Source organism: Dipodomys merriami, unplaced genomic scaffold (assembly GCF_024711535.1).
Source record: "Dipodomys merriami isolate MVZ:Mamm:240054 unplaced genomic scaffold, mDipMer1.0.p SCAF_7, whole genome shotgun sequence".
NCBI classification, from domain to species: Eukaryota; Metazoa; Chordata; class Mammalia; order Rodentia; family Heteromyidae; genus Dipodomys; species Dipodomys merriami.
Window position 1 is genome coordinate 18,230,073 of NW_027206290.1, and position 131,789 is coordinate 18,361,861.

The 131,789-nt window shown below is 37.8% G+C and overlaps 1 protein-coding gene across 1 annotated transcript; it reads right to left on the reverse strand.

The window, feature by feature from the left end:
- Positions 1–31,316: 31,316 nt before the first annotated feature.
- Positions 31,317–118,520, reverse strand: Hfm1 (helicase for meiosis 1). Its single transcript, XM_070007284.1, has 39 exons — positions 118,452–118,520; positions 114,482–114,553; positions 111,293–111,405; positions 109,180–109,489; positions 97,090–97,352; positions 96,757–96,804; positions 85,326–85,396; positions 84,406–84,538; positions 83,712–83,863; positions 82,271–82,348; positions 81,912–82,070; positions 81,269–81,469; positions 81,097–81,185; positions 77,724–77,767; positions 77,364–77,465; positions 76,843–76,988; positions 75,279–75,373; positions 74,299–74,432; positions 70,641–70,688; positions 67,285–67,365; positions 66,996–67,087; positions 64,534–64,640; positions 64,398–64,445; positions 62,132–62,229; positions 61,920–62,051; positions 58,702–58,787; positions 57,996–58,079; positions 57,719–57,876; positions 57,112–57,215; positions 55,761–55,907; positions 45,171–45,251; positions 44,817–44,932; positions 42,754–42,833; positions 41,448–41,551; positions 35,546–35,791; positions 33,982–34,072; positions 32,521–32,632; positions 32,273–32,421; positions 31,317–31,516 (listed from the first exon to the last, which is right to left on the reverse strand). Exons 2-39 carry the CDS (start codon positions 114,550–114,552, stop codon positions 31,447–31,449), a joined length of 4,443 nt encoding a protein of 1,480 aa, XP_069863385.1. The 5' UTR covers position 114,553; positions 118,452–118,520; the 3' UTR covers positions 31,317–31,446.
- Between the last annotated feature and the right edge of the window lie 13,269 nt (positions 118,521–131,789).

Below are 131,789 nucleotides of genomic sequence, written 5' to 3' on the forward strand. Positions count from 1 at the left end.
CAGAAAGAGCAAGAGAGCCAAGTCCTGAGTTCAAGCTCCTATACTGACAAAAACGTTTTGACTTGTTGGGTGAGTGAAAAGAGAATTCTTTTTTTTTTTCCCTAGTCTCATAGATTGAATATTCTCCACTTCAGATCGCAAGTGTTCAGTGTGCATCTCTACACAACTCTAGGTTATTCCTTATTGTTGTCCCAGAAATGAATCTTGCAAAAAACAACCACAGTTTCTATGTTACTGGCAAACCTATCCATTCTCACTTGCAATCCCCAAACAAGAAACCACAGACCACTCAATGTGAAGTGCATATGACAACTAAGAGGTCAAATCTACCTCCAAGATAAATCATCAAGAAGGCTGATGACCAGGGGCCGGGAAGGTGGCTCAGTGGTAGAGTGCTTGCCACGTATGCATGAGGCCCTGGGTTCAATTCCTCAGCACCACATAAGCAGAAAAAGCCAGAAGTGGCACTGTGGCTCAAGTGGTAGAGCACTAGCCTTGAGCTGAAGAGCTGAGGGACAGCATCCAAGCCCAGAGTTCAGGCCTCATGACTGACTGAAAAAAAAAAAGAAAAGAAAAGAAAAGAAAGCTGATGACCAGTTCTTAATTCCCAGCCTCCTCAAGTGCACGTTTCTCCACAGGTTACCACATAGCTATGCATGCCTAATGTGTACACTTCTGAAACAAAGCTCTGACAACTGCTCAAGGCTCTTGCCATTTTTCTCTCTGTTCAACTCTATTCCAGAAATGTAAAGTTAGCCTCCTTCCTCCTTTAACCAAGAGAAGCTTGTTTAGAACATTGATTTCTTTTTCTTTATTTTTTTCCTTTTTTCTTTTTTGGTCATGGGGCTTGAACTCAGAGCCTGGACACTGTCCCTGAGTAATCTGGCTCAAGGCTAGCGCTCTGTCACTTTGAGCTACAGCACCAATTCCAGGTTTGGAGTGGTTAATTGGAGATAAGAGTCTCATGGGGATTTTTCTACCTGGGGCTGCGTTTGAACTGAGATCCTCAGATCTCAGCCTCCTGAGTAGCTAGGATTCCAGGCCTGAGCCAGCTAGAACACTGACTTTTAAATAAAAATAGTCACTGACTACATAAGAACTTCAGAAGCCAGGTGCTGGTGGCTCACACCTGTAATCCTAGCTACTCAGGAGGCTGAGATCTAAAGTTTGAGGTTCAAAGCAGGCCTGGGCAGGAATGTTCATGAAACTCTTATCTCCAATTAACTACCGGAAACCACGGAAGTGGAGCAGTGGGTCTCAAGCTGTAGCTTGTCCATCTCTTTTAGCAACTTATTGCCGTGGTGTAATATAATTAGCCAATCATATCCTTATTAGGTCACTGTCTAAATTCCTGCTACATTTTGTTCCAATATGTCAGGGTCCTGTCTTCTGGAAACTACTACAGCTACTACAGTGCCTGCCACATGCTGGATGAATGAATAGTACACCACCCAAGGTGCTCTGTTTTTCTTCTTTGAGCTGCTAATGCCTAACAGAGTTGAAGAAGGAAGGAAAGAAGGGAGGAAGGGAGGAAGGAAGGAAGGGAGGAAGGAGGGAACTCAAGTGTAGTTGAACTTCAGGTTTCCTGATTGATGTCATCAAAGGGGAAATCTTTTTTTCTGTTAGCAAAGGCTGTGGAAAATAAACGGAATGCCATCTAATTTAATTTGGATGGGGAAGGAGCTGAGTGATGAGCAATCTGTTGGGGTAGAAGGAGGACACCCTAAATGCGTCCTAGACAATGCTTTAGTTACTTTGGTGACTGTTATAGTCTTGTGAGAATAATCTCTGCTTAACAAGAACAATTACTTAGATTTAACACTCCTCCGTGGTCTTGTTAAAGATCTAAGAAGAATCCTATTTGAATGGGAAGGACAATGGTACCTTTTTAACAGGGAGCAAGGTTTAATTAAAACCTGAGGGCAGGATGGGTTTTTCTATGGCTGGGTAGGGAAACTGGGTTCAAGAAGAAGTGAGGGCTGGGCGCTGCTGGCTCATGCCTGTCATCCTAGCTGCTCAGGAGGCTGAGATTTGAGGATCTCGGTTCAAAGCCAGCCCAGGCAGGAAAGTCCATGAGACTCTTATCTCCAATGAACCACCAGAAAACCAGAAGTGGCACTGTGGCTCAAGTGGTAGAATGCTGGCCTTGAGCTGAAGAGCTGAGGGACAGCCCCCAGGCCCAGAGTTCAAGCCCCATGACCGACAGAGAAAAAGAAAAAGAAGAAAGAGGAGGAGGAGGAGGAGAAGGAGGAGGAGGAGGAGGAAGAGGAGGAAGAAGAGGAAGAGGAGGAGGAGGAGGAAGAGGATATTCACTTGTGGGAACAGAAGTGTCTGAATGAAAGGTCTCATAGTATGTGTATTATTCAGGTTAATGGAGGCATCCCTTAGTTGGAGGATGTCTTTTTGAGGACCAAGGCCTCTTGCCTCATTGAGTAGAATACCTCCCAGACACAGCCCACTGGGGACCCAATCCAAGGGGAGACTCAGGAATCTCTGTAAGAATACACAGCAGGATTTTAAAAGTACCTTGGAGACCTAGAATATTGCCAAAGAAACACCTTGGCACACTCCACAGTGTGTGTGTGTGTGTGTGTGTGTGTGTGTGTGTGTGTGTGTGTGTGTATGTGTGTGTGTGTGTGTGTGTGTATTTGGTTATGGGGCTTGAATTCAGGGCATTCGTGCTGACCCTTAATTTTTTTGTGCTCAAGGACAATGCTCTACTACTTGAGCCACAGCGCCATTTCTGGTTTGGGGGTGGTTAATTAGAGATAAGAGTCTCATGGGACTTTTCTGCCCAGGCTGGCTTTGAACTGCAATCCTCAGATCTCAGACCCCTGAGTTACTAGGATTATAGGTATGAGCCACCGGCACCTGATCCCACAGTAATTCTTTAAGAATAGGAGATGTTGGGAAATTCCCAGATCTCTAACTTTAGGGAAATGGCACTCAAAGAATGAACCCCCACTTACAAACCCAAATAGAGAATGGTGGGATAAGCAGATGGACATGTTCCTAAACCACAGCCGAGGTCTAGCCAGTCAGCTAGTTTCTGAATTGGAGTGGCACGTATAAATACAGCTGGCCTTTCAGTTGCAGGCACTATTCTCTGCTCAACTGCAGTCATTTAGATGCATTTTGGTTGACAATGGCACATAGAATCTCATCTCATCAAACCTAAGCCAGAAGGATTTTTCCCATTAAATTATATTATTGAAAGCAATGCAGGGACAGTCATGTGCTGGGGTGTGGGTGGCGGGGCTCTTTCTTGGTTTAGGGGTTATGCTCTGAGTTTATGTCACCCTCGTGGTCAACAAATGTCATCCCAAGAACAGATGAGCACTAAATGAATCTCTTCTTGTGATGATTATAACAAGACTGTAAAATGGAAACCAGTAAATATAACTCATCCTTATTAAGACTGCCTGGTATTTGTTACCAGCAAGTCTGCCTCCTAACAAGAGAGTAAACAATACTTGCTCTCTTGTGATTGCTAATTAAAATGCAATAAATTATGGAATCAATTTAAATTCTGGATCAGCTCTACGGTGGGTTCAATAAACCTCCTAAATTTTATTTTCCCCCCGGGGGTGCCTTTTCCTTGGGGTAGGGCTATCTGTGCGCACGGATCCTCTTTTGTTTGTGTTTTAATTGTTCCAGCAGCTCTTTAGGCAAGATGGCCAGTGAGATCCCAGTCAATCCTGGGATCTCAGCAATATGGCTTCACCAGTTCCCAAGCTGTCCAGAGGCATTGGTTTTGGGCAAAGGTACCTAGAACCGCCACGCAGCCGACGTTTCCAGAGTCCAATCCCAGCCTAGCAGGAATGAACAATGTGGATTGGGTGCCACACCACGGATCTGCTTTGTGAAGGTGGATGGTTTGCTAGGGAGGACGAGGAGGAAGTGAAGGCCATTTACCAGATGGATGTGTATTTGTTCTGAGGCTGTTTTAAGATGATCAGACTCTTGCTAGAAAGGAAGAAAAAATTCTAAGAAAGATTTCATGGGAGAAGCAAATTTGCTGAGACCAGCTGTGAAAATGGGTCTTTTTTTGTTTTTGTTTTATTGTTTTTGGTTTGATGTTTTATTTTTCAAAATTATTTTTAATCTTTTTAAGAGTTTTTAAAAAATCATTATTATCTTTAGTTGTACAAAGGAGTTGTCATTTAACCAAGTAGCTTATAAATACAATGTCGGCCCTTTCAACATTTTCACCCATCCCTCCCCCTACCCTTCCCTCACTATTCTTAATTTTGTAAGATGTATTGGTTTTTGTTTTTTCCTTTGTGGTTGTGGGGCTTGAACATTGGGCCTGGGCACTGTCCTTGAGCTTTTGTGCTCAAGGCTAATACTCAACTACTTTGAACCATAGCACCACTCCCAGTTTTTTTTTTTTTTTTTTTTCTTTTTATTGTGAAAATACTGTACAGAGGGGTTACAGTTATATGGGCAAGATAATGAGTACATTTCTTATCAAGCATTGTAGCCTCCTCCTTTGTTTCCCCTTCCCATCCCTTCTCATCCTCCCCGGCCCCTCCCCCACCCAAGGCTCCTCCCCCCCCCCCCACACCAAAGTTGTAAAGTTCATTTTTTTCCACATAAGGACTTGTATATCTCATTGTTGCAATGGCTCCACCTGTATCCCTATTTAAACGATTTGTTTTTTCCCTTCCCCTCCACAAATTATACCAACCTCAAATACAGTGAAAGCAGGGGTTATACCATGGGGGAGGAACATACAAAGCAACAAAAAAATAATCTTATAAATGTGTTAGAAACAATCACCTGAAAGAAATAAACATTTGAAATAAGAAATAAACGTATCTTAGGGTTCATTTCCCTAACATCAACTTATCTGACCTTTTCTGCTTGACACAGACATATACTAGATACTGCAAATAAGGGAAACCATGGAACCTATGTTTTTTGGGGCCTGGCTTACTTCACTTAATAGAATTTTTTCCAAGTGTTTCCATTTCCTAACAAATGGGGCAATGTCATTCTTTCTCATGGAGGCATAGAATTCCATTATGTATATATACCACATTTTCTTTATGTAGCCAAAGCTAATCTTTAACTTTTGATCTTTCTACCTCAACTTCCCCATTAACTTTTGATCTTTCTACCTCAGCTTCCCCAGTGTTGTTTTTTTTTGTTTGTTTGTTTTATGTAGGTTGTGGGACCTGAACTCTGGGCCTGGGGACTGTTCCTCAGCTCTTCAGCTCATGGCTAGCACTCTACCACTTAAGCCTCAGCACCACTTCCAGCTTTTTCTGCTTATGTGGTACTGAGGAATTGAATTCAGGGCCTCATGCATGCAAGGCAAGCACTCTTCCACTGAGCCATCTTCCCAGTCCCTATATACCACATTTTCTTGATCCATTCATCTACTGAGGGGCATCTGGGTTGGTTCCATATCTTAGCTATGGCAAATAATGCTGCAATCAACATAGTCGTGCTGGTAGCTTTAGTGTGGCCTTGTTTGTGATCATTTGGGTAAATGCCCAAAAGTGCGATTGCTGGGTCATAGGGGAGCTCTATGTGGAGTCCTTTGAGGAACCTCCATACTGCTTTCCAAAGTGGCTAAACAAGTTTACACTCCCACCAACAATGCAGTAAGGTTCCCTTCTGTCCACATCCCCTCCAGCATCTGTTGTTATTAGAGTTCTTGATTATAGCCATTCTAACTGGGGTGAGGTGGTATCTCAATGTTGTTTTGATTTGTATTTCTTTTATGGCTAGGGAGGCTGAGCATTTCTTCATGTGTCTATTGGCCATCCTTCTTTCCTCTTCAGAGAAGTTTCTCTTTAAGTCCTGAGCCCACTTATTTATTGGGCAGTTGTTTCTTTGAAGATTTGTTGTTGGGGGATTTAATTTTTTGAATTCCAGGTATATTTTAGATATGCTACTCCCAGTTTTCTGGGGGCTAATTGGAGATACAAGTCTCACAGACTTTTCTGCCTGGGCTGGCTTCGAACCACAATCCTCAGACTTCAGCCTCCTGAGAGCTAGGGCGTGAGCCATGGGCACCCAGCTAACACTGAATTATCCTCTGCATTTCCCCCTCTTCTCTTCGTTTGTCTGCCCTCCTTCCCATTACCCTACTTCACCCCTTTTCTGTACCTACTTGTTGGTGTCTTATTTCACTGGACTTTGATATCAGCTTTCTAATAGCTTGTACTTTTTTGAGAGCTCCCTTGAACCCATTGTATTTCAGTTGAAACGTTGTTGCTAGAGAAAAGACAGGAACACACTGCTGAAATCTGAGACACTAACACTAGTTGGACAGGGCACTGTTGTCTGGATGGAGAACCTTGGAAGATCTTTCTGGCTGTTCCCATTTGCAGGTAAAGTGTGAAGAAGTGTGTGTGTGTGTGTGTGTGTGTGTGTGTGTGTGTGTGTGTGTGTGTGTGTGTGTGTGTGTGTGTGTGTGTGTTTGAGTCAGAATGCTCACCCTCTGATCCAAGTGAGAGACACAGCCCTAGAGAACATACAGTCTAGGCTGGCGCGGGACATGTCCCAAGTCTGCACAGGAGATGCCTCAGGCCTGACAGCAGTCTCATCCTCACTACCCAAGATGCAATGCTTCACATAGTGAAAGACTGACCATCCTCCCATCTGCTAACTGATTGGACTCAGGAGAATTAAGTTCTGTCCCACTTGAATGTATGAAGGGTTCTTAGACCCCATTCCACAGCTGCCCACATGGTCAGTACTTACTAGATATCTGTGGGTTGTTGGAGAGTGTCTCAGTCCACGTGTACAGCTGTATCAGCATGCCACAAACTTGGTCATTTATAGACAACAGAAATGTGTTTCTCATGATTGTGCAGGCAGGCAAGCCCAATATCAAAGCACCGGCAGGTTTGACATCTATTTCCAAGATGGCTACTACCTCATCTTCCACAGGTGAGGGGTACTGTGTCTTCCTTTGGCAAAGGGCCGGAAGGGCAAAGCGGTGCACCCTCTGCTTTGAGCTCATTTACAAGGGCATCAGTTCCATTACAGAATGATCGATCCTCAAGACTAGGTCACCTCCTAACTGTGCTCCACTCAGGTGGAGCTTTGGGGAAAACCCTATCATTCCAGCCTTGGCAACAACAGGCAGAGGCAATCTGAATGTGACAGATGCCTTTATGAGATCCAGGTGCCAGCAGCTCACACCCGCAATCCTAGCTACTCCGGAGGCTGAGATCTGAGGATCCAGGTTCAATATTAGACCAGAAAGCTACCTGAGAGACTCTTATCTCCAGTTAACCAGCAAAAAGCCAGAAAGGAGCCAGGCGCCAGTGGCTCACGCCTGAAACCTTAGCTTACTCAGGAGGCTGAGATCTGAGGATCATGGTTAGAAGCCAGCCCAGGCAAAAAAGTCTGCAAGACTTTTCTGTCCAATTAACCACCAGAAAACCAGAAGTGGAGCTGTGGCTCAAAGGGCTAGAGCACTAGCTTTGAGTAAAAGAGCTCAGGGAGAGTGCCTAGGCCATGAGTTCAAGCCCTATGACTGACAAAAAAAAAAAAAAAAAAGCCTAAGTGCACTAGACATGCATGCTCAATAAATTTCACTTCTCTAGTAAATCCCTGAGGCCAGATTCTCCAAATCTCCTCCTTCACGGTCTTCCTGACCAGTACCCTTCGATCTGATGTGTGAGAGGAGTTCTGGGCCTTTCTCTCTCTGCCCCTCCATACCCTGCTAGCACAGAGGACCGAGTGCAGCAAGCTCTTTCTAAAGTAAGGGATCATCCCACAACACCACACAGCAATCCACATTGATTGTTTCTAAGGGTCTCTTGCCTTCTCCCTCTTCCCCAGGATTTCTCTCTATCCTTCTTTGTCCTCAAGCCTGTTCCTCAACCTCTCCTTCTTGGGGTCTAGCAAAGAGTTTGCTGAGATTCCATAACTTAAGCGACACTGGGTCTCAATTAACTACCAGTGATATTGAAGGCACTGGGGGAGGGGGAAGAGGGAGGGTAATCTCAATTAGGTAAGTATTTTAGGAACACAATTTCCTGCTTAGAATAGTGATGGAATTGCTTCCTGCTCAAGCCAGTGGTGGACATTGAAGAACAATTGTTGTGTCACAACTCAAAAGCTAATAATTCAGACCCTAAGCCTCACTCCAACCCCCTCCCCCATACCCATCTTCACCGGCAGATAGAGTGGAGAAAAGAAGAGGAGACTGGCAGGAGGAAGAAGCTACTGTTTCTATTTGTGTTTGTTAGGCAGTGGGATGTGAGGAGGAATTACAGGTACAAGAACACCTGCCTTCCATCTCACCTCCGTCAAGAATGAAGTAGCAGAAAGATGTGTGCCTCTAACAGCAGGCTCTCCTATAGCAGGATCATCTGGACTCCCAGCCTGCCTCTCAGACATCTTTAGCTCTTGGAGTGTGGTACCCAGACCCACGAGGTCAGCAGCAGCTGGGAGCGTTAGACGTGTAGATTCTCCAGCCTACCCCATGCATGTGGAATCAGAAACTCTGGGGGTGGAGCTTAGGAATTCGTGTTTCAACAAGTCCTCCAACCGATGATGATGATGCATGCTTGAGATTCAGGATCAGGAGACTGTGAAGCCCTAGCTTTTCTTGACGCTAATATTGTCAATTGTGTAATGCTTATATGCCCGGAGATACGGTAGAATACATTCCATCTCATCACGTGAAGGTCATGCTGGCAGGTTAGCTCAACAACATCCATCGAAGGAAAAGAAGGTCCCTGGAAACAGTCAGCAGGGGACTCGAGAGGCTGCTGACTGTCAGGGGACTGCGTAGAAGTGGGATGGATGGGAGGCGTGGCCCGCAGACGTCTCTGGGCCCCATCTGTGAACACTGGCCCCACAAAGCTGTACCGGCAGGCATTTCTTCTGTGATTGCTGAGTCAGGGTAGGAGGTGGGGATGTCTGGTGGTAACTGGTAAATGGCGGAGATGAAATTCAACCTTGATGTGTTAACTCTTAAGCTTGTTCTCACCCCATCTAATCTTCCTCCCTCTGCTGTGAGGATTTACAGAGATTCACAGGTGAGTATGCAGGTGACCCATGCAGCGAGGAAGACATGCTGCATCCACGGACGGGCCTGCTCCACAGCCAGGAGCCACGGGCAGCTGCATGGCCCAGGAAGCCAGGAAGGAGTGTCATGGATGACCCTGATTCGTATGCATTCACACACACATGCACACACACACACACATGCATACATATATAAACACAAACACACATACATACACAGATACAAACATACATACACACATGCACCTACACACAAACACATACACACAAGCACATACATACACATGCACACACATGTACATATATGAACACACATACATACACAGTTACACAGATATACACAAACATATACATAACACACAAACATACAAATATTCAAAGCTCCCTCAACTTCAAAAGGCATGCAAGGATGCAGTTGTATTAGAAAGGCTAAAACAGTGATTATGGTGGTTTAAAATAAAAATACTGTTTCGTTACCTAGATGGTTTTATATATATGTAATATATATATACTTTTTATATAATTTTTATGGTGTTAGATAAATAGTGTGCTACCACTAAGTGCACGGTGACCTTATCATTCAATTCTGGTCAGGTGGAGAAAAAAGCCTTTCTTGGCATTTCTCCCCAGGAGCCCAAGAAACAACACACATTCCTTCCACCATGTTGGGCCTGCAGTGCCCACTGGAAGTTTAACCAAAGCCAAGCAAGTGCAGGCATCTTCTTCTTAGTGCTAGTGTTGCTTTAAGAAGCATCTTGAGCAACCAGGCCAAAGTTACCTTCCAGCAAAAAACAATCAATCTTTCTTCTCTGGGAACAGGGAACAGCTTAGGGAAAACATTAGCCTATAGTAGAGAAGGTAAGGCAATGGCAGGCAGCAAGCAAAGTGTTTGTATTAATTCATATTATTAATTAGAATTTGGGCCCTCTGCTTGTGTGTCTAACCAGTCTGTTAGTCCTACCAGCAGAGTGGGGTTATGGACTTTGATCAGAAGAATCAGAATCCCTGTGTGCCAGTGACTTATGCCTGTAATCTTAGCTACTCAGGAGACTGAGATCTGAGGACTGCAGTTTGAAGCCAGCCTGGGCAGGAAAGTCTGTGAGACTCTTATCTGCAATTAATCACCAAAAAGCCAGAAGCTATGGCTCAAGTGGTAGAGCACTAGCCTGGAGCAAAAGACTTGGGGACAGCGCCCAGGCCCTGAGTTCAAATCTCAGGACAGGCAGCAAAAAAATAAAAAAAGAAACATTAGATAAGGGAGTAGCATTCCTACTCTCTAAAGAAAGACAAAATATTAATTCTTCCTTTGAAGTCTATTGTGTAAAGTGGAGGGTTATTTTTTTTCCTCTTCCCTTCACCAAACATAACAAGAGAGTTATTTCCTAATAAAACTTCTGCCAGGCCAGACAGTATTGATGGAGCATAATTTTTAATATGCATTGGCCTGCAATTTGACAGATATGGGCAGAGTGGGTGCCCCTGTTTTAAAAAGCCGAATGTGGCTGACAGTAATATCACTGTTTCCTGATGTCTATTATAGTCGGCGCAAGGTTAGACAAATAGACTCCCGCCAGCACAAAGCGGCAACCGTCCAAAATGTATGTCAGCAGTGTATTTACAGCCAAATCCTGAAGGAGCTTGCACTTCTTACGGCATTCCCATTAATGAGACAAATGTCAGCATCCATAAGCTATTTTTTTCTTTTCCTGCTTATCAAATCTTTCAAAAAATTGATAACTAGTCTTTATAGATTGTGAAAGTCAGATATAACTCTGAATGTATTACTTTAGGGGACCCCTCGGGGTAAACTTATCACCCGGAAACCATTTTACATGGACGATTTGACTTTCATGTGGAGTGTCATAATGCACCCTAGATGGAAATCTAAAATAAAATATCTGGACTCCAACCTTCCTCTTGGTGGAATTTATGATTCCCTCAGTACAATAATTTTGAAAATTGTATCCCTTAAGCTACAAGACTTGATATATTATTAACTGCTTGAATTGAAGAAGCTTTCCAATAAGCTTACGTACTGTCTAGAGGCACGGATTAATTTCTCTGGAACTACAAGCTTATCTCAAACCGTTTCTCAGAAATCTAAACTGCCAGCTTCATCTTCCTGCTCGGACAGAGCAGAGTGCCCATGTCATCTGGGGCTGTGGGATACACGGCTTTTAGCAAAGCTCTTCCGGGGGATGATGGTGATGGGCCCACTAGAGAAATGGTTGCGTTCAGTCAGTCACACCCCAGAGACAGGCACCCCCTTCGGGCTCTCCTCCTCCTACCTCTTGTGACATTTGCTGGTGTGCATTCTCCTCTAGCAGACGTGATCTGTCCTACAGAGATCACCCGCAGGAGGGAGCTGGAGGGCAGTGTTCTCGAAGCTAGAAGGGAGTTGCTTTTTGTGTGTTTTCGAACTTTAATGGGCGAGTGTTGGGGTGGGGGTGGGGTTCAGATATTGATTTTCTGATTTCTACAGGCCCTCCTCCTGTATCAGATACCACCCCAGGGTGGGGAAAATCAGCCATGGCCCCAAATCAAGAACCATTTGATTGCTGGTGGCTCATATCTGTAATCTTAGCTACTAGGAGGCTGAGACATAGCCAGCACAGAAAAGTCCATGAGATTCTTATCTCCAATTAACTACCAAAAAGCTGCAAGTGGAGCTGTGGCTCAAAGTGGTAAAGAACTAGTCCAGAGCACAAAAGCTTAGGGCCAGCATTCAGGCCCTGAGTTGAAGCCAGGACTGGTGTACACACACACACACACACACACACACACACACACACACACACACACACACACACACACACACACACACACACACACACACACACACACACACACACACACACACACACACACACACACACACATTATCTGACTATCCAAAGACAGAAAGTTCTAGAAATCCTGCAGCTCAAACATGCTTCCTTCTTTACCACAGTGAGGTCGAGCTAGAAACACAGGAATCTGCTTGGCTTTGTGTTTTGAAATGGCATCTGCTTAAAGCTTAGGTGTTAGCAGCTGTCCTGGTGCAGGGTTGGTTTTCAGGAGAACAATTGAACTGTAGGCCTAATGTGGGAACTCTTGAGTCCTGTGGAGATGTGACCCGCCTGCAGGAGATTTGAAGCTGTGCTTGGATTGCAAATGATACCAGTGGAAAAGCCTGGTTGTGTGTCTGTCTGTCTTATGACTATGTAAAGACACAGGCTTATGAGTGTCTGACCTTCTGCAGTAATCCAGTCGAATGACAGATGGAGTCCATCTATGTACTTATCTCAGAGTCTCCCGGTATCTTGGTATCCAAAATGCTTTACCTTCGTGCTTCCTGATTACTAGTTACCTACCTGTGGGAATGTAACCTTTTGTTTATTTTCCCATATTCCCTTAAGATAGCCCCAGGCCTAAGAAAGCAGAGGCTAGGGGAAACATCTTTAGCTTAAGGATCTGTTAGCCTTGTGCCCCGTGCCATGGGATAAAGGATATTCATTGTACATGCATTTCATCCATCACCCTGGAATCTGCTGGTCAGAACCAGCAGCCCAAGAGCACATTGCAGTAGAAAGCAATGTGTCCTCTGGCCCCAGGCAGGAGAAGAAAAGGGTATTAATTAGGATTAGTTCTACACAAAACATTTGAAAGTCCCAGTACATATAGGAAAGAAGAGTATTCCTGAATTTGACAACAGTGTGAAGACTTTATACAAAATTACCCACTCATGTTGTAAAGACAAAAACCAGTTTTTCTAAATGACTAATGCCAAAAGCCAAATTTTATCAACTATACTAGAAGACAGAAAAAAAGGGATGGACAATTACAGGGGAAAATGCATGGTGGGGTCTGTTGGCCGGTTGGCCCACACAAATACATGAGTTTTGTGGTTTGTAGGAAGTTTACAATTGGTTGTGATTTTTTGTGTGTGCCAATCTTGGCATAAAAATTTGAACTCAGGACTTGGGGCACTGTCCTTGAGTTTTTTTTGCTCCAGCTCTGGCTTGAACCAGAGCTCCATTTTTGGCTTTTTGATGCTTAATTGGAAATAAGATCCTCATGAACTTCCCTGCTTAGGCTGGCTTAAAATTTTGGATCCTCAGAATTCAGCCTCCTGAGTAGCTAGGATTACAGACATCAGTCATCAACATCTAGCTACTGTGATTTTTTTTTAATTTACAAAATTGGTTGTGATTTTTTTCTCAACTTAAATATTCATTTTTGTACTCAATTTTGAATCAATAATTATATAATATATATCACAGAGCTGGGAAGGGAGGTGAAGGGTAAACAAAGGAGGAGGCTGCAATGCTTGGTAAGAAATGTATGCATTATCCTGCCAATGTAATTGTAACCCCTCTGTACAGTATGTTCTCAAATAAAATAAAATAAAATTTAAAAAAAAAGCAGTTGCATATCCCATAAAAAAAATATATCACAGAGCTCCTCTCCAAATTTATGCACTTTATGCTTTTCAAAACACTTGATTCATCCTTTTATATAAATTGCCTTTCTCTTATATAAGCATCCTCTCTCTATATAATTTGATCAAGTTTGGGGTGTTAATATCTTCATTAAACGTAAGTCACCCTATGTCTCTCTATGAATCATTTAAAAAGACTACCAAATCCTTCAGCAAATGGGCATGGAGTTCATCTTTCTAAGCTGGTATAGCAGAGTTCTCTAAACTTTTCTTTGATGAGTTTCTAAATATTTCCCCCTGCCAGCTACTTAATTATTTATCAGCTATCTTTAATTCCTTCTCCCTTTCCCTCTTTCTTTCCCACTCCCTCTCCCTCTGTCCCTCTCCCTGTCCCCCGCCCTCTCCTTCTGCCTCTCCCTGTCCCTTTCTCTCCCCCCTCACTCCTTCTTCCTGTGCTTCTTTCTCTTTCTCTCCCTCTCTCCCCTTCTCTCCTTTTCCCCCTCCCACTGTCTCTCCCTCTCCCTTTCCCTCTCCTTCTTCTCTGTCGGCCTCTCCCCTTCCCTCTCTCCCTTTTCCTTCCCCTCTCTCTCCCCACTCTCTTTCTCTCTATGCCTGTCCTGGGGCTTGATGTCAGGGCCTGGGCACTGTCCCTGAGCCTCTTTGTGCTTAAGGCTAGCTCATTATCACTTGAGCCACAGCACCACTTCCAGCTTTTTCTGAGTAGTGTCTCGGAGATAAGAGTCTCATGAACTTTCCTACTTGGGTTAGTGTTGAGCCACAGTCCTCAGATCGCAGCCTTCTGAGTAGCTAGGATTACAGGTGTGAGTCACTGGTGCCCGGCTAATTATCTCTTTTTAAATGTGGGTGTAGGAACACCAAGTGAGTGTTAGTGCATAGGATTTAACAATCCTGCTGGGAATGAGTTACCTGATTTACTAAATAATTCAATAATCAGGGCCTGACTTGGTGGCCTATACATGTAATCCTAGCTGCTTGCAAAGTGCAGGACTGAGGTCTGGGGCTAGCTTGGACAAAGTTAGTTCTCAAAAACAGACTAAAACCAAGTACTGGGTGGGGTGGGGTTCAAGTTGTAGCATGCTTGCCTAGCAAGCATGAGGCCCTGAGGTCAAGCCTCAGCAGTACAATAATTTAATAATCAAATGTTCAATCAATATCGATGGAGTCTACCAGTCAGAGGAAAGCAGGATAGTGATTTTCTAGGAGATAATGGGAAGTTATCAGGGAAGTAATCAGTTACAGGACCATTTGAGGGAACTTGGTCCCTGCTTCTAGCAGCGTAGAAGTCAAGCTACGGGCAGCATGGATTCCAGGAGTTGCCTCTTGCCAGCGAGGATCTTTGAGCCCTTGGCCACGTAGTCCAGAACCAGTTGGATAGGTCAGATTTGTGGACATTTCTGGACAACAATTATTTCCTCTTACTCCTTGAGCCAGGCCATTGAATACCTTCTTTGTGTATGTATGTGTGCACAAGTGCCAGTATTGGAGCTTGATCTTGGGGCCTGGGCTTTAGCTTTTATTTTTTGCTCAAGATGGGCTATCACTTAAGCCACACACACCTCCACTTCTGGCTGTTTTGGTAGTTCTTTGGAGATAAGAGACTCATAGACTTCCCTGACCAGGCTGACTTGTAACTAGATCCTCAGATCTCAGCCTCCTGAATAGCTAGGATTACAGGTGTAAGGTGCAGATGCCTATCCGGCTTGGCTAAGTTCTTCCAACAAGGAAACTGAAGCTTCTTCTGTGGTCCTTGACAAGGGTGCCCCACACTGGAACCCCCTCCCCCCCCATCCCAGGTCTCCTCCAGGAGACACCAAGGCTGAGCTACAAAACCAACCAGGTTTGTACTTGATAACTCTGTGTGTCACACAGCCCAAGCAATTGTACAACATTTAGCTTACTGACCTGTAATGTTTTCCTCTTTAGAAACAAACAACAAGTAGTTTAATTAAGTTAATTAATAATAAAACCCCTTCATTTCGTAGAAGATAAAACCAACAAGAACCCAAAGTGCATCGAATGCGTGAGATGACTCATCACCAGCCCTGCAGTGCGCTTTAAGGAATCCCAGCACTGACCTTAATATGTGGGAATCCAGCAGGCTGCCATTGTCGACATGTATGTATATTTTTTCAATATTCCTCTCTGAGCCCAAATCATGTCATTTATATGCAAATGACCACATCTTCAGCAGCTGCTGCTTTTCCCTTGAAGCCTAGGGACTTATTTGCACTTAATAAAGCCTCATAAATAGGTTTTGCCTCTAAATGGGGGGTGTGGGCTTGAACACTTACAAGCTTCTTTTTTTCTTTATCTTTCTGTCTTTCTTTCTTTTATTTTTTGTTTTGTTCTGAAAGCCAGCATGGCCACCTCTAACAGGACAGTTCTCAGTAGCCATGAAACAGGATTCTTCCTGCAGCTGCTTACCCCTTCCCTCCTTCACAGAGAGAAATGCTCTGCCTCTCATGGTGACTTCTTCCTTCTAGCTGGAGCTCTGGTGGTAAACTTCATCCAGTCTCAACTGTGAAAACAGTTGCACTTTAAAAAAAAAAATTTGGAGTGGGGATGTGTGCTATTCCTGAGGCTTGAACTCAGGGCCTGGACGATGTCCCTGAATTTCTGAATTCAGACCTGGCACTCTACCACTTGAGCCACTGCTCTGGCTTTCTGGTGATTAATTGGAGATATGAGTCTCATAGACTTTGCTGCCTGGGCTGGCTTCAAACCACAACCCTCAGATCTCAGCCTCCTGGGTAGCTAGGATTACAGGTGTGAGCCACCAGTGCCCTTCTAGGACAGCTTTTCGGGTGCATTCTCTTGCCAAGTGGTAAAGGTCCAACAGGGGAACAACCCTCAAGCACCCCCCCCCCCCGCCGCTGTCTCGTCTGCAGAGCGCAGGGGAAGGGAATACTCCTGGACAAACGTTTCCTTTTTATGAACAATGAGTTTTTAAGAGGTTGTCCACAGGGAAGGGACAGTGTGTGGGGCTGGGGACTGTTTCTGCACTCAGCAGTGAGAGACATTCACATCTCACCTTAATCTGTGTGATCATCACACAGCACTTTGCCTTTTTCCTGTCTTGTCTGTTTTTTTTGTTTGCTTGGTTTTGCTGATGCTGTGGCCTGGGTTAAGAAAGGGCCTTCCTCAGCCCCTATCTGGGAATTCTTTTCCAACAGAACTGGATCAGGAGGAAAAGGTTCTATGGGCCTGATGTGCATCTAACATGGGAATGCCAGCCTGTTCCTACCTGCAACACACCTCTGCTCCTACTGCGCCCCAGTAGAAGCATTCGATTGGACCATGTAAGACCATTTAAGATAGCTTTGTTTTTTTTTTTTTAACTAAAAAATATGTTAGGATAATTGTCTCCTGCTGTTAACTGCAATTCAAATTTGAGGCACTGATGAAGAATAAATAATGATGGCAGTAGGGTCGTTTCTCATCAAAGCGTGGACTGCTGATTTGATAATAATGACCTATTATTACCCCTGTCGAGGTTCTTAGAGCTTGGTTTCTGGTGTGTGAACAATGGGTGGAGCAGACATGATTGCACTGTCTGACGATTGCACACCATCACCCCAGATGCTGGGTGACAGAGCTATCGTTAAATTGTCATTAGAGACAAGCACCTCAGCTCACCCACCTATCACAGACATGTAGAACTGTAAAAGTAGCCAGGCACAATATTAATCTGGAACACACCCAGCATGCATGCATGCACAAACATGCACACACACACAGACACACACACACACACAAACACACACACACACACACACACACACACACACACGTATCCAAAATCCAGACTCTAGAAGTGAAATTCTTCCAGGGAAGACTTAGAAGGGAGCAAGATCGAGCCCTAAGGGTTCTGGGCTCTCATCTTCTCTCTCTGAGCCTGTTCCTTTAATTTTAGAATTAAAGAGGAATGATCACGTGTGTCTTGTCTATCTCATAATATTATTATGAACTTAATAAATAATGGATGGCATCGTGTGTGTGTGTGTGTGTGTGTGTGTGTGTGTGTGTGTGTGTGTGTGTGTGTGTGTGTGTGTGTGTTCGTGTATGCCAGTCCTGGGGCTTGAACTCAGCCTGGGAACTGTCCCCAAGATTTTTTTGTTCAAGGCTAGTGCTTGAGCCACAGCTACAGTTTTGTGGGGGTTTTTTTGTTTTTGTTTTGGGGGCTTATTTATTTATTTTTTGGAAGTTTCGTGGAAATAAGAGTCTCATGGGCTTTTCCTGCCCCAGCTGGCTTTGAACCACCCTCAGATGTCAGCCTCCTGAGTAGCTAGGATTACAGGCGTTAGCTATTTGCATGTGGCTCCCTCTTCTTGAATAGAGTTACAACTGTCATAATAGTTTCTTTCTTTGTTTAATTGGAGAAATACACAGAGCATGAGATTTACCATCTTATCCATTTTTAGACATGCTCATCTGTGGCATTAAATATTTGCACTGCTGTGTAACCATTATTACCACCTATCTCTAGAACTCTATTCACCCTGCAAGACTAAAACATGACATTTATTAAGTGATACCTCTTCCCTCTGTTCTCCCTCCCTCCTTCCAGCCACCACTTGACTTCCGGTCTCCATGCAGTAATCAGTTAGGATTACTCCTTTTTATACTTCTGCTCACTTGTACATACACATACTGTACACAATGTGTCCACTGTCCATCCCTTCATTGTGGCTGGACACTTGAGTTGCTTCTGCTATGGTGAAGAATATATCCATAAATGGAACTGCTAGATTATGGGTTGGTGTGCTGCTGTGGTTGGTTTTTTGATTCAATAGTACTGGTGTTTTAACTCAAGGTACTCGTTGGCAAATGCTCTATTGTTTGAGCCAGACCTCCAGCCCTTTTGATTTTGAAATAGGGTGTTCCTTTTGACCTGAGCTTTCCTAGACTATGATCTTCCTATTTACACTTCCTACTGTAGCCAGGATGATACATTTGTGACACTATGCCCAGCTTTGTTTGAGATGAGAGGGTCTCACAAACATTTTTCCTGGACTGGCCTTGAACTGAAGTCCTCCTGATTTCCACCTTGCAAGTAATTAAGAAACAGGTATGAGTCATAGGCACCTGGTTATGTTTCCTTTCTGGAGGAATAACAATGCTTCCTGCAGCATGTTTCCTACCATTTTGTAGTCCTACCAACAGCACACAACGGTTCCAATTTCTCCACTTTCAGCCAAAGAGTCCTTCTTCCTGCTCCTTCTATTATCTCCTCCTCCTCCTCCTCCTCCTCAGCCTCATCCTCCTTTTCCTCCTCTTTCCTCTTTTTCTTCTTCCCACCCCCTCCCCACTCCTCTTCCTCCTTCTTGGCAGTACTGAGGTTTTAGTCCCAGGGCTTTGTGTTGTGCCCCATTTTGTGTTGATATCTTCAATATCGGGTCTCACTTTTTGGGCCTGGGTCAGCCTGGACTGTGAACCCCTGATTTGTGCTTTCCCTTGTCACTGGGATGGCAGGCGTCCTCCATCTCACCCAGACAATGGTTGAAATCAAGTCTTGTCAACTTTTACACCCAAGCTAGCCTCAAACCACAATCCTCTGATCTTTGCCTCCCAAGTGGCTAGGATTAATAGGCTTGAGTCACTGCTCGTCTGTATTTTCTCCATTAACTACTATATTAGTAGTTTTCCAAATGGGTGTGCAGGGGTATATGCTGTTTGTTTTCGTTTACACCTACGAATGCTTGTGATCCCTTCCCATCCAGATAATCCAGGATCATCTCCCGTCTCAATGTCTTCGCTTCACACTTGCAGAATCCCTTGGGCCATGTAAGGCAACATTCACAAGCTCTCCAGGTTACATCTGTGACATTAGTTTGTCTATCACAGGTGTGCATCAGGTATTCTTTTTGGAGTTGGGAGATCTAAATACGATTGGTCCAGGTTTGTATTTTGCAGTCCAGACTCCTAATGGGTCACGCTGAGGTTAATCAACTAAAAAGCAGTCATCAGCCTGCACTTTATCACATCACCCAATCAAAACAGTATGAGAGTAAATTTTACTTCCTGTCATGATGAATTCTTCCCTCACAAAGAGACAGTGCTGCTATAATGTGATTTATATAGTGCCTTCCCTGGAGTGATGGACAGAATATTCCTTAGTACCTTCTGGGAATTATTCTCTCATCTCTTTTTATCCCAGCTCAGTCACTTCAATGATAGACTATCCCGCAATATAATATCCATGTGCAAAAAATAAACCAGACTCACTAAACTAAAGGATGTTCACTTAAGGAAATTCCTTCTGGAGTCTTTTTTTTTCTTTCTTTCTTTCCTTCTTCTTTCCTTCTCATTTACTAGAGCTCTTCTTTCGATATTATTGAGCCATCAACCCACAGTAGATTAAGTCAATTTGCCTTTAATATCGTAATTACCACTCAGGTGGTTTTTGAATAATATCTTTTTGTTGTTGTTGGTGGTGGTGGTCGTGGCACTTGATCTCTGGGCCTGGGTGCTATCCCTCAGCTCTTCAGCTCAAGGCTGAGCCATAGCACCACTTCTGGCTTTTTCTGCTTATGTGGTGCTGAGGAATTGAACCCAGGGCCTCATGCATGCACGGCGAGCACTCTACCACTGAGTCACCTTCCCAGCCCCCGTCAGGACAATTTGAAATCTGTAGCTATCTGCTTCTGCTTCCCCTTCAACCACAGCCCCAGATTTTAATCACAGTTAATGAGTACTTTTGCAGAGTTCTAGGCATTTTGCATGCACACTTCCTAATGGTTGCTGTGAGGAAACTCACAGGTTGAAATATCTGTTCTAGATACTGGAGATAAAGCCACATGGATATTCTTGTCCCCAGGTAGTAGTTGAGGAAAGTAAGAGAACTAAGTGTTAAGTCCAAGGTCCCGTGGCTCTGGGGGCCAGGCCAGGCCTGGAGGGTGGATGGAGTGGCAGCTTGATTTGCTCATCCTGCAGCTGCTGTAGGTGAGAGCCTTGCAGCTATCAGATGCCATGGGGGTGTTTGAAGCCCATTCAGTTGGTTAGGATGGAAGATTACCAAGCAACAAAATCAGAATTCTCGTGGAGAAAAAAATTTAAAAGCTAATTCAGAATAAGACAGATATAGCAAACTCACAATCACTTAGAATATAGTTATTAGTCATTAAAAAACTTTAATCTTTTTTTTTCTTGTTGTTGTGTTGTTGATGTTGGTTTTGGGGCTTAAACTCAGGACCTGGGTGCTGTCCATGAGACTCTTTGTGCTCAAGGCGAGCACTCTACCACTTGAGCCACGGTGCCAATTCTGGTATTTGAGTGGTTCATTGGAGATAAAAGTCTCAAGGGGACTTTTCTGCCCAGGATGGCTTTGAACTGTGATCCTTAGATTTCAATCTCCCGAGTAGCTAGGATTACAGGTGTGAGTCACAATTCAGGACTCCTAAATACATACAAAATGCAGTGCCAAATATTGATGCTTTGCTGACAGAACTCAAGTAGCATCAGTCCCGATGCTTAAATCAGATGAAGATGAAGGCAGTGTTCAATTGTCAGTTGTACGCTGACTTAGCATTTCTTACACCTCCCACATTCCTGAACAGGAAGGACTGTATAAACCTACTGATTGCTTACAGCTGGCCACTTGGATGGCCTGGAATAAGGAGATAGTTTTATGATCACTGGGTTGATGACAAACATTTTAGTGTTAGAATGTTGTGTGGGGAATAAATAAAACACAGCATGACACAATTCTGGAAAACATTTTGACAATTTGTTTCAAAAATGTAAATGTGGCCCAGTGGTAGTAGCTCACACTTGTAATCCTAGCTACTCAGGCTGACATCTGGAGTATCAAGGTTCAAGGCCAGCCCAAGCAGAAATGTTTGCTAAACTCCATCTCCAAAATGAGCTAGCAAAAAAGCAGGGCTGGAGGCGTGTCTCAAGTGGCAGAGCAGTCTAGCAAGCATGAAGCTCTCAATTCAAGCCCCAGTAATTCCATTAAAATGCTTATCATTGGTTATGACAAGAAACTGGAAATATTCTAAATAGGATAGTCATCAGATAAAGTTTACATGAAAATACCACATGAAAATGATTATGCCCATAAGTACATTAATGTATTGTTAGTGAAGACTGAAAGCAGGTTATAATCCTATGTTAGTATGTGTGTGTGTGTGTATGTACACACCCACACTCGTGTGCTTGAGTGTGGTATGTGTGTGTGTGTATGTGTGTGTGTGTGTATGGGTATATGCCAAAATATGTTAAACATAGTTATTATCAAGTCATGGGAAGTAGAGAGATTTTAACTTTTTGGTGTAGTTTTGCATCATCTGAAAATTATTTATTTAATTAATTATTTATTTATTCTTATTTTCCAGTTAAATCACTGAAACCCTCTCACCAGCTTCCCAAACAAATATACACATTTACTTTTTTTTTTTTTTTTTGTCGGTCGTGGGGCCTGAACTCTGGGTGTGGGCGCTATCCTTGAGCTCTTCAGCTCAAGGTTAGTGCTCTACCACTTGAGACACAGTGCCATTTCCGGCTTTTTCTGCTTATGTGGTGCTGAGGAATTGAACCCAGGGCCTCATGCATGCAAGGCAAGCATTCTTACCACTGAGCCACCTTCCCAGCCCCAAATATACACATTTACAATCACTCTAACAGCTCTCATAAAAATGTACTCATTACCTTACTCATGTAACTGTAACTCCTCTGTACAGTATTTTTATAATAAAAACATATAAATAAAAATCTTTTAGTTTGATTACCCTTCTACTATGATGGTTATTTTTAGATTTTTATTTTTTTCTCCTTGGAGAACTCTCATACACCTACATAATGTATTTTTGTTCCTTGCATAGGTGTTTCAAAATTAATATCACATTCTGTTCATATATATGCATATTCATATATATTACGTGGTACTATTTTTATAGGTCTATGGTACTAGGTGTACATCTAGTTTGCTTCAGAGACCTGTTGTGTTTTTTGTTTGCTTTATGGTTTTTTGGGGTTTGTTTTTACTCAAGATTAGTGTTGTACCATTTAAGCCACAGCTCCACTTCTGGCTTTTGAATAGTTTATTGGAAATAAGAATCTCATGAACTTTACTGTCTGGGCTGGCTTCCAATTGCAATCTTCAAATCTCAGTCTCCTGAATAGCTGGAATATGGGCATGGGCTATCAGTGACTGGCTTGATGTTGTAATAGCATAAACACTGCGAACTATGTGAGCGTGTGCTGCATTGGTCATCAGGAAATGCAGTAAAGGTGGTTTTATTATGTAGAAAAAAGAAAAAATAACTTGTTTGTATATGAGCATACATAAAGTTGTGAATTACTGTAAATAACTTGGTCATTGAAATTACCTAAATATTATACTATCATATATCTGTTACACTGTAGATGCTATTTTACTAAGAATCTATAATTAATAAAGTTTTGATGCATGGGACTATTTTTTTTAAAAAATATATACTTGTTATAATTTGATTCTGAAGTCTGGAAGGTGTGGTTGCCACAAGACAGGCTTCTGGGCTTTGACCAGATCCATGAACTAATTGACTATCATGTGGTGGCATTGGGAGGTGGTAGAAGGTGGGAACGTAGCTGAGTGGGAAGAAGTAGGTCACTAGGTAAGTAGTTTTGAAGTCTGTGACTTGTCCTTCAGCCTCTGGTCTGTGATGAGGTGAATCACTGTGTATTTTCCAGTTCTTATGTTTCAAGTCTAGATCTTGGGTTTTGAAATAAAAAATAAAACAACACAATTAAACTTCTGTAGTTTAATTTGCATTTCTGATCTGCCTGTGGGTCCCGGAAAGACTATCTTTTTCCAGGTCAATGACTTCATTCAGAGACCAAATGTTCTGGAAGTGAAAGTCCTATTTCAACTAAATATTCTTGGTGTGTTCGTGGCTCCTCTGCTGCTGGTAGAAAGCAGGAAAGCTTAAACAGGAAAGAGAAGATGGGAGAATCACAGTTCCAAGCCAGCTCAAGCAGAAAAGTTCATGAGACTCATATATCCAAGTAACCACCAAAAAGCTTGAAAATGGATTGGTGGCTCAAGTGGTAAAGCAGTAGCCTTGAATCAAAAAGCCTAGGGGCTGTGCCCAATCTCAGCTCAAGCCCCAGGACTGGCACACACAAAAAAATTATAAAAGATAATAAAATAAAAAGTAAGAAAGAGAAGAAATATCTTCATGATTTTTTCTGAACCACAATTCTTCAGCAACATCTACTTTGAAGCAGAAATCTCATCTTGCCATTTCTTCCCTCAATTATACAGCCATATTTTTGAAAGGGTATTTCATCTAGGAATATATTGTTTTGAAGAAAAGTTTGAACATTTTCTGGATGTATTTGATAGCTGTCTTACAAAAATATGAGTGAATAAAGTTACTCTTGAAGTTCTATTTTTACCCCTAAATTAAAGTTTAAAGAAAGGAAAGGGATTAGCAGTTATTATTAGATTTTTATGTTAAAAATTATGAACTTTCAATATATAAATTTCAAGTTTTTCCCAGTAGGTTTTATTGCTTCCTCTGTCTTTTCATTTTCCTGTGCTGTCCATCAACCAACCATTTCTTATCCTTTTGGGATTTTCCTTAATTTCTGTTTGCATTGTAATGCCATATTTCTTTTATTTTAAATGATATTAATTTCATTTTTAATATATAGTGAGAACACACTGTAATAAGTTCATTTCACTACTTTTTACCTTCGGAATAACTTTTGTCTTTGGAAATTATTGCCTCCTAAAATAAGTCAAGCATATTACGGCCTACATAGGAAGAAATATTCACTTGTCTCTTTGGATTTTCTGTATTTACTGTGGTTGTTAAAACAGGTTGGTGAAAACAACGTAAGGGAAACAGGATTTATCTCCCTTCTCCCCCACCCCCACCCCCACCTCCTCCACTTGCCTCAGCTGCTTCCGGGGCCCAGGTGTGGTGAGGCAGGACATCACAACAAGCCTGTGCTTGTCTGTTTGAATCCCAGCTGCTCTATTTGGGAGGCAGTTATGAGAAGATCACCAGTTCAGAGCAGAAGGCACAAAGTTAGCAAGATCCTGTCTCAAAATGAAAACAAAAGGACTGTGGAATAACTCAAGTGGTAGTGCACTGGCCTAGCAAGTGGGATTAAAAAAATCAAAGAATAACTCTTCCTTGAGAAGGTGTCTGTCTTTATTGCATTTTGATCACTGTTATGTGGATCATCCGTGAGCCCTTAAAAACAAGCTGATCCTATTCATCTTTCCTAAATATTTTTTCTGGATCACCACAGCCATTTTAGTTATAAATCCCATTTTGTTTGATAGGCAACCCTAGCTTCCACACCAAACCCTACTGAAAACAAAGTCAGGGAGATATTCAGGCCAGACCAAATTGTTTGCATTGTAATGTCATATTTCTTTTATTTTAAATGACATGTTAATAATTTTTGAGGAAGTCAGGTACATCCCAGTTGTCTGAGTCCCACCTTAGTCTAACAAACATAGAACCCCTTCTTCCTAGTTTAGGGTATGGGAATCCTTCTATCTTGCTAGTGTCCAAGACTTTTTCTATCTGTAAAGTTCCTAATATATTACACAATGTGCAGTCCCAGATTTGTTGGCTTCTTTACTGGGTTTCTCAATAGCTTAGGCCTTTGGCAACTGTTGTTTTTTATTGATCAGTCATGGGGCTTGAACTCAGGGTCTGAGCACTGTTCCTGAGCAAGTTTGCTCAAGGCTAACACTCTACCACTTTGAGCAATCATGCCACTTCCTGTTTTTTGACCAGTTAATTGGAGATCTCAGCTTCCTGAGTAGCTAGGATTACAGGTGTGAGCCACTGGCATCAGACAGACAGCTGGTTCTTAGGTACCAGGTATTTCCTGGCTTGTGCATGCTATAACAGGCAGCATATAGCATATATTCAATCACATTTATTGAGTGCAAGAACAGTAAGATATTTTGGTGTTCTCCAACAATACTGCATGGCAAGACCCTTCTAATCTATATATGTCATATACTACAGAGCATATACACAATATTAAACATTTGTGACTGTAGTATTAGTTATGGGTAGCATTTAGAACTGATTATAGTTCATAGTTAGAAAAGAATTCTTTAGTGTATTTATGGAAGATAAGATCAGAACAAAGCATATTTTGTTTTTTTGATGAAGAGTTTATAAAAGTGAGTATTTATGGAAGATAAGATCAGAACAAAGCATATTTTATTGTTTTGATCAAGAGTTTATAAAAGTGAGTATTGAAATGTAACTCAATACTAGGAGCTGAAGTTAAAAATGCATGGAATCAAACTGGGTTTCAGTTATTTTTCTAATGATTATTTGTTAAGAAACTATAGGCAAGTAATCTAGTATTTTCAGGAGCTTAGCTTTCTCTTAACTAAATATATTTTATTTATTTAGAATATAGTTTTATTTCCTTTAGGTAGTTGTACAAGGGAGTTGACAATCAACAGAGCAGTTTATAAATACAGCACTTCCTTATCAATGTCACCCCTTTAACATTCTCACTCACCATAAAGTGCTTAGTTAATGGCAACACCTTCAATGTAACTAAATTGGTTTTGAGCTATAATACCCGTTTCTTTCAGCATATCATTCAATTATTTCTCTTGTTTAAAATGTATCAGATAACTATAGAAAGAATAGAAATACCTTGTAGAAATAAATTCATTGTAAATCATTTAACAATTGTGCTAAAATTATTTTAGCTTAAAAGGAGAGCTATTGAGCTGAAGGTGTAACTCACTGGTAGCGCACTTTCTCCATGAGTAAAGCCCTGATTCTACACCCCAGCATAGACTTGTATGTATTTTTAATTTCTTCCTCTTTTTTTTTTTTTTTTGTTGTTGGTAGTGGGACCTGAACTCTGGGCGTGGGTGCTGTTCCTCAGCTCTTCAGCTCAAGGCTAGCACTCTATCACTTGAGCCACAGTGCCAATTCTGGCCTTTTCTGTTTATGTACTGAGGAATCAAACCCAGGGTTTCATGCATGCTAGGCAAGCACTTTACCACTAAGCCAGATTCTCAGCCCCTATAATTCATTTTCTAGCTAAGTTTGTTGTTGTTGTTGTTGGTCATGGGGCTTGAACTCTGGACCAGAGCACTGACCCTCAGCTCTTCAGCTCAAGGCTAGCGCTCTGCCACTTGAGCTACAGCACCACTTCCGGTTTTCTGGTGGTTTATTGGAGATAAGAGTTTCACAGACTTTCCTGTCTGAGCTGGCTTTGAACCGAGATCGTCAGATCTCAGCCTCCCGAGTAGCTAGGATTACTGGCTAAGCCACCGGTGCCCGGCACTAAAAAATTTTTTTATAGCTACAGCATATATATGCAAGTGCAAGTTCACACACATTTTTCTAAATCTTTCAGAATAGAATACTATGAGGAGTTTTATCCCTTTGTTTTGTTTTGCTGAGGTGTGTAGGAATTTTTAAGGCATAAGTTAGTTTACAGAAAGGTTTCTGAACTGAAACAAGGATTGCTCATTTGAATTATTTGCTTTTATTATGTTAATCAAAACAAAACTCTATAGAGCCTCTAAGTACCTCTCAAGTTACATAAAAACACCCAGTTGATGAATGAGAATTATAAAGATAATTTACACAGTTGGTGAAGAAAACACCCTATACTGAAAGGCAATTAAACAAGAGCTATATCACATTATATTTTAAACAGGAAAAATATGTGCAGAAAACCATGTAATCATCATCACTCTTATACTTGTCTTCTGAAATGGATCTCTTAAAATTTCAGTATCATTTCTTTACTTTCTACTGTGTACAAGTGCTTCTCATATTTTAATGTGCACATAATCAGCTGGGAATCTTGTTAAAATGCAGATTCTCAGTCAGAAGGCCTGGGGTGAGGCTGGGACATAGAGCTGCGTCTAAGTGAGGTTTTTATGAACTGACATGCCACTCTCAATTGTATTTACAAAATGCAACGAATGAGGCATCAGGGGTCCCCTTCGTCAGCCACTGGCTGAAGTTCTTTGGCCATTCTGACCATGGTTGCTGGACAATCCAGTGTTAGGCCAACCTCCTCCTCCTCTCCAACCGGTAGATCGTCTTGTTCCTCATCCTCTTCTCACTTGCTGACTTTGTCTCCTCTATGTTAAAAGCAGAGGCTTCTCCATGCTCAAGGGCAGAGCACCTTTGAAATGTGTCAAGCCAGCGCTTGCTGCCACTGAGCGGCGTCGGTCTGGGGGAGAAGCACTGGACGGTCCTGCTTCTGCGTCCTCCTCCTCCTCTTCATCCTCGTCACCGGCATGAACGACCGTGCTTCCATAGAGCTATCCTGAAGTTTCTTGGCTTTCGTCCGGACGGGGTCGGCATCCGGCAGTCATCGGTCCACAGGCCCGATGCGGGCTCCGCCCTCACAGGGGCCTCGCTGCGGGAAGTGACCGCCCTCCCCGCCGTCCTGCTGGAGTCACCGCTGCGGTAGACCTCACGCGCTTCTCATCCTTCACGCAGCGAACAGGAGATGTGTGCGGCCCACAATGGCGGCCTGCAGCCGCCCTTGACACGTGGAGAAGTATCACCACCACCTCGACCCGACCTGGGATTCTTCTCAATGTGGTTTATTCAGGACCTTGTTTACAGCTTCTTTTCTCCTGCTTCTCTCCTGCCCGCTTCTTCCTGCTTCTTCCTGCTTCTCCTTCCCATCCGCCCCCGCGCTCCAGTTATAAGCCTCCTGGATGGCCAATCCTGAAGCGCCAGGTGGCATATACCGATAGGGCTGTAAACACGGAAGCAAACTAGGAGCCAAGTCATAGCCATATAAGGAGTTGTTTTTTACAGAGAGCACTCGTCACCGGGAAGACAGAAGGCAGGAGCCCGCGCCATCTTAGGTCGCAGCCACACCATGCTGCCCCGCCATTTTAGCTACAATGTTGCTTTTGCAGCCGTCTTTGGTCGCGGCTCCCGCAGCTCTCCACAGAGAAGCTCCGCCCTCTCTCTGAGGGTAAGCATCTTCCCCGGGACTGAGGTTCACTGCCCGAAGCCACAGGAGGCGCAGAACGTTGGGGTGGTTGAAATACATTCCAACGTGTACGATGCCGCGGAGAATACTACTCACAGCCATGACACGCAGGCGTGCAGTACGTGCAGCGGGCGTGCAGCGGGCGTGCAGCGGACAAGGAGAGGCCTGAACCTAGGGGCAGAGCCTGGGAGAGCAAACGGACCAATGCTAGGGTCACTGAGCCAATCAGCGCCCAGAATACAGAACACTGAGCTGTGGTTGGTTGCCTTCCATTCCATCAGCCAATCGTGTGCCGTGAGCAATCTCACGTTGGCAAACTTGCGCAAGCGGTAGTGGCAGACTGCATGTCCACTGTGTACAGTACGGTAGTCAATCGCTGAGGAGACACATGCTGTATTTTATTTCGATTTAATATTCTCTTAACATGTTGGAGCTAGCATTTTTGTAGTTGTAAATTTTTAGGCGAAAATAATTAAAATCATAAATATATACTTACCGCAAACTCCTGCAATATAGCAGAAACTCTGTGATGCGGAATTGGATACGTATTTTTAAAACCCCGCGATGCGGTGACGCCACGAGCGTTGGGGACGACGGCATTTTATGATTACGGGCTGGCTTGTTTGATCACGCTCCACCATCCTGTGCCCACGTGATGTATATGAAGGTTCAACCCTACAAGGAGCACACCCAGGGGTTGTCTGACAGTTCAGAATTGTTCAGTATTTCAGTGAGTTCCGGGAACTCTGGGACGTGCTGTGGAAACGCTCCGCCACCCCCCCCCCCTCCCCGTCCGTGAGAAGGAGCATGCGTCCATCCGGGCGAAGGAGGCCAAGGCGGACCAGGGCTGAGGCCAGCTCTGGACCTAGGCGCTCTGTGGGGCCATCACAGGGGGGTGAGTCAGGGGACTCCCTTCTCCAATGGGCCAAGGGCCATGGCACTGTCTCAAAGAACTCCTGACGGTTGTCATGAATAAACTGAGAAACCTTCCAAAGAGTCTATTTTAGTGAAAGACAGGCGGCAGTGGCTCACAGCTATAGCCCTAGCGACTCAGGAGGCGGAGATCTGCGGATCACATTCAGAGTCAGCCCAGGCAGGAAGGCCCGTGAGACTTTTATCTCCAATTAACCACCAGAAAAGCTGGAAGTGTTGCTGTGGCTCAAGTGGTGTAAACACTAACTTTGAGCAGAAAACTCAGACATTGCCTAAGCCCTGAGTTCAAGCACACACACACACACACACACACACACACACACACACACACTTTTTAAGTCTTTCTAAGTATTTACATTGTTTGTGACGTTATTGCATAAATGACAGGCTGCAGCAAACCCTGAATATAATTTTTATATTCATAAGGAAACAGAGAAGCTATGACTTGCTTTATTGAGATATTTACTTAGGTATAGTGATCTATAAATGAAGCTACAATGTCTCTGAAATATGCCTGTACTTAGTATATGTCTTAACTCTACCAAAATATTAAATGTCGCAAAACAAAAACTTTTCTCATTCTCCTCAGCAATGAGTACAGAACTTTTCATTTAGGAGATCACAGTAAGTCAAGTTGAATTGAATTCCTATTTCTTTAGTTTCAAAGTCTATGTACACAAAATAAACACTGTAATTGCATTGATTTTTCATTTTATTTTTGTGTTGGTTGCAGAGTTTGAACTCGGGTCTCAGGTGCTCTTAACTTTTTTTTCCCCTCAAGGTTGGTGCTCTACCATGTGAGTTCCTCAGATCTCAGCTTGCTGAGTAGCTAGGCACAGGCCACTGTCTCCCAGCTTCAATTTTTCATTTTAATGGGGTTTAATAACATATAAAGGCTTCAGGATGATTGACTCAGATCTGAAACATACCAATTTTAAAGAGATCTAAAACAAATAAATAACTGGTTGCCATTATTTTTCAACAAAACCTCTTAGTTGATTTTAAGTTTTATCCTGTTTTCATGATAGTGGGTTTGAACTCAGGACTTTATGTTTGCTAAGTAGGTACTTTTACTCCTTGAGCCATACCTCCACCCCTTTTTGACCTTGTTGTATTTGAGACAGTGTCTCATTTTTTCACGTGGGCGAGTCTGGACAGCAGTCTTCCTATTTACACTACAAGCTACCATGATTCAGATGAGAATACATGAACCATCATACCTAGGTATTAACTGATATGGGGTCTTGTGAACAAAATGTCTGGCTGGCATAAAACTGTGATCTTCTCAATCTCAGCATCTTGAGTATGTAATATTAGATGTGAGCCACCAAACCCCATGATTTTGATCTAAATTAATACATATGCTCATAAATATTTACTAACCGAAACAATACAAAATCTCACCTGAAAGTTTCTTTTCTTTTTTACTTATCTTCTAAGGCTAATGCTTAAAAAATTCTAAAATTTCTTAGATGGGCTTCAACTTCATATGGTATATACACAGAAAATAAATTAGAAATAAGCTTTGCTTAGAATGCCTATCAATAAGTTTGAGATTTAATTTATTGAAAAATAGTATGTCTTTCTGTTAAAGTCAGCATAACAAGGTTTTTATTTTATACCATTAAAGGCTAAATGATAGTAACTATATTAATAGTTTATTATTGCTCAAAACCAAGATAACAAGGTTCGAACAATGACTAGATTCTTAAAAACTAAAGCAGTCAATAACAAAATACATGAACACCATGTAACAAACAATCTAAATAACAGATTTACTAACAGCATTATTTTGCTTTCACAGAATACTTTAAGAACATAAAAAAATGACAATTCAAATTAGGTCCTGTCAAAATCAAATAAAGAATGAAACAATTATTTCTAAGTGTAAATCAATTTTAAGCTTTAGAAAAAAGCCACATTTCGAGAAAAAAGAAAAGTACTTTTCAAAAAGTTACAATTGAATGAGAAAATCAATCAGCCCCTCAATTGTGCTGAAAAAAAGTCAACAAAACTGATCAAGAGATAAAGCGTTAACAATTATGATTTTTTAAAATAAAAAGCATAGTTTGAGGTTAGGGGTCTCCATATTTTCTTTTAATAAGATTTTGTTGTTGTTACAAAATGCCATCAAATATTCCCAGAAAACTCTTCATTTCTCCAGCTGCTTCGACAGGATGATAATAACTAAGGGGGAAAGATCAAGTGTAAAATTAACCTTTTGTAAAACAATTTATTTTAGAATACAGAATGCAGTGTAATATGAATACAACATATTAACTTGAAGATTGTTCTGAGGTTTATATAACAAATGAACCTTAGCCTGTATAACCTGTCTGTGGGTAAATAAAATATTGGACTTTGGAAACTGTAGAAGAGCCAAATTTCCTAGTTATTTATTTAAATATATTGCAAAATAATGTTACTTAATAAAAGGATGAACAGGCCTTGAATCTTTGATTCTTCCATGAGAGAAGCTGCAGTTCTCCTTCCAAAAATGGCCAGTAGTGGAGGAATTGATCAAATTTATCCTAACTTTGTCACTGGCCCTGTTGAGTTGTAAAATAATTAGATGGCTAAAATACAACTTTAAATTTTGAAAAATTAGCTTGTTTCATTTGTGTTTCTCAAATGATTCTACACTTAAATGATCAATATACTACACTGAATCAGTAAAAACTACTTTATCAACTCAATATATATCTTCTGTAATTGATAGCATCAAACATACAGGTTTTCAAAAACTGAGATATTTGAAGCTGTAAAGTATCTCAAGAACCTCAAGCTCTAAAACTGTAAAATTTCAATGTTTTTAATAAACAAAAAGTTTGGCTTAATAAATAAAAGGCTCTGATTTTTAAAACAAATCAAAGAAGAAATACTGAATTTGCCCATAAAAGGTTTTTATTGGTATACTCTTGAAATGTACTTAAGAGTTCTAACCTGAAATCTGTTCCCTTTTTAGATTCACTATTTTGTATCAAGAAGTCGACTTTCTTAACATTAGCAGAATTTGGTATTTCTTTGGACTGAGTAAAGCACAGCCTCTCGAACACCGGTGACAGGCCTTGTTTTCTGTCATGAGGGGAAACCTGTATTTGGTGTAAAAAATAACGGTCATTGAAAGTTTAAGTATTCACACAACCCCCCCCCCAAAAAAAAAAAAGAAACAGGGAGGTTCTTCTGCTTACAGTATTTGTATTTCCGGCCTGTTCTGGCAATTGCATCATGGAGGATGGACCCAAGTCAGACACAGCACGGTTTGATAAATAAGTATATGGCTTCTCATATGATGAAACAAAACTAAAATTTTAAATTAATTATTTGTAAAAAATTGTAAATAACATTTTAATTTACATTAACAGTATATATTTGAGGAATGTAAAATTGATCATACTTATAAAAATTGATGATCCATGTTATCCTATTATTAAAAATTGATCTATATTTTATACTCATGGAAAACTTAGTATATTTCCTTTTCAAGACGAATTTACATATTCCAAATTACATAAGAGTACCAGTTTTTAAGGGAGTATAGAAATAATCCTAGAATAATAATTCTTAAAATTCAGTCTTGCTGGGTGGTGATGGCTCATATCTATAATCCTAGCTAATCAGGAGGCTGAGAGCTGAGAATTGTGGTTCAAAGTCAGCCTTGGCAGGAAAGTCTGTGAGATTCTTATCTCCAATTAATCACCAGAAAACCATAAATGGAGCTGAGGCTCAAGTGGCAGAGTGCTAGCCTTGAGCAAAAGAGCTCAGGCCCTGTTTTCAAACCCTACAGCTCTCTCTCTCTCTCTCTCTCTCTTCTCTCTCTCTCTCTCTCTCTCTCTCACACACACACACACACACACACACAAACACACACACACACACACATTGAGTCTTATACTTAACTACTTAACTACAGGTAGCCTAACCCACCAAATTATGAAGCTCTTGAATTTGTGACCCTTGACTTATAGACTCATCTAATCAGGACATTCAATGTTCCTTCACAATCAGACTATGGCAATCTCATCTTTAATACTATAGTAATTCCTATGGTAACACTGATCCTTGAGCATGAAATGTCTCAAAAGTCTTATTCCTTTACAGCTGTTTTTTAATACATAGAACCCCTGTTCACTCCTGTTTTACTTTTCTTAAAAAATATAAAAATTCTGGGGCTGGGAAGGTGGCTCAGTGGTAGATGCTTGCCTTGCATGCATGAGGCCCTGGGTTCAATTCCTCAGTACCACATAAGCAAAAAAGCCAGAAGTGGCACTGTGGCTCAAATGGTAGAGAGCTGGCCTTGATCTGAAGAGCTGAGGGACAGTGCCCAGGCCCAGAGTTCAAGCGCCATGACTGACCAAAAAATAAAATAAAATAAAATAAAAAATTATAAAAAAAATATATAAATTCCTGAGTTCCAAAAGACCATGATTTAGTAGGAGGGGCCCAGAAATGTACATTTTTAATATGCATCTGCTGATGATTCTGAGGCAGGTGGCTTAACAGAAACATATCTAACATACATCTAAGATTAAGAAGGGTTGTCTAGAACCTTATGGATTCCCTGACACCTAATAATTCAGTCTTATATTCTGATTGTCTTTCAAGAGGATACAAAGCTGAAAAGATTACAAACCAAAGTTCTAAAAACTTGCCTGTTGGACACTGTGTTTTGTAATTTTCTCTTTGACTTTTGGAGGGGTAGCTTACTTCCCCTGGCACTTGAACTCGGTGTGTCTCCAAAGCCTAAAATACGAAGGAACAGCTGAATTAAACTTTTTTTTTTTTTTTTTTTTGCCAGTCATGGACTTGAACTCTGGGCCTGGGCACTGTCCCTGAGCATTTCAGCTCAAAGTGAGCACTCTACCACTTGACCCACAGCACCACTTCTGGTTTTCTGGTGGTTCATTGGAGATAAGAGTCTTACAGACTTTCCTGCCCAGGCTGGCTTTGAACTGTAACCCTCAGATCTCAGCCTCCTGAATAGCTAGGATTACAGGTGTGAGCTACCACCACCTGGAAAACTTTTTAAAAATAAATTCCACTAGAAATTTCTTCTGTAGATATGATGCAGTTTTTAAAAGAAGAATTGACTCTTCTAATTTGTGTATAAAATAAGGCAAAAGCTAGAGAAATAAATATAAAACATGTAAGTTAGCTTATGAGTCACTATGATTGAAGGTTCTCAGATCATCACTATTTACTTACTTTTTAATTCAGGCAAACAAGTTGAAATGCATTCAACATTCTCAAGGGTCTGCATGTTATTATTTAAAGTGAATCAGTTCATTGAAATTGACTGTCCAGTGACAGGGCTACTGAATTAAAGACCAGTATTCACTGCCTGCTCTCAGTTCACAATGCCATTCAGTCTGGAGGCAGGGGTTATTGTCCAGTGATACAGGAAACTGTGCCTACTGACACAGGTCAGAGAGATTTTCCAGACCAATTTTGTGAACAGTGTAATAATTTTCTTGAAAATGATTCGTATTTTAGGTAATTCTTAATACTCTAAGATAACAGTATTAAAACTTCTAACTGGTTCCCTGAGGTAGGATACATTAAGAAGCAACAAAACCATAATGATGGGAATATGAGTCTCCATGAGAAGGCTGAAGACTGATTTCGGTCAGTATTTATAGGGGAAGAGTATCTCCACTTGTTATCTGTCAAGCATTTAGCAAGATTTTCAATTTTGTGTTTTAGTGAAATCAATTTGTCTGCAACTCAAAGAACTAAGTCTCATGATTTTTTCATTTGTATCTGATTTAAATACAACTTCCAATTCCAAAGAAATGGATCTTATTTGCTCATATCTGAAAAGTCAATGTTTTGACTAGAAGTTATTTTATTTTTTCTGTAAGTAGATGAATACATTTAAAAACATTTTTGCCCTTCACAAATATTAGAGATCATGTGTGATCTTAGAGAGCAGAAGAGTTTGTTTCATGAGGGAAAATTTAATGAACAGTCTGAATTTGAATGGAGTCTTTAATAAGAGGAGCAACAAATTAAAAAAAAACTCAATTGATATGTCAATATCCATAAAATAACCTTGACTTCTACCTACAGGAGGAAAAGTCATGATGGGTCACTTTTGCAGTTTTGCTAGAAATTACAACCTTAACAAGCCAAATCTAAGTAAGTACAAATAAAAAGGCAAAGATAATTAGTCCCAAGAACCAAATTAGAAAAATAAACAAAAGACAATGTATTTACCTGGTGTTGTTGTCCTCTTAGTATCAGTTAAAAAACTACTAACTTCAATTAAGTTTTCATCATCAAAATCTTCCCAAACTTCACTTCCCAATTCAAAGTTCACATTCAAAACTTCTGAAAATGGAGATTTGCTAGTATCTTCATCTGTCAAATTCTGATTTCCAGATATATTAAGATTTCTTTTGAATACTTTTGTCTGAGGGGCTTCCTCATTCAAAGTTGTAGAATAGTTCCATCCAGAAAATTCTATTATGTGTCCATATAAAAGATTAAAATTTCTTTTAAAATCATAAATATCATTGTGTGTACATACACACATACATATATATATACACACACACATAAACAAAACTTATCTGCCAAGTCACTAAGCAGAGCTCTTGAGCAGTAGTTTCAAAACACTGTGTCAAGCATTGTTGTTCAAGAGTTGTATTAAATCTAATTTTTAATAGTTTTAAAGATAACTAATTTTCCTCTTAATTTCTACATGAAAATAACTCTATAAATTTCATTATATAGTTTTCCTACCCTACAGATAAATAAAGACCATAAGGAATAGTAAAAATAGTGCAGTAGATTAGAAAGTAATTTGTAACAAGTTCCTACTTTATCCTAAGTAATTAAAAAAAGGAGAGAGAGCACAGCTAGGAATTAAGAAAATAGGGTTTAGATGCTGATATGTTAACTTTTGCTAAACATATCTCAGAAGGTGTTTATATAGATGTATTTGTAATTAGAAGTATAGATTCAAAAACCCTCAGAGTATAGTTAGTAATTGAAGACTTGGGCTTACATGAAATTATCTAGGAGAAGTTGGTTTGAAGTGAAAAGAATAAAGAAGCAAAAAGAAAATAATCCATTTGTAAGATCAACAGGAAAAGCTCAGACAGTCTGAGAATGATTAAAGCAAAAGAAAGTAACAAATCTCAAATACAGAGGTCAAAAAGTGAAATTTGGAAATTATTAAATGAATTCATCAGTCAGGAGGTAATTAAATGGTGGTTTCAAAGTAGTTACAGAAAGGAACTCACAATTGATGAATGAACAACAGTGCCCAGGTAGTAAGAAAGTGAGCATAGTGAGTGTAAAATTGCTCATCTGGGACTCTCAGTTTTGATGAGAAAGCAGCAAAGAGAGGACATGGAATCCTGGTTTGGGTCTATCTGTCATGCTTTCCCCTCTTTCAGTTGAAGCACCTCCCTTTTCCTTTTAAGTAGCATGCCTCCACTATTCCACATGATCTTGTTGAGCCTTGTTTATGGTTCTCTGCCTTTTTTAAGGCCATGGGGACAAAATGACCCAATGCCAAGACTATAGGGATTGATCAAGGATGAATACATGACTCAAATGAAGCCAGTTAGAATGAATTCAGGTCTGCAACTCAACAAGAAAACTGTATTTTTCTATTAAGGGTGTTAAATAGGAAGACAAACTTTAGGGATTATCTGCTACATAGAGAGTCTATAACAGGGGCTGGGAAGGTGGCTCAGTAGTAAAGCACTTGCCTTGCATGCCTGAGGCCCTGGGTTCGATTCCTCAGCACCACATAAGCAAAAAGAAAAAAGCCGGAAGTGGTGCTGTGGCTCAAGTGGTAGAGCGCTAGCCTTGAGCTGAAGAGCTGAGGGACAGCGCCCAGGCCCAGTGTTCAGGCCCCACGACCGGACACCCCCCCCCCCAAAAAAAGAAAGAAAGTCTATTTAACAAATCAAGCCAATCATCAACAGGCATAGTTTAAAAACATGAGGGAAAGGGAGAGGTGTGTATAATTTGAATGCCAAAGCTAAAGGCAGTTTACATGAGATAATCAGTTATCCTTTTGTGTGATTATGTCTCTTTAAGTAGAATTTTTATCACTTGCAGTAAAAAAAAAAAGGTCATGACTAGTTAGATTGACATATGTAGCTGAAGAAGGAAAAGACAGGCAGAGAGAAAAGGATGAAGACAGAGGAAAGAAGAGAGGAACACTGGTTCTCAAATGTCCCAGTGAGGGTAGGATTAGATGCCATTAAGATTATAGTTGGGTCTCAGCTACTTGGGAGGTGGAGGGAGGAAGATCACAAGTTAAAGACCAGCCCAGGCAAAGTTAGCAAGACCATTTCTTTTTTTTTTTTTTTTTTTTTTGGGTCCAGTCGTGGGGCCTGAACTCTGGGCCTGTGCGCTGTCTCTCAGCTCTTCAGCTCAAGGCTAGCGCTCTACCACTTGAGCCACAGCACCACTTCCGGCTTTTTTCTTTTTGCTTATGTGGTGCTAAGGAATCGAACCCAGGGCCTCAGGCATGCAAGGCAAGCGCTCTACCACTGAGCCACCTTCCCAGCCCAGCAAGACCATTTCAAATTGAGACACTTAGAAAAAATTGTTATGTGAAGACCCCCAAAAATTTAGGTCTCATGGTTTCCCTTATTTGCAATAACTAGTATACATCTAGGATAATCTTACCAGACAAGCAGAAAAGATCAAAAGCTATTTACATATAACCATATAAGATGATGCTAAGCGAAATGAACCCCAAGATAGGAACACAAGAGGTTTCATCTTTGTTGCTGCTGTTTTTAATGAACTATGTGATTTTTTTTTGTTTCTTTTGTATGTACTTCCCCCATAGTATAACCCCTATTTCCACTGTATTTGATTCTAGTGCCCTGCATTTTGTATATACATTTTTCTAATTTGAGGAGGGGAAGGGAAATAACAAAATGCTGAAAGAATGATACAGCTGACCCATTGTAACAATGAAATATACAAGACACTAAATTGAAAATGAACTTTACAACTTTGGGGAGGGGAGGGAGGAGTTGGGGCAGTGGGGAAGGAAGGAATGGTAGGGGAAAAACAAAGGAGGGGGTAACAATGCTCAATAGGAAATGTACTCATTACCTTACTCATGTAACTGTAACCCCTTTGTACAGTATCTTTACAATAAAAAATATATATTATTAAAGAAAAAATACAAAACAGAAGGACTGCGTGTGTGGCTCAAATGACTGTGTGCCTAGCATTCATGAGGCCCTGGGTTCAATTCCTAGTACTAGAAATAAATAAATGATATGGAGAAAGAGAGAGTGAGAAAGTTAGAGAGAGAGAGAGAGAGAGAGAGAGAGAATGCTTGAATAGAAGAAAAATGTTCCCAGAGACAGAGAAAGAAATAGTTGAAATAGGATGGGATGGTACAATGGAAAGTTGGAAGAGTTCATATACTATAATATGAACACTCAGTTTTCCACTGATAACCAAAAATCAATTTCATTTTGTAGAAATGGCATTGGACTGGGTATCAAGAGACATGGAATCTATTTCTGGCCCTGCATTAATTAGGTATGTGATTTTGGGCAAGTCATTTAATCTATCAGAATCTTGGTTTCTTTCATTGTAAGATGAGAAACTACATAAAGCACTTCTACAATTTAAGTTTTATGATTCAACATGCTTTCTCATATAACATAATTTTTTCTTCCCTTCTTGAAAATTGGAATACATATGATAAGAATTGCCATGTTTTTGTTAAAACATTCTTAAGAGTAGTATCTGAGTACAGTTAATATGTTTTGCCAAGAAAGAATGTCTGAAAATATAAGCCTACTTAATTGTTACAATTATAGTACCCGATTAACAGCTTTAACTACCTGTCTCAATTCTAAAATCTTTAGAATAAAATTAGACGAGGGAACTGAAATAAAGGGTAAAGTATACTATGAGACACTACAGTCAATGGCATAAGTAGAACTCTGACTTAGCAGATTATTTCCAGTTCCTGTGTGTCTAACTACCACACTACAGGCTCTCCTGAATGAAAGAAGGAAAAGAATAAAGGTAAAACAGGAATAGAGTTATTACTGGGGGTTCCAATCTAGATGATAAGTTAGTATCATAATATAGATTAGAGTTGGGATTAGTGGGTGGAAAAGAAGCAAAAGTAGGAAAACCATGAAAATATAACTAGAAGTAAGCAGAGTGAAGGATGAACTATATAGAAGGGCAGGGAACGGAGTAGCAGTATAAGAAAAAAATTAGAAGGCTAAAAGAGGGTTGAACATTTTAAACCTCCTATCCATTTTGTAATAATATCCAGGCTTTGAACGAGTAGGACATATGTTCCTTGTTCAGGATAGGCAGGTAAAAAGGAAATAACAATAACACAAGGGAACCAGGAGAACAGTTACAGTACCATACTTAGGTACATTTTGTCAGCCAGTTCTATGGTAGAGATTACTTCTTGATATAGAAGCCAACAGTCCCCAAGACAACCCCAAAGGAGACTAGAGATGAGCCAGAGGCCTCATCTTCATCTCATTACAATCGTGTTTTCAAGTCCTTGGCTCAAGGGCATCTTATTAGGTAAACCATTCTCATTCTTGGAGATATACTTTCATTTCTTGGACAATTCCACAATTAGCACAATCACTACTGCAACCATTAAGCCCTATTCCATAAAACTGACAAAGACTCGGGGATAGACACACTTGACTGCTTGGCCCAGCTGTCTGCCCTCAGTTTCCCTTAAGAGGTATACAATCGCTCTAGGACCGTTTTCTGCTTTAACAAAACCTAGCTTTCACTTAAATTAATCTATGCTGTCAAATACTACTCTATTGTCTGCCCTTGAAATCTTTAATCTTTCACTCTTCAACTCAGAATAGGGAATTTAAAAAAATGATGTTACGGTACTTTAAAAAGTGGCAGATAGGACTGGGAATGTACCTTAGTGGTAGAGTGCTTGCCTAGCACGCATGAAGACCTAGGTTCAATTCAGTACCATATACTCAGAAAAAGCTGGAAGTATCACTTTGGCTCAACTGGTAGAGTGCTAGCCTTGAGCAAAAAGAAGCTCAGGGACATTGCTCAGGCCCTGAGTTCAAGCCTCAAGACTACCCAAAAAAGAAAAAACAAAAAACAGTGCCAGATACTTCACCTCTTGCCTCCCTACATTTATTGAGTGACTGATTTTAGTGACTGATTTTTTTTTAGTGCTAGGGGTTGAATCTAAGGCTTCACATATACTAGACAAGCCCCTCTATCACTGAGCTGCATCCATAGCCCTCTAAGATCCTAAATTATAACGGAAGGAAACATAAAATGACAGTGTCAAAGAATGGAAACAAAAGTCAATGACAGAGACAGTATTTTTTTTTCAGAAAATCCCCAACTTATTATTTCATACCATTTTATTTATACTTACAATGAACAAACAACTCACTGATTGTGATTATTTCTCATTCATTTTCACAGAGTAGTGATTAATAGGATGATCTATGGAAATAATGCTAATAATATCAGGAGTCATAATGAACATTAGCAATGATGATGAGTTAACATGCTTAACTCACTAGTTAGAGATACAGGTGAAAAGCAAAACTTGTAAGTCTTCTGTTCTCCTCACCTACTTTATCTTTCTATTGTATTAAAGAAATGATAAGAAACATAGGTTTAAGAACTAAAGAGATGTTTTTTCAGCTCTTCCTTATTTTTTTTTTTTTTGGGTCCGGTCATGGGGCCTGAACTCTGGGCCTGAGCACTGTCCCTCAGCTCTTCAGCTCAAGGCTAGCGCTCTACCACTTGAGCCACAGCGCCACTTCCGGCTTTTTTTTGCTTATGTGGTGCTGAGGAATTGAACTTAGGGCCTCAGGCATGCAAGGCAAGCTCTTTACCATTGAGCCACCTTCCCAGCCCCCCTTACATTATTTTTAAATAAAATAGTCAACACTGTGTAGGGAAGTTGCCTTTTTGACATAGAGTAAGACCATCTGAAATAACAAAGCCAAAACCATGAAAGCAGCACATTAACCCAGGGGAAAAATTGCTAAGTTAATCATCATAATAATTATGAACATTTTTAAAACAACATTACTTGTCAATCCAAAGTAGTGCCAAATCCATTCATTCTTAAGTCAATATAATGACAATTTACCTTTGCCCTGATATTCAAATGGTCCCTGTTGAACTTTTCCACAGATTTCATTCTGATCCTTCTGCTCAATTACATGCCATTCAGGTAAGCTTAAATTTTCAGACCTTTATTAAGAGAAATAAAACCATAAAAATGTTAAAGCCAGGCACTGATGGCTCACACCTGTAATCCTAGTTACTCAAGAGGCTGAGAGCTGAGGATCACTGTTCAAAGCCAGTCCAGCAGGGAATTCTGTGAGATTCTCATCTCCAGTTAACCACCAGAAAACAGGAAGTGGAGCTGAAGTATAGCACTAGCCTTGACAGCAGGCCTAGGTCCTGAGTTCAAGCTCCATGACCGACCCCCAACCCCCAAAAAGTACAAAAGTTAAAGGATGAAAATGAATCTGGCTTTAAAAACTACTTATTTGCGTAAATGAGAAAACTGTTTATGTACCCATCATGTGATAAACTGTATCTTGCCTTGGCAGCAAAGTGTAAAAGATGTTGTTTAATGGAAGAGACCAGTACTTAGCTTTACATGTCCCAAATGAATATTTGCTATCATCATATAGTCCTTAAAAATGTATGAATATTTCTGTTTTAAGTTAGATAAAAACTTATATCTTTAGAAGTAATGTTAGGATCTAGTGTTGCTTAGAAATTTCTTGTTCTGTATTAGTTAATAAATTAATTGACTGTCCTTCCTGGATATAGAACACTCTTACCTGGATGATTCTAAATCATAACATGAGAAAAGAACAAAGTACTGGCATCAAGGCCTTCTGCTTACTAACTAGAAATATGAAGTTCGTGTCTTTTATCAATAAAATGAGATGAAAATACTTTGTGAGCAAGGTGGTTAAGATAAAAAAGAAATAATGCACAAAAAATAAGACTTTCAAATTATAAAGTATTTTATAAATCTAAGGTATTAACAATATGGAATGAATACTCGAACAGAAAGTTTGGACTTTGTATACTAACATGGTGTCCCTTTCTAAAACCCAATGTATTCCTGCCACCTAGATTAGAAGACAACAAATCTGACAAGATGACACATAGAATAGTTTCCTAGGGAAAAGATGGTTCAATCAATGTTCAAATATTCTATAACTATAGAGTTCTAAACAAATGTATGGAACAAAAGATGACAAAATGTGTGTGTATGCGTGTGTATAAATAATATAGTTGCTTCACCATGGAACTAAATGATTAGCATGATTTTCTGTGAGTAGCCAATGACCACCTTCTGCTGAAAAAGTGGCTAGAGAAACAAATAATTTAAAATGAATATTTTAACTTAGATATTAACATTATATTTGTACCTTGATCTATTGGATATAGAAGGTTTTGGAGTAAAACCAAACTCTTTGAGATCCACACTTTGAGATTTATTCATCTGTAGCTATTAATGAAAAAAATTACATTTATTTTTATTTCAAATTAATAATTTCAAATTAACTTTAACACATCAGCCAAACATCAAAATTCCTGCTGGTACAGGTCCAGAAATCAATAAAGTGAGGAGAAATCCAGGCTAATTCCAACTCAAATTTTCTTCTCACATACTGGCAATCTTCATAGTTCTTTATGAGGTCTTCTTTTCTCACTCTGTATGTTCTCAATGAAAGATCTATTTAGTCCCATGGCTTCAAAGATTGTCTACATATGACTTTGAAATTTGTATTTCTAACTCAGCCCTCTCTCTTGATTTTCAAATATTGATATCCAATTGCCTGAAGATTGTGTTTTACATATAAATCTTGGCCTGTAAGTCCTCTCAGGTTTAGTGTCGTGTATTGAACTTGGGTCCTTATGCATGTGAGGCAAGTGCTCTTCCACTGTGCTATATCCTCAGCCCTAAATCCATTATTTCCTAAAGTGACTCTATCTTTTCTCTCTTTCTCCAAATGTGTTTTCTTTTGGTGTTCTTGCCAGAGAAATGCTCAGCTTTCCTTCCTGTTGTTCAAGCCAGAAGTCTGGGCATCGTATTTTTGACTGTTCTTCCTACCTCACCCCCTATAATAATGAAATAACAAAGTAGTTGGATCATATTACCTCTGAACAATCTCTTAAAATACTCATTTTTCTCTACTGCTACTACCATTGCTCTAGACTAGACCTATGAATTATTGAAAAAAATAAAAACAAGTTAATGATTCCTCATGTTCCTATTTTTAAACTTCTATCCCCTTCTCTATTTTGCTGCCAATGATCTTTATAAAATATAATTCTGATCATGTCACTCAATACTTCAAGAAAAATTATATATTCCTAAAGTAGCAAAAAGGTCTTCATGATCCAGTTCCTATGTGTCACGTTTTTTCTCTCTCCCTTTCTTTCTCCCTCCTCCCCTAATACATACATTTGCATATCTTGCCTGGAATATTACATCACTTTCACCATTATTCTGGTACTCTACCCCTCTGTACTTGACTTCTCCTTTGGGTCTCAACCACATCTATTAAGAATCTTTTCCTGGCCCATAAAATGTGTATGGAGTACACATCTTATTTAACTGAAGTATCTTATACTTCGGTCACAGAAGTATAAATAAGGCTTATTACCTAAGTACTTCATTCAACTATGAATTCTTATTTATCATTATATCTTAACCTGAAATATTCTTGATGCTCAATGAATATGGAATGAAAAAAGGAGAAAAGAAAGAAGGAAGGAAGGAAAACATGCTATTAAAAATTAGCATGATCACACAGTGGTGAACATTATAAACCTCATGTTCCTTCTCATTTCCCAACATTCCCCATTTTAGCCATCTAACAGAATCTTTTTTCTTCTTTTTTTTTTTTTAGTCAGACGTGGGGCCTGAACTCTGGGCCCGGGCACTGTCCTTCAGCTCTTCAGCTTAAGTCTAGCGCTCTACCACTTGAGCCACAGCGCCACTTCCAGCCTTTCCTGCTTATGTGGTGCTGAGGAATCAAACCCAGGGCCTCATGCATGCAAGGCAAGCACTCTACTACTGAGCCACTTTCCCAGCCCAGAATCTTTATTATTATGAAAATCCTAAAAAAAGGGGATTTTCTAGGATATGATAATTTAGGCTCAAGATAAATCTGCTACTGACTAGCCTACCAACCAGTAGAAATTCATTCTTTTATTGCTTGGAAGGAAGGCTCTAGCTCAGTACCCATTTAGATGCAGATCAACTTCAGAATTTCCATCCCAGTCCAGGACAGATGATGGAAGGGCAAGAAATGAAGTGGCTTGGTGACATGGCTCAGGTTGTAGAGTACTTGCTTAGCATGTTAAAGACCCAGGGTCTTTATATACTTTATATACTGTAAATACCTACCTAATGGATACATAGAACAAATATTTACTTTCACTTAACGATAAAAACCAAAAGAAAAATGATACTAAAACTAACCTTGAGACATTTAAATGGAGGAAGAGATGAAACAGCATTCCTGTTCCTTAAGTCAGATAAATATGAAGAAATTGCTGACTCTTTAACTTCTAACTTCTGTGCAACCCCAATTTTACCTATAAAAATGTAAGATTCTTTACATTAAACTTTAATTATTATTCAATATAAAGCCAATTTTATTTCAAATTTAATATTTACTTTTTCCATTTTGCTCCAAAAGAAAGAAAACTATTTCAGACTTGTAAGTTGCATGATGTAATATCACAGATAGATAACTAGGATGTTATTTCTAGATAACTGGGAGGCCAAGGACATTCACTTTTAGTTTGAAAAAAGTTGTTCTACAGAACTCACAGCAGTCATGTCCACATGTATGTTTATTTTTGCAGTGATGATTGCATTCTCGGTTCCCAGGTTTTTTGCAGGGAGTTGTTCCTAAATTAAATAGGAAACGCAAACCACTTTGTTATTAAATCTATTATTTTGAACTACTATGTCATTTTTCCCAGTGTCTTTTTTTCATATAGAACAAGAGGATTATGATATGTATACTTCCTCAAATGTTAACCATATACAATTTAAAAATACTATTCTTCATTTTATCAGTATATATTAATTGTACAAAAGGGTTTTATTGTGTGATATTTCCATCTATGCTTATGAGATACTTAGATCAAATATACCCCCTCTATTATCATCCCTATTGATTCTCCTTTTTAACCATTTTAAACAGTTTCATTACTCTTCTTTCACATGTGTATATACTTTCATTCTCTCCTCTCCCATTTGTTCCCACTGTCAGTCTCCTCATCCTTATCTAAAAGTTATTTTTGATAACAGTTCCTGTCCCACTGTTGGCTCATCCTGTTTTTCCCAAGAAATATCAAGATATTGATGTTGCTTTCAACCTTCCTATTATAAATAGAGCCAAATAAATACAGCCTAAAACTTTGTCTTAAATGAGGGGAAAATGAGGGTGCAGATTTAAAACATTTTTCTGTTTAATAGTTAAGCCCGAGAATCTAGAGAGAAGCAAATTTCATGATAGTTTGATGGCACCACTGTCTGGTTGTTAAATAGTATACATATAGACACAATAAATCTTATAAATAAGTGCTTTAGAGATATAAGAATTGGCTAGGTGAATTCAAGGAAATTCGAGTTTTGACTGCTCAAATTTAAAATAAATATATTCAGATATGCAATTTATCCTTTATCTACTGTTTTTTTTTCTTCTGGTCATGGGGCTTGAACTCTGAGCCTGGGCGCTGTCCCTCAGCTCTTCAGCTCAAGGCAAGTGCTCCACTTGAGTCACAGCACCACTTCTGGTTTTCTGGTGTCTTTTTTATTGGACATAAAGAGTCTCATGGAGTTTCCTGCCCAGGCTGGCTTTGAACCGTGATCCTCAGATCTCAGCCTCCTGAGTACCTAGGATTACAGGCATGAGCCACCAGTGCCCAGCTTATTTACTGTATTTTAAATGAGCCTGTTTTGGTTTATGCTGGTACTGGGCCTTGAACTCAGGTCCTGGGCACTATCCCTGAGGTTTTTGGTTTTGGCTTTTTTCCTCAAAGTTAGCACTCTACCACTTGAGCCACAGCTCCACTTTCAGTTTTTTGGCGCTTAATTAGAGATAAGAGTCTCATGGACTTTGCTACCCAGGCTGGCTGGTCCTCAGATCTCAGACTCCTGAGTAGCTAGGATTATAGGCATGAACCACCAGCACCTGGTTTAAGTAGACCTTTTCTTGATCTTACTGTCAACTACTAACATTGAGTTGGGGGAGATGCTTTAATTGGCTCTTAAAGGACAGACTGACATCTGGATATGAGAAGGAGCACAATGATAAAGGCATAATGCTCAAGGGTAGAAAAATCACAGATTGTAAAAACAGACAGCAGCTTATTTTTGTTGGAGTGTAACTTTTAAGTGACCTGCGCATATTGAAGATGGCAGAGAGTTTTGAAAACCTTTTACCTTTCTCAGTCATTTACCCTTCATTTTTAGTGCCACTGTTTAATGTTTTTCAAGCTATGCACCACCAGGACAATGTAGTTGTTTAGGATAAATGCATGAGGTTGCTCAATATATGAGACAAGAGATAACTCTTTCTGGGCTGAGCAGGTCAGGCTATCAGGTACTGTTATAGTTAAGATATGAAGAATTCTCCAAAAGCACATGTATTGAAGGCTTGGTCCCTAGTTGGTGGACCTAATCATTGAGAGGTGAGTGGATCATGAGGGCTCTATACTAGTCCACTGAGGAATTCATAACTGGATGGCACTATTGGGAGGTGGTGGGTTGTGAGGCCTGGTTGGAGGAGGAAGGATACTGAGAGAGTGCACTTGAAAGGAATTATGGAATCCTTGAAGGGAATCCTGTCCTTCTGCTTCCTGGATGACATGAGCTGAGTGACTTTTCTTCCATGTCGGTCTGCCATGGTATACGGCCTCACCACAGGACAAAAACAGAGCCAGCCAAATGCAGACTGACACTTCTGAAACTGAGAGTCCAAACAAATCTCTCTTCCTTTTAAATTGTTTCTCTCAAGTATTTGCCACAGTGACAAAAATTAATATATGTACTGATGATTTTTAAACTCTCTGGCATTTGCATGTTGACAGATAAATCACAGTAGTCTCAACTAAACATAAATAATTTTGAGATGATAAACAGTATTCAGATAAGACTACTCTGTGACCCATACTAGAAAAGAGATAGGACTACCAAGTAATGATTTCTGAAACCAGACAGAATGCTCATGAACCACAAAAATAATGAAACATCCCCCTCTTCTGGCTAACAGAAATGACTACTATTTTTTTCAACCTATCTTCAATATAAAAACTAACAAAATGGCTGATACCTTACTTTCTGATAGTATTTAAGACCTGACCTTTGTTTTCCCTTCATTTTTCAGAGTCTCCTCCAATTTATTATGAAATCCTATAATAAATTTCTTCTAACTATGACTTTATCTGCTGTGCAGAGGATACTCTGCTCATTTCCTGTAGCATGTCACACAAACCATATTTTCCCCAAAGGCAGATAAGGGGCCATTGACAGATGGACATTATACTTTGTAAGGAGTTCCATGACTTACCAATTAAAAAAGTAGATCTCAACTTGTAATTATATTACCTTTCATTGAGACATTAACTGGTTTGAATCCAGACTCCCATGTTCCAATGTATTATATACATTGTTGCATAAGTAATCCTCCAAAAATTTGATTAGATAATCTGTCCACTTAGCAACATTAGCTACTACTCTTGCTAAGAAAAGGAATCCTATATTTAAGGTCCTGAACAATCTTACTCCAGACTCCCTTTCTAGCACCCATAATTAATTGTACTTCCATCAAAACACTCTCACTTGTCATTCTTCAAATTGTCCCACACCTTCCTTTGTACCTTTGGTTCCATCTGAGAATACCTTCTTTCAGGTTTTTCTGAAGCCTATCAAGTTTCAAAGTAGCTCAAATGTCATCCATACATCAGCCATGCAGGAAGGGTTGAGGAACTGGAAGATACCATTTGATCCTAGATCATGGTAAGATGGATATAAGGAGCTGACTCCTTGGCCAGCAGGAGGCTCCCTATCCTGTGGGAGGCTGCAATGAAGAGGTGACTCACCTGCTTCCCTGATTCCAGGAAGCCATGGGACTTGCCACTTTGCCCCTTTCAGATACAGCTGCATGCTGTAAAACTGCTTAGCTCCAGCATAGAGTTCATATCTTAAAGAACAAAGCAACCCATCACTTCTATCACCTAGCCCCTCTAGTTCAGTGTTATCCTGTGGGATTGAAGATATGAGTGGATATGATCTTACTTTGCTGTCTGTGAAAGAATTTGCCTATCTAAAGAATTTAACTGCCTTATCTGTCTTTGGGTCTCTTGTGTGCTTCCTGCCAAATCTTTAGATGTGAGGTAAGATCAGGTATCATATGCCATGTTGTTGCTTAGGGATTGGTTGGGCATGTGACCATGTGACTTGTAGGACCTGCTAATGACCTTTGTTTTAAGCAGAAAAGAGATATATTAAATTTATAGACTAAAAAAGATCACTATATGGTTTATAATATGAAGAGATTTGGGAAAGGACAGAATGGATGCAATAAAACTAGTTAAGAAGAGTAAGAAGACTAGGCAAGAAAATGATGGTAACTCAGTCTATAGTAACAGCAGCAGAAGCAGAGTTAGACAAAATGGCTAGAAGACATATGGAAGGCAAAAATATTTTTAATGTAGAATCAAATGGAGTCCTTTTCTTTAACAGTATATTGTGTTCCTTTTAGCTTAGCCATATAAGTGTCTTAGAAGTTCTGTATCTATCTATCTATCTATCTATCTATCTATCTATCTATCTATCTATCTATCTATCTATCTATCTATCTATCTATCTATCTATCTATCGGGTCTGGTCGTGGGGCCTGAACTCTGGGCCTGGGTGCTGTCCCTCAGCTCTTCAGCTCAAGGCTAGTGCTCTACCACTTGAGCCACAGTGCCACTTCCGGCTTTTTTTCTTTTGCTTATGTGGTGCTGGGGAATTGAACCCAGGGCCTCATGCATGCAAGGCAAGCACTCTACCACTGAGCCACCTTCCCAGCCCCAGAAGTTCAATATTTAAAAAAAAAAGATAAATATAAAAAGACACCCTAAGCTGGGTGCTGGTGGCTCATGCCTGTAATCCTAGCTACTCAGAAGGCTGAGATCTGAGGATGATGGTTCAAAGCCAACCCAGGCAGGGAAGTCTTTGAGACTCTTATTGCCAATAAACTACTAGAAAACCAGAAGTGGCGCTGTGGCTCAAGCAGTATAGCACTCCCCTTGAGCTGAAGAGCTGAGAGATAGCTCCCAGGCCTGAGTTCAAGCCCCACGACCAACAAAAACAAATAAAGCACCCAATCCATTTGAGTCTCCCCCGCCCCCGCCCACTCCCCCCAAACTCATGGATGCCTCCTTTCTCTAGCCCTCTCCTCCTCCTAATGCAATATGAACATATCTTTTTTTTCTTTTTCTTTTTTTTGGCCAGTCCTGGGGCTTGAACTCAGGGCCTGGGCACTGTCCCTGAACTTCTTTTGCTTAAGGCTAGCACTCTACCATTTGAGCACAGTGCCACTTCCAGCTTTTTCTGCTTATATGGTACTGAGGAATTGAACCTAGAGCTTCAAGCATGCTAGGCAAGCACTCTATGTTCCCAATCTGGGGAACATATCTTATAGCTATCATCCTGAAATTTCCATTATATTGCTCTGTCCTTACTTCTTTCCTCATTAGCTCCCTCATTTTACTGGGGTTTATCCTGAAGCAACTAACTGAAAACAGACGTGTGAGAGTGAAACTTTTTGAATCTTTGAATGTATTAGAGTCTTTAACATTTAGTTAAGAGTTTAACTTGGGTATAGTTGGAAATAATTCATCCCTGGAATTTTAGCCATTTTTTTCTAGTATCCAGAGTTGCTAATAAAAACAAAACTTACTACAACCTTGATTTTTGTTCTCTGGAAACATTTATGATTTTACCTTTACCCATGATATTCTGAAGCATTGCAATTATTCCTTGTTTGTAGATCTTCTTTCATTCAATCTGCTTAGCATTAAGTGAGCCTTTTGGTTGTGCAGATTTATGTCTCATTTTAGGTCTAGAAAATACTTTTTTTCATTTGTTTTGGAACACTTGTTAGTCAGATATTAGGCTCTTTGATTTCCCACTCTTTTCTCTTATAATTTTCTGTTCTCGTTGCTTTTTGCCTTCATTTAGACTCTATTTTTATTAAGAGGACACTCAACTAGAGGCTCCAGTGTTTGTTTCAGATTGCAGATTTTACTTTCCTGTGTTTGCTCTTATACTTTGAAAAAATGGTATCATGTTCTATTTTATGGTAGAAATTTAATCTTTACAATAATTTCTATATAGTTACTTACAGTTTTCTATTACATTTGTTACATTCTTGCATTATCCTGTCTTCAAATATATGGCCAGTTTTGGTTGTTTGCCTATGAGGTACTTTTATTATATCTCAATTTCAGTGGGAAAACTAAATCATACAGATGTTAGGTACATGCTCTGAACTATGCTATTAGTACGTAGTAAACTGGAGATTTGAATTTTTGTAGGATAATTCCAGAGACTACTCTTTCAATCATGCTGTCTCTCTAATTAAACTAGTTGCTTTGGTTTTCTTCCTAGAGATTAACTTAATTTGTTTAGAAAACAGATTATTTGGGGAATAAGAAGGAAATGCATGCAAGATGTCCTTTTTCTTTTCTTTTCTTTTTTTTTTGGGGGGGGGTCTGGTCGTGGGGCATGAACAGCCTGGGTTCTGTCCCTCAGCTCTTTAGCTCAAGGCTAGCACTCTACCACTTGAGCCACAGTGCCGCTTCTGGCTTTTTTTCTTTTTTCTTATGTGGTACTGAGGAATCGAACCCAGAGCCTCATGCATACAAGGCAAGCGCTCTACCACTGAGCCACCTTCCCAGCCTAAGATGTCCTTTTTGCATAGTTACCTCTGTCTTAATCTAAGACTTCTGAAAAGATGCATTTTTAAACACTGCCACAAGATGGTAGATGGTGACTATGTACACAGTTTCTCCCACTGGTGAAAACAGATCTGGATTATTTTATTATCTGATTATTATTTTATTGTTATATTATATTATTATATTATCTGATTTTAATTTTAATTATCTGATTCTGAAATCTGTTTCCAAAATTTTTAAGATAGAGTTGGCATGTATGTCAGAAATGACAACTGTATACTTTTATTTCTGCCGAAAATGGTATTTAGAATGTATCTGTTCTTCCACGTCATTCCACCCTGCTCCCAACATGCTGAGAATGATCGAATTTGTCTTATTAACAAATGCAAACTGTAAGACTTCGATAATTATAAAATAAGCATCCTGGAAGTCAACTAAAAGCTGAATTCTTTTGGTGTTGTTGTTGTTGTCCATCATAGGGCTTGAACTCTGGGCCTGGGAGCTCTTCAGTTCAAGGCTCTACCACTTGAGCTACAGCACCACTTCCTAAAGCTGAATTCTTTTTTTTTTTTTTTTTGCTACATAGTCATATTTTTTTTTATTGTAAAGATACTATACAGAGGGTTACAGTTACATGAGTAAGGTAATGAGTACACTTCCTATTGAGCATTGTTACCCCCTCCATTGTTTTCCCCCTACTATCCCTTCCCTGAGGTTCTTTTTTTTTTTGATTGTGATTAAGTGATTACATAATTTCCCGAATTTCACAGTATTGTGGAATAATGATGCTCATTTAAAGTCACAAGTTCATTCTAACTTTCCTGGAGCAAATTGTCTATCACAGCCTATAACATATAACAGTATACACATGTTATACACCATACATGTGATCAGCAGCATGGGGATATTTAGTAGTGGTTCGACTAGATGAGTGGGAGTTCTTTGTTTCTTAAGTCCTGTTAGTTTTGTCGTATCACCTAACATTTTGGATTTAGCATCCACTTATCAGGGAGACCATGTACCGTTTGTCTCTTTGCTCTTGGCTTACCTCGCTCAACGTGATTCCTTCTAGCTCCATCCATTTCCCTGCAAATGCCATTATTTTGTCATTTCTAATGGCTGCATATTATTCCATTGTGTATAGATACCACAATTTTTGGATCCATTCATCTGTAGTGGGGCATCTGTGTTGTTTCCATATCCTAGCTATTGTGAACAGTCTAAAGCTGAATTCTTAAATACACTTTTATCATGTTTCATACTTCATATTATCATAATCTAAGATGCACATAGTTTGGTAGCTTTGCCATAAATACATTTCGATGGTTTAAAGCTGTTGGTTCCAAGTACTTCAAGTAAAGCAAATTTGTTAATGATCTCAACTAGAATTGTACTGAACTATACTATCTGAACCAAATACAAGACAGTCTCCAACTTGATGATTCTCAACTTTACATTGACTGGAAAGTGACATGCATCCAATAGAAACCGTTCTTTAAATGTCTGAGTTTTTATCTTTCATGAGGTTAATGCTGTGTGGTGCGTACTGCCCTCTTGCAATACTAGCAGTGGCAGGGAGTCATGGCTCCAGTACCTTACCATTTTGTGAGTAATCAACTAGATTTCATAGGTGCTATGTTGTGAAACTATGGTGATCAATAGGTTTGGTATATTAAATGCATTTCAACTGGATGAGTTTATCAAGATATAAACTCACAAGAAGCAGTGGTGTCAATTTGTGTAATTTAATGGCATGAAAACAAAATGACTTAAATTGTTTAGTTAAAAAACACAAATTTTAACAAAGGAGGAGGCTGCAATGCTTGATAAGAAATGTACTCATTATCTTGCCCATGTAATTGTAACTCCTCTGTACAGTATGTTCACAAAAAATAAAAATTAAAATTAAAAAAACCAAAAAAACAAAAAAAACAAATTTTGTGGCACAATCTTAGTAGGGTAAATCACTGAACTCTTCGACAGAGTTTATATATGTTAGGTTTAAAAGTTCTCATCTATCTATCTTTGGAGATCTGTGAATTTTCATGAAAGTATTAAGTTATACAATCAGATGTATATAAATTCTTCAGATTTAGAATAGCTGTGTATGTATAAAATATTACCTGTCTGATAGGATACATCTTCTGTGTGCTTTCTGCAGGGCTTTGCTAAATATGGGGAGAACCTCTGCCTTTATAAAAGACTGATGCTAAGTACAAAGTATAGCAGACATCCAATCTTTCATAGCAGCTTCAGTAACAGAAACAATTCAAGCTATTTTAAACAAAGAGCTGATATTGGGCAGAAAAATATGTGAACATATATATCTCATAGAACCCCAAAGCATTAATGTAGCTAAGCTTTCCTGTAGCTTAGAAGTAGGAACTGGAAAGCCATTAGACCTCAGCCCTGGCATTCTCAACTCTGCTTCACTCTGTACCTCTGCTTTCCTTTTCCCTTTCCTTCATAGTCCATCCACCTTTGATTCTCTCTGCATATGGTAAAAGAGGGCTATCTGACATGACAGTTTTGAGTTTATACTATCCTACTGCAGCCCTAATCATCCCAAATTGTCTTGGCTTGAACTCAGGGCCTCCTACTTGCTAAGAATATTCTACTGCTGAACCATGGTTCCAATCCCTTTTTGCACTGGATGTTTTGAGGTAGAGCCTCACCTTTTGCCCAAATTTAGCATGAATGATATATGCATGCCACAGATGCAAGTTTCTTCGGCTGAAATGATGTCTCATAAGCTTTCTTTGCATATGCTGGCCTAGAACCAAGATCATTCTGATCTCAGCCTTCCAAAGTATCTTGGATAACAGGTGTGAGATACAAATGCCCAATGTAAATTTCTTTTTCTTTCTTTCTTTCTTTCTTTCTTTCTTTCTTTCTTTCTTTCTTTCTTTCTTTCTTTCTTTCTTTCTTTCTTTCTTTCTTTCTTTCTTTCCTTCTTTTCTTTTCTTTCTCTCTCCTCTCTCTGTCTCTGTCTCTGTCTGTCTCTCTGTCTGTCTCTCTGTCTGTCTCTCTCTCTCTCTCTCTCCTGCCCTTCTCTCTTTCTTTTTTTTGTCTGAGACTGGAACTTGAACTCAGTGCCTGATGTTTTCACTTATTGGTTAGTGCTCTACAAACGGAGTCATGCCTCCAGTCCCCTAAATTCTTTCTTAAACTGAGATATTTCCTCTTTTCTGGGAATTTCAATTTTGGATTGCAAAAAAGAAGTTTCCTGATAACTTTGTAGCCAAGAAATTGTGGCCAGAATGGAAATTTGAGAATTTGTAGTATAAATAACTATAGCCTACTTTTTTTTGTTTTTTTTTTTGTCAGTTGTGGGGCTTGAACTCTGGGCCTGGGTGCTGTCCCTCAGCTCTTCAGTTCAAGGCTAGTGCTCTACCACTTGAGCCACAGCACCACTTCCGACTTTTTCTGTTTATGTGGTGCTGAGGAATTGAACCCAGGGCCTCATGCATGTAAGGCAAGCACTCTACCACTGAGCCACCTTCCCAGCCCCTATAGCCTACTTTTTTGATGGGGAAGTGTTATGTTTTAAAGATCTACTCATTTATCTATCTTTGGGGATCTGTGAATTTTCATGAAAGAATTAAAGGAAGAATATCATTGAAATCTAGACAAATCCTTTTCCATTTTTAATATACAAATGTATATACAATAACTTTTTAAAACAAATGTCTTTTTGTGAACGTATATGCATACTTCTACCAAGTGTAATCCTAGAAAAAGAATTGCTCTATCATAGAATATATGTATGTTAAGCTTTGTAAATACTACTACTAAGCTTTATAATACTATTATTACTTCCAAATTAGTTGTATCAATTATGTTCATACCAAAATTAATTATAATTGTGATTATATATCTGTATCAAGTTATTTTCTAATGGCTGCATAGTTATACCTCATTATATATTAATTTTTACTGCTTCACTGTCTAATGTGAATAGAAGGGTTAATATGATACTTGAGATTTGCTTTAAAGGATGAATGGGGGAAATTCAAGCAAGATTTGAATAAAACACCTTTATCATTGTTTAAATTGGTTAATCAGTATCTAACAGTTCATTATATCCTTCTGTATATCTTTGAAAAATTCCCATAGTAAGAAAACTAATTTTCATTCTAGTCTACTTTATCAAATCTGTAGATTTTTGTACATATTCTCTTCCTGATAATGGCTATTAGAATGAAGTAGACATAGAAAAGGGAAAATTCATATAAAAGAATAATCAAATACTTTCTGACCTAAATACCATTTCAAATAGAGAAATATTAACTATAAGAAAGACTTCCTACCATATACCAACATACTATTAATGCATGATACTTAAATATCTAATTTCAGAGTATCCCTAACTGAGTGAAGTAGTATTTACAGCAATACTCCTCCCTGACCTTACTGATGTTTTAATACAAAATAGGTATTATAGAAATTAAGAGATATTTACCTTTACAAGCTCCTGTTACAGCAGACCTATCTGGATGTTCAAAATGGGAAATATCTGCTTCTGATTTTTTCTGCTTAATTACTTGACTTCCAAAGCTCTTGGGTCCTAAATAAAAGACTGTAAACTTTTGCTGAATATCAAGTCCAACTAGAAAGAGAAAAGGTCATAAATGAGGCCATATATGAGGACATGTTCCTTCTCTCTCTCTCTCTCTCTCTCTCTCTCTCTCTCTCTCTCTCTCTCTCTCTCTCTCTCTCTCTCTCTCTTTGTCCTAGGGTTTGAACTCAGGGTCTAGTCACTGTCCCTGAGCTTTTTTGCTCAAGGCTAGTGCTCTACCACTTGAGTCACAGCTTCTCTTCCAGCTTTTTGCTGGTTAATTGGAGACAAGAGTCTCAGAGACTTTCCTGCTTGGGCTGGGTGTCAAACTGTGATCCTCAGATCTCAGCCTCCTGAGTAGCTAGGATTACAGGCATGAGCCACCAGCTCTTTGGCCATTTCTTTCTTTTTATATCTCTTATGCTATTTTAACTCTAGTGATAAAAATTCCAGAAAAGAGCCAGGTGCCAGTGGCTCACGTCTGTAATCCTAGCTACTCAGGAGGCTGAGATCTGGGGATCATGGTTCAAAGCCAGTCCAGGCAAGAAAAGCCATGAAACTCTTATCTCCAATAAACCACCAGAAAACCAGAAGTGGCGCTATGGCTCAAACGGTAGAGCGCTAGCCTTGAGCTGAATAGCTGAGGGACAATGCTCAGGCCCAGAGTTCAAGCCCCACCACTGCAAAAAAAAAAAAAAAAAAAAAAAAGAATTCCAGGAAATAAAAACATTCTTAAAAGCAGAAAATGTTTTGAGTATATCAATTTTCATAAAAAATGTTTCTATAACTATTGAAATTTAACTGTGTTAGAAAATATCTATAGGGGCTGGGAAGGTGGCTCAATGGTAGAGCGCTTGCCTTGCATGCATGAGGCCTCGGGTTCGATTCCTCAGAACCACATAAGCAGAAAAAAGAAAGCTAGAAGTGGCGCTGTGGCTCAAGTAGTAGAGCGCTAGCCTTGAGCTGAAGAGCTGAGGGACAGTGCCCAGGTCCAGAGTTCAGGCCCACGACCAGACCCCCCCCCCAAAAAAAAAAAAACCAAGAAAATATCTATAACTGAACAAGTCAAATTTGAACTATTCTGATCTATGTTCTATTTTCCACATCAAAATAGATGATGTTTTCCTTAAAACTTGTTTATATTATGTAAAGGTACCATTTTATTTAATATGATTTTGTTTATCTGTCTTAGCATAAAGGAAATAATTTTAAAAGCTATCATATTTTTACAGCTTATCTTCATTACTTAACTTACCAAAATCAGAGCTAATTAGATTTATGCTAAGATCTTCAGATATAAGCGCTCTCTTCACATGAATTTTTTTAACCCAGTTTCCAGCTTTTAGCAAAACAGAATCCCTGAAAAAATATAAACACTGAAATATTAATTTTTAAGGGTTGATTACGCCTGATTAGTCATTTCTAATAGTAAAGTGGGTACTGAAAACTACTTCCCCCAAATTCTGAGGAGGGAAAATAAAATCTTAACAGAGAAATCTTTATATTTTTTATTTTTAATCTTCAAATATACACATCTGTACATCAGGGTTACAATTTAACATGTCTACTTAAATGTCCAGTGTATCTTTATCACTCTCCCATCATTTTTTCCTGTCCCATGTATCCTCCCCACCAAAACTGATATCAAGTTTTTCACTTCCTTTTTCACATATATACATTGAATGTTATGATTATATGCATTCCCTGCAATGAAGCTATTTTGACCGTAATTTTCTTAATCATTGTTGAATCCAAGTTGCACTGATAAAGCCTATCTGGAATATGTATCTACTATATAACACGATTTATAGTTAATGTTAACTCTATATGAATATATATAACACATGATCTTAATTACTTACATAATTTTGTGTTTAAAAACGACCTGATTGTCTGAATCACCTATGATTAAGGTGGTATAGTGAGAATCTGGTGCTGTTCGTTTAGTTTGTAGTTGTTCAAAGTTTCTTAACGTAAGTGTCACTAATATTTCCGCCATGGTATTACTGTATCTTGCAATCTTCAAAAAAGGATAGGCATATAAAAGTGTTTTAAAAAACAACCTTACTATTCATACCAGTTATAGTAGCTTTACTCTTAAGAAATAATCCAAATATTTAAGAAACAAAAAATATTTACCTGTTCTACTTCAAGTTCATACTTTGGAAGATACATTACAGCTTCTTTTATTTGAGTTCCAAAAGGAGGGTGTCTACTTAAAATCTGAAATGGAAATAAATTAATCATTATTTTCTCATTACATGCTTGCAACTCTTTCAATAGAATTTTTTTTATCTGTCAGTCATGGGGCTTGAACTCATGGCCTGGGCACTATTCCTGAGCTCTTTTGCTCAAGGCTAGCATTCTACCACTGTGAGCCACAGCTCCACTTCTGATTTTCTGTGTTAATTAAAGGTAAGTAAGAGTCTCATACACTTTCCTGCCCATGCTGGCTTTGAAAGCGGATCAAAGCCTCCTGAGTAACTAGGATTACACCTAACACCCAGCTTAACAAAAAAAAATATATTTTTAATCAATAGGGTTTTGTTTGTTCATTTGTTTTGGTGGTACTAGGATTTGAACTCATGACTTCCCAGTTGTTACATAGGCACTCTACCATCTGAGACACATCTCCAGTTCTAGAATCAATAGTTTTAATAATTATTATATATTATGTAATCATTACTCTAAATCCTTATGTCTATATTTATGACTATAGAAATATATTTATGACAAAATATTTATGACTATAGGAAATAATTTTCTATAAATAAGGTGATAAAAGTTGGGTTTTAGAATTTAAATTGGGCTTTGATAACATTAGGAATAAGTGAATACTAATTACCAGCTCAAGTTCTCTTGCATCTGTTGATTCAATTTTTTTAAAGGAAGTCAAACCTGCATTTACCATGGCATTTGACAATGTTATACCTGTAAAAAAAATTAATGGAACAATTTTTAAATAATCCACTTTAAATGAAACTTATACTCAAATACAACTACATTAATAAAAATATTTTGGGGACTGAGGAATATGTCTCAATAATAAGAGTGCTTGCTACCTTATATGCGACCTGGGTTCAGTCAGTCCCCAGTACCACAAAAATTAATAAAAGAAAAGCTTTAAAAATATTCAGCAAAATTTACAACTGTTATAGTTAGCATATTGTTTGTTATCCAAAGATCTAGATACTAGAAGCTTGGTCCCCAGTGTGTCAGTGTTGAGGTGGTAGAACTTTAGGAAGTAAGCATGATGGAAAGTAACCAAGACTTCTGAGTTCTAATTTACTAAGAGGTATGGTGGAATGGGTTGGAGTTGGTAAGAGTAAGCTTCCAAGAGAATGGGAAACTCTTCTAGTCCTTTTCTTCTTGTTACTCTGTGTGACTGTGATCTCTTCCCCAAGCATTCCTGCCATGATCTACATTATGATTCAACCCTTAGTTTTATTATTATAGGTATGACACAACAACTCTCATCTCCTAGTCTTATGAATTTCTCTTAGTCAATTTTAAAACACAACTTCTAGTATTCTTAACTCTTTATTGTTAATTTCCATACAGCAAACTCTAGCAAATAAACTCTGTATGATAAAAAGCAACATGATTTAAGGATAGGCATATGACTTCAGAGTTAGGACTCTGAGTGTCTCTGTCTTAAAAATATAGTTCTGGGGCTGGGAATGTGGCTTAATGGTAGAGTGCTTGCCTACTATGTGTAAAACCCCAGGTTTGATTCCTCAGTACCATATAAAGAGAAAAAGCTGGAAGTGGCGCTGTGGCTCAAGAGGTAGAGTGCTAGCCTTGAGCAAAAATAAGCTCAAGGACAGTGCCCAGAACCTGAGTTCAAGCCCCAGGACTGGCAAAAAAAAAATTGTGTGTGTGTGTGTGTGTGTGTGTGTGTGTGTGTGTGTGTATTATATATAGTTCTGTGTCTGTACCTAAGCCAGATAATTTTTCTTTGCTGCCTAAAACTTCCAATCTTTTTCCATTGCATTAAAAATGACATTTCATATATATATATATATATATATATATATATATATATATGTATACACACATATATTTTACTGTGGCTGAATTCCCTACAGCTAGCCCTCCCATTTAATTGCTCACTACTTTCTTCTTACTGAATACTCTCTGCTCACACTGGCTTTGCTTTTCTTCCTTAAATATAGTTTATTTTTCCTTTGTACCTTTGTTATTTCCTTATGCTTTCGGGCACTGGAATTTTAAATTGATATACCGTATGAGTAAATTTTACCAGTCACTAAACAGGATTTTTTTTTGTCTTATTTTGTGGTGGTCCTAGGGCTTGAATTCAGGGACTGGGAGCTCTCCCTTACCATATTTTGCTGAAGGCTGATGCTCTCCCAACTTGAGCCACAGCTGCACTTCCAGCATTTTGGTGAAAAAATGACATTTTAAGAAATGATACTTTAATTATCTCTGTATAAAGTACATATAATACTGATAAAGGTGTAACACCACTATTTTTTAAACTGTTCTTGGGAATTTCTCTTACATTTATTTATTTACTTATCCAGTACCGGGACTTGATCTCAGACCTTGGTATTTTTACTCAGCTTATTTGCTCAAAGCTGATGCTCTCACCACTTGAGCACTACTTCCAGCCCAGTTTTTGCTGGTTAATTGGAGATGGAGTCTCATAGACTTTTCTGCCCAGGATGACTTCAAAAACCAATCCTCAGTCTCAGCCTTCTGACTTTCTAGGATTACAAGCATGAGTTACCAATTCTTGGCTATCTTACCCATTCTTAAGACAAAAGCTTCCAGTATTCTAATGAACACTTTTTAATGTTCCAGGATTCAAATGAATATATTTTAATGTTCATTTCCATTTTCCTCAAGACTTTTCCTGACTTTTAGCTTTCTTGTTGTTGCTGTTGTTGATCGTGGGGCCTGAATTCTGGGCCTGGGCACTGTCCCTCAGCTCGTCAGCTCAAGGCTAGCACTCTACCACTGGAGCCACAGTGCCACTTTCAGCTTTTTCTGCTTATGTGGTGCAAAGGAATCAAACCCAGGGCCTCATTCATATGAGGCAGGCACTCTACCACTGAGCCACCTTCCCAGCTCCAACTTTTAGCTTTTGAAAGTTTATATTTACTGTTAAAATCAATTAGTATTAGTTTCTCTTTATCATGTTCCATAAACATTTAGATTTACTTTTGGTTTAGATTTACTTGTTTCCTATCAATATTTTTCTGAGGAATATTTGCTTTTTTTCTGTTCAGCTGTACTGAGTTTGTATGATAGGCAAGTTAGTATTTGTCAATCTGGAGAGGACAGAATGCTACACTTAACAATATCCTTGAAAGACTGGCTTTTTCAAGAATAATAACACTAATAATTATTTCACCTAATTTCAAATTGCTCTATAAGGTTTTATTTTCCAACTGTTGAATGAAATCCTTGCCAGTTTAGAACACACTTGTCTTTGTAAAATGAATTTGGCATTTCTCACAACTTAAGTAGAAGCTGAGCCTTCCTTTTACAATTCTAGCCATTTAAGGAGTAGGGTAAGAAAGTCAAAGGTAAAAACTGGATAATTCCAGAATCCTTGAGCCTAATTACAGTTTTTTTTTATAAATGACACCTTTGATCTTTTTTCAACAGACTGGTAATAAAAATCTATTATTGAAAATGGAAAAAGTTAAAATATACATAAATAACATAATTTTCTGTAAATAATTTAAAATGGCCAGGATTCCTAGTTTTGTATTTTGTCATTGAAAACAAAGCAAAATATGAGTCAGAGAAGTAAGAAACTTAATTAATAATTGGAACAAAAGCTCACTATCAGTATGAGAAAAAAGTATTAAAAAGAGTAGCAGATGACATTTCTCATGAACTATTTAGTTGATTTTAAATGTAATCATTTAAGCAAGAACAAATAAAAATCAGACTTTCAAAATAAAGTACTTTATTTTGGACCATAAAACACATTTTTTACAGTTATATATTCAACATAGAATGACTCTGTCAATAGTAAAAGTAAAATAAATTGCAGATAATAACAAAGTGCTTGCTGTATTCAGTACTTACCAATTTTTTCCAGTTGTTTGGATACATACAGAGAGTTCTCCCAAAGTTTACACCTAAAACATTTAGCTAAAATCAGACTGTTCAATAGCACAGCAAACTTCTTTTCTTGAGCAGCTACAAAATCTGACAGCCCTGAAAAAAAGTTTCCAATCTTAAACTTGGTGTGCTAGTTTACTGAGAAAACACTGAAAATCCACTCTCCTGAAACATACATCTTGCAATTCGTGAACCATTTCTGAAAATCTTCGAAGTATCTTGTGTCAAAGCAAAATCTTGTATAGGAATGCATCCTAGCTGGGCCTGGATAAGACTGTGGAAAAAGAAATTTCATTGTTTTCTTTGAAAAGTTACAGTATTTAACATTATTGATTGAAAAATTGTTTCTGTCTTGGTTTGTATTATCTCTGACTTCCTTTTCCCAACCTCCAAAAATTCAGTCTTTCTCTCTCTCTCTCTTTTGATGTCTACTTAAAGAAGAACAGATCTGAAATTTAGCGAAAAGGAATGTATACATGTGAAAAGTTAGACTACATGTAAATTCTGCAATAAGAAATGACAACTCCACATTGATGCATGCTCTCTTCTTGGCAATTCTCAAATAAGATGCACAAATATGGGAGATTATAGTAATAATTTAAATTATGGTATGCATAAAACCAATTATAACTCATCAATTTTTAAATCTGACAGCCCTAACCAAAAGAATGTAGAATCCAATTTTAGGCAGAGTATAGGAAATCATTAAAATTTCAAACAATATGTTTATAGGGAAATACCTTGATTTGATTCAGTAACTAATGTAACAGAGTATATTTAAAGGGGACCTGGGAATGTGGCTTAGTGGTAGAGTGCTTGCCTAACATGCACGATGCCTTGAGTTCATGTGCCTCAGTACCACATAAGCAGAAAAAGCCAGAAATGGTGCTGTGGCTCAAGTGGTAGAGTGCTAGCCTTGAGCAAAAGAAGCTCAGGAACAGTGATCACATTCCTGAGTTCAAGCACCAGGACTGGCAAAAACAAACAAACAAACTAAAACAGAGTATACTTAAAAAAACAAAACAAAACAAAAACTAAGTGAATCAAGCCACCCAGATTCTAGTTCTAGCTTAGTCCTTAATGTAGCATCATACTTGGCAAGTCATAACATACCCAAATATTACTGATTCATTTGTAAAATGACAAGTTTGGACTACATAGTCTCTTAGTTCTCTGTGATTTCTAAGGACATGTTAATTACCAGAAAAATACAGCTAAGACATAAAATATTAGTTTCTATGTTCAAGATATAGACCTGCATGATGAATTGCATACATATATTTAGAAGACTGTTTCATAGGCATATTAGAAGATTCAATGAGATGTCAGGAAATATCCCAAAGAAATAATAATCTCTAGCCAAGGAAGAGAATTAATTGGCTAGTTGATTTCATTAAGCTATATTAAAAATGAGCTTAATGCACTTTAAAATGACCTCAGTACTAATACTTAGTACTAAATACTTAGAAACATTAGTACTAAATATTTAGAAAACATAAATACTTAGAAATGTACTTTGAATAGAAGAAAATCATACTACTGCCTTTGTGATTTCAAACTGTGTAGACAAGTGTAAACTTTAGTGTTCCAATTACTACTTATATATACATTCCCCACTATTAGCAGAATAGTAATCCACTATAATATATGCTTCCCTCAATTCATGTGTTGGCTTTATTATTTGTCTTGTCTAGACTGTCACTATCATTTAAATACACGTATTACATTTGTTTTAATGGTGGATATTATTTTTATGCATGGTTATCATTCAAGCCAGCCTGAAAGCTCCTGATGATAAATATAAACAGAACATTTTTTTCTATTGTTTACTTTTCACCTCAACAGAACACATTCTTAACGATATTCATTTTTAAAAATATTCACTTTTTTTGGTATGGTGCTGGTGATTGAATCCAAGGTCGTGCACATGTTAGGAAAGTGTTCTGCCATTGAGCTATACTCCCAACCAGTAAATTCATTTTAATTAGTCTGAAAGTTGTTTTTAAATTTTTTAGTTATTAAAGTAGTTGGATAAAGAGCTTTCAACTCAATATAACAATTTGAGTACAATGCTCCATCTTGATTGATGTCACACCTTCCATCGTTCTTCTTCAGCTCTCCTAACCCCATTCTCAAAATCCCTGAAAATTAATTTCACATCTATAATCTGCCCCCTAATTTTAATGGGAATATTCTATTTTTTGTATTATGTAAAATAAATTTAAAATATGCTTTAAAGCTAAAAAAGAAACCAAAAGTGGTGGTGCACACCTGTAATCCTAGTAATTTGGGAGCAGAAGTAGAATGATTGCCAGTTTGAGGCCAGGCTTGTCTACATGACACCCCATATCAAAAAAAAAAAGAATAAGTAGATGTAAACCTTAATTACTATGAACTAGGGACCAGTAGGCAAAACAATAAAATATTAAAAATTATTATTACCAATTTACTTTCATTTCTGTTGTTTTAATTCTTCCATCCATTGGAAATCTATAAATAAAAACATATGGAAAAACTTTTATGACCTACTTTAAGTAAAACTTCATAAAGTTATTTTAAATATATATAATTTCTGTACCTGATAGTTATCCGATTTGGACTTTTGTTCAAAGTATTCAGTGTTTTCTTTTCATTTATCCTTAACTGTACATCTAGAAATTCATTACAGCTGGCGATCATTGAGACCTATAGAATTTAAGAATTTGTCCACTTAATATTAAGTTCATTTTCAACTTCTTTTTATCACATCTTATTTCTCTACATTTACTTATTTTTCATGCTGCCTGGGGACACTATGGTTTTACCAATTAATAATTCAGAGCATGCTTTATATATTATACTTAATAAGTGATGTGATTAGACATTAGAACTATACCAATTAGATTAGAAAGATTAGAAAGACAAAATTTACAATATACAACCCAGTGCCTAATGCATAGTAATAAGCACTCAATAAACACTGTTCTTTTTCGTCTTCCTTTATAGCCTTCTATATCTTATCAGTCATAATTCCAAATATTTAATAGAAAATAATGCTTCAGGGCTGGGAAGGTGGCTCAGTGGTAGAGCTCTTGCCTTACATGCTTGAGGCCCTGGGTTCGATTCCTCAGCACCACATAAGCAAAAAGAAAAAAGCCGGAAGTGGCGCTGTGGCTCAAGTGGTAGAGTGTTAGCCTTGAGCTGAAGAGCTGAGGGACAGCGCCCAGGCTCAGAGTTCAGGCCCCACAACCGGACCAAAAAAAATAAAATAAAATAAGAAAATAATGCTTCAGGTAATAAAACATTTGGATTTTATAGACTAGCTTTGTCAGATGACTAGTAAGCACACTCTGTGCTTTGTTTCCCTTATCTATAAATGGAACTAACACTTGTTCTAGTTTTCTTGTTAAACTAAAGATCAGATTAGTCATTGTTAGTATTGGGTATTTTATACTTTTTTCTTCTTTTTTTTTTTTTTTTTTTTTTTGTCGGTCATGGGGCTTGAACTCTGGGCTTGGGCGCTGTCCCTCAGCTCTTCAGCTCAAGGCGAGCGCTCTACCACTTGAGCTACAGCGCCACTTCCGGTTTTCTAGTGGTTTATTGGAGATAGGAGTCTCACGGTCTTTCCTGCCCGGGCTGGCTTTGAACCGCGATTCTCAGATCTCAGCCTCCTGAGTAGCTAGGATTACAGGCGTGAGCCACCGGCGCCCGGCTTACTTTTTTCTTCTTAATGAAGAAAATTTACATGAAAATATAAACCTTTTACCTTTCATAAAATTTTGTTCGGGTGATTTCTTTATAACAACTAACATTATCTTATATAATCCTTAGTATAATAATCTTATTATGCTAATCAACATAGGTATTTAAAATTAAATACAATCATTTCAATTTGAGATTAAAAATTTTATTTTACAAGTATCTTGTTTCACATTTATGTTTCCAGCAAAGGGAGGAAGAATCAATGTAGACAACAGGCACTAAGAATATGCCTGTTGCCAGGTGCTCTATAAGCCTAGCTACTTAGGAGGCTGAGATCTGAGGATCACAGTTCAAAGCCAGCCCAGGGGAAGAAAGTCTGTGAGACTATTATTTCCAGTTAACCATTGGATAACCAGAAATGGCACTGTGGCTCAAAGTGTTAGAGTACTAGCTTGAGCACGAAAGCTCAAGGACAGCACCCAGGCCCTGAGTTCAAGTCCTATGACACATACATACACATACATACACACTCACTCACACACACACACACACACACACACACACACATAAGGAAGGAAGGAAAGAAAGAATATGCCTGTGATGTGGCTGCTACAGGTGCAAAATTGTTCCCACTGTGACATTTTAACTTAATATTCTCATCTTTATAATCATTTCTTTTTTTCCGGACTATAATTTATACTATTTTATTTCAACTGTTACTGCTATGCTGGTACAAAAGATTTGGGGAAAGGTTGCCACAACCCTAGATTCCAAATCACTGTCCTTTACTCATACAAGATTTTCTTAATATATCATGCCACATTGTCCTGAAATCTCTCTCACATATTTGTCACTACCAAATTAATTAGCATTATCAGTTAAGTTGTAAGATAGTTATTACACCTATTTTGAGTATGTATATAAACTTTCTCAGCTCTGATAAAAATGCAACTGAAAACCAAATATATTCTAAGACATATTTCATGTCTTATGACAGAGATATCCTGAAGGGAGATATAATTACAAATGCTTTCCTTTTGGGGCTGGGAAGGTGGCTCAGTGGTAGAGTGCTTGCCTTGCATGCATGAGGCCCTGGGTTAAATTCCTCAGCACCACATTAGCAGAAAAAACAGGAAGTGGTGCTAAGGTTCAAGTGGTAGAGCACTAGCCTTGAGCTGAAGAGCTGAGGGACAGTGCCCAGGCCCAGAGTTTAGGCCCCACGACCAACAACAATAAGAAAAAGCTTTCCTTTTTACTTGTTCAATAATAAATTATATGAAGTATACATAATAGTTTCCTCTCCAATAGTTTTTATACTATATCATTACCTATTTATTGTTCTCATGAAAGTTAACTTACCAGATCTGATAAAGTTTCTTTTCCACTGATTGTACAAAATTTCTTCACTGTCTCAAATGTAATATAATACCAAGCCATCAATCTTCCTGACTCTGTAAGAAAAAAATACAAAAAATAAACAGTCTCTATATTAGCCTTAAATGATTAAAAATAATTTTAAAACTCTGCTCTTGGTTGATAATGGAGATTACAATTTAATTTTACTATGATCTAAATTTGAGTAAAAAAAAATTAAATTTTTGTTAGGTCAACAATAATTAAATTTACCAACAATCATAAGAAACATTACCTGTTGGTTTGAAATTAACATCTCCATCCATCTTTATCAAGCCCAGGGATGACAAGTCATTAAGATTTTTCAAACATAATTCTGTTCAATAATAAAAATCATTTCAGTAAAACAGGGAAATAAGGCAAAATAGTATTATTATTAAATATGCTATAGAAATGTTTCTAATAGTAACAATAGTATAAATAAAAACATTTAATAATAAAAGGAGATTTAGCACATAGAGCACTTGAAACAATATATAGATATTACCTAGTTAATTCTCAAAATAGTATTATTATTTCCATACACAGGTTGGGAAACTGAAGAGTAGAGGCTAAGTAATTTGCTCTAGGTTGAAGGAATTGTTGTGCTATTTCTTTTCCAATATGAAACAACTTGATTTTTCTTTGTTTTAAATTTTTATCAAAAAGACTTATGCTCAAAGTATATAGTCAAATAATCCTACAAAATTTGTTACAAACCCCCAGTCTTTCCCCTCCTTCCTGTTTGTACTTCATTGGACAACCACGTAGTAAACCTGTTTTAGTCGATGATTTCAGTATTTACTTCCATCTAACTGAGCACATTCACCATTTCTACCTGAATAGGAAGCCCTATTACTACAATTGACATGGATTAGTAGATCACTAATAAGTGTATTCTGCTAATTACAATTTTTAGTCTACCCCATAGTAGAGCCCAGAAAAACTAAGATAGTTCAAAGCAGAGTAAGTAGTAAAACCTATTCAATCCTAAATAAGGTATTAGTTTGTCCTCTTCCCCTCCTCTGTCTGTCTCTTTCACACACACACACACACACACACACACACACACACACACACACACACACACACACACACACAGAGTCATTAGAAGTGTTTGCTTAGGAAATACTTTAAGCAGTTTTGGCAGTTTGATAGTTTAGTTTAATGTGTTTGCTAATTAAAGCTCTTGAAGTCTTTTCTAATTTTCTTAGACATTTGTGTATATGTGCTAGTCCTGGGGTTTGAAATCAGGGCCTGGGAGTCACTGAGCTTCTGTGTTTAAGGCTAGCACTCTACCACTTGTGTGCCACAGTTCTATTTGGCTTTTCTGGTGGTTAAATGGAGTCTTACCAACTTCCTTCCCAGGATGGTTTTGGATTGTAATCCTGAGGTCTCAGTGTCTTGAGGAGCTGGGATTATAGGCATGAGACATAGGCTCCCAGTTTAGACATAATAAAGCAGCTCATTACCCATTAATCAGTCAACCAATCAAGGAAGAATGCTTACTATACTTTATGCACTATTCTAAAGGTTTATCTACTAGGTTCATAGCAGTGTATTTTCCCTATATTTTACTTAATCAGCAAATTGTGGTTTAAAAAAGCAATCTACACAAATAAAAGTTTTGGTATTGAAAGCTACTATCATGAAAAGTAAAGCTGAGAAAGGATAAAGAGAATGTAAGGTTTTTTTTATAAAAAAAACTTTTAACTCTTGTATTTCTAATATATTGCTACATAATTTCTAATATAAAGGAAGTATATAGTCACCTTGATTTTCAAAATAAAGACATTATTTTCTCCAAGAACAAGGAGAGCAACAAAAATGACATCACGAAAATCAATGTTTCTCTCAGTAAAAGTAGATTTAAATAAGCTGATACACAGAAAGACTACGCTGAGTAGCTGATATTTAACAGAGGCTTGAATGAAATAAAGGTATAGGCCATGTGAAATACTTGAGGAGTGTTTCAAGAACAAGAAACAGACTGTGTAAAAGATCTGAGTAAGAACAACTAGGTGTAATTAAAAAAACAAAAGCCAATATAGAGACAGAAGAATGAACAAGGGGAAAAGCTAAAGTGAGAAAAACAGGCAGGGATAAATCTAGTAGGATTCTGTGGGCTCTGGTGAGAATTTGCATTTTATTCTAAGAGTGAGGTGGAGTTACTGCAGGACATTGAGCAAGAAGACATAATCAAGTTTAGAACACAGCACACATTATGCTAAGGTCCTTTCCTGAGAGATTTAAGGCAGACTTCATAAAATACTACCCCAAAGTACTCTAAAACAATGGAGATGCAAAGACTTCAGAATCAAAGATTACTATAATCTGTCTGCCTTTCTGTGTGAAGCACAGTAATATTCTGCCCTTCCTAAGTTTGTAGACACTTAAAGAGTTCCTGCCATACATCCAAGAGGAAGGAATGATACACAAATAGGCCAAGAAAAATCTAACAAACTGGCCTTTCTAAGTTTCATTTTATTACCAATAGGTGATATTCATTTTAGGCAGTCATAATTCTACACAACTGTCTACCTCTCATCATACTTAAGAATAAAATCACACATTAAATAGTAAAATTCTTTTCAGAAAAAACTCTTTGGATCTCTTTGAAGGTTCCAATGGCATGTAAAACTTTGATTAAATAAATATATTATGCTTTTCTCCTGTCAATCTATCTTCTCTTATACGTATATCAGCCATGAACATTGCAGTGAGTGAGGAAAAGATACTGTTATCTTCTTTACATTACCAATTCTTTTCAGTTATATAATGTTCTTTATAAGCAAAACTTATCTATGAAAATAAGGCAAGCATGAACAATAATTCTCCCAACTTAACAAAAGATAAAATATTAAAGCTATATAGTTAGATATCCCTTGAATTATCTGATTTTGTTTATGTGTTTAATAATTATTATTAAAATATACTTCAGTTTAAAAAAACAATAAGAAAATTAGTCAATTGTGGATAATTTACAGGTATTTTTCAACAGCACATTACGAATATATAGTTATCATTGTTTCAACAACAAATTTACTTTAAAGATGATAGTTTATGACTTTATCCATCTTTGAAACTTTATTTACCACATGTGATTATCAAAGTAGACAAAATATTTTTAATGAATTCATTATTTTTCTTTCACTGAAAGACAGTCTCAACACAATGAAGAGCTAGATTATCTAATTCTAATAAGTGCCTAATATTTTTGTATTTTTAAAACATAAGCAGTAAAACACTACATGATTAATTGAATAAGAAAGCTGGGATATGACAAGAAAATATCACTGGCACAAATAGGGATAAGAAATTCATCATCAATGTAAGCTTATTTTCAATTAAAACTAGGCTACAAAATAAAAATAATTTTATTACTAAGCAGCATTCTCAAACACTATGGTCACTGTACAAATAAATAAGCCAAGTTAACATACTATACACAATATTAATCTAAATGCTAAGCTTTATTTATGTGTGTTAAAGAACTAGTTTATACTTTTATCTGAAAAGAAGTTTGCTATTTAGTAATAGTTTACAAAAGAATATGCTTACGTTCATAAAAAATTTTAGAACATGTTATTTTTGGAAGGATATTCATCTAACCTTGTAATTTTGCTTCAATTCCTTCTTTGTTCAATCCAGATTTAAAACCTGTATAAGCCATGAAAATTTATTAAAAAATTAAAATAGTGTGGATTTAACTTATCTTTTATAGGTTCAGTTTATACCATCACTTGGAGAAGAATACTAAATATCATATAGGAAAAAACAGCTTAATGAATTGATGCAATGAACTCTCTATAAATTAAAATATTTGTTTTACAATCCTTTCAATACCAATTGGCTATCTTTTACCTCTTTTTTATATTAACAGTGAACAGAACTATGTGAAATAAGAACTATGTGAAACAAATCACTTAGGTTTTACACACAATCATCTGCCAAGTGACTATTTTCTAATGGATTTTCATTCTAAAATGATCACTGGTGGCTCACACCTATAATCCTAGCTACTCAGGAAGCTGAGATCTGAGGATTGGGGTTCAAAGCCAGTCTGGGCAGGTAAATCCATGAGACTCTTCAATTATCCACCAGAAAACCAGGAATGGAACTGTGGCTCAAATGAAACAGCTCAAGGACAGAGCTCAGGCCCTGAGTTCAAGCCCCAAAACCAGCAAAAAAGCAAAACAAAACAAAAAAACCAAACCAGAATAAAACAAAAAGAATATTTCTGTGAAAGAATAGTAATACAACCATTTTGGAAAACTGTGCTATTTAGTAAAAAGTACATATGCTACTAACACAATTATACAAGTACTTTCATATTGAAGGATTATATATATATATATATATATATATGTATATATATATATAAGTTCACATCAGTATCATTTAAAATTAAGAATGTTTTTTTTTAAATCAAAGATGCTTTTAGGATGTGAAAAACCAACAAACTTGGAGAAAAGATTTGAATATATATATTTGACAAGCTTTTTACTCAACAACTTCTATATATTAACCATAAAAATACAAAAAATGTGATTTAAAAGTAGGTAAAAGATTTGAACAGGTACTTCTGAAACAAGATGTTCAAATGACCAATAGGAAAAGGTCCCAGTGCAAGTACTCAACAAGGAAATGCAAAATCAAATCAACAACTACTACTACCACTACTATTACTACTATGCTACAACTACTCCTCATATACATACTATACACAAACACAACGCAGGGCAACGACTAATATTAAAAACTAATAAAATCAATTATTGATAATCATGTAAAGGACTAGAATTCTTCTATATAGCTGTTGAAAGAGTAAGGAAAGGGTAGGAAAATTACTGTGTTTGAGTTATCTACTAAAGCTAAACGTAAGTTGTAGGTCTACTTTATTTTACTACTCTTACATAGATATACTCCAAAGAAATGAATGCTCATAACCAACAAGAGATACATACAGGATGATGGGTGCTGGTGGCTCACGCCTGTAATCCTAGCTACTTAGGAGGTTGAGATATAAGGATTGTGGTTCAAAGCCAGCCCAGACAGGCAAAGCCATGAAACTCATCTCCAATATACCACCAGAAAACTAGAAGTGGTACTGTGGCTCAAGTGGTAGAGTGCAAGCCTTGAGCTGAAGAGCTGAGGGACAGCGCTCAGGCCCAGAGTTCTAGCTCCATGACTGACAAAAAAAGGGGAGTGGGATCCATACAAGAGGAGAGTAGTTGCTAAAGTGGTAGAGTGCTTGCCTGGCAAGTATAAAGCCCCGAGTTCAAACCCTAGTACCTACAAAAAAAGATACATCCAAAAATCTTAATAGATGACTAAATTGTATATCCGCACTGGGAACAGCACAATAATAGCAAAGAACAAACTACTATGAATACACCCACTTATAATGGACTACTCTCATTAATATTATGTTGAGCAAACAAAACTAGAGAAAAAGGGTAAATATTATAAGTAAATGCTTGCATTTGTATCAAGTTCAAGAATGAAGCTAATACATTGTGATGGGAGCTTAATATTCATTTTGAAGTGGTTAATATTTGACAGGAAATTGGCATGAAGTAACCTGTGGGAAATATTCTGTATCTTGATCTGGGTGTGGTTATGCGTATATGCGTACATATGTAAAACTTCATCGATCCTATCCATAAAAGAACTAAAACAGAAAGGGATAGATGTGTGGATCAAGTGGGATAGCACCTGTCTAGCAAGCATGAGAAGAAAGAAATGCAAATTAAAATAGAACATTATTTATACATAACACTGGTAAAAATATACCCTGAAGGTAAGGCTGAACAAACAGAAAGAATAGGGCACCATCAAACAAAGTTGGTTGCTATGTAAGTCATTAAGGTAGCAATGTAGCAACAAGTATCAAATTTTAAAAATTTACCCAGTAATTCTAGATATTTATATACAAATGCATTTACACTTTGAAAAATACAAGGTTATTTTCACTTTGTTCACAATAGCAAACAGTTACTTTTCCACTTTGTTCACAATAGCAAACAATTTAAAAAGGAAAAAGGTACAAAATAGTAAACAGTGGTGATTAAAAATAAAGACTTTAGCTTGGCGCTGGTGGCTCACACCTGTAATCCTAGCTACTCAGGAGGCTGAGATCTGAGGATCACGGCTCAAAGTCAGCCTGGGCAGGAAAGTCCATGAGACTCTTATCTCCAAAAAACCACCAGAAGGGGCTGGGAAGGTGGCTCAAGTGATAGAGCGCTAGCCTTGAGCTGAAGAGCTGAGCTGAGGGACGGCGCCCAGGCCCAGAGTTCAGGCCCCATGACTGGACCCCCCCCCCAAAAAAAAACATTAAAAACAAAAAACTACCAGAAAACTGGAAGTGGCACTGTGGCTCAAGTTATAGAGCTGAAGAGCTGAGGGACAGTGCCCAGGCCCAGAGTTCAAGCCCCATGACTGACAAAAAAATAAATAAAAATACTAATATTTATATTCTGATACTGACTTTTGAACTAAGCAAATATACTCTCTAAGTAGAAATATAGATTGTTAAATAACACAGTTATTCATGGAGGTACTTTCTTTTTAAGTTGAAACAAGGGCTAATTCAAGCCAACCTTCAAACTGAGATCCTTCAGCCTCTACTTCCCAAGTGATGGAGTTACTGATGACTGCTACCACACCCTGGCTGAGATTCTTTTGTAAAAAGCCTTATATTATCCTTGGAAATCTGAAAGTTTTGAACCTGTGTTGCATTAGAATGGTATTGCAATGATTCAGGTTCTGGTATTCAGCAATCCTAATTATTTTAAGCTTTTAACTTGTTCTATAGGAAACAATGTAGGAGAACTAGATGTATCTTAGCTTGAGAGCTAGAATGAAAGGCCACAGAAATAATATAAGTGAATTTAAGTTCTTACAAAATAATGAACAGACACCAATTCAGAATAAGAGGCAGTTGACCATTTAGTATGGAAAAGATTGAAGACTTAAAAATTAACTATTTTAAATGATGTTAGGCATTTTTCTTATTTTTACTAGTTGAAGCTTTCTCTCTGGTACTATCTTTAATGGTATGAGTTGTAAAGCTCATTGAAAAGATTATAATAGAACACATAAAGTTTCCTCTTTCACCTACTCTTGCCTCTAAAAGTATTTGTGACAGTTATTACTTTTTTGTTTCTGTTATCTATTAGTTTCTGTAATCTATTTTGTGAACTCTTAGAATAAACAGAGGCTCAGTGACTTGAAAAAATTATTACTTTTCCAGGACAATGTAACAAACCATAATGAGATGGGTTTTTCAAGGCTCTGATATAAAGCAAGGTTGATCGTATCCATTCCAACGCAATATTCACATCGGTGATAGTATGTAATACTATCTCTGCGTTTAAATGTTCAATAAGATGTCTGTGCAAACTAGAGGAAAAAACTCGGCATTATTAATATGAATCTGAAAACATAACCTTACTTTTAACTTTAATTATATTCAATATGCTCAATGCTAATTTAACAATTCATGAAAGAAAACAATTTCTAAAAGTGTAAGAGAAAATCTGAAAAAGTCAATTCAACTACAAACTTCAACTTCTACTTGTTATGCCTCTAGAAGATACACTGACACTTTTAAAAAGGGTAGGAGGAAGAGTGAGCAAATGCAGTCACTATTTTCAATGTATGTTATGTAAAAACTGAACTACGTAAATTGAGGGTAGGAATGGGAAGGGGAAAAATGGGAGAGAATGCTGTAAAGGGTGACAATGATCAAGATGCATTGTATTCATAACCTGACTTATGGAACTGTAACCTCTTTGTACAAATACTTAACAATAAAATAAACTGAAAGGGTATGTGTGAAGAGTTGAATTATATCCTATTTTCCTACTAAATACTGAATACCTTTCTCTCAAATTGTCTTTTGTATTATAAAACAACATTTAAAGATTATATTCATTTACTATAAATTAGTAATTATAAATTTTCATACTTTTATATTTATAAAAGTTAATGTAATAATAGCTGGTAAGATCTTATTACAATTTAGGCCTTTTAAGCAAGGACAAAAAGCACCCTTGAATAAAATTATTCTATTGCTATTTTTAAAAAAGAATTGTTTAGTATCTTAAAATGACCTTAGTTCAACTGTTGGAAATTTTGAAGAAAATCACCTTAGAAAACCACCAAACTAAGTTTCCTTGTAATATTTAAAAGAAAAAAGACAAGTTGTATTAGCATTATTATCTTTTTAGAATTTTTCTGTATTACCTGCTTTCTATAGTGTCACTACAAGCTAACATTTGAATGTACTTGTCTCTGGTACTTAACCGAGTCATAATAACTGCAGTAGCTGTAGTGTCAAACTGAAAACAAAAAATTATACAGAGAAATTTAGTAAGGATTAAAGTGTATCACTGACACCAGTTCAATAACTCAAGACCTTCTTTTTATACTAAACAGTCCCTGTGCCTTAAAATAACAGGCTTGAAAAGACTTAAATACTGCTTCTGAATTTGAATGTTAACTAAGAATATAGTTTAAAAACCTTCCAAGAATATAATTGCAAATACCATTTTTGTTTCAAGTTAATATAATTTTTGCAATATTGAAGTCAAAACAAACCAGTAATTGGTATAGTCTATACATAATCTTATTTACCTTGTAAATTTGTGTATATATATATATATATATATATATATTTTTTTTTTTTTTTTTTTTTTTTTGGGTGCTGATCCTTGGGCTTGAACTCAGGGCCTACATGCTGTTCCTAACTACTTTTGCTCAAAGCTGGTGCTCTACCACTTGAGCCACAGTTCTACATTTTTGTGGTTTAAAACTGATAAGAGTCTTACAGACTTTCCTCACTGGGCTGGCTTCAAACAACGATCCTAAGATCTCAGCCTCCTGAGAAGCTAGGATTAGGTATGAGCCACAGATACCCAGCTACAAAGTATTTTGATACTTTGAAAAGATATTCTTCCTGAATGTTCCTTGAATGTCTATATGAATGACTTCTTTATCTAAGGATCTGTCAGCCCAGGGTGTATTTTAAAATGTATACAGTTGCTGGGCATCAGTGGTTCACACCTGTAATTCTAGCTATTAAGGAGACTGAGATCTGAGGATCACAGTTCAAAGACAGTCCAGGCAGGAAAGTCCATGCGACTCTAATCTCCAATAAACCACCAGAAAAAAACCAGAAGTGGCACTGTGGCTCAAGTGGTAGAGCGCTATCCTTGAGCTGAAGAGCTGAGGGACAGCACGCAGGCCCAGTGTTCAAGCCCCATGACTGACATATGTATTATATATATACATGTATATATATACATGTATATATGTATATGTGTATATACATACATGTGTATATACACATATATACATGTGTGTGTGTGTGTGTGTGTGTGTGTGTGTGTGTATATAGCTAACTTTAGGATTTAGTGTAGGACCCTGGGATCTATATGTTACAAAATGTCCATGACAGAAAATGGAACAGAAATGGATAGAAATGGAACAGAAAAATTGTCCCATTCAAAATAATAATAGCTTCTCTATCAGAGAAAAAAGACAAAACCCTCAAAATCAAAAACATCTTTAGCAGCATATTAATTAATAAACTATTCCTTCACAAATGGATAGGAATTTATAGAATTTAGTGTTGGAAGAATGGTATATGTCCCTATTAGTGAGGTTTGCTTTACTTCTATTCCTCCATTCAAGATTTTCATTTTAACTAAATGTTTCTACTATATCTAGTGAAATGTTAATAAAAATATACAATAGCATTTTTATGTCTTTAAAATAAGTTATAAAACATAAAATTATTGTCATTTACCTGAGGTCGGCCAGCTCTACCAATCATCTGTAGAATATCTGTTTCACTGTACTCTTCAAACATTCCTCCAGCATAATGCATTGTAGATTTTATAATTACCAAGTGAGCAGGCAAATTTACTCCCATAGCTAATGTACTGGTGGTAACTGTATCAGATTAAGGAATAAGTTCAAGCCTTACATAATTTTATTCCTTCAGGAAGACATTTTCTTATAAAAGACATACTGGTAAAAATGCAATGAACGACTCTAAGAAATTTAGAAAATGAAGGGAGAAAGGGCATTGTAATCTAAAATAAAATATACCCTAATACCAAGATTTCAAATTGCACTATTTTTAATAATATAAAAGCAAATTAATATTGCCAAAAAACTTACTATATATAGCATGAAGTTACACTGGAAGTCACATAATTTTAGGTTCTTTAAAACAATCAGAAAAACATAATGCTTAAGCTTTTTCTTCTTGAAAATAATTTTCTAAAATATTCTTAATATTCATTAGAAATATGTTTAACTTACAAAGAACTCGTAGATCTCCAGTAACAAATGCTCCTTCAATTACTTTTCTATCTGACAGTTCCATCCCAGCATGATGATAAGCAATACCATATATTAAGGTATCTGTGACAGAAATGCACAGCATTGTAGTTACTCTTAATATGTTATCACTATTTGTATCCTTTTATCTATATCTGAACATACTATTCAAACATTTTTTCTAGGCTAAGAGTCTGGCTTAGTGGTAAACTGTTTGCCTGACATGCATAAGGCCTTAGGTACAATCTCCAGAACCACCAAAAAAAGTGTGTGTGCATGTGTGTGTTTGTGTATGTGTGTGTGTATACATGCGTACTCGTATATGTGTATACATAAGCTTACCTTTCAGTTTTGAATCTCTCACAGAATATGCATACTTCTGTAACCTGTTTTAAAAACCATTAAATCATTCAGTTAGTTCTAACAACATTAAAAAACTGAAAACTTATTATTACAAAATTCACAAATACAAATACAAAATTCACAAATACAAAAAGACTTACCTAACAGCTATTTGTAAAACATAAAGAACATCTAACTTTCATATTTGGAAGTTATTAATTTATTAGCTGTAATATTAAATCTCATTTCTAAACCAAGAATTTAGAAAAATCATGTTTACACTGGAAAAATGATTATTATGTTCATAGGGTTAGAATTATGGTCTAGCCACACAACTTACCTAAAATATTTATAAGAAGTAATGTTTTAAAACCCTGTCATGGTAAGTAAACAAAAAGAAAAGATATACAAAATAAGTTTGTAAAAATATGCTCTGAGATACAGAATGTAAAGAAAAGTAGACTAAATTAGAAGAGAAGACATTAGGAAAGTCTCTTGATAATGTGAAAAGGATTTTGAGTACTTGAAAAGACTTTGGAGTTTGATAGGCTTAGTTCTTTCTTAATTAAAGCTGAGAACATCCTAATTGGTGGTTTTCCATTTCCTAGTTGCAAATATGACACTATAAGGCATCTTTTTAATATTCATAAATTTTAACAAATTCACAAGAAAATAAAAACAAAACATGAAGAGAGAACATGTTACTATTAAGCATAAATTGGGTGTAATACATGGGTATTTTAGAAATATTGTCTTTTTAATTATGAAAGGCATATGATATAGCTGATACCTGTTTACTGAGATCTGATTATGAAATTGAAGCTGATAAGCTGGGCTGTAGCTCAGTGACAAAATGCTTGTCTATCATGCTGAAGGTCTTGTTTAAGCCCCATTATTGTAAAACAGAGAGAGAGAGAAAGAGAGAGAGAGAGGAAGAAATTGAATGAAGCTGAGAAAACTAACATAAAAGTGACAAAGTGACAGAACTATAATTTTAAACCTGGGACTCTTTTCATGCTAGGATTTTATGGCTTAAAAAAACCCCAAACACTTAACAGGAAGCTATAAGCAGAAAAAGGATCCTTAAAGGGTAGAGAAAAGAGCTCAAGGAAAGGAATTTTCCTTGGGTAATTAGCAAGCAGGGGAAATGAAGAAGGAATTTAAGGCAGTGTATGTACTTCTGTTCAAGAAAATGACTATGAAGCAAAGTACTTTGTATGAACTGAATAGGAAAAATGAATCTTTACATGAACTGAATAGAAAAAATGGAATGCAAATTGGTTTGGCTTTTTGTTTCTTTTTTCTTTTTCTTTTTCTTTTGCTGATCCTGGGGCTTCAACTCAGGGCCTAGGTGCTGTCCCTGAGCCTCTTTGTGTTCAAGACTAGTACTCTACCACTTGAGCTACCTACAGCACCATTTCCAACTTTTTTGAGTAGTTTATTATAGATAAGAGCCTCATGGGGACTTTTCTGCTTGGGCTGGCTTCAAACCATAATCCTCAAATCTTAGCCTCCTGAGTGTCTAGGATTAGAGGTGTGAGCTACTGGCACCCAGCACAGATTGGTTTTAAAGAGATATATCCTATATATTTCAACTTTCTACTTTTTTTCTCCACATGAGTGATTGTTAAATTGCAAAAGTGAATATGTCAGTGTACTGCCTTAAACACTATAGAGGTTTACTGTTGTTTGGATAAAAATCCAAAGCTGTTAAGAGTGGTTTGTAGTATCCCATATAAAGTGATGCCTTGCTAATTTTTCATTCATGATAATCATGCTTTCCTACTATACAGTCAAGCCATTTTATCCTGCTTTGTGAATGCCACAAACTGTTACCCTAACCAGCAAACTGTTACCTTACCTGTGTAACGGTTTCTTTTCCTGGAGTGATTTTTAATCTAACTTCTAGTCATCCTTCAAATCAAACTTCTTAAATACCAAGACACTGGGGACTAAGGGGTTATTTTGTTTAGACTTTAAGAATGAAGAGGCTTTGATAATTAATTACCCATTGGGAGGAAGTTGAGAGAGGATGATAGGTTTCAACCTTGAGCAACCATCAAAATGATGCATAATTACGATGGAAACACTGGAGAAGGAGCTGGCTTGGGAAAAAGATTCTATTTTGAACACAGTTTGAGATGTCCATAAGATATACAACTGGATGTGAGACAGATAGATTACAGGTCTAGAGCTCAGAAAGGAAGTGTAGGCTGGATGTACAAATCTAGAAATTCACAGACATACACAAATATTATTTAAGCTTGTAAGCCAGTAGTAGAGATATGTAAGAAAGTGAAATTATAAAGAATGAAATTCAGAACTCCACCCCCATACATACAACAGAATATCTAAATTTAAGAGTTGAGTAGAAAAGGTAAGGTACTGCGAATGAGAAGCTTGCAAAATAGGAGAAAAATCATAAAAGATGGTCATGAAAGAACAGAGTCCAGTGGGGGTTTCAATAAAGTGGAAGTGGTCAAATGTGCTAGGTTCAGGGAAGATCAATTAGCAAAGGTCTACTTTGTGAAAGACTGTATCAGGATTGGATGAAAACTGGGTACAAAAATGAAGAAAGAGCTGGGCGATGATGGCTTATGCCTATGATCCTAGCTACCTACTCAGGAGGCTAAGATCTGAGAATTACAGTTCAAAGCCAGCTCGGGCAAGAAAATCTATCATTCTTATTTCCAATTAACCAGCAAAAAGCCAGAAGTGGAGCTGTGGCTCAAATGGTAAAGCACTAACCTCAAGAGAAAAAAGACTTAATGACAGTGCTCAGCCTCTGAGTTAATTCCAGATCCAGTGCCATCCTCCTCATCAAATGAACATAGGTAATTGGGCATTGGTAACTCATCTATAATCTTAACTACTCAGGAGGATGAGATATGGGATTGAAGTAAATCAGTCTGGTCAGAAAAGTCTGAAATTTCAGCTCCAAAATAACCTGCAAAAGCCAGGCTGTAGGCATGGCTCAAGTGGTAGAGTTCCAGCAGAGCATGCAAGCCAAGTAAGCTTGAGGCCCTAAGTTCAAAAGCCCAGTACCACCAAAAACAAAAGAGACACAGAAAAAGGGAAGAAAAAAGAAAGAAAAGAAATGAAGATTGCAGTATGGATAACTTTTATCTTTCAAGAAATCTGATTATAGAGTATAGTTAGGTTTCAGTAAGATTCATTTTTCTCAATCCTCAAAATTATAACTGTTACTATCTCTAACAGGGTTAGAGATATCATCTATCTATCTATCCATCCATCCATCCATCCATCCATCCATCCATCCATCCATCCATCCATCCATCTATCTGGATAAACTCGTTTTTCTTATCAAAATAATACCGTAAAGCTCTTCTATTTCCAGGGGAAAAATACATACCTTTGTTTCTGTTCCATAGTTATAATAAATTTAGTATCTTTCACAAGAACAGAAGCAGCCTGTTGTACACCTTTCCTTGTTGCACAAAACTAAAAGTGAATTAATAATTAATGTATTAATCATAATCAAAATTAAACATCACACTAAAAAATAAGCAACCAAACATCCATACCACAAGGGTCGGTTTCTGATCAGAGTATGCTCTTATAACACTGGAAATTTTGTAGTTTAATGTTAAATCAAACTTAAATTCAGTCTGGTTACTACTGCAAGGAAATCCCAGGACGACTTTCCTAAGTTTCACAGGTCTGTGGCTCTCATCCATTTTTAGACATACAGCAGGTCTTTCACCATCGGAAAGCCATTCTGCAATCTTAATAGAAATAGATGCATTAAATTTTTTTCTATTACATTTTTCAAAGAATTTTTCTATAGGTAAAATAACATAATTATTAATCACTTTAGAGTTGAAGTATTTCATGAAGTAGTTATTTTTTAATAGTTCAATGATACTTATTTGTTGATACATTGGTAAGTGCTACCAACAGCAGTATTTCAAGACTATACCCACTATTTTCCTGTGGCAAATTTCCAATTAAGTATTATTGTTTTAGTTTATTTTCCTTTGTAAGAGTCCAAGTCAAAATAAAAAATTCTATGATGATGTCACAGAAACTTCTTACTATCATAATATTTTGCTACTATCCAGAACTATACCTGAAAATGAAAAAAAGATTCTCATTTTTCTTTAAAATAAAAATGATTAAATATCTCACAAGTCATAACAAACCTCACAGACTAAAATCCTTACTTACATCTTCAGCATTTGGAATTGTTGCAGATACAGCCACAAATCTCATTGGAATAATAGTAATGGTATTTTGCAAAGGCTGAGATAATGACTGTACAGTTTTCATTCTGCTAACTACAACTTCAAGAGTTGGACCACGATTTTCATCTTTTACAACATGTACCTAAGAAATCAAGAAAAAATAATTAGCTATAACTCAAAATTGATGTAATCAATTATAATCTATAATGATATTAACATTTTTTCTTGGAGTATTTTCTACTTTAAGGAGTTAAACATATGATTTGGCTGAAAATGTCCCATTTCTTTTAATTGAATCTAATCATTTCATGTGATTTCTCAAAGAAATAATGTGCTTACTACCTCATCAATGAGAAATAGTCGAACCAGTTGGACCAAAGAGTTGTCTCTCCATTTCCTAGTCATGCTGTCCCATTTTTCCTACAGAAAAAAAGAGTGCAAGTAGTTTAATGTGATGAGGGTGGAGGGAAATGGAAAGACAAAGCAATAGAAAGGTTAACATGACTAATTGTAATATATGTATACGTGAATTACCATGTTCAAACCCCTTTGTATAATTAATATACATTTAAATGACACAAATGACAAGAAAGGAAAATATACTATGTTAGGTGGTAGTGAGAAGGAGAGGGCCCAAGGAAAGAGTGAATGAGAGTGACTATTGTCAAAGTATTTAATATACATGTGTGAAAATAGAACAATAAATCCCACTAAAACTGCTTAAAGAAGAGGAGAAAAGGAGTGAGGGAGAGAGACAAAGTAAGTGAATTTGATAAAAGCATATTGTTATATATGTATGGAAATGTCACAATGAAGCTCTCCTTGTACAAGTTATATATTCTAATAAAGTATCTTTTAAAAGACATCAATAAGAATTTATTTAAACAAATGATGGGCAATACTCTGAAACAGACTTAGTAATTAAAAACTATTTAAAGCATTTTGACAGTGATTTAAAGCACTTTGTTTTTAAAAAGTAAGTCCTTTATATTTCTAAGGTTTAATCACAAATTTAAAGTCAAACTGCATATTTTTTAATTCTACCAAGGTAGAATTAGATAGACAGATCATGCTGCCCTGGTAGAATGTATTTTTGCTGGACCAAACAATTATAAGCAGTATGATTACAAATCAAAATAACAAATAGAATATTCTTTTTTTAATTTAATTTAATTTTATTTGTGAACATACTGTACAGAGGAGTTACAATTACGTGGGCAGGATAATGCGTACATTTCTTACCAAGCATTGCAGCCTCCTCCTTTGTTTACCCTTCAAATCCCTTCCCAGCCTCCCCCCTCCCCCCCTAGAATATTCTTTGTCTATTTTTTATCTTTGTTATTTGTATTCTACCTATTTATTTATTGGTATATTTTGGTGCCTGAATACCATTACTTTTTATGTTAATTTGTTTACAATACAAATATTTATATATTTAATTTGTATTTTCATTTACTTTTTTCTTTTGATATAAAGAAGTAGGTATTTTCTTTTTTTTTTTTTTTTTGGTCAATTGTGGGGTTTGAACTCAGGGACTGGGTACTATACCTGAGCTCTTTTGTTCAAGGCTAGCACTCTACCACTTTGAGCCACAGTGCCACTTCTGGTTTTCTGGTGGTGACTCTCATGGACTTTCCTGTCCATGACAGTTCTGAATGCCAGTCCTCAGATCTCAGCCTCCTGAGTAGCTAGGATAACAAGCATGAGCCACCAGTGTCTGGTTCATAAAAAGTTAATATTTTCTGTTCAACCTGTTAAATGAAACAGTATATATAATGCTTACTGGAGTTGTCATAATAATATTGGCATGCTGAATCTCAAATAGGTCATCCATTACTGTATCTCCAGTGAGTTCTTTACAATTCAATCCTAATGGTCCAAATTTTTCCTTCCAGTCATCAAAACGTTGACTACACAGAGCTTTTATTGGTGCCACTGTAAAAAATATATTTATTTTGGACATGAATACAATTTTAAAATTGTCATAAATTTTAGTTAATAAAGTTAGGGTAAAAATATGCATTTAGACCTAGTTAAAAAGTTACCAATATAGGTATTGGTATATATAGGGATATAAATTTAAATAATCAGAAAAGCATAAAAATAGAAATAAAGTGACTGCTCAGGTAAGTACAACTAATCATGGAGAGAGATCAAGCAGACGATTATTGCTTTTTACTTGTTAAGCCCTTTTGTCCTTATTAAAATTATATTAATAGTAGATAGAATCTTGCCTAGCACTACTATAAAAAGGGAAGAATTTAGTAGGGCTTGAGTATAGCTCAGTGGTAGAGTACCTAGCATGTGCAAGACTTTTGCATTCAATCTCTAGCATCACAAATAAGTACAATTAAAAAACTTTCTTAAAAGTGTATGGGAAATCAAAGAGTAATGCCTATGACCTGGATTTAATTTATTTTTTCTTTTCTGTGTCAATGTTTTATTATCATAACTAATCATTATTCTTATATACTTACTGTAAACAATTTTAATGTTTAGCCATGGTAACGGTGCTTCCATAAGCAATCTTGTGATAGCTAGTTCAAATACTACAGTTTTTCCAGAACCAGTTGGAGCACAAATCACAAAATTTCTATCTGTGTAAAGAAGCTAAAAAATAGAATTTATCTGATTGTGAAATCACATGTAGACAAATGAATAATAGTTCAAACATTTTTATCTCTACAATTACTAAAATTTCAGTCTTTCCAATCCCAAATTACACAATTAATATGTCATATTGTTTTATTTATCGAAGTAATGTGCCAAACCTAACATAAGTTCCTTTCTATTCCAGAGAACTTTTTTTTTTTTTGGCGATCATAGGACTTTATTAAGATACATCACTACTAATTACATAGATGATCCTAAACCAGAATCCAAAGTCCACAGGAATTTATAGTTGTACACATTAAAAATGACATGTTCAAAACCAGAAGGTTAATATCCTGATGCCTATTTGATAGTCTGGAGTGAGTCTGCAAATTTACTTCAAGCTGGTAAAGAGTTTGTGGGCCACACAATGGTCCCTTGCATACAAGAAGTCAAAGAGCTCATCTGTGCAATCTTCTTCTGTCTGCGAACGAGATGATACACACGCATGACAGGCCTCTAGATGTTCCCTGGCCTTTGCACATTTCTCCAGCTGCTCACATTGCTCTCTCGTTGTTGTCAGGGGATCCACTAATTCCTCCTCTTCCTCTCCTTCCTCAGAGAACTTTTTAAGAACTATTCCAGATAAATTCTTATGCATCTAATAAATACAAACTAACCCATCTATAAAAGTCATGTTTCACTTAACATTTCCTTAACTCCTAAAATGAATGTGGCAGTGACTAGCCCTCTCTTTAGAAAGCACACAACTTAAGAGAAGATTAAATAGTTTCAAGATACTTACATCATCAAAAGCTTTGGACTGTATATAATTGAAGTAAGGGAACTCTTTGAAAATGCTTCTAAATTTTGCCGCTTAGAAGAACATTAAGGAGTCAAATATTTCAGAGTAAAAAATGTTATTGTGTGTGTGTGGGGAATGTCAGGAGGGAAAAAACTGGGAGAAAACAGGGAAGAGGTGACACTTTTCAAAAAGAAATGTACTCATCACCTAACCTATCTAACTGTAACCCCTTTGTACATCACCTTCACAATAAAAAAATATTTTTAACTTTAAAATTTTGTTAAATGGACAAAGATCCTGATAGTATGATGAAATTTTCAATGTTAAATCTAGAACATTAAATCAAATAGCCTAGTCAAGGGGAATAGCACAAAGCAGCACTCTGGAAATATAAAAAGAAGCATAGTACTATGCTTCTATATGATTCAATCTCCTCCATCATATTTAACATTAACTAATAACATTTATATGATTTCTTGTTTCTCCATAGAGACTTTCTAAGTTCTTTTTAGAATTTGTAATGCAAGTAATCTGGGACAATTTCCATTAATTCTATCGTAAGGTGCCAGAATAGCACATTTATAAACTGTTAAAATATTTCAGATCTATTCCTTTCTCCACCCTCACCCAAGAACGGTAACTCCTAAAGAACTTACTATTTTCTTAACTAACATATTCCAAACACCTAGATCATAATACTTACATAGTAAGTACTCAGTTGATATTTGTTTGCATTTACTAAATCAAGCTGTTGACATAAATCTGTACTTTATTTTTAGTTGTACAGCATGTCAGAATACTTGTGGCAAAACAAAACTGAAATTTTAACTTTGTCATGCCATTGTTTTGAAGGATTCTTGTTTTTTTGTCTTTTCCTATATTAATTTATTACAAGCCTAGAAATGGACTATCATGCTAATTTTTCTCTCATTAAATAGTTCTATATTAGTTTATATTCACAAACTGAATTTCTGACTCAAAGCAGACACAGAATGTTTCCCAGATCATGATAAACTTCAATCATTTATGTCATATATCACCACTCAACATCTGAAATCAAATTTTACATTTCATTCAATAAATTCTCATCAATGTCACTCATTGCTGGAAAAGCTCTATAAAACTAAAAATAGTACTCTATGGCAGAATAAGCAAACAAAACTTCTGTTTCATGGATTAAAATTCAGTAACAAAAGAATTAGCAAATATATTGTGATAAAATAACTGAAATATTCTCAAATTAAAATAACCTTCATTCATTTTGAATACATACTTAAAAATAATAAAGCAGGGCAGGGAAGGTGGCTCAGTGGTAGAGTGCTTGCCTTGCATGCATGAGGCCCTGGGTTTGATTCCTCAGCACCACATAAGCAGAAAAAGCCAGAAGTGGTGCTGTGGCTCAAGTGGTAGAGGGCTAGCCTTGAGCTGAAGAGTTGAGGGACAGCACCCAGGCCCAGAGTTCAGGCCCACAACCACCAACAACAAGAAAATAATAATAAACCCATGTTTTTCCTTATTTGCAATATCTAGTATATGTCTGAGACAAGCAGAAAAGGTCAAATAAGGTGATGTTAGGGAAATGAACCCTAAGATATGTATTCAATTTTTTTTTCTTTCATGCGATTGTTTCTAACACATTTACAAGATTATTTCTTTCTTGCTTTGTATGTCCCTCCCCCACAGTATAACCCCTGCTTTCACTGTATTTGATGTCAGTATAGTTTGTGGAGGGAAAGGGGAAAAACAAATCGTTTAAATAGGGATACAGGTAGATCCACTGCAACAATGAAATGTACAATGTCGAAAAAGAACTTTACAACTTTGGTGGGGGGGGGAAGTGGGGAGGATTGGGTGGGGGCAGGGGGGGGAGGATGGGAAGGGATGGGAAGGGGAAACAAAGGAGGAGGCTACAATGCTTGATAAGAAATGTACTCATTATCTTGCCCATGTAATTGTAACCTCTCTGTACCGTATTTTCACACAAAAAAATAATAATAAAATAACAATAAAAAAGGAAGAAAATAATAATAAAGCACAATATTTCAGTGAGTTTGACAGCATATGAAAATTTGGGCAAGATTAAATCAATAGTCATCAGTGTAGAAAGCAGTATGAACTAACAAAGACATTTAAACAACAAAACCATTTTAGCTGTTCTTCTATAGCCTCAAAATCTTTAAAACGCTTGAAAAGGTAGTGCTATACTAAGAAAGAGTTCCAGCAAAAGAAGAATCTCTCATCATGTAGCTAGACAATCTCTAACTATTTAATCTATTTCTATGTTCCCAGAGCAATAGAGGTATAGCAGGCTGAGATATCAAGAGCAAAATGTTGGTGGCTATATCAGAAGTTATTACTTCATTATGTATGATACTCTTTTTTTATTTTATTTTATTTTATTTGTGAACATATTGTACAGAGAGGTTACAATTACATGGGCAGGATAATGCATACATTTCTTACCAAGCATTGCAGCCTCCTCCTTTGTTTACACTTCACATCCCTTCCCAGCCTCCCCACCCAGTCCTCCCCCCGCCCCCCTCCCCCCCCCCACAGACTTTGTAAAGCTCGTTTTCGACATGACAACTTGTACTTCTCATTGTTGCAACAGGTCCACCTGTATCCTTAAATGACTTATTTTTCCCCATCTCCTCCACAAGTTATACTGACATCAAATATAGTGAAAGCGGGGGTTATACTGTGGGGGAGGGACATACAAAGCAACAAAGAAATAATCTTATAAATGCGTTAGAAACACATGCATGAAAGAAAAAAAACATTAAAATACATATCTAAGGGTTCATTTTCCTAACATCACATTATCTGACCTTTTCTGCTTGACTCAGACATATACTAGATATTGCAAATAAGGGAAACCATGGGACCTATGTTTCATTGGGCCTGGCTTACTTCACTTAATATAATTTTTTCCAAGTCTTTCCATTTCCTAACAAATGGGGCAATGTCATTCTTTCTGATGGAGACATAGAATTCCATTGTGTATATATACCACATTTTCTTGATCCATTCATCTACTGAGGGGCATCTGGGTTGATTCCATATCTTAGCTATGGTAAATAATGCTGCAGTAAACATAGTTGTGCTGGTAGCTTTAGTGTGGTCTTGTTTGTGAACATTTGGGTAAATGCCCAAAAGTGGGATTGCTGGGTCATAGGGGAGCTCTATGTGAAGGCTTTTGAGGAACCTCCATACTGCTTTCCAAAGTGGTTGAACAAGTTTACATTCCCACCAACAATGCAGTACGGTTCCCTTCTGTCCACATCCCCTCCAGCATCTGTTGTTGTTAGAGTTCTTGATTTTTGCCATTCTAACTGGAGTGAGGTGGTATCTCAATGTTGTTTTGATTTGCATTTCTTTTATGGCTAGGGAGGTTGAGCATTTCTTCATGTGTCTATTGGCCATCCTTTCTTCTTCAGAGAAGTTTCTCTTTAAGTCTTCAGCCCATTTATTTATTGGGCAGTTGTTTCTTTGAGAATTTGTTGTTGGGGGATTTAATTTTTTGAGTTCCAAGTATATTTTAGATATGAGACCCTTGTCCGTTGTATAGCTAGTGAAGATCTTCTCCCAATCCATGGGTTTTCTATTGATCTTGCTAGCTATGTCCTTTGCCATGCAGAAGCTTTGCAACTTTATGCAATCCCATTTGTCCAACCTTTCTTTGATTTGTTGTGTTTCCGGGTCTCTATTAAGAAAATTTTGGCCTGAGCCAAGGAGACCTAGGGTTTCTCCTATTCCATCCTGTAATGTTTTCAGAGTGTCTGTTTTGACTTCGAGGTCTTTGATCCATTTGGAGTTGATTCTGGTGCAGGGTGATATATAAGGATCTAGCTTTAGTTTTCTACAAGTAGTTAACCAATTTTGCCAACACCATTTACTGAAGAGGCTGTCTTTCTTCCATCCTATTGTTTTAGCTCCCTTATCGAAGATTAGATGGCTATAGGTCTGTAGGTTCATTTCTGGGTTTTCAATTCTATTCCATTTGTTCTGAGGTCTGTTCTTATGCCAATACCAAGCTGTTTTGATTACTATGGCTTTATAGTAGGGTTTGAAATTTGGTATTGATATTCCTCCAGCAGTGTTCTTTCCACTGAGGAGCGTTTTTGCTATTCGGGGTCTTTCATTGTTCCATATGAATTTTTGGATTGCCTCTTCTATTTCCTTGAAGAATGAGGTTGGAATTTTGATAGGTATTGCATTGAATTTGTAGATAGCCTTGGGAAGTATTGCCATTTTCACGATGTTGATCTCTCCAATCCAGGAGCATGGGAGGTTTTGCCATTTTTTAAGTTCTGTGTTGATTTCCTTTTTCAAGATTTTAAAGTTTTCATCATAGAGGTCCTTCACTTCTTTGGTTAAGTTAATTCCTAGGTATTTTATTTTTTGTGGGGCTATTACAAATGGAGTTGCTTTTCTAATTTCAGCCACACTTTTCTCATTGTTGGCATAAAGAAAAGCCATTGATTTTTGGGGTTTAATTTTATACCCTGCTACTTCACCAAAGTTTTGAATCGGCTTGAGTAATTTGGGAGTGGAATCTATGGGATTCTTTAAATACAAGATCATGTCATCTGCAAAGAGGGAGAGTTTTATTTTTTTTTCCCCTATTTGGATCCCCTTTATGTCTTCATCTTGTCTTATTGCTGTAGCTAGGCATTCTAATACTAGATTGAAGCGAAGTGGAGAGAGTGGACATCCTTGTCTTGTTCCTGAGTTAAGAGGAAATAGCTTTAGTTTTTCACCATTAAGTATAATGCTGGCTGTAGGTTTGTCATATACAGCCTTTTTTGTATTGAGGAATGTTCCATGGATTCCTAATTTTTCCAAAACTTTCATCATCAAGGGGTGTTGGATCTTGTCGAATGCTTTTTCTGCATCTATTGAGATAACCATGTGGTTCTTATTCTTGCTCCTGTTGATGTGATGAATAATATTAATTGATTTGTGTATATTGAACCAGCTTCGCATCCCTGAAATGAATCCTGTTTGATCGTGGTGTATGATTTTTTGGATGAATTGTTGAAGTCGATTGGCCAAAATTTTGTTGAGAAGTTTTGCATCAATGTTCATCAAAGAAATGGGTCTATAGTTCTCTTTCTTTGATGAGTCCCTGCCTGGTTTTGGGATGAGGGTTGGATGGCTTCATAGAATGTGTTCGGTAGTGAACTTTCTCTTTCAATTTAATTGAAGAGTTGGAGGAGTATTGGTGTGAGCTCTGCTTTGAAGGCCTTGTAAAATTCTGCTGTAAAACCATCTGGTCCTGGACTTTTCTTAGCTTGGAGGTCTCTTATTATTGCTGTTTCTATTTCAATGCTTGATATGGGCCTGTTAAGCTGGTTTAACTCATTTTGGTTTAGTTTTGGCATGTCAATATTTGCTAGGAAAAGGTACATTTCTGTCAAGTTCTCAAACTTATTAGCATAAAGTTTTGAGAAGTATTCCCTTATAATGTTCTGAATCTTGGTTGTTTCCGTGGTGATGTTTCCATTCTCATCTCTGAGTTTATTAATTTGGGTGTGTTCTCTTCTTTTTCTGATAAGATTTGCTAAGGGTCTGTCAATTTTGTTAAGTTTTTCGAAGAACCAACTCTTTGTTTTGTTGATTCTTTCTATAGTTTTTTGGATTCTAATTCATTTAATTCTGATTTAATTTTAATTATTTCTTTCTGTCTACTGGACTGGGGTTTATCTTGCTGCTCTTTTTCAAAGAGGTTTAGATGTGTCATTAAATTGTTGGTTTCAGATCTCTCCAATTTGTTGATGTAGGAGCTCAGAGCTATAAACTTGCCTCTGAGTACTGCCTTTGCTGTGTCCCAGAGGAGCTGGTAATTTGTGTGTTCATTTTTGTTGAATAGCATGAACATTTGAATTTCCTTTCTAATCTCTTCCATGACCCACTCATGATTCAGCAGTGTGTTGTTCAGCCTCCATGTGATACCGGACTTTCTTTGGTGGCTTTTGGTGTTGAGTTCTAATTTTATTCCCTTGTGGTCAGAGAGAATGCATTTAGACAAGTTTGCTTTGTGGCCTAAAATGTGGTCTATTTTAGAAAACGTTCCATGTGCTGCTGAGAAGAACGTGTATTCTGATGCTGCTGGGTGAAATGTTTGGTAGATGTCTGTTAAGTCTAGTTGATCTATGCAGCTGTTTAGATCTGCAATTTCTCTGTTGAGTTTTGGCCGAGTTGATCTATCTAGTGGGGAGAGTGGTGTGTTAAAATTCCCAACAATTAATGTCTTTGGATCTATATGGGATTTGAGGGAAAGTAGTGTTTCTTGGATAAATTTGGGTGCTCCATTGTTTGGCGAATAGATATTTAGAATTGTAATATCCTCCTGAAGGAGAGATCCCTTAATTACTATGTAGCGACCTTCTTTATCTCTTCTCACGAATTTTAATTTGTAGTCTATTTTATCTGATATCAGGATTGCAACTCCCGCCTGTTTATGGGGGCCGTTTGCTTGATAGATTTTGTTCGAGCCTTTAACATTGAAAATGTGTTTGTTTTTACGGGCAAGATGTGACTCCTGAAGGCAGCAGATAGAAGGGTCTTGTTTTTTAATCCAACTAGATAGTCTATGTCGCTTAATTGGAGAGTTAAGTCCGTTAACGTTAAGAGATAGGACTGAGAGGTATTTGGGAATTCCTGCCATGTTATCCACCTTCTTGGGGGCTGCGAAAACTGGGTTCTTCCTATGGTTCTTGGATTCTCAGTTTGGGTGCAGTTTCTTGGCCTTTATTGTGGTCTTGTTGGTTTTCTATGTGTAGGACATCTTTAAGAATCTTTTGTAGGGCTGGTTTGGTGGAGATGTATTGTTTCAATTTTTCTTTGCTATGGAAGGTTTTTATTTGGCCTTCAGTTATGAAGGAGAGTTTAGCTGGGTACAGTATTCTTGGTTGATAGTTGTTTGTTTTTAGGACATGGCATACATCATTCCAGGCTCTTCTTGCTTTGATTGTCTCTGCTGAGAAATCTGAGGTGATTCTAATTGTTTTCCCTTTATAGGTGATTACTCTTTTCTCCTTGACAGCTTGAAGGATCTTTTCCTTAGTCTGAGTTGATCCTGTGCGGATTATATTGTGATGGTGGGATGTCCTATTCTGGTCTGGTCTATTTGGGGTTCTAAAAGCTTCTTGTATCTGAATAGGCCTATCTTTTTGTATATTTGGGAAGTTCTGTGCTAGGATCCTGTTAAACAAGTTTCCTAGACCATTAACTTCTGTTTCTAGGTGCTCCTCTATACCCATTATCCTTAGATTAGGCCTTCTGATGATGTCTTCCAAGTGTTGAATCGATCTATCATATTTCTTGGACTTGTCTTGGATGATTGTATGTTCTTTCTCTATAATATCTAGGCTGTCTTCAATCCCTGAGATTCGATCTTCTGCATGGTCTAACCTGCTGTCAAGACTCTCTACTTTGTTTTTATCTCTTTTTCTTCTAATTGGTCAGCTTTGATGGCTTCAAATTCTTTGTTGAAACTGTTATAGATCTTGTATGAATTTCTTTATTTCCTTAATTTGGTGTTCAGTGTTTATTCTCAAATCACTTAGTTGATTGGTTATGGTTTCTTTGGACTCCCATTCCTTCTGTTGGGTTCCATTCAGGATTCCCTTTGTGGTCTCCCTGACTTCCTTCAGCTCTTTGTTAATGGATTCCATTAATGCCTTTAGTGATCTTTGTGTATTCTCTTCCTGCTCTCTCAATTCCTGTATTACTCTTTGATTAGCTTCCTCCTGTTGGTGGGATTCCTGCAGTTCTCTTTGAGTGTTCTCAGCCTGCTCATGCCATTCCTGCCTTTCTCTTTGAGTATTCTCAAGCTGCTAATGCAAATCCTGTATCAGTTTTTGAGTAGCTTCCTCACGCTTATGATACTCCTGTATAAACTTCTGGATTGCCTCCTCTCTCTCCCTATCACGCTCATACAGAGTCCTTTGTATTTTTTCTATCTTTTCATTTATCATGTTTGCCAGCAGTGTTTGTAGAGCTATTTGGGAACTCTCCTCTGGATTATTCATTATCTGTTCTGTCCCCTGATTATCAAGATTGGGAATTGAGATACCTGGATTTGCCATTTTTCTTGTGTTTTTCCGGCTTACTCTGCCCATTTGAGATGAAAATAGCACCAGTTTTGTGCCCGAACACTATCTTAAGGCAACCATCAACCAAAGTCTGAATTTGTACAGTCAATAGTCTACAGATACAATCTAGTTCAACAGATACATCTTTTCATCATCAAACAACTATATGTTAATGGGCTTGGAACCGCAGAGAATAATTTGGAAAACCAGAAATTATTAGGGTTAGGGAGAGATGTGGGTAAAAAATAGGAGTAGATTGGTGTGGGGAGGCACAGGGAGAGTTAACTGTGTCCTAATCTCAATGCAGGAAATAGGTTGGGTAGGATGAAAGTAGAAAGAGAGAAAAAAAGAAGAAAGGGAAAAGGAAAAGAAAAGAGACCAGAAAAAATAGAAAAGTAAAAATTAATAATATTATGGAGAATCGAAAACAATCTATTTAGAGAAGAACGTGAATATATTGAGAGAAGGGGAGGGACATAGAGGAGATGTGAAAAACTTAAAAATAAAAATGCTTAAAATATTATATAGGTATAAAGAGGTAGTACTGCTATTAAGGAATTTAAGTCTCAGAGGTTTTGAATTGAGTAATAAATTTGTGGATTAAGTGTGTACACAATGGGGGATAGGGTCTACTAGTTAACTACGGGATTATCTGAGGATGTGCAGGACAAGAGTTAACTCACATAAAGAAGAACAAAAGAGAGGAAAAGGTGAAAAGGATAAGAAAGGAAGAAAAAAGATCAGAAGTTCAGTAGAGCTAAACAAAAAACAAAAAGATAATTAAAAAAGAAAAAAAGAGAAAGAAGACAAAAAAAGAAAGAAAAACACACATTCACGTCTCCCTAAAATAAAAATTATAAGAGGAAAAAAAAAGGTACCAAAAAAAAAAAGAAGAAGAAGAAGAAGAAAAAAGTTCTTTGATTTTTTTCTTGGGAGGGGTGGGCAAAATCCTGTATCTCCCTAGTGTCTGTAACCAGCCTCTTGTTGGAGTCTCTGGTCTGCTTGTGGTCCTGTGGCTTGATTGGTTTCTTAAGTCAGTTTGTTGGAACAGGCAGAAAAATGCTCTGCTTTACCCAGGATTTTGAGATCCTCCTCCCAGGTTAGTTTAATGGGAGGCTGATCTGCTTTGAGAATCACAAAAGAGGGGGATGCAGTGATGAGGCTAGGTTCTGGGTAGAGTTGAGGCCTTTCAACAAACAGTAGCTTTTCCCTGGGGCTATTTTGTGAAAAACTCACAGAGCCCAGCCTGGATCCATTCTCAGGGTTTATGTTTACTGAATTTCAATTGATTGTCCAGGCTGCTAGAGGGAGGGGCAGCCTCTGGCTCTGATTACCCAGTGAAGAAAGCCACTCCTAGGGCTGGTGCCCAAGCTGGGTGACTTTTCCCTGGGTGGAGCTGAGTCTGGCAGGTCACGCCACCGTTAAGTTCTTGTGACCTGCTAAATGACTCGTTTTATTCCAAGGCCTGAGTTGGAGCTAGCAGCTCGGCCGAGCTTTGTCGGTATCCAAGATGGAGATCTTCGGTACTGGGGGGCGGGGAGGGGAAGGGTGGCCTTCCCTCCTCTGCTCCCTGAGAAGGAGTGAGGACGTCGGGCTTCTACTCACGCCGAGTCTTGGTTCCTGGGTCGTCTCTGGTCTGCGAACTGCAGGATGAAGATGTCCACTCCTTGTCGGTTCTTGCTGGTGTTGAGTAGAATCCGCTCGCCTGCTGCGTCTGGCTCCTTCGTCCCGGACTCTCTGTGGCTCAGGTATGGTGCCCTGCGGTCGCCGCCGCCACCGCTGCCGCCGCCGCAGCGGCTGCTGGCAAGCACTCAGATGTGTCTCCTTGCCTGGGTTTCCCCTTTCTGGCCTAACTCTCTGTCCTGTGATGGCACACTTGGTGTGATTCTCGCTTAAGACTGTTCACTGGAACTCTAAAACTGCTTTCTATGCGAGAGCTTGTTCAGATTCCAGCTTCTTCTCCGCCATCTTCCCGGAACTCCATGTATGATACTCTTGACACTATTATCCCCCTCCTTCTGTTTTAAATATATTCAGTTAGATGCATTGGTTGCAACTTTTCATGACTGGTCAAATATATTTTTATTTCTTGGTGAAATATGTTTTGACCATATTTCATTAACTCAAATGATTGCATAGTACCTAGGATTGTTGCCTAGATGTCCATAGCTTAACTGCCCAGTAACAAACTCACTTTCTGCTTTGCCAACCAAACAATAAATTTTAGGATTCTAGAGCATTTCCAAACTTTGAGTCACTAATTATATACAACTAGAGCAGTTTTAATGAGATAAGTTGACTGTTTGGCTGGGAATGTGACTTAGTGGTAGAGTGCTTGCCTAGCATGCAAGAAGTCCTGGGTTCAATTCCTCAGTACCACATACCCAGAAAAAGCAGGAATGGTGTTGTGGCTCAAGTGGTAGAGTGCTAGCCTTGAGCAAAAGCTCAGGGACAGTGCCTAGGCCCTGAGTTCAAGCCCCAGGACTGACAAAAAAATTTCCACTGATTATAGATTACTTCTTATAGATTATTTCTTCTAGACCCTTCTTATAGATTACTACTTTACTAAATCAAGGGCACAGATAGGAGCTGGTGGTTCATGCCTATAAGCCTACCTACTCAGGCTGAGATTTGAGGACCTCATTTCAAAACCAGCCTGGGCAAAACAGTTGGTGAGACCCTATCAAGAATTAATCAGCAAAACCTAGACTGGAGTTATTGCTTAAGTGCCAGCAGGGAGAAAAAAGTCAAGTGAGAGCTCAAAGCCCTGAGTTGAAGACCGTGTCATTGGCACACAAACAAAACAAGACAAACAAAATCTCAAGGACAGATCTGCATGAGTTGAATCCCTGCTACCTGGGAGACTATAAAAGGAGACCTGCTTAAATTCAGGATTAAGATCTACCTGGCTAAGGTAGTAAGATCATGTTTTAGGAGCAAAAAAAAGTTAAGTTTAAAACAAACGAACAGAAACAAGGCCACACATGGTGGTATATGACTGTAATCTCAGCATTTGAGGAGGCTAAGAAAGGAAGATCATGAATTCAGTGACAGTCTGAGCCACATAGAGACCCTGTCCAACCAAACAAATAACACAAATCTGACTTCTTTATCCTCTCACAGGCCGGTAACAAACAGTTCACAAACTGGTACCTGGATTGCAGGCCACTTGAAGTAGCATTATCATATCCCAGTATCTCTTACATCATCCAAAAGATTTCCCTTTCCCTCTTTTTATCTGTCAACCAATATAAACACAATGAAACGAAAGTATGTTTAAAGTATTATTTCATAAACATAAAGCAGATGTTCTGAAATAATTTAAAGGATACGGATTTCTGCAACAGCTTTCAAAGAACTTAAGCCATTTTTGGTCACACCTAAAAAAATGCACATATAAAACCTTACACACTTACATGGATTTTTAAAATCTTTTCTATAATAAAAGGCTTTCAATAAAATTTGTATAACTTTTTGTTGACTACAGTTGATAGCATAGTTAAAAATATTAGGACACAGTTAAAAACAACACAATAATAATAAAGAAATGCAGAAATTACACATAGAAAGATAATATACTTAAACTTACTATATTTTGTATTCTTTCCTATGCTAAGAAATTCAGATTAATTTGTGTTTTTATAAAAACAGAAGAAGCAAATTACCTTGAATATCATGAGGCTGGGATGCAATTGAAAAAGATGATAATTTAAATATATCTTCTCCAATTTCAGAAGAAGGAAAAGCACCATCTGCTGGAAGCATGTTTGCAGAAGATTGAGACCTCTGGTTATTATTTCCACAGTTCCTTGATTTCCCCTTGTTCACTTCTCTTTGGGTAATTTTCACTGAGCCAAGGTCATAACGTAAGTGTGCACTGTCACTGGCATAATTATTTTCATGCACATTTTCACAAATTTTAAATAATCTGCAAAATAAAACACCACTATTACAACATGTTTTCTACTTCCAACAGTTGCTTGGCATTTGAAAAACTAGCAAATAATTTTCTCCTTTAGAAATATTCATAGTATGGTTTATTCAAACAAAAAAGTTAATTGAGAAGTTCCAGGAAGATGGCAGAGAAGCTGGAGGCTAAACAAGCTCTCGCATAGAAAGTAGTTTTAGTGCTCCAGTGAAGTCCTAAGCCAAAGAATCACACCAAGTGTGCCATCACAGTACAGAGAGTTAGGCCAGAGAGGGAAAATCCAGGCAAGGAGACAGCTCTGAGCACTTGCCAGCAGCCATGGCTATGGCGGCAGCAGAGGCAGCGGCAGCCATAGCCGCATACCTGCAACACAGAGAGTCCAGGACAAAGGCGCCAGAAGCAACAGGCGAGAGGATTCTACTCAATACCAGCAAGAACGGACAAGGAGCAGACATCTTTATCCTGCAGATCACAGACCAGAAATGACCCAGGAACCAAGACTCAGGCATGAGTAGAAGCCTGACATCCTCACTCCTTCTCAGGGAGCAGAAGAGGGAAGGCTATCCCCACCCCACCCCCCACTACCGGAGATCTCCATCTTTGATACTGACAAAGGCCTGGCTGAGCAGCTAGCTCCAACTCAGGCCTTGGAAAAAAACAAAAGAGTCATTTAGTAGGTCACAGGAACCTAACCTGACCTGCCAGGCTCAGCTCCACCCAGGGAAAAGTCACCCAGCCCAGGCTGAGCAAGCTCCGCCAGCCCCAGGAGTGGCTTTCTTCACTGGGTAAACAGAGCCAGAGGCTGCCTCTCCCTACAACAGCCTTGACAATCAATTGAAATTCAGTAAACATAAACCCTGAGAATGGCTCCAGGCTGGGCTCTGTGAGTATCTCAGAAGCTAGCCCCACAGGGAAAAGCTACTGTTTGCTGAAAGGCCTCAACTCTACCCAGAACCTAGCCTCATCACAGCATCTCCAAACTAGAGGAAACAGCCATCTCCTTCTTTTGTGATACTCAAAGCAGCTCTCCCTCCCATTGAACTAGTCTGGGAGAGGATCACAAAATCCAGGGTAAAATAGAGCATTTTTCTGCCTGCTCAAACAAACTTAAGAAACCAACAAAGCCACAGGAAAATCAAACACCACAAGAAGACCAGAGACTCCAACAAGAGACTGGTTACAGACACAAGGGAGATACAGGATCTTCCCATCCCCCCCCCCCCATAAAAAAATCAAAGAACTCTTTTTTTGTACCTTTTATAAATTTTTTTCAACTTCTTTTAATTTTTAATTAAAAATTGTTTTATATTAACTTTTTTTCTTCCTCTTATAATTTTTATTTTAGAGGTATATGTCTGTGTGCTTTTTTTCTTTTTTTTTGTTTAGCTCTACTGACCTTTTGATCCTTTTTTTCCTTTCTCATTCTTTTCACTTTTTCTTCTCTTTTGTTCTTCTTTGCGTGACTTAATTGCTGTTCTGTCATCTTCAGATATACCCATAGTCGGTTATTAGACCTTATCCTCCATTGTATACACACTTAATCCAGAAATTTTTTACTCAATTAAAATCCTCTTAGACTAGAAGTGTTGCTGCAGATCAAGTGGTATAGTGCTAGCCTTGAGCTGAAGAGCTGAAGAGCTGACAGCGCCCAGGCCCAGAGTTCAGGCCCCATGACCGGACCCCAAAAAAAACCTCTTAGACTTAGGGCTGGGAAGGTGGCTCAGTGGTAGAGCACTTGCCTTGCATGCATGAGGCCCTGGGTTCGACTCATCAATACCACATAAGCAAAAAGAAAAAAAGCTGGAAGTGGCGCGGTGGCTCAAGTGGTAGAGTGCTAGCCTTGAGCTAAAGAGCTGAGGGACAGCGCCCAGGCCCACAGTTCAGGCCCCATGACAGAACCCCCCCCACCCAAAAAAAAAAGAAAAAAGAAAAAACCTCTTAGACTTAAATTCCTTAATAGCAGTACTACCTCTTTCTACATATATAATATTTTAAGCATTTTTATTTTTAAGTTTTTCACATCTTTCTATCCCTCCCCTTCTCTTATCCTATCCCTCCCTGTTCTTCTCTGAATATTATGTTTTAAAATTTGCATAATTTTTAAGTGTTTCACTTTTTAATTTTTAATTTGTTTTTCTATTTTATCTTATCTCTTTTTTTTATTTCTCTTTCTCTCTACTATCATTCTATCCAACCTATTTCCCGCTTTGAGATTAGGACTTAGTTAACTCTCCCTCCACCTTTCCACATCCCTCTATTCCTATTTTTACCCACATCTCTCCCTAAACCTAATAATTTCTGGTTTGCCAAATTCTTCTTTGCGGTTCGTAGCCCATTAATACATAGTTGTTTGATGTTGAATAGTTATATCTGTTGAACTAGATTGTATCTGCAGACATTTGAAAGTGCAACTACAGACTTTGGTTGATGCTTGCCTTAAGATAGTGTTCTAGCACAAAACTGGTGTTACTTTCATCCCAAATGGGCAGAATAAGCCGGAAAAACACAAGAAAAATGGCAAGTCTGGGTATCTCATGATAATCAGGGGACAGAACAGATAATGAATAATCCAGAGGAGAGTTCCTAAAAAGCTCTACAAACACTACTAGTAAACATGATATATGAAAAGATTGAAAACCTGCAAAGGACTCTGTGAGCATGACAGGGAGAGAGAGGAGGCAAACCAAAGGTCAATACAGGAATATCATGAGCGTGAGGAAGCTACTCAAAGATTGATACAGGAATTGCATGAGCAGCTTGAGGACACTCAAAGAGAAATGAAGGAATGGTGTAAGCAGGCTGAGATCAGTCAAAGAGATAGACAGGAATTGTGGGAGCTGGCCAAGAACAGACAAAGAGAAAGTCAGGAATGGCGTGAGCAGGCTGAGAACACTCAAAGAGAACTACAGGAATGGCGTGAACGTGAAGAAGCTAATCGAAGAGTAATACAGGAATTGAAAGAGCAGGATGAGAATACACAAACATCACTAAAGGAATTCATGGAATCCATAAACAGAGAGCTGAAAGAAGTCAGGGAGACCACAAAGGGAATGCTGAATGGAACCCAACAGAAGGAACGGGAGTCCAAGGAAACCATAACCAATCAACTAAGTGATTTGAGAATAAACATTGAACACCAAATTAAGGAAGTAAAGAAGTTCATACAAAATCTAAAACAAAGCTCCAACAAAGAATTTGAAGCCATCAAGCTGACCAATTAGAAGGAAAAGAAATAAAAAACAAAGTAGAAAGTCTTGATAGTAGGTTAGACCATGCAGAAGATCAAATCTAAGGGATTGAAGACAGCCTAGATATTATAGAGAAAGAACATACAACCATCCAAGACAAATCCAAGAAATATGATAGATCGATTCAACACTTGGAAGACACCATCAGAAGGCCTAATCTGAGGATAATGGGTGTAGAGGAGCACCTAGAGACATAAGTTAATGGTCTAGGAAATTTGTTTAACAGAATCCTAGCACAGAACTTCCCAAACATGCAAAAAGATAGGCCTATTCAGATACAAGAAGCTTTTAGAACTCCAAATAGACCAGACCAGAACAGGACATCCCACCATCACATTATAAAAAGATCTTTAAAGCTGTCAAGGAGAAAAGAGTAATCACCTATAAAGGGAAACCAATTAGAATCACCTCAGATTTCTCAGCAGAGACAATCAAAGCAAGAAGAGCCTGGAATGATGTATGCCATGCCCTAAAAACAAACAACTATCAACCAAGAATACTGTACCCAGCTAAACTCTTCTTCATAACCGAAGGTCAAATAAAAGCCTTCCGTAGCAAAGAAAAATTGAAACACTGTATCTCCACAAAACCAGCCCGACAAAAGATTCTTAAAGATGTCCTACACATAGAAAACCAACAAGACCACAATAAAGACCAAGAAACTGCACGCAAACTGAGAATCTAAGAACCATAGGAAGAACCTAGTTGTCACAGCCCCCAAGAAGGTGGGTAAAATGGCAGGAATTCCCAAATACCTCTCAGTCCTATCTCTCAACATTAATGGACTTAACTCTTCAATTAAGCGACATAGACTGTCCAGTTGGATTAAAAAGCAAGATCTTTCTATCTGCTGCTTCAGGAGTCACACTTGCCCATAAAAACAAACACATTTTGAAAGTGAAACGCTGGAACAAAATCTACCAAGCAAACGGCCCCCATAAATAGGCGGGAGATGCAATCCTAATATCAGATAAAATAGACTTCAAATTGAAATTAGTGAGAAGAGATAAAGAAGGTTGCTACATACTAAGGGATCTCTCCTTCAGGAGGATATTACAATTCTAAATATCTATTCGCCAAACAACAGAGCATCCAAATTTATACAAGAAACACTACTTTCCCTCAAATCCCACATAGATCCAAAGACTTTAACACACCGCTTTACCCACTAGATAGATCAACTCAGAAAAAACTCAACAGAGAAACCGCAGATCTAAAGAACTGCATAGATCAACTAGATTTAACAGACATCTACCAAATATTTCACCCAACAGCATCAGAATACACGTTTCTCACAGCAGCACATGGAACATTTTCCAAAATAGTCCACATTTTAGGCCACAAAGCAAACTTGTCCAAATTCAGAAACATTGAAATTATACCTTGCATTCTCTCTGACCACAAGGGAATAAAATTAGAACTCAACACCGAAAGCCACCAAAGAAAGTCCTGTAACACATTGAGGCTGAACAACAAACTGCTGAATCATGAGTGGGTCATGGAAGAGATTAGAAAGGAAATTCAAATGTTCATGGTATCCAACAAAAATGAACACACAAATTACCAGCTCCTCTGGGACACAGCAAAGGCAGTACTCAGAGGCAAGTTTATAGCTCTGAGTTCCTACATCAACAAGTTGGAGAGATCTGAAACCAACAATTTAATGAGACATCTGAGCCTCCCTGAAAAAGAGCAGCAAGATAAACCCCAATTCAATAGATGGAAAAAAATAATTAAAATTAAATCAGAATTAAATGAATTAGAATCCAAAAAGACCATAGAATCAATAAAACAAAGAGTTGGTTCTTCGAAAAAGTTAACAAAATTAACAGACCCTTAGCAAATCTTATCAGAAAAAGAAGAGAACACACCCAAATTAATAAACTCAGAGATGAGAATGGAAACATCACCACGGAAACAACCAAGATTCAGAACATTATAAGGGAATAATTCTCAAACATTATGCTAATAAGTTTGAGAACTTGGCAGAAATGTACCTTTTCCTAGCAAATATTGACATGCCAAAACTAAACCAAGATGAGTTAAACCATCTTAACAGGCCCATATCAAGCATTGAAATAGAAGCAGTAATGAGACCACCCATCTAAGAAAAGCCCAGGACCAGATGGTTTTACAGCAGAATTTTACAAGGCCTTCAAAGCAGAGCTCACACCAATACTCCTCCAACTCTTCATTGAAATTGAAAGAGAAACTTCACTACCGAACTCATTCTATGAAGCCATCCAACCCTCATCCCAAAACCAGGCAGGGACTCATCAAAGAAACAGAACTATAGATCCATTTCTTTGATGAACATTGAGGCAAAACTTCTCAACAATAATTTGGCCAATCGACTTCAACAATTCATCCAAAAAATCATACACCACGATCAAACAGGATTCATTTCAGGGATGCAAAGCTGGTTCAATATACACAGATCAATTAATATAATTCATCACATCAACAGGAGCAAGGATAAGAACCACATGGTTATCTCAATAGATGCAGAAAAAGCATTTGACAAGATCCAACACTCCTTTATGATGAAGGCTCTGGAAAAAATTAGTTATCCATGAAACATTCCTCAATCAATAAAGACTGTATATGACAAACCTACATCCAGCATTATACTTAATGGTGAAAAACTAAAGCCATTTCCTCTTAACTCAGGAACAAGACAAGGATGCCCACTCTCTCCACTTCTCTCCAAGCTAGTATTAGAATGCCTAGTTACAGCAATCAGACAAGATGCAAACATAAAGGGGATCCAAATAGGGAAAGAAGAAGTAAAACTCTCCCTCTTTGCAGATGACATGATCTTGTATTTAAAGAATCCCATAGACTCCACTCTCAAATTACTCAAGCTGATTCAAAACTTTGGCAAAGTAGTGGGGTATAAAATTAACCCTTAAAAATCAATGGCTTTTCTGTTTGCCAACAATGAGAACAGTGTGGCTGAAATCATGAAAGCATCTCCATTCGTAATAGCCCCACAATAAATAAAATACTTAGGAATTAACCAAAGAAGTGAAGGCCCTCTATGATGAAAACTTTAAAAGCTTGAAAAAGGTAATCAAAACAGAACTTAGAAAGTGGCAAAAACTCCCATGCTCCTGGATTGGAGAGATCAACATCGTGAAAATGGCAATACTTCCCAAGGCTATCTATAAATTCAATGCGATACCTATCAATATTCCAACCTCATTCTTCAAGGAAATAGAAGAGGCAATCCAAAAATTCATATGGAACAATAAAAGACCCAAATAGCAAAAAACGACCTCAACAGAAAGAACAGTGCTGGAGGAATATCAATACCAAATTTCAAACTACAAAGCCATAGTAATCAAAACAGCTTGGTACTGGCACAAGAACAGACCACAGGACCAATGGAATAGAATTGAAAACCCAGAAATGAACCTACAGACCTATAGCCATCTAATCTTCGATAAGGGAGCTAAAAAAAATAGGATGGAAGAAAGACAGCCTCTTCAGTAAATGGTGCTGGCAAAATTGGTTAACTACTTGTAGAAAACTAAAGCTAAATCCTTATATATCACCCTGCACCAGAATCAACTCAAATGGATGAAAGACCTCGGAGTCAAAGCAGACACTCTGAAAACATTACAGGATGGAATAGGAGAAACCCTAGGTCTCCTTGGCTCAGGCCAAAATTTTCTTAATAGAGACCCGGAAACACAACAAATCAAAGAAAGGTTGGACAAATGGGATTGCATAAAGTTGCAAAGCTTCTGCATGGCAAAGGACATAGCTAGCAAGATCAATAGAAAGCCCATGGATTGGGAGAAGATCTTCATATCTAAGTCCCATATCTAAAATATACTTGGAACTCAAAAAATTAAATCCCCCAACAACAAATTCTCAAAGAAACAACTGCCTAGTAAATAAGTGGGCTCAGGATTTAAAAAGAAACTTCTCTGAAGAGGAATGAAGGATGGCCAATAGACACATGAAGAAATGCTCAACCTCCCTAGCCATAAAAGAAATGCAAATCAAAACAACATTGAGATACCACCTCATCCCAGTTAAAATGGCTATAATCAAGAACTCTAATAACAACAGATGCTGAAGGGCATGTGACAGAAGGGAACCGTACTGCATTGTTGGTGGGAGTGTAAACTTGTTCAACCACTTTGGAAAGCAGTATGGAGGTTCCTCAAAGGACTCCACATAGAGCTCCCCTATGACCCAGCAATCCCACTTTTGGGCATTTACCCAAATGTTCACAAACAAGACCACACTAAAGCTACCAGCACAACTATGTTTACTGCAGCATTATTTACCATAGCTAAGATATGGAACCAACCCAGATGCCCCTCAGTAGATGAATGGATCAAGAAAATGTGGTATATATACACAATGGAATTCTATGCCTCCGTCAGAAAGAATGACACTGCCCTATTTGTTAGGAAATGGAAAGACTTGGAAAAAATTCTATTAAGTGAAATAAGCCAGGCCCAAAGAAACATAGGTCCCATGGTTTCCCTTATTTGCAATAACTAGTATATGTCTGAGTCAAGCAGAAAAGGTCAGATAAGTTGATGTTAGGGAAATGAAACCTAAGATATGTATTCAAATTTTTTTCTTTCATGAGATTGTTTCTAACACATTTATAAGATTATTTATTTGTTGCTTTGTATGTCCCTCCCCCATGGTATAACCCCTGCTTTCACTGTATTTGATGTTGGTATAATTTGTGGAGGGGAAGGGAAAAAACAAATTGTTTAAATAGGGATACAGGTGGATCCATTGCAACCATGAGATGTACAAGTTGGTATGTCAAAAAACAAACTTTACAACTTTGGTTGGGGTGGAGGAGGCTCAGGTGGAGGAACTGGGGGGGCGGGGAGAGGAGGGGAGGATGAGAAGCGATGGGAAGGAGAAACAAAGGAGGAGGCTACAATGCTTGATAAGAAATGTACTCCTTATCTTGCCCATGTAATTATAACCCCTCTGTGCAGTATTTTCACACTAAAAAAAAAAAAAAGTTAATTGAGGGCTGGGAAGGTGGCTCAGTGGCAGAGTGCTTGCCTTGCATGCATGAGGGCCTGGGTTTGGTTTCTCAGCACCACATAAGCAGGAAATAAAAAGCCGGAGGTGGCGCTGTGGCTCAAGTGGTAGAGCGCTAGTGAGCTGAAGATCAGGCCCAGGACCGGACCCCCCCCCAAAAAAAAAAATTAAAAAAAAAAAGTTAATTGACCAGGTACTGGTAGCTCATGCCTGTAATCCTAGCTACTGAGGAGCCTGGGATCTGATGATTGTGGTTTAAATCTAGCTTGGGTAGTAACTCCAATTAAGCACCCAAACAACTGTGGCTCAAGTGTTAGAGTACTAGATTTGAGCAGATAAAAATTCAATGACAGTCCTGAGTTCAGACTCCAAGATTGGCACCAAAAAAAAGAGTGAATTATTCTTCTAAAATATGACTTGCTAAATGTATCATTAATTTATATTTATTCATTTTCCTAAAATCCAGGTAAATCCTTTCGGGTAGCCAGCTTGTGTAACTAGCAAAGTACTGGAGAAACACAGTGTGATTTTTCAAGGCTAGGTCTTACGAGATATCTTCCCTTCTATGCCAAGTCTTTTTTTTTTTTTAAGGTCTGCTCGTGGGCCTGAACTCTGGGCCTAGGCACTGTCCCTCAGCTCTTCAGCTCAAGGCTAGTGCTCTACCACTTGAGCCACAGCACCACTTTTTTTTTCTTCTGCTTGAAAAGTCCCATGTAGAGAGGTACTGAGGTCTCCTGTTATCAAAAAGCACCGACTTGTCAATGGAGAATAAGGAGACACCTTGAAAATGGACCTACAGCCCCTGTCAAGTGTCAGATGTCCACAAACTGTTTTATTTTAGTCCAATGAGAGGTCCATAAAATCTCATGTGCACTTATGAAACTTGAGGCCACAACTATCAATTTACTATTGCTAAGCTCCTAACATACACACAAACTATGAGAAATTAAAATGTTTATTATTGTATTAAGCCATTAACTTTTAGAATAATTTGTACACAACAATGGATAACTAATGATCTTAGGAACACTTTCCCTCATTATTTCCAGTTAACTTGATTCTATTACTCCTTAAAGTTAAGCTGAAACGTAACTTGGTCAGGAAAACCTATCCTGACCTTTGTAGGAAACCTGGTCTACATATTATATATGTTCAAGCACAGCAGTTTCCAAAAGAGTGTCTGGGGATTAGTTCAGAGAATCTATGAAACCAAATTTTTCATACTTCTAAGGTAACATCTATCTTTTCTCTCATTCTCTCACTGGTGTACATGGGAATTTTCCAAAGGTTCCAAATAATTGGCTAACAGTTGTGATGCGATATCTGAGAAAATGAACTTAAAAGGAGGAAAGATTTACTTTGGCTCCTGGTTTCAGAGGTTTTCAGTCCACTGTCAGTCCCACTGCTTTGGGCCTGTGGTGAGGCAGAATTTCACAGCAGAGACCACATGGTAGAACAGTGCTACTCACCTAATGGCAGCCAGGAAACAGTGAGAATGGGCCTGGATCCCCAAATCCCTGTTAAGGGCATGCTGCTGATGACCTATTTCCTTCAACTAAGCTCTACCTCAGTTCCCATTACCTCCTTATTAGCACCACCAGCTGAGAACCAAGCCTGCAACACAGCCTTTGGAATCATTCCAGACCCAAACTATAACAATACAAAATACAAAACCAAGTATGAAAGTCCAACTTTCTATTATTAAGATATTAAGAACATTTACAAAACATTAAACAATGTCATTTTTTTCACCTTTTTTCCCCTTTGGAAAGGGCTGAAAGTGTAGTTCAAAGTGATAAGAGTACCTGGCTTACAAGCACAGTGCCCTAAGTTTAACTGCAGTATTATATATACATATTTTAAAGAGGAAAAAATTATCCAGTTGGTGGTGGCTCACACCTGTAATCATAGTTACTCACGAGGCTGGGATCTGAGGATCTCCGTTCGAAGCCATCCGGGGCAGAAAGCAGAAAAAGTCCCTGTGAGACTTTTTTTTTTTTTGTCAGTTGTGAGGCTTAAACTTTGGGCCTGGGTGCTGTTCCTCAGCTCTTTAGCTCAAGGCTAGCACTTTGTGGCTTGAGCCACAGTGCCACTTCCAGTTTTCTAGTTAACTGGAGATAAGAGTCTCACTAATGTTCCTTCCTGGGCTGGCTTTGAACCATGATCCTCAGATCTCAGCCTCCTGAGTAGCTAGGATATCTTGCCTGCCCTGTGAGACTCTTATCTCCCATTAGCCACTCAAAAACCAAAAATGGAGCTGTGGATCAAAGTGGTAGAGTGCTATCCTTGAGTAAAAAAGAGCTCAATGACAACATCTAGTCCCCAAGTTCAAGCCCATGACAACAACAAAAAAAAAAAAGGGAAAAAATTAATGTTAGAAGTTTTATTTGAGGGGTTGGGAAGATGGCTCAGTGGTAGAGTGCTTGCCTTGCATGCATGAGGCGCTGAGTTCGATTCCTCAGCACCACATAAGCAGAAAAAAAAAACCCCACAGAAGTGGCCTGTGGCTCCAGTAGTAGAACACTAGCTTTGAGCTGAAGAGCTGAGGGACAGTGCCCAGACCCAGAGTTCAGGCCCTACGACCAAAAAAAAAAAAAAAAAAAAGAAGTTTTATTTGGTAAGTAATTGTCCATAATTGTAGGGTAAAATAAGATGTTTAGAGAGAAATGTGTAGTCTATAAAGAACAAATTTGGGAGAATTATGGAAAAGGTCATTCTGATCAAGCACTGGAAACTTTGATGGGCATGTTAAATTTCAAGCCCACTGTAAAAACCTTTTGAAGTCCGAAAAAAAAAAAAAAGACAGATTAGGGGGATTATTATGTGTCACCTCAAATATTTATTATTTCTTTATAGTTAGACCAAAATCTTCTTTGCATTATTTTGAAATGTACAATCTACCATTATTTTTAATGATACTTCTAATGTGCAACCGAACACCAGAACTTGTTCCTGAGATTTTGTATTTATTGACTCATATCTGTCCTTTCACCTTTCACTCCTACTTTCAGCCCTAATAACCACAATTCTATTTTCTACATCATCATTTTTGATTCTACGTATGAATGAGATCTTAAGTTATTTGTCTGGCTTAGGTTACCTAACATATTCCAGATTCACCCATATTGATACAAATGACAGAATTTTGTTTTTTTTTTAGAGTTTCTGTGTTTATCCTACAGTGGGATTATATCTTGATAAATGCATCATAAACTAAAAATATTCTAAGTTGAATTAAGAAAGTAAATATTGTAACTTAGCAACGCAGTACACTGTAGAGTATCAGTTGTTTATCCTGTAGGCATGGGGCTGACAGGAAACTGAGCAAAATACTTCCTAAGATCACTAGCATGTAAGGTATTTAACCATGCATTTTTATTGTTTGTGCCTGCCCACTAAAAGATAAGCCTCCAGACCTAACAATGGCTAGCACATAATTGCCTCTCCTGGTACTGTTTTCTCATTTATAGTCTATTGTATTTAATACTTTGGATATTGTTTTTTAGGCATATTGTTTTTTTAATTGAACATTATTTAGTTCACTTATTTACCTTTTTCGAAATGCTGATGTGCTTTCTCCTTTATCTTCTGCCATATTGACTAATTCCATTTCACCAAGAACATTTTTTTCAAACGGTGCCATTTCAATGCCCATGGGACTTTTATATTTCTGAGAAGAACCATAAGTCAGTTTGCCAGCAATATGTGATAAGTTACTGTTATCCATTCTTCCTGAATTTAGATTATCATGTTCATATTTATTAAGGGAAAATTGCATGTTTTGTCTTGGTAATACATAATCTGCATAGTCATTAGTAATCTTTAAATTTGATGTTAACATTTGTGGTCTCTTTTCTTGACCTAGGAAAAAGGAATATGTTAATTATTATTACATGTTCTTTATGAAAACAAATTTTCAAGATGATAATGGAAAAAATTGCTAAAGTTTTTCCCAAGAGTTTACTAGGTACATAAAAAATTAAAAGAAAAAGTTAGTTCAATGTAATCTACAATACAATATGTAGGTCTGAAATCCAGGTGGCTGTTGAAGAAAGCTCAAAAAAAAAAAAACAACTTTTTTTTGTTTGTTTTCCCTGGAACCAGGACTTGAACTGAGAGCCTTGAGCTTGTTCAGCTTCTGGTTCACAGCTGACACTCTGCCACTTGAACCCACCTTCAACCAAGCTTTTTGCTGGTTAACTGGAGGTGGAATCCCTCAGACTTCTCTCCTCCAGCTGGCATTTAGCCACAATTCTCCAGCTCTTAGCCTCCTGAGTAGCAGAAGTACAGGTGAGAGGCACCAGCACCCAGCCTTAAGTCAGAATTATTATAATCAAATTCACAATTTATAGAGCACCTATGTTAAAAAAATAGGTTTAGTTCCTGACCTAAAAAAATAACTATAATTTTTCCCAAATGATATAATTTACAAGCAATTATGCAGATTCAATACTTCATATAATTTTCATTGTCAATACTAGGATATGAACTCACTAGGAAGATGCTTTGCCACCTGAAACACAACCCCAACACTTTTTTAGTTTACTCTGTGTGTGTTTGTGTGTGTGTATGTGTGTGTATGCACATGCGCACGCACGCGCATGCACGTGCCAGTCCTGGAGCTTGAACTCAGGACCTGGGCCCTGTTCCTGAGCTTTGTTGCTCAAGGCAAGTGCTCTATCATTTGAGCCACAGCTTTACTTCTAGATTTTTGGTGATTAATTGGAGATAAGAGTCTCACAGACTTTCCTGCCAGGCTATGAACCATCATCCTCAGATTTCAGCCTCCTGAGTACCTAGGATTACAGGCATGAGCAACCAGCACCTGGTTTATTTTATAATCTTGACCCTAATATCCAGACAAGAAAATGTGACAGAATTTTAAACCTGTATTAGAGTAAAAGAATTTTAAAGCTTTCTTTACAGAGATTTTCAAGAATCTCTAGGAGGCCTAGTGGAAGTCTAGAAGTCGCTTTTGTTTACTCTTTATTAATTCTCAGTGATTCACGTCTTTTATTTGTACTTAAGTTTCCATATATATATATATATATACTATAATATACATGCTATCTATTATTTGCTACATTCGAGTGCATTTTTTACAAGACATAAAATATGAGGCTTAATAAGAATATTAAAATTTTCTAGAAATATTACATTAGATAATACATAGTTTGAATGTTTTTGTTTTGTTTTTTGCAAGGCCTGAGGATTGAACTCAGTCTCTCACACATGCTAAGCACATACTCTACTACTGAGCTGTATTTCCAGCCTGAGCCTTGCTTTTGAGTTCTATAAAAATGTCAATATACAGTCTTTTGCATCTTCTCATTTTTTAGTTAATATACTTCAAGGATTTGGATCCCAGAGGACCTTAGCATTAGTAGAGAACATGACAAACTAAACAACAGTGACAGGAGTTTTAATAGTACGAAGAAAAAATATTCACAGAATAGGAGTCCAAACAAGTGTGTGATGGTATATGGTATATTGAATAAATGTATTTTAGATCTTAAGATTTGAAGGGAACTATTTTGAGTAAGAGAAGCCTCTTCCATTTCATTTTACTAAGATAAAGGAATTAACATTTTAATGTGTCATTAGATTTTGCTATATTAACATGAACTGCCTGAATTTGGCTTCACAACCCATGTGGTAATTTACCTAATAGTTTATGACTTTCTATTTCTTCCTCTAATTCCTGAATATCTGGAATATCAGTAGTCAATGAAGCAGGAGGAAGAAACCAATCCAATGATTTTTCATTGTCTGGAAAGCTAAATAAAGTATAAAATATGAATATATGTTAGTAAAAATATAACAAAGTTTGTTAAACATTCCTCAACTTTCTACCATAAACAGTAAAATAGTAAATAGTAAATAATTCCCAAATGGTAGCATTTTAACTATACATAATGCATCATATATTATGCATTACACACCTTACTCATTATCATGGGTTAAGAATGTGCAATGATACTATTACTACTATTCTAGGTTATTCCTGTAACATTATTAAAAATTAACATCCTAACTGAAATAGTCTTCATCTAGAACCTCTACAAACTAGTTGAATCAACAGCTGAAATGAAGTACAAGAATAAGCTGAAATTGGGCTGGGAAGGTAGCTCAGTGGTAGAGGGCTTGCCTTGTATACATGAGACCCTGGGTTCAATTCCCCAGCACCACATAAGCAGAAAAGAAAAGCCGGAAGTGGTGCTGTGGCTCAAGTTGTAGTGCGCTAGCCTTGAGCTGAAGAGCGGACCCAAAAAAAAAGAATCAGCTGAAACTGACAATCTCTTTATGAGTCTATATAGTAAATGGTGTGGTCACTGGCACCCTCCACATCTTTACTCATCTTTCAGCTGGGATCTTATCACTGTCTTGTAACTGTAACTACTGTTGTAGTTATTTTCCAGTCAAAAGAAAATGTGTTAGGCAACAGGAAATAAAGTTCAGAAAAGAATCACACATTCTGGCCTATGTTTACATAGTATTTATTTAATATATAGTGTTTATTTTAGTATATTTTCAATTATTATTATTATTATATTATATTATTATTATTTTGGTCCGTCATGGGGCTTGAACTCTGGGCCAGAACACTGTCCCTCAGCTCTTCAGCTCAACACGCTATAGCGCTCTACCACTTGAGCCACTGTGCCACTTTAGATTTTCTGAATGGTTTATTGAAGAATCTCATGGACTTTCCTGCCCAGGCTACCTTTGAACTGTGATCCTCAGATCTTAGCAGCTAGGATTATAGGCGTGAGCCACCAGTGCCCAGCTCATTTATTATTTTTTAGTATATTTATTTCATTTTCTTTCCGTTTTCATTTAGGATGTTAAACTCTTTGAAGTAAAAGACCTGGTCTTTTATTTTGTTGCTTCTTATAGCACTTAGCTATGGGCCTATTTTTCCAATCAAAAACCTATAGCACATTATCTGACAACAGGCCAGAGTATCTGAAGTTTAAAAGTGTGTTGAAACATCACCAAGATCACACTTAAGATTATGTACTACTCCTTGCTATGAGGAAACCAAGCACAAGTTTTCAATGGTCCTCTCCCACTGGAGTCACACTGGTCACATTAAGTAATGAGATGTATGACAACATGAATGAAATGTTACCAATGAGAGAAGCGCATTAGGGCCTCAGTGCCCAGGGATTTTGAGGACATGCCCTTTAAGGGGATATTGGAACCCTGGCCCCTTCTTGATGTATTAGCATCCTTTGTTGGACACAGAAATTCCAGAATCCCAAAATAAAAGCTTTTTAGCTTAAGCCATATTTGTATAAACCACTCACGTACAGGTAGCCACTGTTATCAATTAATAGTGGTGAACTTCCTGAAATCTAAGTTCTCAGACTCCAGCCAAAGCCAAACCTTGCAAGAAGTTTTTGTTTTGTTTTGTTTTTGTTGTTTCTTAAGGATAGCAGTTTAAGCCTAATGTTACGTTTTCTGATAGAGAGTATTCCAGAAAATCTGAGAAAGAGGGTAATATATGAGGCATCTATCTGACTCCACTATTCAGCCTCCTCCTAAAATCAAATCCCCTTGTGATTTACTTGTTTTCTAGAAGTATCACCATTCTTCTAATCACCAAAATCTAAATCACATGATCTTACTTTCTCTCTCTAGAGAGAAAATGTTCCAGTTTTACTGCAACATCTTTATAACACATCATTTTCCTTTTATTTCCACTGTCACTGTTATAATTGTGTCTAGTTGAGAACAGTAGAGTCTTAACTGCCCTCACAACCTCTAGGCTTTCACACTAATATATTTTACATGTCCCTATCACATTACTTTGGAGTTGTTTACATCATCATACTCCATTCAAAATCCCTCAGTGGCTTCCAAATAATGCCAAACTTCTCTAATGCGCTTAGACTACATCACAGTTTAATTCTTCTAATATGTACTTTTTAGTCCAGGAAAAATGTAACTGCTTATTGCATACCTGCTATAGTTTGGATAATTGTCCCTTAAAGGCCTATGTGTTTAAGGATTGGTCCCAGAGATGGGACCTAGTAGGAAGACATTCCAGTCACTGGGGGCACAGCATTAAAGGGGACATTAAAACCACGACTCCTTCCTGTCTTTTTGCCTGCAAGCTGTCTTAAGGCAAGAGTTTTCTCTACCATATGATTCCACCATGATGTACTTCCTCACCACAGGCCACAAAACAATAGCATTTTCAATCTCAACTCGATTTTTTAATTTAAGTAAAAGTCTGTTTTATTCTTTTTATATCCCTCTCAGCACTCAATCAGTATTTGAATATTTCAGTAAATGAAAGAATGAGTAAGGAAAAATAAGAGTAATAAATATTTCATAACACAATAATACAATAATACAAATAAATGGAAAATTCAGATGTGAGTGTAATCATATTAAAACCTCTAACAGCTAGTCTTTAATAGACCACCTATTTTAATAGACTACTATAACAGTCTTTATAGACTTTAAAAGACTAATATTTTCCTGTTGCCTTTGGTCCCACATCTTTATTTCCACCTCTACTTGCCTATCCCACTTGGCCTTTGGCATTTGGCTATTCTGTTTCCTAAAGGTGCCATCACTTCTTGTACTGATTTACTTTCACCACTACTTTCAGTCTTTACCTTGGCCAAGAATAACCAGAATGCAAATAAATGGTCAATCTGTTTTTAAAACTATAACACAAAAGATGTTAAATGTTAGTTACTCCTTTATATCTGAAGTTCACAGCTTCCAAATATCTAATGAAAATGTCAGTTTCTACATTTTTGTACTTACCAGAGAGAAAATTAAAACTCCTTAAAATTAAAAAAGATACGCTATATTATCACTCTTCGAGATACTTACTTTTCAACTTCATCTGGGGTTCTGAAAAGCAAATTATCCACAGAATACATGTAGTCATCTGATTCCAGCATTCTATAAGATATACAAAAGTAGTTTATATCTTATTTACAAAGATGTAGAAAAATATTTCTGAGGATGTAGACCCAAATCATTAATTTTCCAATGTCTTATAAAACAGAGCCACAGAGAGATGTCCCAGCTTCATCTTCTACTACTGGCTCCAAAGCACCTCCATAACAAATTGCACGAATTTCTGTTCTCCACTGAGTCATGTATTTTCACATTTGTTCCTCTCTTTATGCTGCGCCAATGCTTAAATGTATTTTCTTCCAGCCTCAACCTGTCAAATTCTTGTTCATCCTTCAAGGTGTAGGTCACCATTTCTACAGATATATATTACTTCTTTTTCATTCCAATTACTTCCCCCTGGACATCAACACTACATCTCATTTTGTCAAAATTCTGAGGCATTGGTAGAATATCTATAAATCAAGACATGAAACCAAATGCAAAAATCACAAGATATAAATTATACTTCTATTTCTTCTGTGAGAACACACTGAAAATTTGTTCTCAGGTGTGAAATTGAAATAAAAGTTGAGCCAAAATAATGCTCATGTTGTAGAAGTCCTCATTACCAAGTTCAATTATATATCTCCTATACTGAGTCTTTGCCAACACAAGGGTAAAACACAAATTGGGGTCTAACTACAAGTATGTTAGGACTGCTTTACTGATTCTCAATATTGTGTATGTTTTAATTATTTTGGCAACTAGATTTTCCCCACTTCCCCACACTTCAGTGGATTCTATTTTTCTAAATTTGTTAGTCACTGTCATCAACAAAAAGAAATTGTAAAAGCTGAAGTAAATTAATGTGGTTTTGTAAGAGTATACACCTGTAATCCTAGCTACTCAGGAGGCTGAGATCTGAGGATCATGGTTCAGAGCCAGTCCAGACAGGAAAGTCTGTGAGACGCTATCTCCAATAAACTACTGAAAAAAACCAGAAGTGGCACTGTGGCTCAAGTGTAGAGCACTCATCTTGAGTCAAAGAAGCTCAGGGACAGTGCGCAGGCCAGAGTTCAAGCCCCAGAACCGGCACACACACACAAAAAGTTCATACGAAAATCAGAACCCTAGAAGAGCAAGAGGCAGAAGAGAGTCATTTAGAAATATGCAATAGAATTATAACATCTTTGTTTATGCTAGTCTTTTTTTTTTTTTTTTTTGGCTGTTGTTGTTGTTGTTGTTGGGGCTTGAATCCTGGGCCTGGGCGCTGTCCTTGAGCTTTTCAAATCAAGGTGAGCACTCTGCCACTTGAGCCACAGCGCCACTTCTGGTTTCCTTGGGGTTAATTGGAGATAACAGTCTCATGGACTTTCCTGCCCAGGCTGGCTTTGAACCCTGATCCTCAGAGCTCAGCCTCCTTAGCCACTGGCACCTGGCAGCTAGTCATTTTTTATATTGCCAAACAAGTAACAAAATAGTTTCTGTCTTGTTTTAGAAGTGTTTTTTTTAATCAGCAAAAAAATACAAATTGAAACTGAAGAAGTATTACATAGAAGGATTTATATCCATGCTGATTAAGGCGAGAGAGAAAGAGAGAGAGGGGGGAGAGAGAGAGAGAGAGAGAGAGAGAGAGAGAGAGAGAGAGAGAGAGAGAGAGAGAGAGAGAGACCCTATCTCACAAATAAACAGGGCAAAAGGGTTGGAGATATAGTTTAGTGACAAGAGTACTTGGTATGAGGCTGCAAGTTCAAACTCCACTATCAAAAAAACAAAACAATAACAACAAAACCCAACAACTTTTAAAAATTCTCCATCCCTTTTATCTGCGTTATTTTTCTTCACAGTATTAAATGATAACTAACTTTATATGCTTACTTGATTATTTGTCTTTCTCCCTGGAGAGCCAGGGACTTTGCTCCCTCACCTGCTTCACTAACACAGAGCAATGCTTGGCATGTATTAAATAATCCATAAAATTTCATTGTGAAATAAATTCATTAGCAACCGGTTTATAAGGTAATTTTAAATAAAAGTAATTTTTAATTAGTAAAAAATTTACTCTCCCTCAAACTGTTATTGTTCAACTTTTAAATATCAATTTTCCTGAAGCTGAGGATTCACATAATCATAAGTGTTCTAAAAGATAATGAATTTGATGGTTACATTATTCAAATAAAACTTTTTATAAAAATGCAAGAACCTTACTACACTTTAGTATGGCTCTGTGATGTTAAGAAGAGATAAATTTTCAATTGAGTTGGATTCAAATTTGTTTCCACTTTAGGTTATTCACAAGGTTGTTTCTGCATGTGGTGCAATTATATTGCAAAATAATAGATAATGTTATCCTAAGTATTTTTATTTTATATTGTAACAGTCTATACAACTTTTTTGTGATTACAAAATTTGCTGGATGTATAGAGAGATAAACCACAACCTCTTCAACTCTATTAAATCATTCAACGTTTTCTTTTTTCTTGTATATTATTTATTTATTGCATAAAATAATCAGACATGATTTATTCATTAAATTTTGGGCTGGGAATTTGGCTTAGTGGTAGAGTGCTCTCCTAGCATGCATGAAGCCCTGGGTTCAATTCCTCTTACCACATACACACAAAAAGTCGAAGTGGCTCAAGTGGTAGAGTGCTAGTCTTGAGCAAAAGAAGCTCAGCCACAGTGCCCAGGCTCTGAGGTCAAGCCTCAGGACTGGCAAAAAAGAAAAAAATATATACTTATTTCAAAAGTGCCCAGGGTGTGAAGCCTGTAATCCTAGCTACTCAGGAAGCTGAGTCCTGGAAGATCACACAGTTGGAAGCCAGCCAGGGCAGAAATGTCTGGGAAGCTCTTATCTCCAAATAATCTCCAAAAGGCCTGCATCAGCCAGGAAACAAGCAAACTGAGGGAGCTTAAGCTCCAGCCAAAAAAAAAAAAAAAAAGTATCACTGGGGCTGCAAACATGGTTCAAGTGATAGAGCATATGGTCAATAACCTCAAATCCCTGAGTTCAAACTCCAATAATGGGAAAAAAGTTCTAATATATAACATGAATTATAGTAATGTTATTATGTATTATGACATAATTAATTATATAATTATCATTAACTAGAATATTATACATATTACCTATAATTAATATTGCCATGTAAATAACTATTAATTATATGCTATATGCATTATATATGGTATATGTGATATATGACCTATCACCTCAGATATAACATGGCATATGTAATAATTATATATATACATATATGTATATATATATATAGTCATTTTCTAGAAATCTTTATTATTTTTGCCAGTTCTCGAACTTGAACTCAAGGCCTGGGCACTCTCCCTGATTCTCTCCGTGCTCAAGGTCAGCGCTCTACCACTTGGGCTCACAGCGCCACTTCTGGCTTTTTCGAGTAGTTTATTGACAATAACGAGTCTCACGGACTTTCCTGCCCAGGCTGGCTTCGAACCCCGATCCTCAAACCCCAAGTCTCCTGAGCAGCTAGGATTACAGGCGTGTGTCACCGCGCCTGGCTCACCTGCTAGAAATCTTAACTAAGAATTCATTCATGAAGAAGTCAAGACCAACATGGGGTGGAGTCATGTTAAGAACAAATTCGGGCGCCTCGGCACCAAGAGCGCATGCGCAGAGCCTCCTCGAGCGGGAAGGTTAAAATAAAAATGGCCCCGCGTAGTGGACCGCTGGGCCACCTTCCCGCCGGGCCGGAGCCCCAGGGAAGGTCTGCACCTATGCCCCAACACCCACCCGGGGCTTGTGGGCCCGGGGACAAAGGCACAGCACAGCCTGGGTGAGCACCCCCCCCCCCCCAGGCCTCACGGCCTCCTTGGCTGAAGCGCAGCGCGCACGCGCGGCCTGGGGCCGGCTGGAGGGTGGGGGGGTGTCTTCACTTCACCGGTCCGCTACCCACCGTGCTGATGGTGCCCTGGGGTCTGCCCCTACCTGCTGCCCGCGTCCCCACCTCTAGCGACACCTCACAGGCGCGGCCTGGGCCCCACCTGCCCGCCTGCCCTTCCGCACGTGCCTGCTTCTCCTCACCTACCTACGCTCCTCGCCTTCACCGCAGCCCTGAGGCCGAGTGCCGAGCAGCCCACCCTCAGAGACCGCCCCCCCGCCCCGCAGTCTGGGCTAGCTGAGCTCCAAGCAATGGATGGTGACCTCTGCTGTCTCACTGGGTACCAACAGCAATCATCTCCTTGTGTTTTTGACCTGGATTTCCCTTGTCTCTAATGGTATTGAACTGGTTGTAGCGCACTTGAAGTCATTCCAAAATCTTCTTTGTCTTTTCTCCCCTTTAGTATGTTTTCTTTTAGCTTCGGTGATAGGATACTTTGATGCATAAAAGTTCTTAATTTTGAAGGAGATAAATTTAACTGTTTGTTTACTTATTGCCACTACTGGGTCTTGAACTCAGAACCTAGGTTCCTAAGCTTTTATTGCCCCAGGCTAGGAGTCTGCCACTTGATCGACTCCTTTACTGCCTGTTTTTTTGCAGGTTAATTAAAGAGAAGACTCTCACAGACTTCCTGCCTCTTGGTGGCATTGAATGGTAATCCTCAAATCTCAGCCTCCTAGAGTACCTATGATTACAGGTCACCAGCCTGGCTGTTTATTCCTTTGATGCCTTGCTTTTGATGTCAGATCCACAAAGTTACTACCAAAGCCAATAATAAAAGGGTTTTCTTCTTGGATTTTTATAGTTTTCACTCCTGTTTAGATTTTTAAACTATTTGGTTCATCCTGGACCAACAAGGTATATCTATGTGGGTCAGGGTTTAGGGAAGACCACATTTCAAGTAGAAATCAAGGGGAGAATGTAGTTTCCAGAAAGATTAGGAGAGCGTAACACACAAATCATAGAACAAGGCAGGTGTTAGCTAATGTAACTGATACTTTGAATCTAGTTCACATATTCAACATCACCAAAAATTTCCCTACTTTACAACTTCCTTTTAAAAGCTAATTAGTCAAGAGGAATTCACATAAAAATTCAGTGGTTTTGACTCTATAAAGAGAGAAGCAGGAAGCAAAAAAATGTTTGATACTTCGGAAGTTTGTGTGTAATAGCCAGAAACAGGCTGTGTTGCTTGTTTGGGGGTTTGGTTTTTTGTTTTTGGGTTTTGTTTTTGTTTTTGTTTTTTTAAAGAGGCCAGGTGATTGTGGCTCTGGCTTCTAATCCTAAAAAACTACTCAGGAGGCTGAGATCTGAGGATTGCGATTCAAAGCCAGCCCCCAGAAGTAAAGTCTGTGAGCCTCATCTTCAGTTCATCCCCTCCCCCAAGTAAAAAGCCAGAAATGGTGCAGGGCTCAAGTGGTAGAGCACCAGCCTTAAGCAAAAAAGCTCAGACAATCCCAGTCCCTCTGAGTCAAGCCCCAGGACTGGCACAAAAAAAACAAACAAAACAGCAAGGTGACCACTTGAAAAGAATCTGAAATTACAGCATAAATAACCCAGAAAATAAAAGGGATGGAAAAAGAAAATAAAGGTAGTGTGGTAGAGTGGTATTCTTGGAAGGAGTGAGAAGTTAGAGAGTTATACAGACACCTGTACAGTGAAAGCTATCAAATTATCAATTGGCATTGAACATTAGGAAATTTATTTACCTATTTGGTATGTTTCTTAATGAACAGTACACTTTAAACATGTCATTCCAGATAAAGTATGACAGCATAAACTCTAAAAGGAAGCCCTGCCAAACCAGGACAACTGATATCCACTCCTTCTGTTCCATCCACACAACACAGGAATGAGTGATAAGCCAGCAGAAAACTTAATTCCCCCTCCCCCCAATAGAATGCATTTAAGAAAGTCATTTTTATTTATAAACTATAATATGGAAAATTTAAATTTTTCTCCACCACCAGAGTAAAAGTACCTTTTACAAGTTAGCAGAAAACTTTCTAGGAAATGAGCTTTCCTAGACATGAGTATTTTAGATCTAAGATATTATTTTTGCCTGAGCATTCCTACACATGCTCCCAAGATCTTTTTATCTATTGCTCTTGAACAGACATTGATACTGATTTTTGTTGTTTAAATGAGTGATTAAAAAATGTATTAAAAAATTCTGTCTTTGAACAAATTCCTATTTTACTTGAAACATCTGCTGTTTTTTGGACTAAAGTGTTTTAAAAAAAAAGATTTTTTTCTTTTGACTTTACCCCCAAGCGGCATTTTCCCAACACATTTCATGTGTACAAATCACATAAAAAATACATATAGCATAGCATCCCCTAAACAGCTCTGAAGTTTTTTAATATTTTATTTTCTCCAACCTAACATCTGAGCTGCCATATGCTTTGAATTTTTCCTACTTGCAGAAATTTCATTGTAAGTCACAAATCTGTATGGATGGTATAAAGAACATAACTGGATCTCTTCTTGGCCTTTTGGCCAAGATCAAATATAATAAGCATTATTATTGGAAAATCTCTAACTCAGAATTTACAGGATTGATCTGCATGCAAATAGAATAAATACAAATATCTCTCCAGATACAAATATAATATGAAGATAAACCATTCTTTTTAAGTTACAGAAACAATTTTTAAAGTCTCAGTCACTTATAAACAGCATATCTCAGTTGATTTATAGTTCTTAATCGAAGACACACACACACACACACACACACACACACACACACACACACACACACACACACACGATTAGGGAAGAAATAATCACTGGTAGAACCAGAGAACTCAAATTACCCCATACCCTGTCCTGTTCTTTCTAAAAACCATTACCCCCTTCCTTTCCCTTGAACAAAAATTAACATACAACACCTAGAGTATTCCATTTGATTTTGGATGATTTATTATGGAAGAAATGTTGATAAAATAATGTGTTTTCTAAGATGAAAAAAGAGGACAGTTAAGGAGCCTGAGACTTAAAGAATATCTAAAGAAACAGATTGGGTCAACAAAGAGGTGCAGTATATTGCATGACAAAGAAAAGACTCAGAGGAAATAACTGTTTCTTTTCAAAATTTCAAAGGACTCTTACAATGGAATTAATATTCCTTGTTCATGCTTTTATAGACTTGGTTTTAGAAGGTAGAGCCAGATCCTGAATTAAAGTTGTTACTGAATGAGAAATAGATTTCACCACAGGAGTGATATGAAAAAGACCTATTTTAATAAAATTTATTGATAAATAATTTATGTACCATGAACTACATCCATTTAAAATTACAATTTGGTGAGTTATGACAGCTATATAGATCTGAGGCATCACCACCTTAAGAAAAAAAAATACTGCAGAACATTTCCCGGGCCCCCAAGATTCCTCCTTTCCTTTAAAGTCAACTGCTCCATCTGCCCTTGGCCCAGGCAATCACTGATCTGCTTTTTATCACTGTATTGTGGTCTGCATTTTATATAAATGGAGTCATACATCATGTCCTCTTCTGTATCTGGTTCCTTTCATTTGGCCTAATGGTTTTCAGATCCTATTGTTTCAGATAGCAGTATGTTGTTTCCCTTAAGGCTGAATGTTGTTCTTTGTAGATTACTATTGCTGAATAATAGTCTTTATAGTGATATGTACATTGGGGCACTTGGGTTTTTCCATTGGGTTTGCTTTTCAATTTACATTTTGTTTATTTTATTTGCCTTGGTTTTTTTTTTTTTGGGGGGGGGGTCTGGTTGTGGGGCCTGAACTCTGGGCCTGGGCGCTGTCCCTCAGCTCTTCAGCTCAAGGCTAGCACTCTACCACTTGAGCCACAGCGCCACTTCTGGCTTTTTTTCTTTTTGCTTATGTGGTGCTGAGGAATCGAACCCAGGGCCTCATGCATGCAAGGCAAGCGCTCTACCACTGAGCCACCTTCCCAGCCCCTTGCCTTGTTTTGTTTGTGGCAGTACTAGCATGTGAGCTTGGGCCCTTGACTTGCTAAGCAAGTGTTCCAACATTTGACCCATGTCTCCAGTCCTCCAATTTAAATTAATCTCAATAAAGTTGTCATGAACATTTGGGGAATCCTTAGAGATTTTATGAAGACTCTTCTATGTGCCACATCTATGTGGTTCTCATTTTGGGGTTCTGATCAATGATACTATTTACATTCATCTTCCTGGCTAGCCAACACATGATTCTTATTGAAATTATGTATGGCCAATATTTAGAACCCTTCATTTTGGTAAACATCAGTTCAAATCAGGTATTATTTTCCTCTCTCATGTAAGTAGTTAGCAGTTAGACACTGTTTATTTTCTTCTTCCTGAATACAGATACAAGACTTCCCCCCACTGCCCATATGAGAAGCATTGTTCGAAGAGTAAAAATAGCTTTTGGTTAGGATTTGGATAAAAAGTTATTTATTTTAGGCTCTTAGCTCTGGTTTTAACAGGGCCACAAAAAATCGGTTAGCATAAAGTTTATAAAGCAGTCTTTCTTTTCCTTAACTACTTTGAAAAAGTAATAAATGATGTACATAGAGCTAACACCTAAGTCATATAACATATTCCACTACTCGTGACCAGCCGCCACTGATATATTGGGCTGTTTTCTCTGAGGCCACTTTGAAGATACAACTGACTGACTTATGGCTGACTTATGAACAGTCTGCTACTTCCGGTCAGAGCTGGTACTATAGTGTTGTACTAAGACTCAAGACTTGATAGCAGCAATGAAGTGAAGACTATAGTGCCTTTCTAAAAGTATGTGTATTGATTCCTGTTTGGTGGCAATTAATTTAATATGAAATATATATTTGACTTTATAATTTTAGCCCCTAATTAATATGAAATCCTATCATTATTAAGAAATGCCACATCATAGAAATGTCACAATAATGCAAAAATATGTTGGATAGTACCAGTCAGCTACATGCTACCTACTTCATAATGTGTTTGAATTCCTATCATTATTTAGTAAAATTATTAATCCAGGGATACTACTGTTCCAGTTGATTCAATTTGGAATTAAAAACCACTAAATTGTCATCTTTAAGGCTGAAAAGTTTTTGTTTATTTTCTTTCTTTCTCTTTCTTTCTTTTTTCTTCCTTTCTTTCTATTTTTTTTTTTTTTGGTTTAGCCATAGTACACTGTGATGTTCACTACAAATAGAAGCTCAAGGGTGAAGAGGAATAAAGCAAGGTCCAAGTATTCTGTGATTCTGTAACCCTTTAATCTTAATGTTCTTAGAACAGAAGAGCAGAATATACTAAAACAGCTTCAGGGAACAGGTACTTCAGTGCACTAAAACCACAGTCCCTGAGAAATTTCTACTTTAACAATAGCCACAGAATCCTTTCTAAAGTATTGCCTCATCTTTAATATTTTAAACCCAATGCCTTAAGTGATATACGAGTTATTTTCCTCTCTCTGGATGGTTCTTGCTTTGAAGGATTGCTTTGTGTCTCAGGGTTTCAATACATAGTCTGCTGGGCACAGCAAAAGCATTTCATATTTGCCTGCTGAGATTTCTGTACACTTCTGTCAAGCTCTTGGATTTAGGATTTTTCTCAGTATGCTTCTTTGTTTTATCTTAGGATTTAAAATAATTTTTGTAGAAAACCTTCAGCTCTTTTTTGTCTTACTGGAAGTGACTGAAAAGCCAAGTAGAAATCATACTATAGTTTTCTTTTGGCCTGAGAAGTACAATAGATCTTTTGAAGTCCACAACCTTTGTGACTAAAAATTTTATAGATTTTGGTTTCTTATAAAGGAGAATTAGATAAAGCTAGTTATATTATATAAAAGTTATAATTATTATGGTTTCCAAGATTTATATACACTTGATAACAAATATTTGTTAGCTAACTTCTATGAGACCATCAAGAAATTCTTTCTTCTTGTACCCATAAAATTGTTACCATGCTGAAGTTGTCACCAAACTATCATGCCCTTTACATATCAATTTATATTCCCAACCAAAGTGTACAGTGTCCTTTCTTGACATTATCACCTGCATGTGTTATCCTTTTTATGTTATAGTAGCCATTCTGAAGGGCATGAGATGGATTATCAATGTAGTTTTGATTTGTATTTCTTTAAGAGCTAAAGATGTTGAGAATTTTCTTTTATATATTAATTGGTCACTTGTGCATCTTCTTGAGATGAGTCTGTTCAGATCATTTGCCCGTTTTGGTTAAATTATTTGTTCTTCATTGTTAGTTTTAGGGATTCTTTGCATATTCTCTCTATTGCATATATTCATCCTCTTTTAAATGAATAGCTGGATGGATAAATAGATAAGTTTCTTCCCACTGTTGCCTGCCGCTGAGCTGGTTATTTTTTGGATAGGGGTCTGCTTCATGGAAGATGGCATACCTGAATGGTTATATGTCTGTTTCAGGCATAGGAAAACTGGTGTGTATAACCATACCACTCTCTTAGTTGAGAAAGTATCTGTTGAGCATCTCTTGTCTGAGCTGGTCTTGTCTCTCAGTTCTCCTAATCTTGGACTTCCAATCAGCTGGGCTTGTAAGTGTGAGCCATGGACTGTCTCCTAATCTTTATATAGAGAGAATCATATAGATTTTTTAGCCTGGCAGTCAAGATTCCTCACAACTGGGCTTTCACCTGCTTTCCAAAAGTTGTCTCTTACTGTTTCCTTATTGATGTTTCCCCAAATGCTTTGCAAAGAATTATGGGCATATTATGTGCCTGTCATTTAGTTCATCATATATGTAACTGTTGTCTGTATGCCTAAATGTAACAGTAAATTTTTGTCTACATAAACTTGATTTACAATATTCACTATATACCTATATGGACTGTGTGAGAAATTACACTGAACCTGCTCTGACCTTAGAGCATATCCTGGTTTTGGATTTTAGACCAAAATTCTGGCAACTGTATATTTCCTGTTTGCTTTCTTTCCTAAAATAGAGAATAGGAAGGGAAAGTATTCTAGCTATTTGAATGTTCTAGTTATTTGGATTCCAAGAAAAACAAGTTTACTGTAGTCTTCCTAGAGACCAGGAACTTGATCTATACTGTGAAGCCATCTGCAGTGTTTTGCCTCGAAGATTTTTTTTGTCCTCTGGACAATATTGTTGCTTTTGCTTTTTATCACTCTTTGCCAAGTAAAATGAGACAAGAATATGTTTTGTATGGCATAAGAGCATCCACTTTGAGTTGAATTCTTTAGAATCTGATCTCACATTATTTTGTGTCACAGATGCAAAGTCCTTTATTTGCTAGTATTTGCCTTCTGGAAAATCATAATGAATTACAAATACTAAAAAAAGATCTAAGCATGCATACATTTTGTCAGTGTATGAAGATACTTTGTTGTCAAGTATTTTACTACAAAGCAGATTGATTTAGCAAACCACAACACCATAGAATAGAGTATTATTAATAAACATTAGTTTAAAAATGAGTGAAGTTGGAAATTAAGAAAATTACAAATTTCTAGTCAATGATAGCTACCTTAAATGGAAATAGATCAATTAACATTATAAGTGATTTATACTAAAATATCTGGTAGAGTTAATTATTTATTCTACCTTATTCAGTTACTGTTCAACTCCTCTAAAAATTAAAATTATGTTTAAGAAATTTTAGTTATAAGGGCTGGGAATGTGGTGCTTGCCTAGCATGCATGAAACCCTGGGTTCAATTCTTCAGTACCACATCACAGAAAAAGCCAGAAGTGGCGCTGTGGCTCAAGCGGTAGAATGCTATCCCTGGGCAAAAGAAGCTCAGGGACAGTGTCCAGGTCCTGAGTTCAAGCCCCAAGACTGGTTTGTTTTTTTTTTAAAAAAAAAAAAAAAGAAAAGAAAAGAAAAGAAAGAAATTTTAATTATAAGAATTTTCAATGTTTATATTATCCTACAAAAAACTGGAATCTTGTTTACTTCTCTACTGGGTTTTGAAATGCTATATCACAGCGTATTAATTTTTAAGTAATTTTATTCAATTTTATAGTTACAATGTATGCAAAGAATAGTGAGGGGAGGACATTTTGCTTTAACCCAAGTTATCTAAAACTGATGCTGCAATAATTTTTTGGAGGAAGCTATCTCAATCTGGCTTTGAAGTCATGAAGGACCGTCTTATTAAAAACCTCCTTATAGCTGGGCGCTGGTGGCTCACGCTTGTAATCCTAGCTACTCAGGAGGCTGAGATCTGAGGATCACGGTTCAAAGCCAGTTCAAAGCCAGCCCGGGCAGGAGAGACCGTGAGACTCCTATCTTCTAGAAAACCGGAAGTGGCGCTGTGGCTCAAGTGGTAGAGCACTCGCCTTGAGCTGAAGGGCTGAGGGACAGCGCCCAGGCCCAGAGTTCAAACCCCACGACTGACAAAAAAAAAAACCAAACAAACAAAAAACAAAAACCTCCTTATCACTTAGAATTCATTCTTTATATTTTAGAGGATGATTTCTATCATTGGCAAAACCCATGATTCCAGTGATGAAACAAAACAGAAAATAAGACAAATAATAAAGGGAAGTGAATTAAATACAGCTGTGCATAATTATGAGGTTTAGATACTAAAGAATGTGAAGTCCAAAGAGTCACTTTAAATTGTGCTGAGTATGTGGGTGAGGGGATGAGCATTTAAAGAAAGTCCTCTCTCTCTCCTCTACCTGCTTCTTCCCAAGAGGAGAAAACAGCTATTGCACTCCTGCTTGTAAAAGGGCCTGGATTTTCTTCTGTGCCTGCTCCTTCATGTGTTTGACATCTCTGGGAATTTTTCAAAGTTAATTTGCTCCCACAGGGACTAGAAGAGGGATGACATGCTTTTTCATTCCTGTTTGCTGCTTTAAGCCAAGAGCTGTGCCTCTGGATAGCAGTGGGAGTTGAGTTTGTGCCTGAGTGCAGCACATAGATGGTCGTTGCACTTTATTAGAGTTCCATCTTGCAGCCTGAAGTCGTCAACTGTCCTTTCAAGTGTATGTTTAATATTTCTTAGTTTTGAACTCTAACCCGTATTTTAATCTGGACAGACCAGATGAGGATACTCACTTTTAAGCAATGATACCAGCATTCCTTTGGTGTCAGTGCTTCTAGTCATATACTTTGGACATCAGCTATTCCTAGGAACAGGCTAGCATTTCTAGACTTAATTATTGTAAGCTATTATCGCTGGCTCTTGGAAGTAAAGATCATATTTATGTGTTGAAGTGAAATTTCTACAGCTGAACAAAAAGTTTTAAAAAGACAGATTTTAATACTCTGATCCAGTTTCCCCCCTAGTGTTTAGTAACACATTTTCCTTACACACACACACATGAACACACACACACACACACACACACACACACACACACACACACACACACACATCTTTAGGACCAAGTCGTTAGCTCCTCAGCTCACCTTCCACTCCCATTGCTATCTTACATCTTGCTGCTTCCTGTAGGGTCACCAAAGAACTTCAGATTGCTAAATAGAAGATCTATTTTTTTGTTCTTTTGATGTCAATCCTATTAAGTTCTATATCCTCTTATTTGTACAGTAAGTGTGCATAAATTTAGCCCTAATGAAATGACCCCATATTGGAAGGCATGAAACATGAGGCAGAAGATTTTTTCCAAGCTTCCTTGAAGTTTCTAACAGGATTCACTGCTGCCAGCAATAAGGAGCAATGTTTGGTCCAGGTGAAATCTTATAAATCTACCATTTTATGCAGTGCTATAGCTATTTTATACTTAGAATTTATGTCACAATTCAGGAAGTCTATAAACTGAAAATAGTCTCAGGTCTTGGCTTCCATCTTAGCAGACTCCTGTTTTTCTATCTATTTTTTTTTTTTTTTTTTTTTTTGTCGGTCATGGGGCTTGAACTCTGGGCCTGGACGCTGTCCCTTAGCTCTTCAGCTCAAGGCAAGCGCTCTACCACTTGAGCTACAGCGCCACTTCCTCTATCTATTTTTTTAAGCAGTTCTTTCCTGTGTCAGTTTCTTCTTCTGTATACAACAATTAAATGTTGGTAAGTGTGGCTTCACCCCTTGGTAGCTGCAACTGGGAAACAGTGGAAGTATTTGAATGAGATGGGCATTTTTAAAAGACTCTATTGAAATTAAACCATTCAACCAAACACTTGCAGACAGATGCATACATTCCAATGTAGAAATATTAATAAAATGTAAGCACAAGAAAATTTGTCTTTTCCAAAGACCAATTCCAATAACCAAATTGGATGAAAGTGAAGGAGAGAAATATCTCCAACAATAAGCTCAAAAGATCAATGATAAGAATTATTAGATACAGGGAAATATAGATGTGAATCTGTTGTACATCCAGTTATTCAAATTCTAAAGCAACTGGGAGTTGCTTCTACCTTATCGCTGAGATCTCTTCAATCATCCTGCCTCATAGTTATGGTTTATCATTGTTATCACCCACCTAGAAGATAGAATGTCTTGTCCATAGATACAAGCCACTGGTCATTACAGACCATCTTTTCCCAAATACTAAGCTGAAGAAAGAACAAGCACCCACCAATGATGGTAGTCATTGCCAACCTCCCCAGTAATAATACTAGCTGCATGCTCTGTCCAGTCCCTTGCTATAACTCTACCCATCTCCCTCTGCAGACATTGTGACACACACAGTCCTCCTTAATCTAATCTTGCTTGGCTTTCGTGTTCCAGCGAGTATTCCAGACCTTAGGACAGTTACTAATACATAGATGTTCTGGCTTTTTCTATCAGTCTTTGTGGGCTGATTAATGCAAATCAGTAATGATATATAGAGCTGTGTTGTATTGACAGAATCCAGTTTCTGAATCTAAAGGCTGAGAGCCAGAACATGAGCAGAACATGAGCAATGGTAAAGTTACCAAGATAATCCATCCTGGGGAGCCTCTTGAAAGGTGGCCAATTGATCTCTCCTGGAGTGACCCACGTGCTTTAAATCATTTGAAATATCTCTGAGATCTCCTCAGGAAGATGCCGAAAGCCTATGAAGCAATAGTTTTGTTTTCAGAGCTGCTTGAGTTAATATAAGATATGCATAGACTTCCTGCACAGTGGTGGGGATTATTAGCAAAACCATGTTGGAATCTGGGATAGCAAAAGATATTCAGAACACCTGGATTTGGGGCCACGGCCCCCCTGCATTGGTAGATGTAATGACTACAGAGGTCATCATGGCAGTGCTGTTTCTCCTGGTAACAACCTAAATGCAAATGGCTGTTCATCTAACTTTGTAGCCTTCCCCCAAAGAAGACTGGCTACCAGATGAAATATTGGCTCAAGCTTGTGACAATTCATCTCTGAGGGGACTGGGCTAAAATATGGTTGCTTTGGGCCCAAACAATACCTGTCCTGCTCAGACCACTGTTGGGCTCAGAAAGGACTGGCCACTCCCCTATGTGGCAAGAATGTTAAGGCTGCAAAGATTTGTCTTGTGTATCATCCAGAAGAGGTAACAACGTGCTTAAAAGACCCCCAAGAGCAATGACACCAGAATAAATAGAGGGCTTCAAGGAGGATGGAGCTTCTGCGAAGTGCATGCATTAAATAAGGCTGAGAGCTAGTTTGGAAGAGGCAGTTCTTGAAGGCAGAAACCAGCTTTGATGCGAGTGGCTTACAAAGACCATATGGTACAAATTAAGCTGTAGTAGGGAAAAATTCCACAAGAAAAGTTGATGCCAGATTTGAGCAGTCCTTGAAAACCAGGAGAAGGAATTTGACCTTGATTTGTTAAGAAAGATGTCATATATCAAAAACCCAGCTGGAAAATGGAGGCTGAAAATCAACAAGACTAATGAAGTTACCATTGTAATAAGCATGGCCTGAGGATGTCACTCAATTGCTGTAAGAAAGAGACATTCAGAAAGGAAAATAGTGTGTATATATGTATGGGGGAGGGTGTAAAGCCAAATCAACCCTTAAAACCAGATTTCATACAGAAGAACCAGTATATGGCCAGAAGAAACTGTGAGCCTCTGGGTGGAGCCCATAAAGCACATCCATAAGTACTATTTGATTTTGTTTTATCACTCAAGCTTTGACTCAACTTTCTGGCATATTTTGCTTTCCCCCCTATTAGCTGTAGATTTTTGTTTTCAAAAGGACAACTGATTTGGGGCTCTTAAAAATTGTTGATGCACAGAGCAAGGGAATTATCCTGGACTTTTCTTCTTTTTTGTGTGTGCTGGTCCTGGGGCTTGAACTCAAAGCCTGAGCACTGTCCCTGAGCTTTTATGCTCAAGGCTAGCACTCTACCACTTGAGCCACAGCTCCACTTCTGGCTCTTTGGTAATGATTAATTGGAGATAAGAGTCTCACAGATTTTTCTGCCTGACTGGCTTCCATCCTTAATCCTCAGATCTCAGCCTCCTGAGTAGTTAGGATTACAGGCATCAGCTACTATTTAATCAGTCACCAAACCAACCTTGTGTCTGCCTCTTTGGGCCTACTACTACCTCCTCTCATCACTACATTTGGGTTCTTCCATCACATAACCCATTTTCCAATCCTGCCCATCTCCAAAACATTCCCCTGCTCTGTCAAGGGGCTGTGATCTTTGAAAAACATATTCCCTCTGTAAAACATCCAGTGATAGTCTGCAGAATGTTTAGAAGACATATAATGGTCATGATAGTTTGGCCCGATGTTGTAGGCAGCCATATTTTGCTTGACCCCAGGGTAATTTAATCATTGGAAATATTCTCACATTAAAAATCTGCATCTTAGGGATCTCTTGGAAAAAATAACAAACGTTATCTGGTCATATTTTGAGCATGGATTCCCAGCGGCAATGCCAGGCAGAATGAGGAAGAGTCATCCAGTGCCCACTCTCTACATATTGTCATTTACCCCAGCTGCTGCAATCTCTGGCCTTATCGACATAACCTGTAGAAGCATTTTTGTTTGTGACCTGTAGATACCCTTATTCCCTCGGACTTCTTTCCACACACCTTTAATTTGCTGAATGATCTACAAATTTTGTCACTAGAGGTAAAGCCTCAAGACTGTGTGTGAGACTGTATGACTTTGTAAAATGATAGTTACTCTGAGTATGCTACTCGTCTTTACCCCATCCAATCTTGTACCTCTCACACCAACTTTCCTTAGCATATTCAGTTCAAGAGCTCCTTCTCTAAGTTTTTCTTAGTTCTCAGATTGACTTTTTGTCCCTTTCTTACCAGTATGTCCAACCAGTATGTCTTCCCAGTTTGTCCAACACTGATTTCATGATGTAGTGCTTTTTATCTCCAGATAATAATAGCAAGGCTCTATTATACATCCAGTTATTCAAGTCCTAATGTAACTTGAATATCTGGATTCCTACATCTACCTAATCTCTGAGATCCAAATCAATTGGTCTACTTCTTAGATATATATGATTCATCATTGTTATCATCTAGAAGAGAGAA

Excerpts from the sequence above, each read along its gene's own strand:
- Hfm1 (XM_070007284.1), bottom strand. The coding sequence starts at position 114,552 with ATGCTGGAATCAGATGACTACATGTATTCTGTGGATAATTTGCTTTTC. Across the intron at positions 58,080-58,701 it reads ATGCAAGAGAACTTGAGCTG|ATTTTAAGTAGACACCCTCC; the intron begins GTAATTAGTATT and ends TTTCCATTTCAG. Across the intron at positions 44,933-45,170 it reads TACATGTGGACATGACTGCT|GTAAAATTGGGGTTGCACAG; the intron begins GTGAGTTCTGTA and ends ACATTTTTATAG.